Source organism: Amblyraja radiata, chromosome 46, assembly GCF_010909765.2.
Source record: "Amblyraja radiata isolate CabotCenter1 chromosome 46, sAmbRad1.1.pri, whole genome shotgun sequence".
Classification (NCBI taxonomy): domain Eukaryota; kingdom Metazoa; phylum Chordata; class Chondrichthyes; order Rajiformes; family Rajidae; genus Amblyraja; species Amblyraja radiata.
The window spans coordinates 4959233-5103411 of NC_046001.1; the positions used below are offsets into that span (position 1 = coordinate 4959233).

A 144179-nucleotide genomic window follows, 5' to 3' on the forward strand; every position below is an offset into this window, starting at 1 on the left:
GATTTTTCTGCCTGGGGGGATGTCAAACGTAAAGCATTGATTGTCTGCAGCTAAAAAAATCAGCAGTGCCCTTCCTGCATGGCCAGAGGACACGGGCAGATTAGATGTCGTTAATCGCTGCCTTTGTCTCGACCCAGGGATAAATATTTTACCAAGCATTAGCCACACAAAGACACTGCATTGTCTCTTAGCCTAGTTTTGTTTTGTGTGTCTCTCAAACTGCGATTCTCTGCAGGAACGGTGTCAAGAATCTGATACCAGGATCCAACTATATATTGTGTAGGAAAGACTCGTTTAAACTTAAGATAGGCACAAAAATTTGGAATAACTCAGCGGGTCAGACATCATCTCTGGAGAAAAGGAATAGATGACAAAGGTTCTCGGAATATCAGCTATTCCTTTTCTCCAGAGATGCTGTCTGACCCGCTGAGTAATGCCAGCTTGTTTTGTTGAATTTTATTTTCGGTTCAGGCTGCTCTCAGTCTCAGTTGTAAATTGGAGACACACAACTGAGTGGGATCCCCGCAGGTTCCTTCCACTTCCATTGTGTGACAGCTATTTCACGACCGGTGAAGAACACTGCCATCTGGAGTCTGATTCACAAACAGTTCGGCCGAACATCAGGAACGATAGGGACAAAGGAACTGATGGTGCCAGCTGGGCCTAGTATTAATCTCAGAGCGAATCCTCAAAGAATCCCTTCTTCTTCTAAACTGAGCACCTCCATCTTTAAGTCTTAAAAGATGAGCCAACACCCGCACATTCAGATAACAAGACACAGAGTGCTGGTGTAACTCAGCGGGTCAGGCAGCATCTGTGGAGAACATGGATAGGTGACGTTTCACAGAGTGCTGGAGTAACTCAGCGGGTCAGGCAGCATCTGTGGAGAACATGGATAGGTGACGTTTCACAGAGTGCTGGAGTAACTCAGCGGGTCAGGCAGCATCTGTGGAGAACATGGATAGGTGACGTTTCACAGAGTGCTGGAGTAACTCAGCGGGTCAGGCAGCATCTGTGGAGAACATGGATAGGTGACGTTTCACAGAGTGCTGGAGTAACTCAGCGGGTCAGGCAGCATCTCCGGGGAACGTGGATAGGTGACGTTCCGGGTTGGGACCCCCCGTCAGAATGATTGTGGTGGGGGGAGAGGTGGGGGAGAAAGCTGGAAGAGAGGAAGGGCAGGACAAAGCCTGGTGAGTGATAGGTTGATACACATGAGGGGGGTTATTGAGAGGCAGATGGTTGGACAACGGCCAGAGATGAAAAGACATAAGGTGTTCATAAGTACTTGAAAAGACATAAAATGCTGGAGTAACTCAGCGGGTCAGGCAGCATCCCTGGAGAAAAGGAATAGGTGACGTTTCGGGTCGAGACCCTTCTTCAGACTGAGAGTCAGGGGAGAGGAAAACCAGAGATATGAAAAGGTACAAAGAACAAATGAATGAAAGGCTTTGACTTGTTCTTTTCATACCTTTTATTCATTTGTTTGTTGCACCTTGATGGCCGAAGGACCTGTTTCCGCAGTATCTTTAAAGTCTAAAGTGATGGTGGTTGAGGGGAAATATCACCCTCAGAACATTTTGAGAAAGTGCCTCTGCATTTTTTTTCCAAATGGGGGGGGGGGGTTGTAGTTGACGGAAATGTGGGAGAATAAAATGGAAATATTGTAATTGGGTAGTCAATGGGCCAGTATAGAGCCGGTAGGCTGAAGGGCCTGTTTCTGTGCTGTACAACTCCATGACCTCTGAGGAAGATTGTGTTTTAATCCAGAGGGTGTTTGGAATCGGGAACACACTGCCTGAGTGGATGGTGTGGTCGGACACTCTCACAACGTTTAAGATCTATCTAGACGAACATTTGAGTTGCCAAGGTATTGAATTTTAGGGTCCAAGTGCTGGGCGGCACAGTGGTGCAGCGGGTAGAGCTGCTGCCTCACAGTGCGGGAGACCCGGCTTCGATCCTGACCTCGGGTGCTGTCTGTGTGTGGAGTTTGCACGTTCTCCCTGTGACCACTCGGGTTTGCTCCGGTTTCCTCCCACATCCCAAAGATGTGCGGGTTTGCCGGTTAATTGGCTCTCCGTAAATCGCGCACAGTATGTAGCAAAGATCCAAGATAGACTACTCCTGCTAAATGCAATGGGCTGACGCAACGTGGGCCTTTTTTTCATCCATTTCAGTAACCGGACCCGACCCGACTCGCAGTGTAATCAACGTTGCGGGGGAACAGTTTGTGTTAATAAATTATAATTCTGAATATGAGAAGATTTATACCAAATAACTTTTATTTTTACGAAGATGTTTCCGTAACCGGCTTCCGTCTCCGCCACTATTATCCTATGGGATCTTTGGTGCGGAGACGGAAGCCGGTTATGGAAATGGGGCCGAAAATTAGCCATGAATCTGCACATGACCGTACTACGTTTTTTTCGTCGAGTGGACTATCTTGCTCGCTATAGGATCTTTGGTATGTAGGGAGTGGATGAGGAAATGGGATAACATAGAACTAATGTGTGAATGCTGTGTCTCTAAACTAAAATGGAGTTACAGTAGAAACAAGGAACTACAAATGCTGGTTTAATACACAAAAGGACACAAAGTGCTGGAGTAGCTCAGCAGGTCAGGCATCATCTCTGGAGAACATGGATTGGTGACATTTTGGGTCGAGAAGATGTGTCACCTGTCCATGTTCTCCAGAGATGTTGCCTGGCCTATGGAGTTAGAGCAGCTGGGTATATGATGGTCAGTGGGCTCCAGGTGGGACGACGGGACTGGTTCTGTGCAGCATGACCCTTTTCTCCCAGAAGGAGACAGCTGACAGGAAGCTGAGGATGAGGAGGAGAAGAATTATAAGCTTGCTTTGTGGAAGATGCAGGTAATGTTGTGGGAGGTATTCTCGATCAGTGGGAAGTGAACTAGTTTACATGTGTCTGGGTCCACTAGAGGGAGGCCAGTTGTCACTCAGTCAACATGCCGCCCAGCATTTAAACAGACATTTTCTTTCTTGGGGCCAGAGAATGATGTAAAGGGCTTCAAGCTCGATACCCTACAGTTTCAAAACTAAGCAGATGACAAAATGTGCTTTATAGGCTGATATATTGGCTGTATATTGGCTCCCTTTTCTCCCCTGTCCCCTCTCCCATCGGGCAAGAGATACAGAAGTTTGAAAACACATTATAGGAGCAGGGAGGTTCTACTGCAGTTGTACAGGGTCTTGGTGAGACGACACCTGGAGTATTGCGTACAGTTTTGGTCTCCAAATCTGAGGAAGGACATTATTGCCATAGAGGGAGTGCAGAGAAGGTTCACCAGACTGATTCCTGGGATGTCAGGACTGTCTTATGAAGAAAGATTGGATAGACTTGGTTTACACTCGCTAGAATTTAGGAGATTGCGAGGGGATCTTATAGAAACGTACAAAATTCTTAAGGGGTTGGACAGGCTAGATGCAGGAAGATTGCTCCCGATGTTGGGGAAGTCCAGGACAAGGGGTCACAGCTTAAGGATAAGGGGGAAATCCTTTAAAACCGAGATGAGAAGAACTTTTTTCACACAGAGAGTGGTGAATCTCTGGAACTCTCTGCCACAGAGGGTAGTCGAGGCCAGTTCATTGGCTATATTTAAGAGGGAGTTAGATGTGGCCCTTGTGGCTAAGGGGATCAGAGGGTATGGAGAGAAGGCAGGTACAGGATACTGAGTTGGATGATCAGCCATGATCATATTGAATGGCGGTGCAGGCTCGAAGGGCCGAATGGCCTACTCCTGCACCTAATTTCTATGTCTATGTTTCTATATCTCCAGATTCAAGGTCTCGACCCGAAACGTCACCTATTCCTTTTCTCCTGATCTACTGAATTACTCCAGCCTTTTGTGTTTGTCTTCGGTTTAAACCAGCATATGCAGTTCCTCTCTTCAGATTCAGGGAGAGTTTCTTCCCAGTGTTATCACGCAACTGAACCATCCTCTCACCAACTGGAGAGCGGTCCTGACTTACCATCTACCCAATTGGATATCCTCAGCCTATCTTTAATCAGACATTATTGGACTTTACCTAACACTAAACATTATTCCCTTTACCTTGTATCTGTACACTGTAGACAGCTTGATTGGAATCATATACACTAACTGGATAGCATGCAACAAATAAAGCTTTTCACTGTAACTCGGTACATGTTACAATAAACTAAACAAACTAACTAACTAATATATGTAGGAATGAACTGCAGGATGCCACAGACAGCTGGGTCAATCGATATTTTTAAGGCGGAGATGGACAGATTCTTGATTAGTACGGGTGTCAGGGGTTATGGGGAGAAGGTAGGAGAATGGGGTTGAGAGGGAGAGATAGATCAGTCTGCATCCCAGGGTACTTAAGGAGGTGGCTCTAGAAATCCTGGATGCATTGGTGATCATTTTCCAATGTTTAATAGATTCAGGATCAGTTCCTGTGGATTGGAGGGTAGCTAAATGTCATCCCACTTTTTAAGAAAGGAGGGAGAGAGAAAACAGGGAATTATAGACCAGTTAGCCTGACATCGGTGGTGGGGAAGTTGCTGGAGTCAATTATAAAAGATGAAATAACGGCACATTTGGATAGCAGCAACAGGATCGGCCCGAGTCAGCATGGATTTACGAAGGGGAAATCATACTTGACAAATCTTCTTGAATTTTTTGAGGATGTAACTAGGAAAATGGACAAGAGAGAGCCAGTGGATGTAGTGTACCCGGACTTTCAGAAAGCCTTTGGTAAGGTCTCACATAGGAGATTAGTGGGCAAAATTAGGGCACATAGCATTGGGGGTAGGGTACTGACACTATAGAAAATTGGTTGGCAGACAGGAAACAAAGAGTAGGGATTAATGGGTCCCTTTCAGAATGGCAGGCAGTGATTAGTGGGGTACCACTCGGCTCGGTGCTGGGACTGCAGCTATTTACAATATGCATTAATGATTTAGATGAAGGGATTAAAAGTAACATTAGCAAATTTGCAGATGACACAAAGCTGGGTGGCAGTGTGAACTATGTGGAGGATGCTGAGGATGCAGGGTAACTTGGACAGGTTGGGTGAGTGGGCAGATGCATGGCAGATGCAGTTTAATGTGGATAAATATGAAGTTATCCACTTTGGTGGCAAAATCAGGAAAGCAGATAAATATATGAATGGTGTCAAGTTTGGAAAAGGGGAAGTGCAACAAGATCTAGGGGTCCTTGTTCATCAGTCACTGAAAGGAAGCATGTAGGTACAGTAGGCAGTGAAGAAAGCTAATGGCATGTTGGCCTTCATAACAAGAGGTGTTGAGTATAGGAGCAAAGAGGTCCTTCTGCAGTTGTACAGGGCCCTGATGAGACCACAGGGAAAGGATGGGTGACATTTCAGGTCGGAACCCGAACATTGGCAGCACGCAAGATAGGGATTATAACCTGGGTCTCTGGCATTGAATGATGAAGCATTCATTTTAATCACTGGTATCCTTTGAAGTCCTTGTCTACCTTCGTAAAGATTATTAAGGTTCCCAGCTGCTTACAGTGGCCACTGCTTATACAGTTGGCATGTGGTTATCAATGGTAATTGAATACAAACCATAATTTCAAATAGTGTAACTGAGCGGAACATGAGGCAGCTGTACATTCAGCTGCTGCAGTGACCAGCTGAGACCCTCTTGGTCTATTTGTCAATGGTGTCAACATGGACTGGCATCCGATGCCTCAAATATTTACTAGTCAGTTGTCCTTACTGCAGATTGGCGACATAATAGAATCCAAAACATGCCACGGCATTAGTTATGGATGAGCCTACCTACGGGCGGCACGGTGGTGCAGCGATAGAGTTGTTGCCTCACAGTGCCAGGGACCCGGGTTTCATCCTCACCATGGGTGCTGTCTGTATGGAGTTTGCACATTCTCCCCATGACCATGTTGGTTTTCTCCGTGGAAATGGCGGAGTAGATTCGATGGGCCGAATGGCCTAAAGGGTCTGTCCCACGAGCATGTGACTCCATGCGGCAAGCGCGACCTAAGCAACTGCATGCGGCAAGCGCGACCTAACCAGAAGCGGGGGGCGCGCGGAGGTCGAGTGAGTGACATGAAGTCCGAGCGAAGTCCGCGGGAAGTTCGTGCGTGACGTACGGCGTCATGGCGGCTGCGGGCCGGCAGGCCGTTGCCACGTGGAATTTTTGAACGCGGTCAGTTTTTCGGAGCCCCTCGCGATGTCGGGACCAGCTCCGCACAACTCCATACGGCTCCGGCGATCGAAGTGGGACCGGCCCCGCGAAGCCGTAAGACTCAAGCGACCACGTTAGGTAGCGCTTGCTGCATGGAGTCGCTTAGGTAGCGCTTGCCGTATGGAGTCGCATGCTCGTGGGACAGGCCCTTAATTCTACTCCTATCATTTATGACCTAAACCCAGATTTTGTGCTTAAGTCTGAGAAGTGCGGCTTGCATCTGCAATCTTTTCATTGGGAGAGTGACTCATGGAGTGCCTCTGCTCTGTGAGCAGAGAGAACTGGGAGGGCTTGGGTTCTGATGAATGATGAATAGTCTGGCAAATTAGCAATGTATCCCTCTGCACACAACAAATAATCCCAGCATTTTCTCTTTTTAATTTTTAATTTTATTTCACCTTTAATTTTGATTTCAAGCATCTGCAGTATTTTGCCTCGAAATATTTCTGACATTGTGCTGCAGTTAAAGGTGAGACACAAAGTGCCGGAGTAATTCATTGGCACAGGCAGCATCTCTGGAGAGAACGAATGGGTGACATTTCGGGTCGAGACCCTTCTTCAGACTATAGTCAGGGGAAAGGGAAAGAAATGTAGACGGTGATGTAGCGAGATATAGAACATTTGTTCTCTGCACCACTGTCTATATCTCTCGTTTCCCTTTCCCCTGACTATAGTCTGAAGAAGGGTCTCGATCTGATTCCTTCTCTCCAGAGATGCTGTCTGCCCCGCTGAGTTACTCCAGCACTTTGTGTCTTTTGTTTTGGTAAACCAGCATCTGCGGTTCCTTCTGTCTCTGTGGTTCTAAAGGACGCAGACTCGGAAGGGAATGCAATTAGAATTCCCTTCAAATTCCAGTCTAACTGATTTATAACTAATTTTTCACCCAATACAAATGTAACAATACAACTCAGCTTGGTACACTGGACACAGGAATGTGTGATACAGACATGAATCATGTTTGCTTGTATACTTATGTCAGGCAAGTGACCCGTGTCCTCGGCAGAGTTCGGTGTTAATTGAGCTAAATTCAACAGAAATTGAGACTCTCTCGAACAAAGACCATGGTTTACATTTTAACCTTGGGCTTGGCATGATGAACTAGCCTCATTTGATCTTACTGCTTATCTAACATTGCAGTTGATACCAAATGCAGCTAGAGTGGCCGTTGATAATGTTTTGTTTTTGGTGTCTAGGGTGATTTTAAATAACAAGAGCAGCGACATGGCTAAATGTCCAACGGTGCTTCATGAACTGCACTCGGACAAAACTGATTGACTGAATTTGATTGAAAGAAACAAGATGGAAACAGGCCCTTCGGCCCACTAAGTCCACGCCAACGTTTAGGGTAGGAAACAGTTAGACAGGTACATGGATAGGACAGGTTTGGAGGGATACGGGCCAAACGCGGGCAGGTGGGACATGTGTAGCTGGGACATGTTGGCCGGAGTGGGCAAGTTTTCACGCTGCATCACTCTACAATTCTATGACCATCAATCACCCGTTCACACTAGTTCTACATTATCCCACTTTCACATCCACTCCCGACACACTAGGGACAATTTACAGAGGGCCAGTTAACCTACAAACCCACACGTCTTTTGAGAGGAGGGTGGAAACCAGAGCACCCGGAGGTCCACGCCGACCATCGATCACCCGTTCATACTAGTTCTATATTATATAGTCATACAGCAGGGAAACGGGCCCTTCGGCCCAACGTGCCCATGCCGACCAAGATGCCGCATCTACACTAGTCCTACCTGCCCACGTTTGGCCCATATTACTCTAAACCTTTAGTATCCATGTACCTGTCCAAATGTCTTTAAAATATTGTTTTAGTACCTGCCTCAACTACCTCTGGTATCCCTCCATACACCCACCGCTCTTTATGTGTCTTCCCACTTTCTCATCCACTCCCTACTCACTTGGGAGCAATTTACAGAGGTCAATTCACCTACAAACCCGCTGTATTTGCGATGTGGGAGGAAACTATAGCACCCGGGGGAAATCCAGCCGTTCAGTGGGAGAACGTGCAAACTCCACACAGACAGCACCTGAGGTCAGGATTGAACCGGGGTCTCTGGTGCTGTGAGGCGGCGGCTCTATTCTGCCACAGGCCACAGCTGGAGATGTTAGGACAGATAACCAATGCTCACTCAAGTGGTGGTAAAGAAGTTTCGGGAGATAATTCCAGAGCATCGGACCTCGGTAGCTGAAGGTTACAACGCCAGTGGTGGAATGATGGAAAGTGTGGCGACTATTCAGGTTGGGACCTTTCTTCAAACTGATCAGACTGAATGGACGGGCTCCATTTCGGGTTGGAACTCTTATTCAGACTGATCAGTCCGAAGAAGGACCCCGACAATAAACTCTCTTGACTTGACTTGACCCGGAAAGTCATCGATCTATTTCCCTCCACAGATGCTGCCTGACCTGCTGAGTTCCTCCAGAACTTTGTGCTTTGCCAGATTGAAATGGATTTGATTTTGAATGGTTTTGCAACTGTGACTCTATCCGGAAGAAAATTAGAGAACATCGTCCTTCTCTTTTTGATGTTGGGTAGCACCATGTCCAAAGGTTCAGATGTATTTCATTCGGTTGTATACAGGGTTGGGATTTTCAAAGGGACTGAGGCCACTGAAATGGCATGTGCTCATTCTTGTCAGAGAGCATGCTGACCGGTTGCATCGTGGCTTGGTTCGGCAACTTGAGCGCCCAGGAGCAGAAAAGACTACAAAAAGTTGTAAACACCGCCCAGTCCATCATCAGCTCTGACCTCCCTACCATCGAGGGGATCTATCGCAGTCGCTGCCTCAAAAAGGCTGGCAGCATCATCAAGGACCCACACCATCCTGGCCACACACTCATCTCCCCGCTGCCTTCAGGTAGAAGGTACAGGAGCCTGAAATCTGCAACATCCAGGTTCAGGAATAGCTACTTCCCCACAGCCATCAGGTTATTAAACTCAACTCAAACAAAACTCTGAACATTAATAGCCCAATGCACTTTATCTGTTTATTTATTTACGTGTGTTTATATATATTCATTGGTATATGGACACACTGATCTGTTCTGTATTTATGCCTACTATATTCTGTGGTGCTGAAGCAAAGTAAGAATTTCATTGTCCTATCTGGGACACATGATAATAAACTCTCTTGAATCTTGAATCTTGTCTCCGTCCCCAGCCTGCCTCTCGGCTGCTTCATTTTCAGTTGGTACACCGGCAGCTGAATTATTGATGGCATTACAGCTGCTTGTTCTGTCCCCTGGAGGATTGAGTTTCCCCGGCCTCCCCCCTGGGTCTTTCAGGAAGCAATCTTTATAATAGGCTGACTAGACACTCGCTGGCTGCAACAGCATTTATTTCATTGATCTGCATCTTTTCCCCAAACTCTTTTCTGAACGCATCCTTCCATGTTGTGGGCAATCTCAGCCAGCCACAGCCCAAATCCACAGCTTGCATTCTGTCCCGTTGCCCACATCCTCCTCTTTTTCTTCTCCCAGTTGCTTTATGTGGGAGTGAGAACGTTGCTGCCGGGGGAAGGAACAATGGGGGACCCGGCGTGGGGGAATCGCCAGAAGGGGGATGGTGGGGGAGGGGGAGGGGGGGAGGTGGAGAGAACAAAGAGGTACCCTCTTTGTTCCTTTGGAACCTTTGTATGTGGCGACTATTTGCATACCTTGGGGATGCAAGCAAAGAATTTCACTGTGACTTGTCACATGTGACAATAATGTATTCGTCCATTCGTGTATTAGTTATATTGGTATTTCCGTTAATAGCATCTGCCCCTGATAGCCTCCTGTTGCCATGGCAACAAGAACAAGACATTGCTGATTGTGGGGGGTGGGAGAGGCAAGTGGGAGCTGACTGCATCCTTTCCGAGCTGTGTGATTTATTTCCTGCTTTCTGGGTCTGAAATCAAACGACACTATAACTCCTTTTAATGTTGGTCGCTCTGACAAGGTCACTTTCGTATAACGCGAGTCAGATTGCTTTGTTGATAGGGGAGAAACAATCTAATTTTATTTGAAGGAAGAGAAATACTCAGCAAATACTATCAGTGGATGGAATTTAAATGCAGGGACCCACTCCCTGACACCACCAGTGTGGATGTCCCCCTAGAACAAACTCAGACACAGGTGAGGCTTGGATAGAGTGGATGTAGAGAGGATATTTCCACCAGTGGGAGAGGCTACAACTAGAGGTCACAGCCTCAGAATTAAAGGACGTTTCGTTCGGAAGGAGATGAGGAGGAATTTCTTTAGTCAGAGGGTGGTGAATCTGTGGGATTCTTTGCCACAGAAGGCTGTGGAGGCCAGGTCAATAGATGGTTTTGGCAGAAATAGATAGATTCTATGATTAGTATGGGTGTCAGAGGAGAAGGCAGGAGAATCGGGTTGGGAGGGAGATCTAGATCAGCTAAGATTGAATGGCGGGGTAGACTTGATGGGCCGAATGGCCTAATTCTGTTCCTGCCACTTATGACCTTATGATCTTATGAGGCACATTGCAATATTAAGGGCAGACTCACAATACCGTCAATGCTCAGGATAGCGCCACAGCGGTTTGTGGCTATACTGATCCTCTGGGATCCACCAATGTGCTTGTATTGCAGGTGTGGTAGCGTTGCAGAATGACCACAATATGAATCTCACTGTGCATTGTAACCCCACCCAAACAGCCAAGCAAGCTTTCTGCACCAAAATATTTTCCAAACCCTTCTTTACTTCGATCTTCTTGCTCCCATTGCCACAGCAGAGCAACAATAACTGGAAACAAGTTAAAGCTGGAAAGGGTTCAGAAAATGGACACAAAAAGCTGGAGTAACTCAGCGGGACAGGCAGCATCTCTGGAGAGAAGGAATGGGTGGCGTTTCGGTCTGAAACATCACCCATTCCTTCTCTCCAGAGATGCTGCCTGTCCCGCTGAGTTACTACAGCTATTTGTGTGTCTATCTTCGGTTTAAACCAGCAGCTGCAGTTCCTTCTTACACAAGGGTTCAGAGAAGATTTACGAGGATGTTGCCGGGACTCGAGGGACTGTGCTATAGGGAGAGGTTGAGCTGTCTAGGGCTTTATTCCTTGGAGCGCAGGAGGATGAGGGGTGATCTAATAGAGTGATAGAGGTGCACAAAATCATGAGAGGAATAAATCGAGTAAACGCACAGAGTCTTTTCCTCAAATTATGGGAATCGAGAACCAGAGGACATAGGTTTAAGGTGAGGGGGGAAAGGTTTAATAGGAAATTGTGGGGTAACTTTTTCACACAGAGTGGTGGGTGTATGGAACGAGCTGCCAGAGGAGGTAGTTGAGGCAGGTACCATCGCAACGTTTAAGAAATATTTAGACAGGTACATGGATAGGCTAGGTTAAGAGGGATATGAGCCAAAAGCAGGCAGGTGGGACATGTTGGTTGGAATGGGCAAGTTGGGCCGAAGGGGCAAGAGACTCTGCATCTATTCCTCTCACGATTTTGTGCACTGATCAGATTTAATGAATTGTTATATCTAGGATTCAAGGCATGCACAAGACAGTAAGGGAAGAGTTGATTTCTTTTGGTTTAGATTTTATGCTTTGATAATTAAGTTGTCAAGCTAATGTGCTGTGATTTATCATTGCACAGATGCTCGTTCTTAATAATTTTGCATAATTATATGGGACATTGACAATGCACACAATTGCTTTCAAAATAATACAAAAGGAACAAGCAGACTCTAATAACCAAAGGAACAGCTGTACTTAAAGTAAATACAGATCAGTCCCAGAATAACATCTCAGAATGCTGGAACTTCAGACCTCTGTTATTCCATGAACAGTCAGGGATACATGTGGGGCCTATTATTAGGAAGAGAGATTTTCTTCGGCAGATTCTTGGATGAAGGATGACCTGTTCCACTCCAGCTCCGAGACAGCTGGGGATGGCTCTCCGAAGCTTCTGCTGTGAGTGGGGCAAGGGGGAGATGACGGGGCAGTTGGGTGGGTGGTTTGGAAGGTGTTCCGTTTACATCGGGCTTCTGTATGAATGGACTCGGAGGTCTCAATACTATTCTGAAGGCACCGGCTCCATTTTGAGCGGTCCAGAGTCACAGTGAGGACTTGATACATTTTTCAAGAAAACTTTGAGAACCTCCTTGAATTGTTCTCTGTGTCTATATGCCTTGACATAGGTTGGAATAGACTGTTAAAGGGAGGCAAAGTGGCACAGCGGTAGAGTTGCTGCATTCCAGCGCCAGAGACTCGATCCTGCACATAATTTGTATGTTCTCCCTGTGACCGCGTGGGTTTTCTCCTGGTGCTCCGGGTCTCTGACGCTATAAGGCAGCAGCTCTACCACTGCCCCACTGTGTCACCCTTCTGATACCTGATCTGTTTGGATAGCATGCAAGACAAAGCTTTTCACTGTACCTCAGTACACGTGACAATAAACCTGAACCTAAACCATGGTCTGCACCGTTGCGGACCTGTTGATCAAGAGCACAGCTTACTAAGGCAAGATGCAGATGTTTTTTTTGCGGATATTGAAATTATAAAAGCACACTCCACAGTTTCTCCCCAATGGAAAAAGTCAAAGACTTATGTGAGGTTGAAAAATTGCCGACGCTTCCCCTTGAATCTCTCTCGGAGTGAAGCAATGAACATTTTAATCAGTCACACAAGACAGTGAGGAGGCTGAAGAAGGGTTTTGGCCCGAAACGTCGCCTATTTCCTTCGCTCCATAGATGCTGCTGCACCCGCTGAGTTTCCCCAGCAATTTTGTGTACCTTCGATATTCCAGCATCTGCAGTTCCCTTTTGAACACAGTGAGGAGGCTGGTGTTTGGGCAGCAGGTTCAACTATTTCGTGGAGTCAGCAATATTCGGAAGCATCAGAAGATGCATGTTAAATGACGAGCAGAGCTGTTACTGATGATCACATCATTTTAACCCCCCTGGCATATTCAAGCATTGATTGTAGACTTTCCATTTTGCCTGCCTGGACATTACAGCCTCTGCTAGGAGTGTTTTATGTCATATGTCTCAAACAGAACAATTGTAAACATAGTACTCTGGAAACAATATAATAAATGAAAAAAATTCAGTGTATATATGATATATATACACACAGATCTTTTATATATATATACACACACACCCATATATAGATATATACTAGACTAAGTGGGACCCGTTGGGTCCCATGTTCACACGGAAGGGCTGGGCCCCCAACGCAATATTCCACTTCTCCACCAATTCCAATATTGGTGGCCAGCGAGGGGGGGGGGGCTATCTGGAGAGCTAGTATGGGTGTTGTGGGCCGAAGGGACTGGTTTCGAGAGCTGGTATGGACATTGTGGGCCGAATGGATTCTTGGCAGCTCAGTCACTCAGGCCTGGTGGGCTGGCAGCTCACTCACTCAGGGCTGGTGGGCTGGCAGTTCACTCACTCAGGGCTGGTGGGCTGGCAGTTCACTCACTCACGGCTGTTGGGCTGGCAGTTGACTCACGGCTGGTGGGCTGGCAGTTGATTGACCCACGGCTGGTGGGCTGGCAGTTCACTCACGGCCACCAAATTCAAATGCAATTTCATACCATTTGGGCTTTATACTCCTGCCCCCCCCCCCCCCCCCGGAAGGGGCATTACCTTCATCATGGTGATTGGCAGGCGAGGGGACCAATCAGCTGATCTCAAGATTTTTTAAACATTCATAACTTTCTTATTTTTAATCGATCGGAAAAATCCTCTGGGCTGCCTCAGCAGAGGAGGATTGTGAGTAAGATGGCCAAAAATCATAGCGATATATGGTAGAGTTTTTTCTAAAATCAATATACAGCGCAGACAGCGGAGTCAGGGGATATGGGGAGAAGGCAGGAACGGGGTACTGATTGGGGATGATCAGCCATGATCACATTGAATGGCGGTGCTGGCTCGAAGGGCCGAATGGCCTACTCCTGCACCTATTGTCTATTGTCTATTGACAGGAAGTGGTCAAGATGAGACTTTTAGTTATATAGATATACATACAGAAGATGGACACAAAAAGCTGGAGTAACTCAACGGGACAGGCAGCATCTCTGAAGAGAAGGAATGGCTATATATATACACACACACATAAAAGCAAACATACAATAATAGTGCAAAAAGCCAAAACCAATGCTGTTAACAACATTCATTTCAGCTTAAAATGTGCTATTGAAGGTGATTTATTCTCCCACTGGGTCAGGCGCAGCTGTGAAGCCTCCTCCCGTAAAATGCTCTGACAATGGTCACCAAAGATACTAGAGGAGTATCTTTGATGGTCCCTGCCTCGCCTTCTTCCTGAATAATGAACCATGTCCACTTTAATGAAGTGCCTGAGGTAGGAGTCACTGGTGGAACTATATCCCATAACAAATCAGCACCTTCATTGAAATCAAAGGTAATTTCCAAAAAATAATAATTCGGAATTCGAAATATATACAAAACATAGACTGTGCAATGAGGGGAGACCTCATTGAAATTTACCGAATAATGGAAGGCCTGGATAGAGTGGATGCGGAGAGGATGTTTCCACTAGTGGGACAGTCTAGGACTAGAGGCCATAGCTTCAGAATATAAGTACATGCCACAGATTTGAGCTTAATCCTGCTCCCTAGCTCTTGGTCTGTAGATCTTAAGGTCACGATTCTTCAAGTGCACATCTAGGCTCTGTTTTGCAAATATATATATATTTTTTTAATAATCATTATCGTAATTTTCAAAAGTGAGTGACTTTATCTTTTTTCATAGGGCATCGCTTACACTGAAAAAATGTATTTAAAAATAACTTCTCTAAATGCTGATAGTGGTGTCGCCTGCTGTTAAGAAATGGCTACTGTCCTTCCTCAACCACCAGTAACTCAGCAGGTCAGGCAAGGTGATGTTTCGGGTCAGGTGCTTTCATCAGTCTGGGACCCGTAACGTCACCTATCCATGTTCTCCAGAGATGCTGCCTGACCCGCTGAGTTACTCCAGCACTTTGTGCCTTCGAGAGATAGGTGGAGAGAGATGAGAGGAGTTATGAGAGCAGATGGTTGGACAAAGGCTAGAAATGAAAAGACAAAAGGCATGAGATAGGATAGAAGAGGTACTAATTGTGAAGCGTGAAGAAGGAATATAGGTGGACGGGTAGGGGGAAGGTGAGAAATGGGTGCAAGTCCAAGTGGGGCACAGGGAAGAAGTGGGGGGGGGGGGGGGACGGAAAGGTGAAATAAGGTAAATAAATGTAAGTTCTTATGAACCAAACCAGTCTGAGAGTTTCACACGTTAAAATCTCAGTCAAGGGAGGACGACATGCAAAATTATACGAGGTTATTGAATACTGAAAGTTGCTGTACGGACAAGAAATTGAATTGCAAATACAGTTTATACTATGGATGTGATAGCAGTCACATGCTCCATGTAAAAGGAGTTTGCAATAAGGTGAAAGATGGTTGCCATGCCAACAGAGCCATTCATCTCCTGGCAACGGGATTGTCGACTCAGCAGTCCATTCTAATTATCTGTGCAAGATGCAATCAGTGAGAGATGAGGTGCATTACGATTACTGGCAGTGGTGTGCCTAGTGTGTTCTGGAACAAGCAGTGAACAAAGGCGTGGTAAACGATTTCATTGCTTGCCTTAGTCTGTATTTGCCTTCAATGTAGTAATAATATTTTTAATAAGATAAGCTCCATTTTATTCTTTATCAAAAACGTCTCGCAAAAATTCATAACTCACATTTCCAATTAACTTTTCTACATACGTTCAGAGTCAGCCACGATTGATTGATGCCAGCACAGGGCAGAGCCGGTGAGTTCAGGGAATAGATTCATGGGGGAATACGTACACCATTAAAAAAAAGAAAGATAGAGGGGAGACAAAAGTTCTGGAGAAACTCAGCGGGTGCAGCAGCATCTATGGAGCGAAGGAAATAGGCAACGTTTCGGGCCGAAACCCTTCTTAATAGACACCGTCTGAAGAAGGTCTCGACCCGAAACGTCACCCATTCCTTCTCTCCGGAGATCCTGCCTGTCCTGCTGAGTTACTCCAGCTTTTTGCGTCTCTCTTCGGTTTAAACCAGCATCTGCAGTTCCTTCAGATACATAAAGGAAAGGCTTGTATTTTTATCTCTGGAGAAAAGGAATGGGTGACTTTTCAGGTCGGGACCCTTCTTCAGACTGAACTATGACAGTCACCTATTTATTTTCCCCAGAGATGCTGCCCGACCCTCTGAGTCACTCCAGCATTTTGTGTGTATCTGCAGTCAATTACTATTTGGTTTTAGTATCATGCCAGTGCAAATGCCAAATATATGATCTTTATCGAAAATAGTTCTAAATGGTTTTGAAATATTTGTATTAATCCAATGGTGCCGCTCGATTTGAATATTTTGCATTATGTTTATACACACGTATATTGAGATATATTTATAGAGGGGAATGAACCATTGTCATGTTACAAAGGTGCGAATTCAAGAGGAGGTGTCCCCCCCCCCCCCCTCTCCCCCTCCTCAGGAACTACCAACACTGTCCCTAAACACCTCTCCTTCCATTACCACATTGACCTTTCTGTCCTGAGCCTCCTCCACTGTCAGAGTGAGGCAAATTGGAGGAACAGCACCTAATACCTCGCTTGGGCAGCTTACACCCCAGCGGTATGAATATTGATTTCTCTAACTTCAAGTCACCCTTGCATCCCCCCCCCCCCTCTCTCCGTCCCTCCCCCACCCCAAGTCGTTGTACTAATTTCAAAGTCGTCTTGTTTGAGTCTCATTGTCTGTACCTCGTTTTCACCCAGCCCACAGCTAACAATGGCCTGTTTCCTTTCTCATTGTTACATTCGTTTGTTCTGTATCTCTCTATACCACCGTCTCTATCTCTTGTTTGCCTTTCCCCTGACTCTCAGTCTGAAGAAGGGTCTTGACCAGAAACGCCACCCGTTCCTTCTCTCCAGAGATGCTGCCTGTCCCGCTGAGTTACTCCAGCTTTTTGTGTCCATCTTCGGTTTAAACCAACATCTGCAGTTCTTTCCTACACATCCCTGAATAGTACGTTTTACAGCGGAGAATGTCCTCTTTCCTGTCGAGTCTCCTACACTACCACGGCTACCCGTGCGATGATGGACACAAAATGCTGGAGTAACTCAGCGGGTCAGACAACATCTCTGGAGAGAAGGAATAGGTGACGTTTCGAGTCGAGTACCATATGGCCACAGCCCCTCCTTTTCCCGCACAACGCCCTGTCTTCGAGACGGGAAAGGAACAAATTGAAGAAAATCTGAGGGGAAAATAACACCGCAGTATGAATCACATGGTACTGGATCTCTGCAAACCTCGTCATGTGATACACGGGAGCCGCCCATCCTTTTAACAATGGATATACTTTCACATGAGCGAACAATAACCATGGCAATATATTTAAAAAAACATTACATTATTCCCTAACCACACAAAATATGTGACATAAGTTCTGGTTTCATTTGAGACACAGATTTACAGTGCAGGCTTGTCTGAACCTTTCCAGCCTTTGTAACTCTGTCATCTCAGCACAATCCTTTCGACGCAATTCCACTTTGTGCCTGTGTTGGAAGGAGCTGCAGATGTTGGTTTAAACCGAAGATGGACACAAAAAGCTGGAGTAAGCCAGCGGGTCAGACAGCATCTCTGGAGAAAAGGAATAGGAATAGACTGAATGATTAAGAAGGAACTGCAGATGCTGGAAAATCGAAAGTAGACAAAAGTGCTGGAGAAACTCAGCGGGTGCAGCAGCATCTATGGAGCGAAGGAAATAGGCAACGTTTGCCTATTTCCTTCGCTCCATAGATGTTGCTGCACCCGCTGAGTTTCTCCAGGAATAGACTGAAGACGGGTCTCAACCCGAAACGTCACCTATTCCTTTTTCTCCAGAGACGCTGCCTGTCCCGCTGAATTACTCCAGCATTTTGTGTCTATCTTCGGTGCAAATCAGCATCTGCAGTTCCTTCCCACACAATACAAGCCTCGCGTCGTTACAACTGAAATAAAGAGGCCAGTGTCGCCTCCGTCGCTGATGCAGCGCTGAGCTGTAGATAACATCTCGCTTCGCACATTTACACCAATACCGCGATTAGTCATCAATCTATCGCAGCGTGCAAATGTATTTGTTGGATGCAACGAAAATGTAAAACTGACTTAATTACACATGGTATTCTTAACCCATTTTAATGGTCGGAAAATGACGTGTGCAGATTGATAAATATAGGCACAAAATGCTGGAGTAACTCAGCGGGTCAAAATGTGTAGGAAGGAACTGCAGATGCTGGTTTACACCGAAGATATATTTTGGTATCGTGTCTTGGGCAGATACATACGATTTCTAATTTCTAGGAAATAATAATGCGGGACTTATATTGATGCTGCAGAGTGTGTGAGAATTTTGTGTCCTTTTCAATTGATGCTTATTGGACCAAAGCATTCGCTGTTTAATTTACGGTGGTAGAAATGATTGTTAAGATGTATTAGAGTTGAAAAAATCTCGGTCTTGTACCGCGTTGGCGCTCTCGGTTTTACGCGTTCATCAAAGCTCAGCCTTTGTTGAAAAACCACAAGTGGTCAAAGGCGATGAACTGATTCTGCTGCGTTTCGCCAATGGGTTCTTGCGAGTCGCACAACGGAGGATGTGTCTCCCTATCAACGAGGCGACATTGCGGCGGTTCCCCCGCCACTCAATGTGGGGTCATCCAATGAGAGCGGCAACGCTGCCCAGGTAGCGGTCTGGTCTTAGTATAAGAACATGTTTCTGCCGCCTGTCTTGCAGGTTTTTTCTTACGACGACCCGTAAAAGTCGCGCTGTAGGAAGAAGTTTCTCAAGCCTTCTCTTTATTCCATTTGCTTTGTCTACGACCAAGGACCAGGCATCATGGTAAGATGCTGTTTAATGCAAAACAAGTCTTTTTCTTTCTTCTTCCCGCACACTCAAATTTCCTTTGGTGCTTAAGAAGGAACGGCTGATGCTGGAAAATCGAAGGTGGACAAAAGTGCTGGAGAAACTCAGCGGGTGCAGCAGCATCTATGGAACGAAGGAAATAGGCAACGTTTCGGGACGAGTTTCTCCAGCACTTTTGTCTACCTTGCCTTTAGTGCTGTAAGATTTCTCTTTGTTCCTGACGACGGTGTGAGACAGACGAGGTGATCTGTGTGTGCTAACGCACCAAGCAAACCAGTGTGTGAACATTTACGCCCGGGTAAATTCACGAGGGGAATAAAAACAAGGGCGGGAAGTTGGCTGTGTCAACGTTGGGCCGAATACCCCCTTTGTTTGTTTTGGTTATATTTGTGAATATACTTGGCCAACAAGTGAAGAAGGGTTTCGGCCCGAAACGTTGCCTATTTCCTTCGCTCCATAGATGCTGCTGCACCCGCTGAGTTTCTCCAGCATTTTTGTGTACCTTCGATTTTCCAGCATCTGCAGTTCCTTCTTAAACAAGTTTTCAAATCAAATGGCAGGGCATATTTCTGCTGTTCACAAACAAAACGAGTTTTCTGTGAAGAAGCCCTCATTATAGGTTCAGAAAATGCATTGTGGAGAGACTGGACACTCCAGAAAAGGAAAAGACCGAGGGCTTTTGTTGAAATTAATGTATAAATAATACACACATTGATTTTCTATTACAAGAAAGAGTGAGTACAGGATGTGGGCTGAGTTTTAGTTCCCCCTCCCTCTCTTATCCCTTTCAGAATACCTGGCTTTGTTGGGAAACTAACACTTGCAGCTACTTCCTTCGCTGTCCCTGTGCTGCATCTAACGTGGCTGCTGTAACAACTTCCCCAGGCACAATCGCCGCAGGTCCCACAGCCGACAGCGTTACGTCGAAGTGGCCATGCGTCAGGCATAAAGCCAACGTCAAACTGGGTCACCCAGACACATACACAGCCCTCTAAAGATCCGCAGTCCACAGTTTAAATCTAGCGTCGTGAAAGCAATCCTGTTTTAGGGGGGGGGGGGGGGGTGCTTTTTGCAAGCGGGGTGCGGTGGTTATGTTTTGTCTGGTTAGAACAATATGTGTCTTTGAGTTGAAAGCACTGCACACCAAAGACACTAGTGCAAGAGCTGAACTTTGCTGCGCACTGCAGTGTGGCCTCGCCCAAGCGCAACATCACAACCAGCGGCTCACCCAAACAATAGCACGACTGAGCTGCTCCCAGCCCAGCGGACATGCTTTCTCCAGAATAAGACCTATTGTTTAGTGAAGCAGGTTCCAGATTTGCAGCAAACGCATTCAGACATGAACTGAATTCCATTTTTTTTACTGAAGCCACCTCTTGAAATATTATTTAAACTCATTCTGAGTGATGTCAGCTGGTTTAGTCAAAATCCGCAAGATGGGATATTGACAAAGATGTCAATTGAGAATTCAAATTAGATTTTTTGACTTGCTTCTGTGAAGTGTCAGTCATTGCTTGAAAAGTTCGCTTTAGTTAATGCAAATGGGAAGAATTTCACTGTTCCATTTTGAGACATATGACAATAAAATACTCTTGACCAGTAGGCTGGATATTTGAAAGTAATTGCACTGAAGCACAATTTATATAATATAGAATTTGAGGATGAAGTACTGAGGAGCTAGCTGTTTGGTTATTCAACCAAAATTGAATCCTATTTCTCTACACATAATATTTATACCAACCCTCAACTATATGCTGTTTATTTCCTCTCCCTTACATCTTGTGTAAGTATTTTCCCTGACCAATGTGGGGTAATGAGTGACTCCTTCTCTGGGACTGACTAGTCTAGTGACCTGTTTAGTGGGTGAACCCTCACTTCTGCTTGGTACCGCCAAATGCATTGGGCCTATTCATCCTGTGACTGATTGAAATGTTGGAGTCAACGATGTGCATCCATGTTGACGGACCAGTGGACTGCTCCAAATTATCATCCCAATACTTATGAAACTAATACAGTGATGAACTATGATGAATGAATATTGAAAGGATGCAAGCCATTGATCATCACTTTTAATCTGTTTTCTTCACAGCGTGAGTGTATCAGTATCCATGTTGGCCAGGCTGGTGTCCAGATCGGCAATGCGTGCTGGGATCTGTACTGCTTGGAACATGGCATCCAGCCTAATGGTCAGATGCCCAGTGACAAGACCATGGGGGGTGGAGACGATTCCTTCAACACATTCTTCAGTGAGACGGGAGCTGGCAAGCACGTTCCCCGAGCTGTGTTTGTGGACCTGGAGCCAACTGTGATCGGTAGGTGCCCACACACTCATTCCACCCTCCCATTGATTTAATGACGTGTGGCCATGTAACTGAAGCCCCTCGCTCTTTCTCAGATGAGGTTCGTAATGGTACCTACCGCCAGCTCTTCCACCCTGAGCAACTCATCACTGGGAAAGAAGATGCTGCCAATAACTATGCCCGTGGCCATTACACAATTGGCAAGGAGATTATTGACCAAGTTCTGGACAGAGTCCGTAAACTAGTAAGTAGATTAGCTCACGTAGGAAAGGAACTGTCATGTAAACTGTTTCTATAGCAGGTGATTATTGGATGTAACTAACTCAATGTCCATTTGTGTTCCACAGGCTGACCAATGCACAGGTCTCCAGGGTTTCCTGGTCTTCCACAGCTTTGGTGGTGGCACTGGCTCCGGTTTTACCTCCCTGCTGATGGAACGTCTGTCCGTTGACTATGGCAAGAAATCCAAGCTTGAATTCTCCATCTACCCAGCTCCCCAGGTGTCTACAGCGGTGGTAGAGCCCTACAATTCCATCCTGACCACCCACACCACCTTGGAGCACTCAGATTGTGCTTTCATGGTTGACAATGAAGCCATCTATGACATCTGCCGCCGAAACCTTGACATTGACCGACCAACTTATACTAATTTGAACAGATTAATAGGCCAGATAGTGTCCTCCATCACAGCCTCCCTCCGTTTTGATGGTGCCCTGAACGTTGATCTGACTGAGTTCCAGACCAACTTGGTGCCATATCCCCGTATCCACTTCCCCTTGGCCACATATGCCCCAGTTATCTCAGCTGAGAAAGTCTACCATGAGCAGCTTTCGGTATCTGAGATTACCAATGCTTGCTTTGAGCCAGCCAACCAGCTGGTCAAATGTGACCCACGCCATGGCAAGTACATGGCCTGCTGCCTCCTTTATCGTGGTGATGTGGTGCCAAAAGATGTCAATGCAGCAATTGCTACCATTAAAACCAAACGTAGCATTCAGTTTGTGGATTGGTGTCCAACTGGTTTCAAGGTTGGTATCAACTACCAGCCTCCCACTGCGGTTCCTGGAGGTGACCTGGCCAAGGTGCAGCGAGCTGTGTGTATGCTGAGCAACACCACTGCTATTGCTGAGGCTTGGGCTCGCCTGGACCACAAGTTTGACCTGATGTATGCCAAGCGTGCCTTTGTTCACTGGTATGTTGGTGAGGGTATGGAGGAAGGAGAGTTCTCAGAGGCCCGTGAGGATATGGCTGCTCTGGAGAAGGATTATGAAGAAGTGGGTGTTGACTCAGTGGAGGGAGAAGGAGAAGAGGAAGGTGAGGAATATTAAAACATGGTGCTGCTATAACAGGGAACAAGACAAATGTAATAAATATTGTGGGTTATACATAATTAATTATCAAGACTATCCACCAAAGTGGAGTCCTTTCATCAGACAAACGGCCACATGATTTGCATCCGTTTTTGTTTAATCAACCTTAAATTGTTCACATTCCATATTAATTTTGTTGTGTTTGTATACATATTTTATTTGATCTCCTCCTGTGCTGCATTATACTCCCACGGTGTCCAGAATCCTTAATTGACCTCAACTGGTTTTTGGTCAAGGATGGCTCTTATTTAAATGAGTTGTGATCACATTTTTGATTTGCAGCAGTTTTAATCAGTCACAATGTATTTCTCAAATTGTACACCACCGCAGACTTTGTTGCAAATCTAACTCACATGTACCGTCTTTATTGCTTTCTCAATAAATAATATCCCTGTCTTTAATCTGTCTGCAGTACATTATCACTTTTGTAAACGATCAAACTCCGAGCTGAATAAACCATATGGGACACGGAACAGTGGCAGTTTTCGTTATTGCATGGGACTGACAAAAACGTGCATTTACACACTATGTATCAGACAATAAAATGCCACAAGGCAGTTTATCAAAATAACAAGAGGACATCAATCAAAGTGCTGCAGTAACTCAAGGTATCGGGCAGCATCTCCGGAGTACATGGATACAGTAAGTGACGTTTCAGATTCCATAATTACAAAAATAAACATTATTCATTAAAAAAAAAAAAAAATATATATATATATATATATATACAGGCCATCCCTGATTTGGATACGTGTAGGAAGCAGATGCTGGTTTAAACTGAAGATAGGCACAAAATGCTGGAGTAAGCCAGCGGGACAGGCAGCATCTCTGGAGAGAAGGAGTGGGTGACGTTTCGGGTCAAGACCCTTCTTCAGATATCATCAGTAACATAATTCCAGCATGGCATACATCCCATTAAATATCATATTTTGGCTGCAGGAAATAAGAAAGGGAACAGGTACGTGACTCAGGACACGACACCTGTCCTCCTGCCAACGCTACCCATTGAAACAATGAGTCAAGGCGATAACATGGGGACTGGAAAGGAGAATGCAGCTGCAGCAAGCTGCTAGACTCCAGTTGTAAGCCAGCGTCTGCAGTTCATTCCTACACCTATCATAATACCAGGCACTCTTGCCACTCTTGGGGCCCCCTAGGGTGATCTCCCCTTGTTTGAGGGGTGGCCCCACCAGACTCTGCCCTCCAAAGACCAGCAGTGGAAGGACCATAGACTGTGGTCCTCCTCCACAGAGCATTAGTACGCACTGGGAAACTCTCAGAGAGAACCCAAAGTGTTTCAACGATTCACAGCACCCACAGCATTTTTAATATTCCCACAACACAATGCTTACATGTGGATTTTACACCTTTGAAACAATTCACCATTGACCAATATTTAACCTTCTGTTCCTTGTCATTGGAAAACAATTCCCTCATGGACCTAACAAGTGGTTGCAATAGAGGACATAGGGACTGACGATGTAGAGCCACTGTGGATAGAATTGAGGAATTGTCAAGGTAAGAAGACACTAATGGGAGTTATCTACAGCCCCCCAAACAGTAGCCTGGACATAGGGTGCAAGTTGCAGCAGGAGTTACAGTTGGCATGTAACAAATATGTGGTTATGGGAGATTTCAATATGCAGGCAAACTGGGAAAATCAGGTTGGTTCTGCTTCTGGGCCCCAAGAAAGGGAGTTTGTAGAGTGCCTCCGAGATGGATTCTTAGAGCAACTTGTACTGGAGCCTACCAGAGAGAAGGCAATTCCGGATTTAGTGTTGTCTAATGAAACAGATTTAATAAGGGAACTCAAGGTAAAGAAACCACAAGGAGGTAGTGATCATAATATGATAAGTTTTACTCTGCAATTTGAGAGGGAGAAGATTAAATCAGAAGTGTCAGTTTGCAGTTGAACAAAGGGGACTATGAAGGCATGAGAGAGGAGCTGTCCAAGGTCAACTGGAAAAGGATCCTAGCAGGAATGACGGAAGAATAGCAATGGCAGGAATTTCTGGGCATAATCCAGAAGATGCAGGATCATTTCATTCCAAAGAGGAAGAAAGATTCTAAGGGGAGTAGGAGGCAACCGTGGCTGACAAGGGAAGTTGTGGATGGAATAAAACTAAAAGAAAAGGTATAACATAGCAAAGAGTAGCGGGAAGCCAGAGGATTGAGAAACTTTCAAAGGAAAACAGAAGGTAACAAAAAAGGCAATATGGGGTGAAAAGATGAAGTATGAGGGTAAGCTGGCCAAGAATATAAAGAAGGATAGTAAAAGCTTATTTAGGTATGCTAAGAGAAAAAGATTAGTGAAGACAAATGTGGGTCCCTTGAAGGCAGAAACAGGCGAAATTATTATGGGGAACAAGGAAATGGCAGAAGAGTTGAACAGGTACTTTGGTTCTGTCTTCACTAAGGAAGATACAAACAATCTCCCAGATGTACTAGAGGACAGAGGATCTAGGGAGACAGAGGAACTGAAAGAAATTTACATTAGGCAAGAAATAGTATTGGGTAGACTGATGGGACTGAAGGCTGATAAATCCCCAGGGCCTGATGGTCTACATCCCAGGGTCCTCAAGGAAGTGGCTCTAGAAATCGTGGACGTATTGGTGATCATTTTCCAATGGGGGATCTATAGATACAGGATCAGTTTCTGTGGATTGGAGGGTAGCTCATGTTATCCCACTTCTCAAGAAAGGAGCGAGAGAGAAAACAGGGAATTGTAGACCAGTTAGCCTGACATCCGTGGTGGGGAAGATGCTGGAGTCAATTATTAAAGAAGTAATAACTGCGCATTTGGATAGCAGTAAAAGGATTGGTCCAAGTCAGAATGGATTTATGAAAGGGAAATCCTGCTTGACTAACTTCTGGAATTTTTTGAGGATGTGTCAAGTAAAATGGATGAAGGATAGCCAGTGCATGTAGTGTATCTGGACTTTCAGAAACCCTTTGATAAGGTTACACACAGGAGACTAGTGGGCAAAATTAGAGCACATGGTATTGGGGGTAGGGTATTGACATGGATAGAGAATTGGTTGGCAGACAGGAAACAAAGAGCAGGAATAAACGGGTCCCTGTCAGAATGGCAGGCAGTGACTAGTGGAGTGCTGCAAGGCTCGGTGATGGGGCTGCAACTATTTACAATATTGCAATATAATACAATAATGATTTAGATGATGGGATTAATAGTGACACTAGCAAATTTGCAGATGACACAAAGCTGGGTGGCAGTGTGAACTGCGAAGAGAATGCTAGGAGGTTGCAGGGTGATTTGGACAGGTTGAGTGAGTGGGCAGATGCAGTATAATGTAGATAAATGTGAGGTTATCCACTTTGGCGGCAAGAACAGGGAGGCAGATTATTATATCAATGGTGTCAAATTAGGAAAAAGGGAAGTGCAACGAGACCTGGGTGTCCTTGTACACGAATCACGGAAAATAAACATGCAGGTACAGAAGGCAGTGAAGAAAGCTAATGGCATGTTGGCCTTCATAACAAGAGGATTTGAGTATAGGAGTAAAGAGGTCCTTCTGCAGTTGTACAGGGCCCTGGTGAGACCACATCTGGAGTATTGTGTGCAGTTTTGGTTTCCTAATTTGAGGAAGGACATCCTTGCTATTGAGGCAGTGCAGCGTAGGTTCACGAGGTTAATACCCGGGATGGCGGGACTGTCATATGAGGAAAGATTGGAAAGACAGGGCTTGTATTCACTGGATTTAGAAACGTATAAAATTATGAAAGGACTGGACAAGCTAGATGCAGGAAAAATGTTCCCAATGTTGGGGGAGTCCAGAACCAGGGGTCAGTCTAAGAATAAAGGGGAGGCCATTTAAAACTGAGATGAGAAAAAACTTTTTCACCTAGAGAGTTGTGAATTTGTAGAATTCTCTGCCACAGAAGGCAGTGGAGGCCAATTCACTGGATGAGTTTAAAAGAGAGTTAGATAGAGCTCTGGAAGGGCTAGCGGAATCAAGGGATATGGGGAGAAGGCAGGCACGGGTTACTGATTGTGGATGATCAGCCATGATAATAATAATAATAATGGATGGGATTTATATAGCGCCTTTCTAATACTCAAGGCGCTTTACATCGCATTATTCATTCACTCCTCAGTCACACTCAGTGGTGGTAAGCTACTTCTGTAGCCACAGCTGCCCTGGGGCAGACTGACGGAAGCGTGGCTGCCAATCTGCGCCTACGGCCCCTCCGACCACCACCAATCACTCACACACATTCACACACAGGCAAAGGTGGGTGAAGTGTCTTGCCCAAGGACACAACGTATGCCTCGAAGGGCCAAATGGCCTCCTACTGCACCTATTTTCTATGTTTCTATGTTTCTAGGACACACATCCTGCACTTGTTTTTCCATTGATCAACATTCAACCTCGTTATTAGGACACAATTCCTCTATTTACCTACACAGACGTGCAAATCCTACGCCTTATTCACCATTGTTCAACATTCAACCTCCTGTTTCCCGTGATTAGAAAACAACTCCAAAACTTACCTAACACATAGGTGCAATAAAGGACACCACCATTTCCTGTTACATGTGGAATTTACACCTCACAAATCCATTCATCGAAGATAGACACAAAATGCTGGAGTAACTCAGCGGGACAGGCAGCATCTCTAGAGAGAAGGAATGGGTGACGTTTCGGGTCAAGACCCTGGGGAGAGGGAAGAGGGAAACTCGGGGTATGAAAAGGTACAGAACAAATCAGAGCCGGCACCGATGTCCCAGGAGCTCACAATGGTCCATTGTTGGCGGTGGAGGAGGTGATAATGAAGAGATACGAACAGTAAAACTAGTAGGACGTCTAGGGTGCCCTACTCAACATTCCCACTGCTCCCCTCACCATATTGGCATCTCTCCCCATCACGCATCCCCAGCAGATAAACACCTGGGCTAAACATACCACATGCTAATCATCTTTTTCAGACTTTTCCACATTACCACGTCATCTGAATTTTGAAATAACCACTAAGTTTTGTCTTAGCTAGTGGTGAGAAAGGCTGAAGGGTTCCGAACCGAAACATCACCTATACCTTTTTTCAAGAGACGCTGCCTGACCCGCTGAGTTACTCCAGCATTTTGTGTCTGTCTCGCTCCCCATCAAATTATTCTTCCATGGCTTGAGTCTCGGCTCCATCGCACACTGCATTCAAGGTGGCCGTGTGTGAAGGTGACCCCATCGTCCATCGCCTTCTGGAATGTGTGTTTGCAAGGAATGTCTGGAACGAGAAGCAGTGGTCCTTGTCGAGGTTCACCCCGAACAGCTGCGAAACACATTACTCCGTTCTCTTTGGGCTGTTCCGAGGGACATTGAGACTTATAGCAGCTGCTGCTGAAAGATAATCAACTCAGTGAAGGAAGTCTCTTGGTGCAGCTGAAATTTGCTGGTCTTCCTGTGCAAGGAATTGGCCCTGTCCGAATGTTGCAGACTAGCTCATTCCCAAGCCCAGGGTACACTGCCGAGGGATATATACTGAAGCTTGTGCAGTTGCCACAGAGGGTCTAAGCCAATGCCTACAGTTTGGGGCCCTTCCACCATTTGCGCATAGAGGGGCTGGAACCCACACACAAGCACCTGGGGCTGATCGTATTGAGATGAATGTGAAGGATATAATTTGTGTTGTAGTGGTGTAAAATGAACCTTGTATACAAGTGGATTAAGACACACTAGATGCCTTGTGTTGCACTTTGAATTATAATTATTTAAATATACAGTGTAACATGTTATGAATAGAATATAGTTTTGAAAATAGGAATACTGGACTGGAGCCAGTTTCCCATTCAATGTATCATATTCTCTCGTGAAGTGACTTAGTATCAGGTGTTTATCGAAAGCTTTCTGAAAGCACAGATAGAGATTGTCCACTGGATTTCCCTCGTTCACAATCATTGCCTCTTCCTCATAAAGCTCGTTCTCAGATTTGTAAAGCAGGGTCTATTTTTGGAGTAAAACCCTGCATTGTGATATTCCAATAAATATCGTTTCTCTTCTCTTATGAGGATAAAAGGAGCCTCTGATGAGCCCTCTATGCACGTGCAAGGAACATGTTACAATGACACACACTCCTCTGAATATGCCACAGTACGCTAACTTGATCATTTATACAAATGTATCCAGTATTCTGAACGGGTAGTAGGTTTTGGGGCTACAGAGATTACCTTTGATACCATCTAAAGTTACTTAAATAGCGGCTGTTTGGCTATTTCCTTCATCTATATCATTTTACCTCTTTATCAGGTTTTCCAGATTACAGATTTAAATCTCCGAAATGGTCCGTAATCTCTGATTCAGACGCGATATTGCTGCTACTGAACCCAAACACTGTCTTTCTAACTCGCAAAAAAACGTCCCCTCTTTGTAAAAGGGAAGGCGCGCAGTTTTGTATTTCATTTACAACCTTAAATCTCCGGTAAGGTCCTGAGCTCTATGATCTCTGATTCAGAATCGATATTGCTACTACTCAACCAAAACGCTGTCTTCCTATCTCACCTCCAAAAAGGTATATTATTTGTAAAAAGGGAAGGTGCGCAGTTTTGCATTGCATACCTCCATTTTATGTGTGTAAACTGCACTGAAATCCTGCAGTCTTGTGGTTATGGTGACATTATCGATTGATCTAAAGATTGCAAATGCTTAAGCATGTTTTTGCAACAAAGATTGAGGGCAATCGTTGTTGCAAATGGTAAGAAAATAGAAGATTTAATTGCAAATAGGTTGTGTAGCATCTGTTCTTTTTGACATTCTTAGAAAATGAGTCAGAGTACGTGATGGGGTGTGATGTAAATTCTGCAGCAACTGCCGGCTGGGTCAAATTGCTGCTCTCATAGCCCGCATTCTGCCATTTCCACCATCCACGCCCTTAATGCAGATGCCTTGCAGAGAAGGAAGGGGTTTCATTAAATCAAAGATAAGGCACAAAATGCTGGAGTAACTCAGCGGGACAGGCAGCATATCTGGAGAGATGGAATGGATGACGTTTCAGACGGAATAATTAAATTCATGAAATCGATATGCTCAAACGTTATTAAACCTGTCAATGCCCCATCCTTTCGGTTTATACCTCCCTTTCATCCTTGTACAAATATGATGTGATTGAAAATTAACTGAATGGAATATCTGCAATTGATCATTTCTCCCCTCAGGTTTTGATCTCTGAATGAACAAGGTGAGACTCTGCAGGAAGGCTGTTATATTTCAAGATGATGGTTATGAGGGGGACATAATAACACTGATTCCATTTTCAACCTCACCGTTTGCTCAAACGAAGGGAAGGGAGTACTCGCCCCTTTTCTAACACATTCTGCAACGCTTTTCCCCCCACGGCGTCTCCTTCAGCGGGAATCGAACCGTTAACGGGTGACGTGCCCCAGACACGGGGCTCTGGCCCAATCACAGCCCGCCTCACGCCGGGTCCCGCCACCTCTTCTCCCTCGGGGCCAATAGCAGGCGAGCACCGAGTGCCCGCTCCGCCTCTTCTACTATAAAAGGTGCCCAGAAGCCGCCGCTTCGCATTAGGTTACTTACATCGACTCGTTACTGTCGAGCAAAGTAACAGTCACCCCACTGGTTTTTGTAGGATCATCTTCATAGCTAGTATAACTTAAAACAAAATGGTAAGTATGTAATATTATGCAAGTCCTTTTAGTTAAGATTCAATCAATATTTACTGTAAGAATATAATTACCTTTTCTAATTCTGTCATCGTTTCATTTTGGGGTTAAAAGCAACGTTTTCCCCTTCAATTTGCAAAGCAAATTACAGTGTTTTAAAAAGCGAGGTGGTGTGATTGTTAAATGAAACTGGCTTTTTTTTTTGCATGTGATTTTTTTTAAAGCTGTAAGAAAACTACCTTGCACCAATGGTTTCCCTCGAACCCATTCCTTACCTACTTCAAGGCAATACCCTTGCCAAAAATGCAAATGTGTTATTTGTTTGTTTGCTGATGGGTAGTGGAATCAATTATTTCGCTTGAATGATGTCTCGTTGGGGCTGGAAGCGAGCCCGGGTTCCCATCATCACGCGTGAGGATGCTGCGCTGCCCGAGGGCGGGAGGCTGGGCGCCTAGGTGTTTTTTTGTTTTTAAATAGATAGATCTGATCCCGGGGGAGCCCGAGTCTACCTTTTTCTTTTCCTCCCCTGTAACCTTGTACGTTTTCCTTTCCACCACTCGCCTATAATACGCGCCAGGCAAGTCCGTGGCGGTCACATGTGAAACGGTCCACTTCCCGAGCAAAACGGCGGGAGTTGGTGGCCGCATCGGGCTCGGTACTAAACGCTTTATTTAGAGATATACTCTTTGGGAGGCGCTGTGGAACCACATCTCCCACCGTCCTCTGTGCCGCTTGCGGAGACATTGCCCCCGCCCACTAATTGGAACACTGCAGCCGCTATTAGGGAATGATGAGCTGATCGTAATTTCCATTAATTTATCAAGATGATCCTTTTGTTCACGAGAGTTAAGACTGAATTTGTTTGAGACGCAAGGCAATGCACATGTTGCATTGTTGAGCAAAACACAACTTCGCGGATGAGGCAGCATCTGTGCAGTGAATGGACGGTCGGATAAGGGTCCCAATCTGTGGCAGTCTGAAGCAAAGATACTAGAGGACAGTGGCGGACTGGGTCTAAAAATATTGGTTGCCAGGGGACAAAGGGGGCCCACTTGATATAGGGGGCCCACTTGCCATCGGGCAAGCTGACACCATGGCCAGCCTGCCACTGCTAGAGGATACTAGTATCTTTGGTCTGAAGGGTCTCTACCTGAAATGTCACCTATTCCTTTTCTCAAGGTATGCTGCCTGACTGACAGCTTTTTGTGTCTAACTTCCCTATCCTTAAATTCTATTTGTTCGCCCAGCAATTTTTTGAATAACAAATATGCAGAATCTGAATTAAGGATTGCATATTATGCGTTTTTCAAAATGAGATGCGAGAGTTGATGCAACAAGCAGTTGTCGTTTTTATATATGGTTTATATGACAATAAATTGTTCCTTTGTTCACAGCGTGAGTGTATCAGTATCCATGTTGGCCAGGCTGGTGTCCAGATCGGCAATGCGTGCTGGGAGCTGTACTGCTTGGAACATGGCATCCAGCCTAATGGTCAGATGCCCAGTGACAAGACCATGGGGGGCGGAGACGATTCCTTCAACACATTCTTCAGTGAGACAGGAGCTGGCAAGCATGTTCCCCGAGCTGTGTTTGTGGACCTGGAGCCAACTGTGATCGGTAGGTGCCCACACACTCATTCCACCCTCCCATTGATTTAATGACATGTGGCCATGTAACTGAAGCCCCTCGCTCTTTCTCAGATGAGGTTCGTACTGGTATCTACCGCCAGCTCTTCCACCCTGAGCAACTCATCACTGGGAAAGAAGATGCTGCCAATAACTACGCCCGTGGCCATTACACAATCGGCAAAGAGATTATTGACCCAGTTCTGGACAGAATCCGCAAGTTGGTAAGTACTTGGGTGGACATCTAGAATCTGGTCTGCAGCTCGAAGCATTTGGATGCAACTAACTAACTGTGTTTGTGTTCCACAGGCTGACCAATGCACAGGTCTCCAGGGTTTCCTGGTCTTCCACAGCTTTGGTGGTGGCACTGGCTCCGGTTTTACCTCCCTGCTGATGGAACGTCTGTCCGTTGACTATGGCAAGAAATCCAAGCTTGAATTCTCCATCTACCCAGCTCCCCAGGTGTCCACAGCGGTGGTAGAGCCCTACAATTCCATCCTGACCACCCACACCACCTTGGAGCACTCAGATTGTGCTTTCATGGTTGACAATGAAGCCATCTATGACATCTGCCGCAGAAACCTTGACATTGACCGACCAACCTACACCAACCTGAACCGTCTCATTAGCCAGATAGTGTCCTCCATCACAGCCTCCCTCCGTTTTGATGGTGCCCTGAACGTTGATCTGACTGAGTTCCAGACCAACTTGGTGCCATATCCCCGTATCCACTTCCCCTTGGCCACATATGCCCCAGTTATCTCCGCTGAGAAAGCCTACCATGAGCAGCTTTCGGTATCTGAGATTACCAATGCTTGCTTTGAGCCAGCCAACCAGATGGTCAAATGTGACCCACGCCATGGCAAGTACATGGCCTGCTGCCTCCTTTATCGCGGTGATGTGGTGCCAAAAGATGTCAATGCAGCAATTGCTACCATTAAAACCAAACGTAGCATTCAGTTTGTGGATTGGTGTCCAACTGGTTTCAAGGTTGGTATCAACTACCAGCCTCCCACTGCGGTTCCTGGAGGTGACCTGGCCAAGGTGCAGCGAGCTGTGTGTATGCTGAGCAACACCACTGCTATTGCTGAGGCTTGGGCTCGCCTGGACCACAAGTTTGACCTGATGTATGCCAAGCGTGCCTTTGTTCACTGGTATGTTGGTGAGGGTATGGAGGAAGGAGAGTTCTCAGAGGCCCGTGAGGATATGGCTGCTCTGGAGAAGGATTATGAAGAAGTGGGTGTTGACTCAGTGGAGGGAGAAGGGGAAGAGGAAGGTGAGGAATATTAACTTGAGTCTTGTCACTTCACAAAAGCATGTACTTAAGCTCCAGGCTTGGTTCATTCCAGTGTTTGGCTATTGAGTGTTACACAACCAGGGTGTTAGAAACGGTGCTGGCTTGGTACTGTAGAATACGTAATGATCTTAATGGTTGTGTTTGATCTGTGCTCGTTTGCTTGTCTATGCATAACTTATTTTCATCATGTCTGATGCAATAAAGGAGCTTAAAGAATCACCTAAGTGATTCCTTGCCATGTTTCTCAAACTAGTTATCTTGTCTGGAATTGTAGTTTGGTTATCAAAGTAAACGCAATCATTGTTTACTTTCCTCCAGAAATGGTGTTCTCTTGGGGCCAATTGCGCACAAAAAAAGCTGAATTTGAAATTGCCTTTGCTCGGCACACTTCTGACTAGACCTCTATCCCATCTCACTTGTTGCAAATGATCAAGCTTTTGACCCACCTCGTATTTTTCATCCCCATAGTTGGTGAAATGAAAAATCTCGAATTTTGAAATGACAATAGACGATAAATGCAGGAGTAGGCCATTCGGCCCTTCGAGCCAGCACTGCCGTTCAATATGATCATGCCTGATAATCCCCAATCAGTACCCCGATCCTGCCTTCTCCCAATATCCCCTGACTCTGCTATTTTTAAGAGCCCTATCTAGTGCTCTCTTGAAAGCGTCCAGAGAAACTGCCTCCACCACCCTCTGAGGCAGAGAATTCCACACTCACAACTCTCTGTGAGAAAAAGTGTTTCCTCCTCTCCATTCTAAATGGCTTACTCCTTATTCTTAAACTGTGGCCCCTGGTTCTGGACTCCCCCAACATCGGGAACATGTTTCCTGCCTCTAGCGTGTCCAAACCCTTAACAATCTTATATGTTTCAATGAGATTCACCTCTCATCCTTCTAAACTCCAGAGTGTACAAGCCCAGCTGCTCCATTCTCTCAACATATGACAGTCCCGCCATCCCGGGAATTAACCTTCTAAACCTACGCTGCTCTCCCTCAATAGCAAGAATGTCCTTCCTCAAATTAGGGGACCAAAACTGTACACGATACTCCAGGTGTGGTCTCACTAGGGCTCTGAACAACTGCAGAAGGACCTCTTTGCTCCTATACTCTATTTTTGTTATAAAGGCCAACATGCCATTCGCTTTCTTCACTGCCTGCTGTACCTGCATGCTTACTTTCATAGACTGATGAACAAGGACCCCCAGATCCCGTTATACTTCCCCTTTTCCTAACTTGACGCCATTTAGACAGTAATCTGCCTTCCTGTTTTTGCTACCAAAGTGGATAACCTCACATTTATCCGCATTAAACTTCATCTGCCATGCATCTGCCCACTTCCCCAACCTGTCCAAGTCACCCTGCATTCTCATAGCGTCCTCCTAACAGAAAAACTGCAAATGCTGGCTTACAGGAAAGGACATGGTGCTGGAATAACTCAGCAGGTCAGGCAGCATCTCTGGGCAACATTCAGTCTGAAGAAGGGTCCTGACCAGAAATATCACCTATCTTCAGAGATACTGCCTGACCTGCTGAATTTCTCTACCACCATATCTTTTTTTCTCCCATGTCATGTAAGAATTTTGTAAGCTTCAATGAGATCTCATTGTAAGCATTGAGCATTATAGTCCCAGTTTACCCGAGCACCCTTTAACCAGTCTGGCATATCTTTGCTCATTCCTATTATATCAAGAACATCTGTTTTCTCGACCAAAGATGCATAACTATCCAGGTGTGATCTCACCAAGGTGCTATAAAATTGCAGTAAAAGTTCCTTCAAAACTTAACATGTCATTTACCACTAAGTTACATGCACTGGGATACATGGGTCAATTTGAACATCAAGATGACTCGATCTCACTATTTTAAAAAAAAAAAACCCCCACTGCTCTTCTGTTTTGTGGACGAGAGTGGATTGTGTCACATTTTTTTCATCTTGCATTGCATCTCTCAATTTGCCTGTATCCCCTTTGTTTCTTTACACCCTCAATCCTGCCTCAATTCAAGAGTCAAGAGAGTTTATTGTCATGTGTCCCAGATAGGACAATGAAATTCTTGCTTGCTGCAGCACAACAGAATATTGTAGGCATAAATACAGAACAGATCAGTGTGTCTATATAGCGTTGAACATTTCTGATCGCCCTGCTATAGGATGGATTTCAATGACCTGTTAAAGGTTTAAAAAAAACAAGGATGTTACCAGGTCTTGAGGGTTTGAGCTAGAGGCTTCTTGATAGCCTGGATATATTTTCCTTGTGAGTAGGAGGATAGGGGGCGGGATACAGCAGTCTCCCCTCTCCCCACCCTGTTCCAGGCACTCGCCATGATACAAAATCACAAGCTACAGTCTGTTCCTCGGGTTAAGGGAGTCTTAAAACTGGAGGGCATATGTTTAAGCCGAGAGGGGAAAGATTTAAAAGGGACCTTGGGGGTGACTTTCCCGTGTGGTGTGTACATGGAAGGAACTGCTAGAAATGGAGGTGGGTACAATTACACCATTTAAAAAAAAAAAAAAAAAAGTTAAAACAAGTACACGGATAGCAAAGGATTGGAGCCAGGTTCACCCAAGTGGGACTAGCTCGGTTAATCAGCTTAGTCACCTTGAAGGTCCAAAGGGTCTGTTTCTGTGTTGTATGGCTCTATGACATGTTGAGTTTATCAACATCTGTAACTTCCCATTTTCATCCACACATCACTTCTCATGGGGGTGCTACGAACTCTGAGTATTACTTTCATGTTACTAATGTACAATAAGCTTATCTCTCTGAAGGCAAGTAGTTGGATGAAAATAATAATTTCAAGAGCTGAAAATCTGAAGCAAAGACAAAATGGTGGAAACTCATCCGATTCCCTCAGTTCTGATAAATGGTTTTCAACATAATATGTTATCGCTCATTCTCCTTCCATAAATACTGCCTGCCCTGCTGAGTTTTTTTCAGTATATTCTGTTTGTGCTAAATTCATTGCATTCTGGCCAGTTAGAGTGCACCTGACTCGCAGACCAATTCTCTATCCACATCAAAAGGCTGCCACCAATCCAGCTGCTTTCAATTTTTCCAAAGTCTTTCTGTAAAAACTTGTTGATTACATTTTGACACAGAGGCACAGCTGCTGCCTCACAGCACCAGAGATCTGGATTTGATCCTGACAGTGGATGGTGTCTGTAGAGTTTGCACCTTCTCCCTGCGACCGTGTGGGTTTCCTCCCATAATCCCAAAGACATGCAGGTTTGTTGGTTAATTGGCTTCTGTATATTGTCTGGTGTGTAGGAAGTGGATTAAAAAATGGGATAACATAGAACGAGAGTGAACGGGTGATCGATGGATGGCGTGGACCTGGTGAGCTGAAGGGCCTGTTTCAATGCTGTATCTCTAAACAAAATGTTTGTCCAAGTCCCTTTTAAATATTGTGATTGACTTGGCTTTGATATCATTCAGTATAGCTATTAAATGAGTCCAATTATTTAGTATTTTTAATTTAATTTGATGTAATATTTAGGATTTAAAGGGATGAGAAAGATTTTGCAAATATAATGAGTAACATTGCCATGCATGTACTGTCAGCCATCAATTAAGTTTTTAAATTTAATTATGACAATTACACTGCAGTGAGGTGAAGATTGACTGTTCTCAATCTAATAATTGTAATTGGAAGTGAGAATAACTATTTTAAATTGACCTCTGCATCTTTCAAAAAAAAAAATACAGTCTACTTCCTCCTTTCCTGATGAGTGGGTGTGATGGGCTTTCCTCACTGTTCGATGGGACTGCTCAGTTTCTGACTACATAGTTTAGAAACAAGGAACTATATAGATGCTGGTTTACCAAAGAAAGACATAAAATACAGGAGTGACTCACCGGTTCAGGCAGCATCCTTGGAGAACATGGATAGGTGACATTTAAGGTGGGGACCTTTCTTCAGACTGATTGCAGGGGTGGAGGGAAAGAAAGCAAGAAGCGTGGAAGGGCAGGACAAAGCCTGGCAGGTCATAGGTGAACACTGGCAAGGGGGGTTTTGATGTAAATAAGTTAAATCAGCAGAAAATGGAGTACGGAATCATACCTTTGGAATATGAAAGCTGCATGTGATGGGAACATGGCTTTGGTATAGATCTACATTATTGAGGCCTGGATTCTAAATCATTTTATTTCTGAGTGCGCAGTTATCCAGTGGGAACAGTTCTGCAGAATTGTGCATAAAATACATATCTTGGAGATTTTTAGAAACAAGGAACAGCAGATACTGCTTAATGTACACAACACTGTTGGAGTAACTTAGTGGGTCAAGCAGCATCTCTGGAGAACATGGATAGGTGACAAATTCTTGATTAGAACGGGTGTCAATGGTTATGGGGAGATGGCAGGAAAAGGATTAGGAGAAAGATCAGCCATGATTGAATGGTAGAGTAGACTCGATGGGCTGAATGGCCTAATTCTACTATAACTTTGATGGTTCGGGTCAGGACCCTTCAGACTTATTCAGATTTGTGTCAGATAGGGAAGGCTCGGAAGGATATGGGCCAAACATGGGCTAATGGAACTTGCTTAGATGGGGTACCTTGGTCAGCATTGATGAGTTGGGGTGAAAGGCTTGTTACTGTGCCTGTATGACTGAGTTAAGAATGTTATGAGTGCACTTATTAGTGCAATATTTGTTCCACCAATTTTCTTTCTTCCTCTTTCAGATACTTTTATTTAACCATAATATATTTTTCTGGATGTTCATTGCAATCTGAAACTACCTGCCTAGTAACTAAACAAGAGTCCTGGCTGAATGTGGGCAGGGGATTATATTGTGGAAGGAATTTCAGTCAAACTTAATCCAGGCCTCACACAATGGTTGAGTACAAGTGTGTGTGTGTGTGTGTGTATATATATATACATATACATATACATATACATATACATATACATATATATATACACTTTGCACTGGGATTACCAGAAAATTATCAGTCTGAAGAAGGGTCTTGACCTGAAACGTCACCCATTTCTTCTCTCCAGAGATGCTGTCTGTCTTGCTGAGTCACTCCAGTTTTTTGTGTCTGTCGGTTTAAACCAGCATCTGCAGTTTGTTACAGCAATATTATCATCTCTGCAGGCACAAAAGCCTGGAGTAATGCAGTGGTTCAGGCAGCATCCCTGGAGAAAAGCAATAGATGACGTTTCAGGTTGGTCCCCTTCTTCAGACCAAAAGATAGAGGTTGTGGGGGGGGGGCGCGCGCGCAAGAGAAACCAAGTGAGAAAAGGCCAGAACAAAACGGGGCCTTGGGAAGGTTGGAGTCATTAATGGCCCATTGTTGACTGGGGAAGATGTGCTAACAACAGGGATACAAGGATGTGAACAGTCGAACTAGGGGTGGGAGAAAGAATGCAGGAGTTAATTGAAATTGGAGAAATCAACATTCATACACATTGACCTTGGAAGCTCCAACAATTTGAATCCATGAGCCAGCTCAGTTGTTGATAATGGGATCCTGGTCTTATCTTATAGTTTGACTATTTTCAGACATAAAACAAAGGTGCTAGACCTGGAGGGGGAGCTGATGGTCTCTTCAGCTGGCTGTGACATCTATTCGTCAACGTCGTCAAATAACCTGCTGACGCTGAATGTCTAGACAAGGAGTGCCCGATCATCTACACACAGCTGTTCCCTGTCTAAGGTGGAGCCCTTTGTTTGTCATCTGCTGGCTCACACATTTGTGACCGTGCACAAGCAAGGGAACAAATATTCGGCAACACTGCCGCCAGCAGCCTCGGCAGCAGATTATATTACCTGAGGTGGGACAGCTGCTACATTTTCTAACTCTGTGAAAGAGATGGAGTGGGCTAAAGTGAGGAACTTTATGGTGCTCTGTTTCTGTAGCAGAAAACAATATTTACTTCAGCATTCTTTTTTTTCCTTAAAAAGACAACATTGAACATACAGTGCCCTCCATAATGTTTGGAGAAAAAGACCCATCATTTATGTATTTGCCTCTACTCCACAATTTGAGATTTGTAATAGAGAAAAAAAAATCATGTGGTTAAAGTGCACACTGTCAGATTTTATTAAAGGCCATTTTTATACATTTTATACATTTATGTCTCAATGTCTGTGCCAAACACGATGCCAAGGCCAACACTTATTTTAGATTAGATTTGTTTAGAGATAGAGCACAAAAATAGGCCTTTCGACACACCCAGTCCCTGCCAATGAGTGATTCCCGCACACTAACGCTATCCTACACAGACAATTCATGATTTTCACGAATTAACCTACAAAACTCTGTCTGGAGTGTGGGAAGAACCCAGAGGAGCACCCACATGGTCACAGGGAGAACATACAAACTCCATAACGACAGCACCCATACTCTGGAGCGAACAAGGCTACAACTACTGCTGTACCACTGTGCCGCCCTTATCTGCCTGCATATGATCCATAATCCCCCAATTTCATGTTTATCCATCTGCTTATCCAAAGGTTTTCAATAACAATGTGTTTATTTTTATTATTGCATGCCAAAAATACTAAAGGCTGTATGAGAGATGTAAGATGTGCTTAGTGGACCAGGCTATATTCTGGGAGAGGGGAAAAACTGAACAAAAATTGCAGGTGCCATGAAATCCAAAAAAGAAAGGATGCTGCTGAAGGTAGTGGACATTGCCCGGTCCATCACAGGTACTGACAACTCCACCATCAATGCGATCAATAGGAACCACTTGCCTCAAGAAGGCAGCCAGCATCATCAAAGACCCACGCAACCCTAGCCACGCTCTTATCTTGCTGCTACCTTTGGGAGGAAGATACAGGAGCCAGAGTTACAGTTATCTCCAAGTTCAATAACAGCTATCAAACAGCCTGAAGAAGAGTCATACCGCACAGAAACAAGCCTATTGGCCCAACTGGTCCCAATGCCCACACTTGGCCCATAACCCTCTCTCTTTATCTTTAGAGATAATGTGCGGAAACACCCACTGCGACCCACGGGTCTTTGCTGACCAACGATCACCCCTTACATTAACGCTATCCTACACACGGAACTATTTAACATCTTTACCAACGCCAACAAACCTATGCATCTTTGGAGTGTGGGAGGAAACTGGAGCACCCAGAGAATACTCATGCAGTCACGAGGAGAATGTACAAACTCCATACAGACAGCACCCGTAGTCAGGGTCAAAACTGGGTCTGGCGCTGCCAAGACCCATTTTTCAGCAACTCTACCACCGTGCCACTATAATGTCCACTTGTCTCTTAAAATTGAAGATAGTAACATCCCGATCCAAAACGTCACCTATCCATGTTCTCCAGAGATGCTGCTGAGTTACTCCAGCACTTTGTGTCTTTGCAAAAGCAGCTTCTTCCCATCAACCATCAAGTCCTTGAATGGGGTGGAAGATTGCAACCTTCACGTGGTCCGCCCTGTTTCGACGAATGTAATCAACCCGGCGTGCACAATCAAATAAAATCAAATAGAACAAGTTGTCCTACAACTTAAGGCTGTGCACGCCATACACAAGTCCTTGAATCACCCTGCACAAACTGTGAGTCTACAAGCAACATAATTGTGCATGATGCCAGTAAACTCGACTTGACAAAAGTTAACCCTGAGAGCCCATCTCGATGACCAAGCTATTGGCCTCCTGTAGTAATATCTCATAGTTGATGTCAAGTTTGGATGGGTAGCGGTCATGTAATGTGTCTTATGGTTTACAATAATCCTGTTAGTTAAATACTGGTTGTTATTCTTCTTGTTTTCTGAAAACAATTGCAGAACCCCTATTGATGTAAAGAGGACATTGCACTCGTGTATCAAACCACAAATTAGGAAAGGTGGGAAGAGGGTTACAGGTTATTTTAAATCTATGATCACATCATTATGAATAACAATTTTCTAGCTGTGATATAATACAATCTTTTGCAAAACAGGGTACAAATTATAGCATCAAATGACATTTAATTCGCGTTGAGTGAAAACATTAAAATAGTGGGGATTCATTTAAAAAAACTAACTAGAAGACACGGGTTCTGAACTCGGCGGATCAGACAGCATCATGAGAACATGGATATGAGACGTTTCGGGGTCGGGATCTTTCCTCAGACTGATCAACTCAGTAACCAACGTGAAGCCTACATAATAATAAAATAAAGCGCTGCAAAATCTGAAAGAAAAAACGCATTGAAGCAAGCGGAGATACAAGAAGTTGCGGATGCAGGAATCTTGAGCAAAACACAAAGTCCTGGCGTAACTCAGCGGGTCAGGCAGTATTTGTGGAGGGAATGTACGTGGGACGTTTCAGGTCAGGATCATTCAGAATGATTGATGGGATTTGGAAGGGAACGGTTTGACCCAACGATTTGTTGGGGGGTTTTTAATTGCCACAAATAATATTTAGGAGGTTTGAAGAGGCGTTAAAAGAGGGAGAAAAAAACCTAAACGTGTTTGGACTAAATGCTGTGGAAGAACCGGCCTGCAGATAGCGCTCTGTTCACACAGATTTCCAATCCACTGATGATCGGTACATTTGAATTTCATGTATGTAATGTACGTTGACTTTCGGGAGAAAGCGTGCTCGTTCCCGCTAACAGTTCGAATCCGACTACAGAGGACACTGGTGACATCAATTTCATTCCTGGAGAGAAGGAATAGGCGACGTTTCGGGTCGAGACCCTCTCTCCATAGATGCTGCCTCACCCGCTGAGTTTCTCCAGCATTTTTGTCTACCTTCGATTATTCCAGCATCTGCAGTTCTTTCTTAAACATTAAATTTCATTCATGACATTTTCACTGCCCGTCGGTAATCTGTCATCAGATACCTCATAAAAAGTCTAAAGAATGATAATGTTGATGTATAATTTCCGTAAAGAGAAAACGTTTCTTTATTAGTATTTTTTTTGTTTCAGTCGAATCTGCTTTTACTAAATCATGAGCTCTCACCTCTCTTTTCCAGCTTTCAGTCTGAAGAAGGGTCCAGACCACAAAATGTCGCATATAAAAACATACTCTGACCAAAGATTATTTTTGGAAATCAACATTTTCCTCCGCTGGGTTCCTTCGGAAGTATAATCTTTCAATTTTGAACTCGCAGAAACATATGTTTTATAGGAGCCAATACGTTCAGTTTCCACGAAAATTAAAAACCAGGGGGGAAATCGTTTTTTTTTTTAAAGATTACCTGCAGTTACTTCTTTTCAGATCACTGGCAACGCTCGGCACATCAGGTAATATCTGTGAAGAGACAAACGGAGTTAATTTGATGAACTTTCATCAACATTTTAACTTTAATTATAAATTATAAATACTGCAGATATAGGAAATCTGAAATAAAAACAAAATGTTGGAAACAGCAGGTCAGGCAGCATCTGTGGAAAGAGGAGAGGTAAAGTTGCAGAACAGCATTTTCTATTTGTATTCACTCTACAGAAATTAAAATAGAAAATGCTGTAGATAGACACAAAGTGTTGGAGTAACTCAGCGGGTCAGGCAGCATCTGTGGAGAACATGGATAGGTGACTTTTCACAGAGTGCTGGAGTAACTCAGCAGGTCAGGCAGCATCTGTGGAGAACATGGATAGGTGACGTTTCACAGAGCGCTGGAGTAACTCAGCGGGTCAGGCAGCATCTGTGGAGAACATGGATAGGTGACGTTTCGAAACATCACCTATCCACTGAGTTGCTCCAGCACTTTGTGTCTTTCTCTGTAAAACAGCATCTATAGTTCCTTGTGTGCTACATTTACTCATTTGGTATCACTCTTTGTTTTACCCCCTACACTATATCTGCCCCTTTGTTCTTCTACCTGTTGTACTCGAGTAGATACTGATTATATCTATGTATGGAATATATCTGTTTAAGAAGGAACTGCAGATACTGGAAAATCGAAGGTACACAAAAATGTATCCTAATTTTGTTAGTCCTTGCTATCTCCTCCCCTTCCTCAGTCCCCCTGCTGTCTCCTCCCATCCCCCAGCCTTCGGGCTCCTCCTCCTTTTTCCTTTCTTGTCCCCCCCACCACCCCCGATCAGTCTGAAGAAGGGTTTCGGGACGAAACGTTGCCTATTTCCTTCGCTCCATAGATGCTGCTGCACCCGCTGAGTTTCTCCAGCTTTTTTGTGTACTTATGGAATATATCTGATCTGTTTGGATAGCTTGCAAAATAAAGATTTTCACTGTACCTCAGTACATGTGATAATAACAAATCTAAACCATTCCTGCTCTATCACTTACATTGAAGACAAACTTGGTTTTATTCATCTTTCCCAGTTATGATGAGGGGGCCACAGACTTGAAAATCCAACTGTTTCTCTCTCCACAGATGCTGCCCGACCTGCTGAATGTTTTATCTGCTTTTACTTTGATTTCCATTGATTATCCATATCGTTCAAAACGTTACACATTAATTATCTATCAAAGCGAGAACAGAATGTGCTAACAAGGCATTTTTCGTCGTAATGTTACAACTTTGTTTCTTCACCACTCCCATATGAGAGACTTTATTCTTCCCGCTGACTCCTCGACGAACGGTTTAAATGGAGGCCGTCCAACCAATCAAGTAGCTCGATGAAACCTTCGTCCGATTCACTGGTTCCAACCAATGATAACGTTTAAAGGAAGAGAATTACAACCAATCAGACGCTCGGGTTGTATTCTCCCCGTTGACTGGCGCAATGTGCACCAATCATTTACTCTCGAAGCCAAAGCCAATCAAACTCGCGCCGTTGCAGCCAATCGCAAGTGGCGTTCTATTCGGGCATTTGCTCTCCGCCAATGGATCGTCGCGGACTGTGTCGTCCCGTGCCGGCTTGTGGCCAATCGGGATGGACGTACCATGGGGATCGGCTGTAGCGGAGGCAGGCTGCGGAGTTGGAAGATGAGAGCGGCGCCGAGCGTGCGAGCGGACTGCATCTTATCCCGGCCCGCCAGGTAGCTCGCGCTGCCTCAGCCATGTAGCGTTGCGATGGAAGACGATGTTATAATTAGAACACAGCTCTTTCACAACCAAGTTCGCGAATGCATCGTAAGTCTTTTAGATTGATTCTCGGTGACTTTCATTTAGTTTTTTTTTCTTCAGGACAGAAGAACGCGTCATTCTCATGGCATGGGTACATTTAATGCCCGAAAGATATCTTCTTCCTGCCCTTTAATTTATCTTCAACACGAGAGCGGTGTTACTGGCAGGTTCGTGGGGAAAACTTTTTTCTGATTGTGATAGCGAACTCGGGCGGTGACCTCCAGCGAGTGCCGGCTCCACGCGTCTTAACATGTACTTGGATTTCCTGGTCATTCCCACTTCTTAACAGTTTGAAAGTTTCTTGAAACCAAGATTAGATATAAAGTTATTGATTCTCTCTGGAGGGAGTGTTTTTTTCCCCAACGGTGACTAAGTCATTAGGTTGTATACTTGTGTTAAGAGCGTGCTCTGGTCTTCAATGCTATGGACGCTTCAATGGAGAGTTTGAAGGGATTTAATATGTTATCATGTCCTATTCTATTTGGTAGTTAACTATATGTTCACATGTGGCGTTGGTTAGTATAAATAAAATCGGAATGATGTAACACAGAAGGAACCTATTTATACTTTTAACTTTCCACGTCCCTCTGCACGTTATTTTTTTTACCTTTAAAGTAATTTTTCTAGTTCTGTATTGAAAACTAATTAACTCTGTTTACACCTCTCTTTTACTCCAGCAGTGTTGTCCAAATTCAAAGTAAAAATCTGCGAAAGGAAATAGCAAGATTACATTTCGGGTCGGGGCTTTATGAGACTGGAGTAGGGGGAGCAAAGAGGTGAAGGGAAAGGAGAGGGGCAAGTGATAGGTGGACCCAGGTAAGGTTGAGTCGATGGCTGATGAGATGGGAGAAGAGATGGATGGCGATAGTTACAAAGGCTGGAGGTGATCAGTGTAGAAAACAAAGGTCTGCAGATGGTGGAATCTGAGGAATGAAATGTAGAACCAGAAGGAGGGATGGTGGGTATTGGGGGGGGGGGGGGGAAGAATAAATAGGTGGCCCTGGGGAGGTGGGGATGGGGAAGGAGAAGAGTAGTTGGGTGAGGGGGCAGTGGGGAAAAAAAGTGTGCTTGAGAGTAGACAAAAATGCTGGAGAAACTCAGCGGGTGAGGCAGCGTCTATGGAGCGAAGGAAGTAGGCAACGTTTCGGGGGTCAAGTGTTCGGGGAAGTGGTCGCCTCGTCTATTCTTGGTCAGTGCATGGGGTAGGGAGGGATGAGTGATCCATGGGGTCACAGAGAGTGTGGTCTCTGCAGAAAGGAGATGGGGGTAGAGAGGGGAAGATTTGACTGGCAGTGGGATCACGATGAAGCTGGCGGAAATGTTGGAGAATGATTTATGGGATGGGGAGGCTGGTAGAGCGAGACTTCAGTGTTGTATCTTGGGCATAGTTATACATGCTGGATTGAGCTGAGAAGTTCTTGAGGATTAGACACAAAATGGTGGAGTAACTTGGGTCAGTGACTTTTTGTGTCAGAGCTCTTCAGACCGAAGAGGGGTCCTGACCCGAAATGTCACCTATCCATGTTCTCCAAGGATGCTGCCTGACCTGCTGAGTTACTCCAGCATTTTGAGTTTTTCCTTGGTAAACCAACATCTGCAGTTCCTTGTTTCTAAGTTCTTGAAGATAAACTGCCTACATTTATTAGCAAATGTCGAAATAGAACTGAAATAAAGGGATGGTTGCGAAATAATTTCTATTCCATAGTTCAAGCTTGTCAAAAAAAACCTCAGAAAATTCAGCGCAAATGTCTGTGTTGCAATTGCAGTCACGTGAGTTGGGACTTTGATCGTGTCTGTCAGCACAATGGTTTGATAGAGATCTTGAAAATTTATAATTGAACAGTGTTGATTTAAACAGCCCCGATTGAGGATCAAGGATGAGGGATTGCTTTAGATGTGAAAATACAACAGAGCAGGGAATGGTGTTCTTCTGTACGCAAGAATATGGAAACTGCAGGAATAATAACCTTAACCTTTTTTTTTTAAACCAAGTACAGTTTATATATCAAATTGGGAAAGCTGGGTTAATAAAAGTGAAATTAATGGATATATGAGCAGGAAGCGTATATGGGTTTTGTACTACTGATCAAATAGATCAACAAGTCTGAGGAAGGGTCCTGACCCATAATGTTTAAGAAGGAACTGCAGATGCTGGAAAATCGAAAGGTAGACAAAAATGCTGGAGAAACTCAGCGGGTGATGCAGCATCTATGGAGCGAAGGAAATGGGCAATGTTTCTGGTCGAAACCCAAAACGTTGCCTATTTCCTTTGCTCCATAGATGCTGCCTCACCCGCTGAGTTTCTCCAGCATTTTTTGTCTACCATCCTGACCCATAATGTCGCCAGACTGAAGAAGAGTTCGGACCTGAAACATAATCTGTCCATTCTTTCCACAGATGCTACCTAACCTGCTGAGTTCATCCAGCACTTTGTGTCTTTCCCAAGATCCCAGCACCTTCTATTTCTTGTGTTGCCATTGGCTTGGCTGAGTGTTTTCTTGCTCCCTGCCCCCTCTTCTTCCCCCCCCCCCCCCCACCCCGGTCATTTCCAAGACACTCCAAAATGAAGTTTGCTGTGGCAGGGTAGAATTTGAATAGGGACTCTGTCCTTTTTACTATCTTCAGGAAGTTGGGGGTTTTCAGAAGAGTTCTGGATGCCAGCGTATGGAAATGAGCAGTTTATATTCATATCACTGGGAGCCCCAAACCAAAGACTATGGTTAAAAGCAGTTAAATAAATCCATTCACTTCTTATACTTGATATGGTTTGGGGGAAAAAGTCAAAGATTGCAGTTGGATATGAGGGGGAATATGCAGTCATCCTTGCTATCTGGTGTGATCCCAGAATAATAGCAAGCTTGTATTTTAGCGATGCTATTCAATGTGAAGACATGTTTCTTGTACAGCACAGCTACCTAAAAAAGGCATGCTGAGTTTTCTCTTTTTGAGCAAAATATAATCATTTTAATACATTGCCTGTGTATTTTTTTTAATTACTTCCATGAGGTAAGTGCGCCATTTGCATTACCACATAGTGGCTTGGTGTATCTGCTGTTCTTTATTGTGAATGCGATGCATGTAATGTGTTTATATTTCCTCGAGTGATTTATATCCTGTACTGCACTCAGGAATGCTATCCAACCCAACATGGTGTTAGACTCTGATAAATTGCCCAGTTTATCCAATGTTTTGTGCTGATTTTTCCGGTTTAGTTTTGGCATGAACATTTTGCATTTTTTTTTGCAGCGCTCTTCAGGGAAGTACTGCAGTCAGTTCCCACATTGCATGCAGTGCAATTGGGTGCAACGGCAATCTCTCTCACCACCGGCCAAAAGATATCCCCTTAGTGTTTAAATTAACAAATTTGCTTGGTCCTGTACCACAATGTGGAGTGGTTCAGCATGTCAATATCTTGTATGGACTTGATAATTATGGCAAGAACTGATGTGGAAAATGCGGACAGAATTGCTTATTTTTTTCCACTTCGAGTAATGTCTAATGACCTCATCATCTACAGTACAATTGTAGGCTTTGAGCGATGTAGAGCAAAATTAATTTTAACTGCACTAATGCCGGGAGAGGCGGAGAGACACAGCAATTTAGGCTGTATCTGTGAAGAAACAAACTTAACATTTTGAGTCGAAGACTGTATTGCAGTATTGCCGCTTGACCTTGTCATCACAGAATTGTCATTTTTGATGAGGTGCCAAGATGCATCCTTTACTTTGGAAGGACCTAGCCAGCCCACTGATAAACATGAATTGATTTTTGAAGTGTGGCAAACATTTATTTAAGGAGAACCAGTGATAAAATGCTTGTTGAACCATAACTTGCACCAGAGCCTTGTGCAATCATTTGTCAAATGTTTCTCTTGCAACGTAGAGTCATAAAGTGTACCTTTAACCTGCCCCTAGAATAATATTAATCACTGGAATTATGTCATTTGTTAAACGACTCGAGTTATTGATGGGTGCAGCAGTTACCTGAGTGATCAATTTTGCCTTTTGTCCGATGTACAAGATACTGAAATATTCTGTTGGTTGCAAGTTGACCAAGAACTTGCAATGCTGAACAGTGTTATTTGACACTGGCTAATTTGGACAGGTTCCTGGATTGGAATAGTTTAAATGGATATAGGTCAAACGCGGACAGGTGTGACTAGTGTAGATGGGGCATCTTGGTTGGCATGGGCAAATTGTGCCGAAGGGCCTGTTTCTGTGCCGTATGACTAATATACTTTAGATTTTCAAAAAATCATTAACTGTGTGGCCATTAAAAAATTTAAGGACAGAATACGTTCACATCTTCATGATGTAGGCCATTCTGCCCATTGTGTCTGTGCTGGCCCAGGCTGATCCCATCAAGCCACCTACAAACTGTATAAGCTGTTTCTTTCCCATATCAACTCCACCTTTATTCTCCTACCACCCACCTGCACGAGGGGTAATGTTCAGTCACCAATTAACCGACCATTCACTTCAGCTTTGGGACGTTGGAAGAAAATAACTTAAGGGAAACCTGCACGGTCAGAGACTGGAGATGCACGAACCGCAGATGCTGAAATCTTGAGCTAAACACAAAGTGCTGGATGAACTCAGCGGGTCAGGCAGCGTCTGTGAAGGGAAATAGACCTTCCTTCACACTAAAGAATTGTTTTGCACATGATCAGAGAGAGAGAGAGAGAGAGAGAGAGCATGGGAACTCAACTGGTGATGTTCCAGGTTGGGATAGCAACAGTAACACTGCCTGCTACACCACTCTGTCGCCTTTATTAATTACGCTTACTGGTGCACTAACGTGATGTTTCAACCTCTCACCCAGTGGCTGTTCTGTTCGAGCTATGTGACTGAAATTTGAAACCGTTGCAGACTTGGAAAATACTTTGTTGCCTTTTAGTCAATTATCAAACTCGCTGAAATAGCCCAGTTCCTTTGAATTCTTTTTTAAAGCATGTTGAGTTGCTTTGGATTGTATTGTGATGAAAACCTAAAGTTTGCACTGGTTTGGTTTTCTTGTGAACTTGACTGTCCGGAAGCCATTCCAGTTGTAAATATTTGGCTGGGGTGGATTGACCAGATAGATGTGGTGGTTACAGATTGCATGTGTTTGTGTGTGATTCTTTATTCAAGCTGTCCGAATCCCAAGATGTGTCAGCAGTGTTCGAAAGAGAAATTGCATCTGTTATGTGATGGCGTTATAGATACCAAGTCAGAGAACCTGAGCTGTTACTTAATCCTGTCAACGAAAGAACTCCTCGAGGCACAAGTTTGTTTACTTGCACTGTTGATATTTTTTTACCTTCATCTGCCTAAAATTGCCCACCACAAAATTTAGAGCACTGAAAATTGCACTAATGCAAATGGCTTCCTCACTGTCCCGCGCAGGTATAAAGCAATGTGTTCAGGACAGCCCTACCCTCAAATCTGGCCATGTCCCAAGATGGGATGAATCACTTTGTTTCCACTAGTTGTGCATGTTTGCTAGATTTTGGGAGGTACACTTTAATCTTTCTATAGATAGATTGTTCTGCACTAGCAGGCATATTTTAAGTTTTAAATACTACATTATAATTTTCAGTAAAACTTGCTATTGCATGCTATCATAATTAGCTACTAGCTCTATGGAGCTTTTTATGTCATTTTCAGTTAAATAAAATGTGTTTACCTGCAGGTGGTGGACTAGATGTGTAAGAAGGAACAGCAGATGCTGGTTTAAATCGAAGATAGACACAAAAAGCTGGAGTAACTCGGCGAGACAGGCAGCATCTGTGGAGAACATGGATAGGTGATACTTCAGGTCGGGACCCTTGTTCAGCATGCACAAGAGATCTGAGATGCACGAGATAGAAGGGTCCTGACCTAAAAGGTCACCTATCCATGTTCAGCAGAGATGCTTCTGACCAGTTAAGTTACTCGAGCAATTTGTGTCCTTTTTTATCTGATACCTCCGTTAGCTGCAAGACCTGTCTGCACTAATTTAAAACTGATCACTGCACTGATCAGGGAAGCCTTTGTTCTTAAGTTAGCTTGTATCTTTCATTGCTATCTGATGTTCTCTCGTGTAATTGAGCATTTCAATAAGAGAGGGGGAGAAAAACCATGCACTCCATTGTGTTGTAAGATGTGATAAGGATCTCTTTGAATCAATGTCATTCAAACAGAACATGCAGCACTGGTTTAATTCAAATTTAGGGCCAGTACATTAAGAAGAGCAATATACAGTGGACATTTTGAGCACGCAAAGAGTAGAGGTAGATTAATGGCACCTTGGTCATCAGCAAAGATCTTAAGAGCGGCTCTAGGATCTTTGGTCAGTATTAACAATCAAGAGTTTTGCACTTCGTTAATTGGCCAAAAAAGGACACATTGCTGGAGTAATTCAGCAGGCCGGGCACCATCTCTGATCAGTGACATTTCGGGTCAGGACCCTTCTGACTGAATTTATTGGCTATAAAGTCTGAACAATTAAACCTACTTTGACGTGGAAAAGTGCATGAGAAACAAATCATGAACAAAGGCAGGATGTCCTCTGCACACTAACGTACACTCCAGACGGGCAGATGTTGACCTCCGCCCCTCTGATATGAAACACCCGAATGATACTCTCCCCTCCTTGATTCTCGATTAGCTCAAGGTTATCACAAACAGAAACAAGCCATATGTTGGAAATCTGAACTAATACGCAAAATACTGGAAATACTGCAGCATCTGACTTCCTTGGGTATTTCCAACAGTTTGTTATTTCCAGATCACTAAACAGGAGGTGCGGGAATTTGCAAAAGAAAAAACTCTTCTAAACTGGTTCATGGACGAGCATCATTTTTATCAAGCTTGGGGTATCCCAAGTGCCAGCTTCATTTTCTGAAGATAGACATAAAATGCTGGAGTAAGTCAGTGGGACAGGCAGCATATGTGGAGAGAAGGAATGGGTGATGTTTAAGGTTGAGATCTTTCTTCAGACTTCTTCATTTTCTGATGACCATTTTCATGAATGGAAGACTTTTATGGACAGCTCAGTGGCACAGCTGTTAGAGCTGCGTCCTCACAGTGCAAGAGACCCGGGTTTGATCCTGACCTAGGATGCTGTCTGCGTGGAGTCTGCATGTTCTCCCTGTGACCTTGTGGGTTTCTGCTGGCTGCTCCGGCTTCCTCCCACACAGTAAAGATGTGCAGTTTTGTCGGTAATTGGCCTCTATAAAAGTGCCCCAAGTGTGTCGGGAGTGGATGAGAAAGTGGAATAACATAGAACTAGTGTGAACGTGTGATCGATGGTTGGCACGGACTCGGTGGGCCGAAAGTCCTGTTTCCACGCCGTGTCTCTAAACTATTCTGTTGGATAGTTAAGTGTTTATAAATATCAGGATGGATATGAGAGCTGAAAGTGTAATTGAAATTATTGTTTTTAAATAAAAAGTCGTTTTTATTGTAGTGCCTTGAATCAAATCTTTCCTCCCCTCCCAAAAATCTTCCCTTTCTCATCTCCAGATTATTCTGAGGTGAGTAGCAAACAAACATTGACCTTTCCATTGTGGACGCTGCTTCAGGTTCAGCTGCCAGGCTTCCTGGTGCTCGGCCTATGTAGATCCAATCCTATTAATTAGTTGCGATCACTACGAAGTTAATAATTAAACAGCTGCACAGAGGGCGAAATAACGGAAGCAGATATAAGTCATGGCTGGTTTATAGACTTGGACATTTAGACTTGGAATCCATTTGCACATTTGGGGATTAAGGCTACTGTAAAACATGCTTCAACAACTAATAAGGGAAAGACTGTTCTTGGCTGATGCGGCAGGTTTACCTCCCCAAAGGGAATTATTTTTCCAGTGACTCTGTGTGACAGGATGTTAGGACCCAAGGATGTTTGCAGGCCCACATCCTTAGAGCCGTGGCATATCTAGCCAGCGTAAGGACTGAGGAAACACTTCTTCACCCAACGTGTTGTGAATCCGTGGAACTGATTTTAGAAGATCAGCTATTTTTCTATGTTTCCATGCTTCTGCAGTTTATGCAATGCTGTTCTTTGCTTCTGATTAGCTTTTCTGGCACAAAGGCTAATGTTTTGGAGTCTTTTGTTCACTTGAATGCCTTTTAAAGAGTAGAACTTTAAAAAAAAGTATTTGCAATGGAAGAGAACTTGCATCTTAATCATTACTTCCGTAACTTGTCGCCCATGTGCTTTTCAGAAGTAATTATGTGGCAGAAAGGTGTTTGCTTTGAGGGTTCAATGTTTTTAAATGCTGCAAATTGCAGGGAAATGTGAGAATTTGATTGTATTCTCATCCCTTCTTCCCTACCAGAACTAAGATGGATAACTTGCTGACTAGAGAACTGAGTATTTTGGGTGTTTCAGGTTGTCATGACATGAAGGATACAGTTTGAGAGCTGGAGAATGGAATTGGTGGAGATATTTGCAGCCTGCTTCTGTGCTGCATGATATTCTAGCCATTGTCTTGCATTCTTATTGCCCCCCCAAGTATCACTTATCATTCCTTGCTTGATCGTTGTCTTGCAGCGTGCAGGCACGACCTGCTTCATTTACTGAGGAGTTGTGAAACAACATGCAATCATCAGTGAATACCTGCCCTTGTGATGGAAGGAAGGTTGGTGATGCCAGGCTAACCAGACTGAAGAAAAGTCCTGACCCAAAATGTAGCCTGTCCATTCCCTCCAGAAGGGTCTTGACCTGAAACATCACCTATTCTTTATCTCCAGAGATGCTGCCTGACCCGCAGTTACTCCACCTTTTTGTGTCTATCTTCGGTGTAAACAGCATCTGCAGTTCTTTCCTGAGCACCCCCACAAGCGTTGTCTGACTCGCTGAGTTCCTCCAGCATTTTATGCTTTGTAGTTAGTAATGCTGGCTGGAGGAAATGGCGGATGCACAAGAGACCTGCACTGATCTTCCTTCCCTTCCCCAAGCTCTTGCCAACATGGAGGCTGACTGCCAGTAACACAAAGCCTCCACTTCCATTTGAGAACATCCTGTGTACGTGCTTTGTTTCACTTTAGTGTTTCAGGATCAAGTTGGGGGTTGGTAGAATTCCAGAAATCCGCAACAAATGATCTACTCGTGGATAAACATTTCCTGGCTTTTGAAATTTAATGTCGATGGGTGGTACTAACCTTGCACTCGCTTCTCAGGTCCACAAGCTACATAAGAACTTTTCAATAGGGAAAGTTAATTTGTTTGTGCCCTGTTGTGACAGTTTTCTTCCATACAAGAGAGTTAGATTTAGCTCTAGGGCTAACGGAATCAAGGGATCTGGGGAAAAGGCAGGAACGGGGTACTGATTTTAGATGATCGGCCATGATCATATTGAATGGCCTGTTACTGCACCTATTTTCTATGTTTCTATCCACTTTTCCACAGATCTCAATATTTCAGGCAAGAATCAAGTGCAGATCCTTGATGGAGAGAAAGTTGAAATGATTTTCCAATGGAATGAATTCAATTTGTTGATAATATCTTTGCAGCAATGATTTGTTCTCCCAAAATAGTATGGTTCCATATATTGTAGTGAATTCTGATTTAGTAATGAGCAATTGAGCAATATATTGGTGTTATTCATAGAAACATAGAAATTAGGTGCAGGAGTAGGCCATTCGGCCCTCCGAGCCTGCACCGCCATTCAATATGATCATGGCTGATCATCCAACTCGGTATCCCTTACCTGCCTTCTCTCCATACCCTCTGATCCCCTTAGCCACAAGGGCCACATCTAACTCCCTCTTAAATATAGCCAATGAACTGGCCTCGACTACCCTCTGTGGCAGAGAGTTCCAGAGATTCACCACTCTCTGTTTGAAAAAAGTTCTCATCTCGGTTTTAAAGGATTTCCCCCTTATCCTTAAGCTGTGACCCCTTGTCCTGGACTTCCCCAACATCGGGAGCAATCTTTGTGAGGGCAACGTTTAACTTTCTACTTTTTTGGGGGTATCATTCAATCGCCTTGATCGGGCATTTTGTGTAATCCCATTTGCAACTTCCTGGATGGTTTCTATTGTCAAACAGTTTGTTGAGATGCAGAGATCCATTTGTGCATTTTTATTTGTTTTAATTCTGCTCAGTAGGAGCCCTGGAATAGATGGTTAAAGTGTGATAATTTGCTCAAAGTGTTGCTTTGCTTGGTCCGATATCTGTACAAATTATGAAAGATGGCCCGCTATATTGTATGACGTCTTAATCACTCAGGACATTGAGAGAGAACTGAGCAAATGCTAAAGAGTTACTCCCATGTGCTGTGTTGTGCCCAAAGGGCAGATTGTAATTTGATTGTTACGTGGGATTCATGAGTCACTTGTCACAGGAGGACATACAAACTCCTTACAGACAGCACCCGTCATCAGAAACCAGCAAAGACTGGTTTGAATTTAACCAAATTAAAAAAAAAATAATAATAATAATTCCCAACCACCATTTAATGTTATATTTTCGTATATGCCGCTCACAGGAATTTTGGGGTGGGGAAAAAAATAGTGACTTTTTTGACCAAACTACCAACTGCTTTTAGATTTATTGCAGAAAGAACTGCAGAGGTTCTGATGGACTATCTCACTGTATCACATGTGGATCCCTAGAAGATGAGTTGCACAAGCATCGGGTATCTCATACAAAATGCAACGGATACACATCTGTTCTTGGTTCATGTATCAAGCTAATTTTTAAAGATTGGATATTTTGTATTTCCATGTCCTTGACTGTGCACCTTCGAAGTTGTTCCTTCGCTTTTGCTGAGTGTGAGAACACACCTCACTATTTCAGATTCAGGGACGGTTTCCTCCCAGCTGTTATCAGGCAATTGAACCGTCCTCTCACCAACTAGAATGTGGTTCCGACCTACCATCTACCTCATTGGAGATCTTTGAACCATCTTTAATAAGAATTTAGCTGTAGCACTTTGTGTTTTGCTCAAGATTTCGGCATCTGCCGTTCCATGTGTCTCTGGAGCACCCTGATAATGAGTTGTGTAGGTGGGAACTGCAGATGCTTGTTTATACCAAAGATAGACGCAGCATGCTGGAGTAACTCAGCAGGACGGGCAGCATCTCTGGAAAGAAGGAATGGGTGACGTTTCGGGTTGAGACCCTTCTTCAGACTGAAGCTGCTTCAGACTATCCTGATAATGAGTTGTCAGCATTTTAAACATTTGTTAACTTTCTGGTCAAGTCACTCAATTGCCTCTCACATTCTGCAACCTGTTGTGAGTAGACTTCCACTCTGTGATCTCTTTTTCCCCTTGTTGCTGCTGTTAAATGCTGTAGCCTGTATATAGCTTGTAGCAGGAGGTGGGAAGAGCAGATTCAAACCTGCCTTGCACGGTCACCTCTGCTTTTCATTTGGCTGAGAAGATATTCGGCATTGCGCAACTTTAGTCAAGTCAAGTCAATTTTATTTCTATAGCACATTTAAAAACAACTCTCGTTGTCCAAAGTGCTTTACATCAGTGCAGGTACTAACATGCTACATACAAAGGTACATAGATCTAACAATGCATACATAAATACATACACACAGTGCTCCCTCAAGAAACGCTTGTGAGTAGAAACAGGTTTTATGTCTAGACTTAAAGGAGTAGATGGATAGGGCAGTTCTGATGAGAAGAGGGATGCTGTTCCACATTCTAGGTGCTGCAACTGCAAAAGCACGGTTAATACTTGTACATGTAGAACAAGTTTGCAGGAATTATCAATTTTTCTGTTCTTTCCTATTTTTCAATCCCCGCACCAGTGCTTCCATTGTGCGGGTCTGATCCAGCAAGAAGTGACCCGAGCAATTAAATTATCTGCCTCTATAGTTAATATCAATAGCGTTTATTTGCCACATGTGCAACTGCACAGGGAAATTCTTTTTGCATATATTACACATGCTGGCGTCACCATTATTCAAAGTCTGGCCGGCCCGCATGCTCAATATACTGGAGCAGTTCCTGCAAACCGCCGTCCCTCTCCTCGTCGGTCCATCTTTGTGTCCCGGGGGCGCCTCCTGCAGCCCCCCCTTGAAAGTGCCGGAGGCATCACCCCGGTTCACATGTCTAAAGGCCCCCTCCTTGCTCCCTGACATCTCCAGCTCCCTCCCGGTTCAGACGTCTAACGAGCCTGAATACCAAAGGTTTTTTTCTTAATCCTCGAGATTAGTTTATGTTTGCTTAAATGTTCCTGTAACTCATCGTATGCAAATACTAGCTTTTTAATAAAGCAAAACCACAGGCAATTGGAGAGATCCACCAACAGAAAGGGATGATATTGTCTGCTGTTTCTATAATAGGACCAGCATTCTGCCCTTTGAGCCCTCGGTCTTTTAATTAAATCATGTCTGATCTGTAGACAAAGTCTCTTCATGTACCTTCGATTTTCCAGCATCTGCAGTTCCTTCTTGAACTCTTCATGCACGCAGTTTCATCTCACTTTAACATTCAAAATGTATCTGTTCTGTGTCCCATATGGCGCAACGGTAGAGTTGCTACCTTGCAGGGGCAGAGACCCGGGTTCGATCATGACTACGGGTGCTGTCTGTACGAGGTTTGTACATTCTCCCCATGACCATGTGGGTTTTCTCCCTCACTCCAAGGACGTACAGGTTTGTAGGCTAATTGACTTCGGTAAAAATTGCCAAATGTCCCAAGTGTTTTTGGATAGTGTTAAGGGCCTGTCCCAGTTTTACTGACCTAATTCACGACCTCTGCCGAGTTTGCCCTTGACTCGTACTCTCAGCATGGTCGTCACGAGGTCGTAGGTAGGTCGTAGTAGGCCGTGATGCTAGTCGTAGGTACTCGTGGCATCAAGTAGGTTGGGGCGTTTTTTCTAGCGTGATGAAAAATGTCCACGAGTAAAAAAGGTCGTGAAAGTGAGACAGGCCCTTTAGTACACGGGGTGGATTGCTGGTCGGCGTGGACTTGGTGGGCCGAAGGGCCTGTTTCCATGCTGTATCTCTATAACTATAACTATTACTAAAATTTGGCAAGCAGGAATCCTGGGCATGTACATCTTTCCCCTGGCCAATATTTAGCATTCTGCTCATGCAGTTTGTTTGAAGTGTGTTTTTATGAAATAAAAAAGAAGAGATTGAAGAAGGTTTAGACCAATAAAACTGACCATTTGTCAGTTTCTGTACCAAGTAACTTTGTATTACCGAGAAATAATTACAGATTATTTACATTCAATAAGAGGTTGCCAAAGTCTAAAAAGCATTGATTTTGGTGTTTGAAAATGGGGGTGCAGATGAGCTACTGGGTAGCAGTATTTCTGCTGTAATGTTAAAGTAAGACTTTTGTTCTGGGATCATTTTGTCTTTGTAAATTGCAAGCTTGTATAAATGGCGGTGTGCTTCTGTTGGTCTGTGAATGATTGGGGTGGGGTCAGTTGGGGTGGGGTCAGTTGTGTTTTGGAGCTCCGCATTCTTCAAATGCTTGTTGAGGGAGAACAAGAATGCAAGCACTGGATGGATGATGTCAAACATGCACAAATGTAACTTGTCTGTCTGGATTTTCTAAATTGCTTCAGTGAATGTGGCGAAATATTGAAGTGCATGCACATGACTCGGTACCTGTTAATTTGAAGTTGGCAGTACCTCTCTCCCTTACTGCCTCACCAGGTCATGTAGGTAATGATCTTGCGTATGGCGTGCGCAGCCTAAAGTTGTAGGACAACTTGTTCTATTTGATGCTGCACTCGTGGATTGCATTCGTCGAAACAGGGCGGACAACGTGAAGGTTGCAATCTTCCACCCTGTAGGTAATGATGAGAACCTGCCGTTGTTCAGCGGGCTTGGGGATTATACCCAGGTACCTACTGAGCAATGGAAGAGTTTGGTGATGGGGGGCATTGCTCTTGTGGCCAAGTGAACAGTTTTAACTTAATTTAGAGTGTTGGAGTAGGCAGCTTTTGCCGGTGCTGTTGTCTGACCCATTAACTTACTTATCCATCTTTTCTCCACAGATCTGCGCGCTGCTATTCACCACCCTGTACATCCTCTCCTACCTGGTCATCACTCGGTTTAAAAAGAATGCAGAGTTTGCAACAGGTGACTTTTTAAAAGTGAAATCTTTCATTGAAATGAGTAAATATGCTCATAGGTCGGAAAAATCCCCTTTCCAGGAGTGCCGCAAGAATGATGGAGATGCATCCTCAACTTGTCTTTTTTTTGCTCTTTCATCCCTTCAGTTACTATGGTTACAGTGATACTTTATGGTACTTTATTTGTCAGTGAAATTCATTTTTGTATACAGATCTGTACAAGTATCACAACACATGAGCACGGATACATTTTGTATCATATCTCAGATAGAATATAAGTGTATCGTAGTAGTATACGGAGTGGCTGGATTTGGTGTCATTTTGTAAGTGCAGGGTTCTTGTCGTGACCATGAAGGCCCGTTGTGCGGGTGACGTTGCAGGGTCGGACTGGCCAAGTGTAGCCGTGGTGTCCTCCGCTGCAGCAGGCCACATCCAGTCCACGCGCTCTGCCACATCCGGGTCCACGCGATCGATCCAGCAGAGTCCCAGGCTGCTGCAGGGACTCCAGCAGCCCACTCCATCGTCATTGCAGTGCACTCCCCCCCCCCCCCCCCCCCCCCCCCACCCCCACTGCTGGTCTGTGCACACCACCTCTGCTGGTGTTGGATGCTTCCTTTAGACGGGTAACTGTTTTATTACAGGAAGTAAAGCAAGCTTGGTGCTTGTCATAGAATGGTGCGATGCATCGAAGAGTTGGATGACATCTTTGCAAAGCAATAATGCAACTGGGTTCCAGCATCTACAGCTACCTGTCTCCATGCAACTAATATTGACCTCTTAAAATTTGTTTTTACAATGAAAAGCACAACGTGCTTGGCTCTCTGAAGACTAGACACTTGAGTTCATTGAAGTAATATTGATGCATGCAGAACTATCACTCGCCAAGAGTCTATCATCATAGGATGGGGCGGCAACATGCTGGACAGGGCAGCATTTTTTTTTTGTCTGAGATGTTGGAGCTAAGATTAGAATGACCAAAGTTCACGCAATAGCTCCGATCAAAAGCAGTTTAAGAAAAATACAGGTACTGATGCTGGTTTGCGCAAAATGACACAAAGTGTTAGAGTAACTCAGCGGGTCAGTCAGCGTCTCTGGTCTCACTGATAGGTGATGTTTCGGGTTGGGATCCTTCTTCAGGCTGATTGTGAGGGGGCGGGCGGGGGAGGGTTGAAGAAAGCTGGGAGAGAGGAGAGGCTGGGCAAAGAGTGGATACATAAGATGGAGGGTTGACAGGCAGATGGTTGGACCGAAGGCCAGAGATAAAAGCCGAAATTGTGAGACAGACTGATTGAAGAGTTGCAAATTGTGAAGCCAGAGGAAGGAATGACAACATGTAAAAGATAGTTAGACAGGCACATGGATGTGAAAGGTTTGGAGGGATAAGGAAGAGGTCTGAAGACTGGTTCCCACCTTTTTTTTTCCTCTCCGGGGATGCCGCCTGGCCTACTGAGTTACTGTGGCATTTTGTGTCTATCTTGGAGGGATAAGGACCAGGCCAGGCACTTAGGACTAGCTCGGTTGAGCAACTTGGTCAGTGTGAGCCTGTTTTACATGCTGTCCAGCTCTCTGACCCTACCGTGCGAGGCCTTCACTTTTATTGACGTCTTCCAGGTGAAACCTGGCTGCTCCCGGCGGACATGTAATATCCCATGGGATTATGCCGAGGAAGATCAGGAGACTTCCTCCTTGTATTCTGGGCAATATTAATCCTTGTTCAAGAAGGAACTGCAGATGCTGGAAAATCAAAGGTAGACAAAATTGCTGGAGAAACTCAGCGGGTGCGGCAGCATCTATGGAGCGAAGGAAATAGGCAATGTTTCGGGACAAAACGTTGCCTATTTCCTTCACTCCATAGATGCTGCCGCACCCGCTGAGTTTCTCCAGCAATTTTGTCTACCTAATATTAATCCTTGGCTCATAAATCAGATTATCTGGTCATTGTCACATTGCTTCAATAGTATTTTGTGTGTACATCAGTTGTTATGTCTCCTCCATAACAACAGCGATTATTCCTCAAGAACGGGAGTACATGAGATGAATGTAAATCTTTTGTTCCCTGCATTTCTCACTGGTCCTACTGCCTCCTCTGTTCATGCCGTGTCTATTTTTAGTCTGAACGCATTGCTTTAAAGGTGTATCCCAAGTACAAGTTTTAACAATTACGTTTGAAAGGGTGGTGGCTCCAAGCCTGAGGATCCTAATGGGTGTCTCTTCTGTTCACTTACGCAGGTTGTAACATTGACCTCAAAAGTGGCTTGTTGTTTTGACACTCCTAGTGTTGTCAATGTCATGGTGAACTGAGAGGTGACCTTCAGAAGCCATTTTAAACACGGGCTCAAATGTATTGGATTGCATGCTTTCAAAATGCAACATCTGCATTTCATTCCAAATGTTTCAATGTGTTTTAAATCTCTTTAAAATTTGACTCAGCAGTAATAACATTTTGTTTTTATTTTAAGACTACTAAGTTAGTATTGTGAAGTGTGTTAATTTGGTTTAGTCGTCTTGGTCAACAAGATGTGTTGATATTTTCTTCCGAAGACTGCTTATAATGTGAACCGCAGTAAGATTTTGGCAGAACTTTGAGATACTGTTGAGTTTTTAGCATGATACTCCGTGAGGAACAACTGTCCCAAAGAACTGCTCGACAAAGCCTGCTGGATCTTCCAGTTGCTAGCCACTTGAACTCCCCTTCCCATTCCCACACTGACCTTTCTGTCCTGGGCCTCCTAGATTGAGAGAATGGAGCAGCTGGGCTTGTATACTCTGGAGTTTAGAAGGATGAGAGGGGATCTTATTGAAACGTATAAGATTATTGGAGTTTGGACACGCTAGAGGCATGAAACATGTTCCCGATGTTGGGGTAGTCCAGAACCGGGGGCCACAGTTTAAGAATAAGGGGTAAGCCATTTAGAACTGAGACGAGGAAACACTTTTTATCACAGAGAGTTGTGAGTCTGTGGAATTCTCTGCCTCAGAGGGCGGTGGAGGCAGGTTCTCTGGATACTTTCAAGAGAGAGCTAGATAGGGCTCTTAAGGATAGTGGAGTCAGGGGATATGGGGAGAAGGCAGGAACGGGGGTACTGACGGGATGATCAGCCATGATCACATTGAATGGCTCGAAGGGCCGAATGGCCTACTCCTGCACCTATTGTCTAGATTGCAAGAGTGAGGCCATACGCAAATTGGAGGAACAGCATCCTGTATTTTGCTTGGGTAGCTTACAACCCAGTGATGTGAATGTTGAATTCTCCAATTTTGGCTAACTTCAACAAACACCTCCGCATTCCCGTACATTACCCAGTGGAAGAGAAGTCTGTTCTGGTGATTTTCATTACTTGGTCTTTTTTTAAATTTAAAAAAAATATATATATATTTTTATTAGAAGTAGACATATTATAAAGTATAGTTACATATTATAGTAAAAAGACTTTTCATATACATCAGTCATACATTATTAAAATTTTCAATTATCAATTACTTCTGCTTCTAGTGTTTTTATTTTTTATAGAAAGAGAGAGAAAGAGAGGGTAGAAAGTTACAAATTTAAAAAAAACAGAAAAACAGAGGAGGTGGAATGGGTTACCTGTAATACGTCAATGGAGATAGGTTCGTAGATTATAAAGTATAGCTTTTCATCTGATCCTGAGTTCAAGTTTCAGTTGGGTCCTCGTGCTGTGCCAATCTATCCCTTCAGATAGTTAATGAATGGAGCCCAGATTTTATGGAAAAGATCTTGTTTGTCCATTAAGGCAAGTCTAATTCTTTCTAAGTATAGGGTCTCCGACATTTCCGTAATCCACATATTAATTGTGGGGGTTGTAGGGCCTTTCCAAAATTTTAATATTAATTTTTTCCCGATTATTATATTGTAGTCGAGGAAATTTCTTTGGTTTGTTGTGAGTGTTAAACTTTGTTCTGATATTCCAAGTATTATTAATTTTGTGTTTGGGTCCAGTTTTGTAATAATAACTTCTGAAGTTATTTCAAAAATATCAGTCCAGAAATGTTTAAGTTTTATACAGTTTGCAAACGTATGTGTTAAATTAGCCTCTAGATGTAGACATTTATCACAAATTGGAGAGATTTGTGGGAAGATTCTATTTAGTTTTATTTTAGAGTAGTGTAGTCTAGGTAAGACCTTGAATTGTATTAAAGTATGTCTGGCATTTAATGAACATTGATGTATTTGTTGTAAACTTTCGTCCCACATATCTTTCGTGATAGGGTGACCTATTTCATTTTCCCATTTGTACCTATATGGTTCGGTCGGTGGTACCTCGTTGTTTAGTAGGGTGTTATAAATATAAGCTATTAGTTTTTCAGTATTAGGATGCTTGTTCAAACATTCATCAAGAATTTCTGATTCCCTACTCCTGTAGACTTGTGTATTAGATTTAACATAATCTCTAATTTGTAGATATCTGAAGAAATTATTTGAGTGCAGTCCATAATTCTGTTGTAACTCTTGAAATGAAAGAAAAGTGCCTTTCCCATAAAGATGTCCAATATTTTTGATTCCATAATTTTTCCATTGTGTGAAACCTTTGTCCATAAAGGATGATTTGAATGAAGGATTATTTACAATGGGAAGGTATAGTGGTATATTATTCAATTTTAAATCTTATTTTATTTGTTTCCAAATTCGTATTCCACTATGTATTATGGGGTTTTCTTTATAGGTTTTTTTGTGCAGTTTTGTGGGGGCAAATATGATCGGACCTATTTCAAAAGGTAGACAGTCTTCCTTTTCCAACATTAACCAATCTGGTTGTCGATCCATTTCTTCCAGCCAGAAATTCATGTTTTTAATATGGACTGCCCAAAAATAAAATAAGAAATTTGGCAAAGCCAAACCTCCATTTATCTTTGACTTACATAAATGTCTTTTACTTATTCTATGATTCTTATAATCCCAGACAAAACTTGTAACAATGGAGTCGACTTTTTTGAAAAAAGTTTTTGGAATATATATCGGAATTAATTGAAATAGGTACAGCAGTTGCGGTAAAAAAATCATTTTTATAGCATTAATTCTCCCAAGCATAGAAATGGGGAGTGTTTTCCAGTATTGAATATTCTTATGTAGTTTATTCAATAAGGGTGAGAAATTTAGTTTAAATAAAGAGGTATATGTCTTAGTTACATAGATTCCTAAGTATTTAAATTTATCTTTAACTATTTTAAAAGGGGATTGTTGTATTGTATGTAAATTGAATTTTGTTATTGGCATTATTTCACTTTTATTCCAATTAATTCTATATCCCGAAAACTGACCAAATTGAGATTAGATTTAATAGGTTTGGAATACTAGTTTCTAACTTTGTAATATATATTAGTACATCATCTGCATATAAGGAAATTTTATTCCTTGTGTCTCTAGTATTGTATCCATATATTCCTGGATGGTTTCTAACGCTTTCTGCTAGGGGTTCGATTGCAAGAGCAAATAATAGTGGGGATAGTGAACATCCTTGTCTACAGCCTCTAGAGAGATTAAATTTAGTTGATAACATTTTGTTTGTTAATGTTCTGGCTGTTGGATTAGAATATAACAATTTAACCCATGTACAGTACTTCTCTCCTAGTTGAAATTTTTCCATCACCGAAAATAAATATGGTCATTCTACCTGGTCAAATGCTTTTTCAGCATCTAACGAAATAATTGCTAGATCTGCATTAGGAATTCTATTGGAGTATATAATATTAAATAATCATCTCAGATTATAAAATGAATAACGTTTTGGGATAAACCCTGTTTGGTCGGGATGTATTAATTTACTGATCACTAAGCTCAATCTATTAGATAAAATTTTAGTTAATATTTTCTGATCAGTATTTAAGAGGGCTATAGCTCTGTATGAGCCTGGGTCTTCAAGATCCTTGTCCGTTTTTGGTATGAGTATGATTGTAGATTCTGGGATTCTGTAGATTAGAGTTTCTGGGAGTTTCTGTTGAGTGTAGGCGTATTTGTACATTGTCTGTAAGCGTGGGGAAAGCAAATCATAAGCAGCCTTTCCGTTTTTTAAAGATTTGATTGACTCTTCGATGTCTTTTATTGTAATTTCAGCCCTTACATTACTTGGTCTTAGCTGGGACAAAAACAACTTGGAGAAAGTGGACCTTGTAGTTTGTAGGCCACATGCAAACTGGAGTAACAGCACCTTGTATTTCAGTTCTCTTATTAGTTTTACCCATCTTCTCTCAAGGTTTAGAGGGATACGGGCCAAACCTGGGCAGGTGGGACTCGTGTAGATGGGCCATCTTGGTTGGCATGGGCAAGTTGGGCCTGTTTCTGGGCTGTATGACTGACTATTTCTCACCCACTCCCATCACCCTTGCTCCTTTCCCCACCTATGTACACTCACCTCCCATCCCCAAGTCCCTAATTTCTGACACCCTTTTCACCTCTCGCCTTTGTCACTTCAAACTTCCCCCACACCCGTATCCATGCTTTGCCCTCCCCCTCGCACCACCCTTTTCCAGCTTTCTCTCCCCCCCCCCCCCCCCTTAATACAATCAGGGCATTCTCTGCATGTTAACATGTCCCTCCATTGATGTACTTTTGTCCCTCTTTGCATTGTTGTTTATTATTTTGAGATCTGCTCGGCTCTAAGGCTCTTCACCCTGGGGAAAGGTTTTGTTCCATCAGGTTCTTTTTGAGATGTCGAGACTTGTTTCGATCTATTATGAGGCTGTTTGTTTTATCCACCCAGGGTTATTCTAGTTCAACCTGCCAGAACATGGCTGGGTGATGTGTGGAAATATTCTGTTCAATCATGCATTAGCATTTTCACAGCGCTCCTCCACGCTTCCGCACTTAACCCATTCTGTACCTTTCCCAGTCTTGCCTGGGCAGACACGACTATGAGAAAGTGGCCCTTGGTGTAGCAGGGTCAAGGGGCCGAATGGCCTTCTCCTCCATTTAGTATGCTGGTCAGAAGTCATGGCTGCCAATGGTGAAGTGATCAAATTCACACATAATCGAGTTGCAGAGCGCAGATATCAGCAAAGGTTACGGGGCTTGAAGAGTAGGGGTTGGAGGCTGCGGAGGGATCTGTAAACAATGCCATTGTTAAACGTATGGCTGCTACGTGCACCCTGCCAATGTAGGTCAACGAGATTTAGGGTTGGGTCACGGGGAGCCACGGTTTAGGTGACGCTTTTGGAGACTAGAATGGGTGTGGCCGCCTCAAAATACATTGTAGTTGTTGAGCGGAGAGGTTAGCGATATGGCTGATGGTTTCAGCAGGAAATGAGCTGCTCGAGGAGGGGGGGGGGGAGGATTAGGCCAATGGCTGGGATATGGAGACAGATGGTCTTGGTGTTGATCAGGACTTGTGTGCAAAGCTTAACTCCAGGTCATGTCTGGCATTAAAGTTGCAAACCATCTGGTTCAGTTTTAAGCAGTGGTCTGGGAAAGGAATTTTTGGGAATTTTTGATTTCTCTAATATTTACTTTGAGGAAAGTTTTGCTTATTTTGTGAAGGGTTTAATGAGAGTGACGAACGAGTGACTGAGTCACGAGTGAAGAGATTTTCTCGAGTATCTGCACTAAAGGGGGTGAAAAGCCAGGCAAAGAGGTGGCTGCAGTGATTTTGGATAGTTCTGTGATAATCTTCCGAAATTCCCACTCAGCGGGACAGGCAGCATCTCTGGAGAGAATGAATAGGTGATGTTTCGGGTTGAGACCCTTCTTCAAACTATGTCTACTTCTTCAGACTGTGTCCAGCATTTTGTGTCTCCCTTCGATTTAAACCCACATCTGTAGTTCTTTTCTACACATGTGGAAGAGCAGGATTGTCACTGAATTGTATGCTTGAAAAGTATTTTGCTGTACTTGGGTACACATGACCACTGAATAACAGACCAGTTAGGTTACAGTCTGCTGTTATTGCTGCCTCTTCAGATTAGTTTAGTTTTGGAGATACAGCTCAGAAACAGGCCCTTCGGCCCACTTAGTCCGCACCGACCAGCAATCCCTGCACATTAGCACTATCCTACACACACTGGGGACAATTGTTAGTCAAATTTCTGCCAAGCCAATTAACCTACAAACCTGTACGTCTTTTGAGTGTGGGAGGAAACCAAAGTTCTTGGAGAAAACCCACGCAGGTCATGGAGAGAATGTAGGCAGGATCGAACCCGAGTCTGGCACTGTAAGGCAACAACTCTGCCACTGGGCCACCGTACCGCCCCGATGATCCAACAGAAATGAGATCTGGTAGCAGGATACAAAAACCGTAGTGAGGCTCAAGGTTGAAGAAGGGTCTCGACCCGAAACGTCACCTATTCCTTGGCTCCATAGAAGCTGCCTCACCCGCGGAGTTTCTCCAGCATTTTTGTCTACCTTCAAGGTTTCAAGGTCAGTTTATTGTCACATGCACCAATTAAGGTACAGTGAAATTCGAATTACCACACAGCCATACTAAAAAAAGCAACAAGACACACAACTACAGGTTAGGCTGCGACATAGAGATATTGTGCTTGACACATCTAATAACTGTTTGAGAATGTGACTAATAGTAAGAAAGAGTGGCAGTGGCTATGGCCTCTGGCCTTTCAAAGGGAATCTGATCAGGTGCCCAAACGATGAATGTAAAATGGAAGTTTGAGATTGCTGGTAAAGGGAAAAGTTGTGAGACAAGAACGGTGTGTTAACGGCTGCAGATCCATTGAAGTATGAGGTGTGTGTGTGTGTGTGTGTGTGTGTGTGTGTGTGTGTGTGTGTGTGTGGCAGTTTTGCTAACTCCATCAGATGATCGCAAATTTATTTAATGCTGTGCTTCGATGGAAGATGAACCCAGTAGGTTATTTTTCTGTAACTATTAATAGGTCACTTTGGCTTATTGCCTGCCACCTGTGTGAGAGGTTAAGGCAAGTGATGGTGAGCTGCTCACAACCTCACCAGGGCTCTGATTGTTGACAAACCTCGTGCCCTTGAGTGTGTGGGGGGGGGGGTGGATGTAACACAATCAGCACTTGTCGGTCTGTAATTCAGAATACCACGATCTGTCGTGTCAGCAACTTGAATTGTGTACAGATTTAATGGAAATATCAATTTAATCTTTGGGACCTCGTGTTTTTCACCGCTAATACCATAGCTTTATCATGCTGGTTGCATCTCGTATTTAAACAGGGTGTTCTGTTTGATCATTACTTTTTGTTCTGTATCTGTACAGCTGGGACAATCAGTACTGAAATTTAACAGTGTAAACCTCTGGCTGATAGTTGTTGACTAGTATTGTATTTTAAGGGGCTTTGTGGGTGTCTCCACTTTCTGCTGTAGTACCATGGCGCTGACCGGAGTGTGGGCTGCCCTCCAAAGTAGCAGCCAAGCGACCCGCTGTGAGATCTCCAAAGCCCACCTCCATCTTTAGACTTTAAGCATACAGTGCGGAAATGGAGAGGTGCAGCTGGTAGAGCCGCTGCCTCACGGCTCCCAAGACCCGGGTTAGATTCAATGCAATGAAATTTTAAAGGACAAATCCAAAAATTTCTCTTTTCTTTGGTATTAACTCAACACTTAATTGAATCAGTCTGAAGAAAGGTCCTGGCCTAAAACGTCCTCTGTTCATTCCCTCCCACAGATTCTGCCTGACCCACTAGGTTCTTCCAGCGCTTTATTTTGTATGCATAAGATTAAAACATCTGCAGTCTCTTGTGTCTGGATACTTTCAAGAGAGAGCTAGATAGGGCTCTTAAGGATAGCGGAGTCAGGGGATATGGGGAGAAGGCAGGAACGGGGTACTGATTAGTGGTGATGAGCCATGATCACATTGAATGACGGTGCTGGCTCGAAGGGCCGAATGGCCTACTCCTGCACCTATTGTCTATTGAACATTTAACTTCGTTTAGAGATACAGCGTGGAAGCAGGCCCTTCAGCCCACCGAGTCGGTGCTGACCTACGATTCCCGTACACTAGCTCCATCCTACACAGTTGGGATAGTTGTACAGAAGCCAGTTAACCTACAAACATGTACGTCTTTGGAGTGTGGGAGGAAACTGGAGCACCCGGAGAAAACCCGCACCGGTCATGGAGAGAGCGTACAAACTCCGTACAGACACCTGTAGTCAGGATCGAACCTGGGTCTCTGGCGATGTAAGGCAGCAACTCTATCGCTGTGCCAGTGTGCTGCCCAAGATCTGCCCAGATCTTTGTCCCAAGATCTGGCATTTTCTAATTTGCATAATAAGTCAATTTTGTATAATCACTGTCTGGGTGCTCCACTTTCCTCCCACACTCCAAAGATGTACAGGGTTGTAGGTTAACTGGCTTTGGTAAAATTGTCCCTAATGTGTAAGATAGTGGCAGTGTACAGGGATCACTGGTCAACTCGGACACAGTGGGCCGAAGGGACTGTTTCCGCGCTGTATCTCTAAAGCCTAACTTTTTGGATGTTCATGTCAGCCTTCCCCCCCCCCCCCCCCCCCTCTGGCATAAGGGACCATCCGCAAACCCTTGATAACCCCCCACCCCTTGCTGCACCTGTGACAGATGCAAACTACTTCCGTCCGAATAAGAGATCTAACTGGAGGTTCAGCAGATCTTTACAGACGTGCAGCCGAGAGAGCGATTGTGGCCTGCATCTTCCAATTCCAAACCGTGCCAAGGTTCAGCATGCTAAGAGAATGCGCAATAATGGATTGTCTGTGCCAAGATTAATGCTAACAACTGGAGGGGCTATTTTTAGTGTCTCTCTTTAACTCTTATTTCGGCTATTCTAATGTTTTGTACAGCACCTGGCGGGGCCTGTACTGCCTGTCACCAAACAGCTTCTTCCATTGTTGGCCAGCCATTGACGTCAGATGGCTTAACCTTTTCCCGTGCTTTCTGGACACGATGTTCTTCTATTAATGCGCTAAAGTATTGGCACATGTCTGCTGTCGTGCATACCATAGAACCACAATTGAAATGATCTGCTGTTCTTCGTCTTATCGAGTCCACACACAAGATTAGAAGTTGTTCAGCCGGAGCTGCACACACTTCTCGGCATCTGCAGACAATGGTGTCTGCCTTGCGCATCTTGTGCGTGGTGGTGGAAAGATTGGTGGAAACAGTTGCCGTGATGTGAACACTCTTTCCTTCAACCCATCTGCTGTTGAACTTTGGGTAGATGCGTTACAGGAGAATGTAGAATGCATTTCTATGTCTGACAATAGCCTATAAACATTAAGCTAACAAGACCTTGCTTTCAAAGTAGGAATTGGGCTGCTGGTCCTCATAATGGTGATTCTTATCCGAAGTCGGAGATGTTAAGAGATGCTGCTTAAATCTTGACCAGTGGGATAAATTTCCCTTGTACAGTGAAACCTTTCCCCATTGCACTCCAACGTCTGATTGTGTGTGTGTGTGTGTGTGTATGCGCGCGCGCTTTCTGCATCAGATGGACTTTTCCTACTTGAGTCTTTGTCCTGAAGGTTCAAGGCAAGAAATACTTGATTCACTTTGTAAGGTGTACAAAAGTCTGGGTTGTGTGGGGAATGTCATCAGGGTTAAAGTCCTTGACTTTGGCCTCAAACCATAGCCTACCTTGCCTAATGAAGGGATCTACTTGGCCAAAACATTGATCAAGTGGTGATGTGATCTGAAGCAGACTTGTCCTTGGTCTGATGGAACCTTGTCTGTTACACGGTGTGCCTCCATTTTAATGCGAATAAAGCACTAATTTCAAGTCTTCTAACATTACCGTATAATTTTCTCTCTAGACAATATCGAGGACGCCACAGTCAATCGCATCACGTAAGTGCCATCGTTTGAATTCAATCCCCAACTTTAATTGTTGCCTCAATCATTGCAATTGTGTTGGCTGCTGTTAATCTGCCATTAGATTTTAGTGGTGGGGATGGGGTGGGAGGGGGTGGAAATATGGGCACAACTTCAAACCACTGTCTGTAGCAATGACTTGATGTTGAAACTTAGACGCAGTCGATTGGACGAGGTCCAAAATCCCATGTCAGTTGGACTTTGCTACTGCACAGTGATGACTGTGATATCAGTGACATATCTGACAATATCAGACATGCCCTTTGTACAGCCACGTACATACCTGTGAAACTTAATTCATAAACTTACCCGGTTACCTGGCCATCGTTTTGTTCTGTGAATGTTTGAGCACCTCCATGAGGGTATAGTCATTCTGTTAGCAGACCAGTCATTCAGAAAGCTGTGCTCATCTTGAATGGTGGTGCCAAAGTGGCCGACTCCTTCTTCCACTTTGTATTCTTGTGTCATTTATAATCGAGGAAATCTGACCTCATCTCACCGCGGCCAAGATTGAATGGCGGAGGGGACTTGATGGGCTGAATGGCCTAATTCTGCTCCTATCACTTATGAGCTTATGAATTGTTGGGGAAGGAATCCCAACACTTAGACTCGGTGATAATGAACAAATTGAGTTTTTCAGATCGGGGTGGTGTGTGACCTGGGGAACCTGTGTGTGGTGGTGTTTCCCTGCACCTGCTGCCCTTTTAACTAGCGAGAGCTGCTGGTCCAGGGCATCTAGGATGGAGCTTATTCCTTGCCCGGGAAATGTAGAGTGCTCAAGTCCATTTCAACAGTACTTTATTTGCCGCACATATGCAACTGCATGGTCAAATTATTTTTGCATATATTGCACATGCAGGCGCTGCCATTATGCAGAGTCCAAAGTCCGGCCCGCGCACTCGATGTACCAGAGAGGTTTCCGCGGATCGATGTCCCTCTCCTTGTCCGGCCATCTTTGTGTCCCGGGGGGCTCCTGAAGCCCACCTTGAAGGTGCTGGAGGCTTCACCCCGGTTCACCCACCTACAGAGCGAGGGGTGAATGAAAGCCTTTCCTTTCCCCCGAAAGCCTCCTAAAGTGAATGACGTTTGCAGTGTCATTGTGTTTCTGCAAGCACTTGGATTTGGATGTTGCAGTGTGCTTGTGCCTGGAAATGGTCAGGACATTAATGCATTGAAGCAAAGCTCTGGAGGTGCAATGCGATTGCCAGATAGCACAGAGTCTCCGAGCAACATCCTCCCCGAGTCCTCCCTGTTGTGCTGCTGTTTATGTCATTTTGTGATTTAGCAGATGCTCATTTTGTAGGTTACTTTATAAGAAGGTATTTATGCAGCAGTCTGTCGGTGCTGTGTAAATACTGGGTTCTGTTTAAAAGGAAGGACTCTCCAAGTTCAAGTGCAACATCTCGGTGACTAGCCTTGGTGATATTTCTCTTTGAGCTTGGTACAGGGACACACTCTACATCTGCCACAGAGAAAGCCCTGTGGGACCTGATGACTCGACAAACAAGAAACACATTGTCAAGGAATCCGACTTCACAGGCAGCAAAAGAAAAGTAGTTGCATTTATTCAGATTTAGTATCACAAAGTGCCTCTTTGTTCAGTTTAGAGATACAGAGCGGAAACAGGCCCTTCGGCCCACCGAGTGCGAGCCGACCAGCGCTCCCCATACACTAACACTACCCCTCACGCACTAGGGACAATTTGCAATTTTACCGAAGCCAATTAGCCGACATACCTGCACGTCTTTGAAGTGCGAGAGGAAATCGGAGCAAACGCACGCAGGTCACTGTGAGAATGTGCAAGCTCCGTATAGACAGCACCTGAGGTCAGGATCGAACCCGGGTCTCTGGTGTGGTAAGGCAGCAAGTCTACCACTGTGCCGCCCGAGACATTGACTGAGATTCACTATCTTCATGCCCCACAGTGGATGACACCGCAATTTGTCAAATGCACTGCGAACCTTGCACCATTCTGCTGATTTGTTCTAGTCTTTATTGTGTTTTTCATGACTGTATTTATACTGCTTGATCTGTGAGCTTCATGTGAACAGAGAGGAGGAATAGTGGGGGAGGTTACAACGCAATTGTAATATAAAAACAAAACTTGCTGCACATAAAACTGAGCATGCACGCAAACGTGACGTCCTGTTTAAAGCTTGAAATGTTACCGCGGTGTTCTGAGGATTATCTCTATTGTTTAAAGCGCTGAGAAATCACATTTTTATCTCGTTGGCAGGCAGAGTTTGCAGAAATATGATTGCGTATGTTTCCCTGGGAAGATGCCTGCTAAATAACTGCTCTGAGCAAACGCATATAACTGGCTCCATATGTTATTCTCCCGTAATACCCGTAACCTCTATGACAGGTTCAGGACTCAAGCATTTTCTTTTTGCTTTGGAGAGGGTACAGAAGAGGTTTGTCAGAATGTTGCGTGCATTAGAGGGTATTGGCTCCAAGGAGAGGATTGATAAAGTCCCGTTTTCTCCAGAACGCCGGAGGTTGAGGGTAGACCTGAGAGAAGTGTATAAAATGATGAGAGGCAAAGACAAGGTAGACAGTCACAACCTTTTTTTTCCCAGGGTGGAAATGTCCTGCACTAGAGGGCATAAGCTTCAAGGGGGAATGTTTACAGTGTATGTGCAGGGCACGTTTTTTTACATAGTGGGTGCCTGGGATGGTGGTGGAGGCAGATAGGATAGTGGGTGTTTAACAGGCTTTTGGATAGGCACATGGATATGCTGGGAATGGAGGGATATGGATCATATGTAGGCCGATGAGGTTAGTTTTACATGGCATCCTGTTTGCCATGGACATTGTGGGCCGAAGGGCCTGTCCCAGTGCTGTACCGTTGAATGGATTCCTTCTACATTTAGTTTCCGATATATTCGTGTAACTAATAGCAGGGCGTGGAGGTTGTACACAGCAATGCCTCAGGAATGAGTGTTTTATTGTCGTATGTCCCAATAGAACACTAAAATTCTTACTTGCAGCAGCACAACAGAATATGTGAACATAGTGCACTGTGACCTCTATGATAAATGAGAACAAAAAATCAGTGTATGTACATGTACATGTGCGCACACGCACACGCGCACACACACACTTAAATATTATATGCGTGTGTGTGTATTTGTATGTGTGTGAGCAAAAAGTTGCACCTTTAGAAAGGGAAGTGAGCTTGTGCTGAAATGGCCAAGGGAAGAGAGGGTAGACAAAAGTGCTGGAGAAACTCAGCAGGTGAGGCAGCATCTATGGAGCGAAGGGAATAGGCAATGTTTTGGGTCGAGACCCTTCTTCAGAAGGGAAGAGAGAGAATGTTTAATAGAGCAAAGACAATGGTGCAATACAGGTTGACTAACAGCGCTGTTTTGTTTGACTAGGCTTTGGATGTGCACGTTCACCCTGGCTGTGTCGGCTGGTGCTGTCTTCCTCCTGCCATTTTCCATTATTAGCAATGAGATCCTACTTTCATTGCCGGAAAACTATTACATGCAGTGGTTGAACGGTTCACTTCTTCATGGTGAGTACTCATTGTCTCTGCCTCTCGGATATACAGCATTAACAAAGCTCCATTTTGTTGTTGTTTACAAGATTAGCTGCGCCAGGCTAGCACATTTAGGAAGAACCTGCTTTCTGATGGGAAGTGTGTAGCATTTCAACTTGAATTGCTTAATTGAAACAGGCCTTTCGGCCCACCGAGTCCGTGCCGACCATCGATCACCCGTTTACACTAGTTCTACACTGTCCCACTTTCTCATCTGCTCCCTACGCACTAGGGGGCAATTTACATGGGGCCAATTAACCCACAAACCCGCACGACTTTGGGATGTGGGAGGAAACTGGAGCACCCAGAGGAACCCACGCAGTCACGGGGAGAACGTGCAAACTCCACACACAGACAGCCCCCGTTGTCAGGATCGAACCCGGGTCTCTGGAGCTGTGAGGCAGTTGCACTGCCAGCTGCGCCACCCTGCCGGCCAATCTGCGCTCAAATTCCAGCCTTTGCCAGTCTCTCACCGTTTTTGCTTAACGAATGCCTCCAGCTTGCTTCGTGGACACGGAGAGAAAGGCAGAGCACCCCAACTGTTGTCTGTGGGGTTAGACACAAAATGCTAGAGTAACTCAGCGGGTCAGGCGGCATCTTTGAAGAAAAAGGGTGGGTGACGTTTCAGGTGGTGGCCCTTCTTGCCTGTGGAGCGATAGTTGAAGTGTCACTGCAATGCGACGTGGAAATGTGTAGAGAGAGGTGTTTAAAAAGCAAGACACCAGGGAACGTGTACTAATTTTATAAATCATATCTTTTTCTCAGTCATGGCCATTGTGTTCTTTAAAATAAGAATACTGAATACCAAGTCTAAACAGGATGTGTCCTTGAACAGAAGTAAAATAACCGACAAGGCCTATCCCATGTGGGGCTTGTTGATTGTTTTTAACCTGGGGCAGTTGGTTCTAGAAGGGAAATGGAGCCCAGGTCCCCACTGTTTGTGTCTGTGTATCACGCCTCAACATCTTGCACTTATTGTGCCCATTGCGACAGGAAAAATAGGCTACACAGAATGAGGGGATGATAGATGATGTTGGGGGGGGGGGGGGGGGGGAGAGGGAGAAGAAATGATCACTTATCTAATTTGCTGGCCATAAAGAGATCGGAAGCAAATTCTGTTTCTCGCTTGCTAATATCACCTCATTTGCCTCGATTCCCTTTCCCGCGGCTTTAAGTCTGAAGAAGGGTCTCGACCCGAAACGTCACCCATTCCTTCTCTCCTGCCTGTCCCGCTGCGTTACTCCAGCATTTTGTGTCTTACTTCATTTAAGTTTCACCTGCTCTGTTTCAGCCTACATATTATTGATTTTGACCACAATTTGATTTATTAATCCAGTTTTTAATATTTTTAACACCCTCGAAAATGAAGGCATTTGATGTTACATTCTATACTCGTCCTTCAAAGTGAGTCAATGCTGCCACCTACTGCTGATGTTGGGTAATGCACAAGCAAGTTTCTTGCTTTGAGGAAAGTGGCCGTGTTTTCATGTCCTGCCCCCAACAAATCTAGACTTGGATATTTTCCCCACCTGGAGAATTAGAGCAACTTTATTCAGTTTCGCCGAACACCTCAGCTCGGTCCACAATAACCAACCTGATCTCCCGGTGGCTCAGCGCTTCAACTCCCCCTCCAATCCGAATCCGACCTTTCTGTCCTGGGCCTCCTCCATGGCCAGAGTGAGGACCACCTGAAATTGGAGGAGCAGCACCTCATATTTTGCTTGGGCAGTTTATACCCCAGCGGTATCAACATTGACTTCTCCAATTTCCAGTAGCCCTTATTGTCTCCTCCCCTTCTCAGCTCTCCCTCAGCCCTCTGGCTCCTCCTCTTCCTTTCTTATCCCCCCCCCCCCACCCTACATCAGTCTGAAGAAGGGTTTCGGCCCGAAACGTTGCCTATTTCCTTCGCTCCATAGATGCTTCCGCACCCGCTGAGTTTCTCCAGCACTTTTGTCTACCTTCGATTTTCCAGCATCTGCAGTTCCCTCTTAAACATTTATTCAGTACAATATTTGTCACCCTCCTTTACATTGATGGAGTGCAGGCATTGCCACAAATCCTGGATGCAATTCAAGGGTGCCAACTGCAGGACTGCCAATGGCACATGTAAAGACCTATCACTTCAACACTGCTGCAGGCATCCAAGGCGAGAGAAAAATCATTTACCTCACCATCAGTTTGTCTCCAGATTAAAGGGCCTGCTCGACGGACCATCAAGAAATTATTTGTCTGTTTAAACCGTTGATTGTTCCGTCCGATCCCAGTGGGTGGATTGACGGAGAATGTAATGTTCCCATCTCTCTCCTCTCTCCAGGCCTGTGGAACCTTGTTTTCCTCTTCTCCAACATCTCTCTGGTGTTCCTGATGCCTTTTGCGTACTTCTTCACTGAGTCTGAAGGATTTGCTGGCTCAAGAAAGGTGAGGAAGGATGCAGTTATATTTAAGAAGGGACTGCAGATCGAAGGTGCTCAAAAATGCTGGAGAAACTCAGCGGGTGCAGCAGCATCTATGGAGCGAAGGAAATAGGCAACGTTTCGGGCCGAAACCCTTCCGGGTTTCGGCCCGAAACGTTGCCTATTTCCTTCGCTCCATAGATGCTGCTGCACCCGCTGAGTTTCTCCAGCATTTTTGTGTACCTGCAGTTATATTTAGAAGCCTGGAATTGCAGCAGTAATTTACTCTACAGAAAAGAATGCGAGTCATCACTTTCAAATAGCTGTTTCAATTACGACGGGGTGGTTTGCTGTAGGCTGGGAAGCGGTTGTGATAATTGCATATACCAAATGGACGAGAACATGAATGCCCAGCTTTAGCTGCAGTGAAGTTCTGAATTGGGAGGGCAGCATTTGAACAGCTTGCAAGAGAGCGCAAGAGGCAAATTCCATGGGTGGGATGATGGTGAGAGAAGCTGAAGAAAGAGTTTGGGGAGTGAGGAAGAGGGGGAGGGTGTGGGGTCAAACCTAGAGTGGCGGTGTTTGGTTTGGTGGCCTGAAGTGAAACAGCTGACCATGTGGTTTCATCTTCGTGATCAAGAGATCGCGTAGCTCATTGAAATAAAAAGGCACAAAGCCCTGGAGTAACTCAGAGAGTCAATGTACTACAGAGACCCGGGTTCCATCCTGACTACGGGTGCTGGCTGTACGGAGTTTGTACGTTCTCCCCATGACCCGCATGGGTTTTCTCTGAGAACTTCGGATTCGGTCTTGGCATCGTGTTCGGCACTGTCATTCTGGGCCGAAGGGCCTGTTCTTGTGCTGTACTGTTCTTTGTTCTGTGGATCGAAGATGAGGACCGTGGCCTGAATTGCTGCTTTTTATTTTGAACAGGGGGTGATGGCTCGAGTATATGAAACTTTTGTTGTCCTCTTTCTTCTGACCCTCCTGATTCTGGGGATTGTCTGGGTGGCGTCTGCGATCATCGACAACGACGCAGCCAGCAGAGAGTCTCTATACGGTGAGTATCTCGCGGGAGTTTTGAGTCTGCCTGAGGCGAGGCGGAGCAAGATAAACAGCCTGTTGTAGTCGTGAATCTCGGAGTCTTGATTTGGAGCGTTCCTCCCGCACTCCCGCTACATCTTTGCGACGGGACGCTTTCAGATGTTACAGCCGCAAAGTTTTAAACGCTGCCAACTCGCACTCTATTTGCTGCCGTTCTCTTTGCATCCTGAATTCTAACATTGAGTTTTTCACCAACAGATCTGTGGGACTATTATCTTCCGTACCTGTACTCTTGCATCTCTCTCTTTGGAGTCCTGCTTCTCCTCTGTGAGTAACGCCAGCATAACATTGTAGTCAGTGCTGCCTCTTGTGCATGCATCTCATGAAGGCTAAAGGCATTGAAGTATTCATGAAGTATGCTTATCTGTGTGGGTAGAGCGTGGGTCAGACAGTCCCAACGTGGGAAACGGACAAACTATTGCCATTGCTCCAGGGTTTTCCAAACCGTTCCACTTCCCCTGGTTGTTGGCACAAAAAGTTTGGGGATTTTTATTAAAAAATTATTTTGCACTACCAGTTTTTGTTTGAATCATTTTGGGTTTATCATAATTTTTGAGCCTTCTGCAGCATTTCAACATTTTAATTATTGTTGGCACAATGTTCTACAGAGGCTGGAGCCTTGAGTAAGGAACACCCCCAAGTGCTGGAGGAACTCGGCAGGTCAGGCAGCGCCTGTGGAGGGAGCAGACAGGCGACGTTTTGGGTTGGGACCTTTCTTTAGATCCCGACCAGAAACGTCGCCTGTCCATTTCCCTCTCCAGGCGCTGCCCGACCTGCTGCGTTCCTCCAGTGCATTTTTTTGCTTTTAGTTACTGTTTTAAAGTTTACAAAGACACACTTCCATCTGAGTGAAGAAATTCATCTTGTGTCCTATGTATATGGCCCCTCATCCCTAGTCCTGCCCCCAGTGCAAACTCCAACCTGAGCAAAAGGCCTCCTGGCATCTTTCCAGACAACCCCTCTATTGAGAAAATAAATTGTGCATCTCCGTCAAGTTGCCTCTCAGTTTGCTAAACTTTGAGGGCAGCACACCTGGTAGAGCTGCTGCCTCACAGCACCAGAGACCCAGGTTCGATCCTGACCTCGGGTGCTGTCTGTGTGGAGTTTGCACGTTCTCCCTGTGACCACGTGGGTTTCTTCTGGGTGCTCTGCTTTCCCCTCTCATCTCAAAGACGTGCGGGTTTGTCGGCGAATCGGCCCTCTGTAAATTGCACCTCGTGTGTAGGGAGTGGATGCAAAAGTGGGGTAACATGGAACTTGTGTGAACGGGTGATCGATGATTGGCATGGACTTGGTGGGCCCAAGGGTATGTTTCCATGCTGTGTCTAAAGTGAGCACAAGCCAATCTGATCTCGATGTGTGTGAGTTGCAAGGGTGTTTGATTTCTGGATTTGACGTCTCTTTGCAGTGTGCACTCCGTTTGGCTTGTCCCGAATGTTCACCGTCACTGGGCAGCTGCTTGTAAAACCCAGGGTAAGCTTCCTCTCGACTGACTCCGGCTTTGCTCTCCTTACTGTTTCCTGCTGGGGTGGATTTCTGAGCACCAGCGACTCTCTGGCCTCACGGCGCCAGAGACCCTGGTTCGATCCTGACCTCGGGCGCATTCTCTCTTTAGTTTGCACATTCTCTCGATAGTTCTCTTGTTGTGCCATTGGTTAAATAATCCAAAGTTCTGAAACAAAAGCTTTCAAAGCAAGTTATCAATGATAAATTGAATATCAATAAAGACATTTTGAAGGCCATTGAAAGAATCTAGCAAGCCAGTGCATAAAAATGCCTGTTTTAAAGTTGGCTCTGTTCCTAAGGTCAGTCTCCAATATAAGTGCAGCATTAGCAAATTGGTGCTGAGGTTCTTGCTGTGTGACATGGTCGCTTGGATCAGAAATATGTGATCAGAAATCAGTTAAATAAAAACTAAAAAAAAAATGTGAGTTATAAACTGTTTGGGAACTTCAGAGAGGGATGCAGCATTGAAACCCTCTTTACCCACAGGGTCTGTATCAACCACCCATTCGCACTGATACGATGTTAATCCCATTTTCTCATCTTTTCCCTCCCACCTTCCCATCTATCCACGGCCAATGGCCGCTTAATACGCAAACCGGTACTACTTTGGGATGTGGGAGGAAACCCACACACGGAGAACGTGCACACAGACGGCTCCAGAGGTGGGCATCAAGCCCAGCAGCCCCACTAGGTGTGCCACCGTGCTGCCCTTAAAGGCACCGTTCATCCAAGTAACCCGTCATTTTATTTCAAGTGGGTGAATTGCCTCTGCTTTCCCTCAGGGATTTGTTCAACACCCAAAGTCTGACGAAGGGTCTCGACCCGAAATGTCGCCCATTCCTTCTCCCCAGAGATGCTGCCTGTCCCGCTGAGTTGCTCCAGCATCTTCGGTTTATCTATCACTGCTCCCCAGTGTTGGATGTTTTCTGCTGACCTATTAATCGAATGATCAGTCTTTGGTCATTCCTCAGACTCATTACCAATGACTCCATCCTTGCCCTCAATCTGAGACACCAGTCTTTGACACAGACCCAGATTTGGCATCACCCAGCCAGGCTAAGCTGACGACCCCATAGAGAATCCATGACGAGACTGCCTCGTTCCATCTCAGCTTCTCTCTCGGCCCATCAGCATCTGAAACTGTGGGATTCCACCACAGTGCTCCATCTCCTCACCTCTGCTCCTCCAAAATTCTGCGACTAGTATCCGAGTTTTCACTGCCCCCTGGTCAGGTCATGTTTTAAACTGGCAACGGCCATCCCGGTTTTCCTATCCCTCCGTAACATTACTCTTCCAATTCCTTGAAATAATTCCCTTGAATCTCTGTGTGTGTCTCTCTCCAAATTGGGCTCCTTTTGCATTCCCAATTTTTGTCACTTCATCATTGCCAATGTTTTTCCGCCACTGTTCTACGCTTCAGAATCTCCTCGCTTAAGTTCTCGAACTCGAATCCTGCAAGACTTTTCTGAAAACCCATCTCTTCAACTTAGCCTTTGGCCACTTGTGCTAATTGCTGCAACACGTTATCTGATTTGTACGTCATGTATCGTAGCACTTTCCACCACAAAAAAAAAGGTGCACCCTAAATGTAATTGGTTGAAAGGGGGATGGATGACTTTATTCATCCCTGATCTTTTACTTTCAGCTTCTGGAGGATCTGGACGAACAGCTCAACTGCACACGATTTGAAGAGGCTGCTGTAGTACACAAGTTAAATGGTATGCAAAAATGTTCTATGACTCCTGGCTGCACGTGGTCGTCTGTTCACAGCCATGAATGATAGTGGAATAAGCTTGGGAGCGAGAAACTGCTGATGCTGGCTTACCAAAAAACACACAAAGTGCTGGAGTAACTCAGCGGGTCAGGCAGCATCTGTGGAGAACATGGATAGGTGACGTTTCACGGAGTGCTGGAGTAACTCAGCGGGTCAGGCAGCATCTGTGGGGAACATGGATAGGTGACGTTTCACAGAGTGCTGGAGTAACTCAGCGGGTCAGGCAGCATCTGTGGAGAACATGGATAGGTGACGTTTCACAGAGTGCTGGAGTAACTCAGCGGGTCAGGCAGCATCTGTGGGGAACATGGATAGGTGACGTTTCACAGAGTGCTGGAGTAACTCAGCGGGTCAGGCAGCATCTGTGGAGAACATGGATAGGTGACGTTTCACAGAGTGCTGGAGTAACTCAGCGGGTCAGGCAGCATCTGTGGGGAACATGGATAGGTGACGTTTCACAGAGTGCTGGACTAACTCAGCGGGTCAGGCAGCATCTGTGGAGAACATGGATAGGTGACGTTTCACAGAGTGCTGGAGTAACTCAGCAGGTCAGGCAGCATCTGTGGGGAACATGGATAGGTGACGTTTCACAGAGTGCTGGAGTAACTCAGCGGGTCAGGCAGCATCTGTGGGGAACATGGATAGGTGACGTTTCACAGAGTGCTGGAGTAACTCAGCGGGTCAGGCAGCATCTGTGGGGAACATGGATAGGTGACGTTTCACAGAGTGCTGGAGTAACTCAGCGGGTCAGGCAGCATCTGTGGGGAACATGGATAGGTGACGTTTCACAGAGTGCTGGAGTAACTCAGCGGGTCAGGCAGCATCTGTGGAGAACATGGATAGGTGACGTTTCACAGAGTGCTGGAGTAACTCAGCGGGTCAGGCAGCATCTGTGGGGAACATGGATAGGTGACGTTTCACAGAGTGCTGGAGTAACTCAGCGGGTCAGGCAACATCTGTGGGGAACATGGATAGGTGACGTTTCACAGAGTGCTGGAGTAACTCAGCGGGTCAGGCAGCATCTGTGGGGAACATGGATAGGTGAAGTTTCACAGAGTGCTGGAGTAACTCAGCGGGTCAGGCAGCATCTGTGGGGAACATGGATAGGTGACGTTTCACAGAGTGCTGGACTAACTCAGCGGGTCAGGCAGCATCTGTGGAGAACATGGATAGGTGACGTTTCACAGAGTGCTGGAGTAACTCAGCGGGTCAGGCAGCATCTGTGGGGAACATGGATAGGTGACGTTTCACAGAATGCTGGAGTAACTCAGCGGGTCAGGCAGCATCTGTGGGGAACATGGATAGGTGACGTTTCACAGAGTGCTGGAGTAACTCAGCGGGTCAGGCAGCATCTGTGGAGAACATGGATAGGTGACGTTTCACAGAATGCTGGAGTAACTCAGCGGGTCAGGCAGCATCTGTGGGGAACATGGATAGGTGACGTTTCACAGAGTGCTGGAGTAACTCAGCAGGTCAGGCAGCATCTGTGGAGAACATGGATATGTGACGTTTCACAGAATGCTGGAGTAACTCAGCGGGTCAGGCAGCATCTGTGGAGAACATGGATAGGTGACGTTTCACAGAGTGCTGGAGTAACTCAGCAGGTCAGGCAGCATCTGTGGGGAACATGGATAGGTGACGTTTCGGGTCGCGGCCTTTCTTCAGTCTGATTGTAGGGGTGAGGAAGAAATCTGAAAGAGGAGGGACAGGACAAACGTGGCTGATAATAGGTGAGGGAGGTTTCTGACAGGCCAATTGAGAGTTGTGAATTGTGAAGCTAGAGGAAGGAATGTTGGGGGGGGGGGGGTGGAGAGAGAAATCAATGCGAGTACAGGTGGGGGGGGGGGGCGGATTTGTTAGAGGTCACCTAAATTTAGCGAATTCAATGTTCATGTCATTGGATTGTAAGCATCCTCAGCAGTAGCTTGGCTAATAAGCTTAGCTGGACTTGATATCATTTTTTGTGCTAAGTATGTAGTTAGTATTGCATTCACAAACAATGAATGCCTTTTAAATAATATTGCATTGTAAAGCCTCGAGTGCCAGGTAGCTGGTCATTCTAGAGCAAGGTTTGATCTGCAATTGAATGACTGAAATTAAGAGTGAAATTGTTAGTAATTGAAGTGAAATTGTTACTAATGTGCCTCCTTTGTTCTGGTGGCAGGCAAGTTGTCATCCTGCTGGGTGTTCTTTAGTGTGGAATCTCTCAAAACTCAGTTCCTGAGTATTCATGCCAGGAGGCTTAAATTGGGTAAGTCCGTGTCAAAGTGTGTGCCCGTGTCAAAGTGTGTGCCCGTGTCAAAGTATGTTCCCGTGCCAATAGACAATGGACAAAGGACATTTATTGTCACATACACCAATTGGTGCAGTGAAATTTGAGTTACCATGCAGCTCACACATAAGATAATCATAACACTATAAAATTTAACATAAAACATCCCCCCCCCACAGCGGAATCAATGTTTCCCACTGAGGGAAGGCACCAAAGTTCAGTCCTCTTACTCGGTTCACCCATCGTCGGGGCCTATTGAGGCCTCCGCAGTCGCCAAGACATGCCCGATGGTTCAGGCCCTCTAACACTCTCAGCGGCCCAGAGCCTCCGAAGGAGTGGGTCATTCGGCCCCTCGAGCCAGCATCGCCATTTAATGTGATGCCATTGGGTTCATGCCAAAGTTCATGCCTTTGGTAAGCAACCCAAGCAGTAGCTTGGCTAATATGCTGAGCTGGACTTGATATCATTTTTTGTGTGAAGTATATAGTTAGTATTGTCCGTGTCAAAGTGTGTGTCCGTGACTCTGCAACACCTAACAGCGAATCTCTCCCGACAGAGATGAGAAGAAGAGCGTCTCCGTGGCAAAGGAATCTGGGCTATCCGTTGGCCATGTTGCTGCTTCTGGCATTAACTGTAAGTCTTTAAAAGATTTGTATTTCTATTGTGAGGTGGGAACAAATTCCCATTTCCCTTCCCAAACGTAATTTGGGACGAAACGTTGCCTATTTCCTTTGCTCCATAGATGCTGCTGCACCCGCTGAGTTTCTCCAGCATTTTTGTCTACCTTCGATTTTCCAGCATCTGCAGTTCCTTCTTAATCATTTGTTTCAGGAGTGACTCATGCCTACGCCTGTGGGGGAAGGGGGAATTTTATTTTAGTTTTGTGGCAATTGATTGCGGTTGTTATGGCTGCATCCTGAAAATGTGACCTCACATTAAAGGCCTGGTTGAGATGAAGGGTTTGCTGACCTTCGGTACGAACCTGTTTGCCTCTGTGTGAGCCAGCAACTGTACATTACTCAACCTGCGATTAAACGTTACTTCATTATTTTGGAATTGCTATACTCGGTCAAATCAAATATGATTTAGTGTTTTGTTTTTTTTCTCTTGTGAGTTTTTCTGTTCCCCAAAGCTGGTGTGAACAGTGCGGCAGCATTGAGTCCTTTCAACTGAGCTGCATCATTAGCCAAAAACAGGACTTGCTCTGCCCTGTCTCACCACCTGCCGCTATGAATCTTCCACTTTCCAATCTTTTTTTAAATTGAATTGAAAGTTCATAAGTGATAGGAGTAGAATTAGGCCATTCGGCCCATCAAGTCTACGCCATTCAATCATGGCTGATCTATCTCTCCCTCCCAACCCCATTCTTCTGCCTTCTCCCCATAACCTCTGACACCCGTACTAATCAAGAATTCAGATTCAGATTCAGATTCAATTTTAATTGTCATTGTCAGTGTACAGTACAGAGACAACGAAATGCATTAGAGACAACGAATCTATCTCTGCCTTCAATATATCCACAGACCTGGCCTCCACAGCCATCTGTGGCAAAGAATTCCACAGATTCACCACTCTCTGACTAAAGAAATTCCTCCTTATCTGCTTCCTAAAAGAACGTCCTTTAATTCTGAGGCTGTGACCTCTAGTCTTAGATACTCCCACTAGTGGAAACATCCACTCTATCCAAGCCTTTCACTATTCTGTACGTTTCAATGAGGTCCCCCCCTCATTCTTCTAAACTCCAGCGAGTACAGGCCCAGTGCCGACAAACGCTCATCCTAAGTTAAAGAAGCTGTATGGAAACAAGTTATTTGGCCCACCGAGTCCACTCTGAACATTGATCACCCGTTCACGCTAGTTATATGTTCTCCCATTTTCTCATCCGTTTCCTACACACCGGGATGATTTAACGAGGCCACTTAACCTACAAACCCTCACGTCAAGATAGAGTCAAGAGACTTTAATTGTCATCTGTACCGAAACAGAACAATGAAATTCTTAGTTGCAGCACAGTAACAGGGCTGTAAACACAGTCTTCAGTGGACACAGTACCTGATAGTCTTTGGGATGTGGGAGGAAGCCAGAGCACCCAAAGGAAACCCACATAGTCACGGGGAGAATGTGTTAACTCCGCACAGACAGCACCCGAGGTCGGGATCGAACCCGGGTCTGGCGCTGAGAGGCAGCAGCTCTACCAGCTGTGCTGCTGTGCCCCACGATCTTATTCAAGAATATTGTGTGCAGTCGCCTTTGCTGCAATGGGTGCTAGATGTTGTAAATCATGTCCAGTGCTGCTAAACTAACTGATGCACAGCTCGCTGGTGAAGGCTGGAGGACTCTGTTCTCACGTTGTATGTTTATTGTATTTCAGGGCATCTCAGTCCTGCTGGTGGGCTTCCATGTGTTTGAGTTACTCATTGATGAAACTGCCATGCCCAAAGGAATGCAGGTAAAGAACGTGAAGCCAAATGTGTATTGTGCCAAAAATCTAAAGTAAAAACTGTCTAAATGGGTGACTCTGGAGCTGGGATTTCTGTCCAGCGTCCTGCAGTAGTTTTAGTGACCTGCAGAGGGAGCTCCAGGATCTGAATTGAGAGCATAAAATGTTTGAATGCAAATGTCAGATCTACCTAGTGACCGATTCCATCTCCTCTGTGGTTCTGAAGAAGGACCAAAGGTGGAGAATGAGCCCATTGCCCCTCCTATATGAACATCAGGGGGCTAGTGAAGTACCTACACTGTTATCACACTTTTTCTTTTCAACTGTGTGATGTATCTTGGTTGGACTAGGGAGCAAAATGGAGGCTTGGTATTTGTAGGTGTAGTGTGGTGGGATGGACTTTGGGATTTGTTGGTTGCTCTGTGCTGAATCACCCACAGTTGCTGGTAGTGACTGCTGTCCTGTATCATGTCGTTATTCGCCGTGTTGCCCTTCTCCTCCGCTCCTTCCAAAAATGCCCCCAGTGTAAACCATGGATAGGAGAGGTTTAGAGGGATAGGGACCCAACTTAGGCAGGTGGGACTAATATAGATGTGACGCGTGGGTAAGTTGGGCCGAAGGGCCTGTTTCTACGCCGTAGGTCTCTAGCCAGTTATAATTACACAACTGCATCCATAGCTGGTGGATATTAGTGCGTCGAACGTTGAGTTGCCCTGTCGTGGAGTGACTGCTGTGTTGCTAAGTACTTTTATTTCTATTCCAGGATCCTCCTCTGGGAAAAGACTCCCTCTCTATGTTCGGTTCACTCGGAGCGGCTGTGGAAGTTGTCCTGATTTTGTATCCTTTCCAGACAATAAGAAAGGGCTTTCATTTCCAGAGTGTGTTTTGTAATCATGGGGCACCCCGATGCACTTTCCAGCGAAATGAAATGTTTTGTTTGTGTAGTCACCGTGGTGAGGTGGGAGAGAAGCCAATCCATCAACGGACAATGGTGGCTGGCCCTGTTCTTCACCATAATGCCGTAGGATCTTTTCTGTCCACCTCAGAAGATGGTACAGTGGCGCAGCGGGTAGAGCTTCTCCCTCACAAAACGCCAGAGACACGGGTTTGATCCTGACCTGGGGTTGTGTCTGTCTATGTGGAGTTAGCACGTTCTCCCCATGACCGCGTGGGTTTCCTCCGGGTGCTCCGGTTTCCTCCCACATCCCAAAGACATGCGGGTTTGTAGGTTAATTCATCGGCCCTCTTTAAATTGACCCCTAGTGTGTAGGGAGTGGATGAGAATGTGGGATAACATTGAACCAGCGTGAACAGGTGATCGATGGTCGGCGTAGACTCGGTGGGCCGAAGGGCCTGTTTTCATGCTGTATCTCTAAACTACACTAAAGTAAAGGAAGATGGGAGCTTGGGTTAATCTTTCATCTGCAAGATGACATCTCTGTTCTCTCTGTCCGACAATGGAACTTTGGGCATTTGCACGTTGGAATGGGACTTCATCCTTCTCAGGATACAGCACCCTGATCTGCTGTTGCTATCAATGGTAATGGGCCGGATCTAATGCTCTGGGTTGCTTCTTGTCTGTCACAATGAGTATTGTTACGACTTAACTTCAACGCAGTTACTTGATGGTGTCGTCAGTCGTCGGCTTTTACAGCTCTCCGCTTTTCATCAAACTTGCCCCGAGGAAGCAGGACACCACCATGACCAAGGTAGGTGTTCATGTGTCTGTTGGAATCCGTTCCCCTGTCAGTCGTGTGTTAATTAGGAAAAGAGACAGCGTGCTGGAGTAACTCAGCGAGTCAGGCAGCATCTGTGGAGAACATGGATAGGTGACGTTTCACAGAGTGCTGGAGTAACTCAGCGGGTCAGGCAGCATCTGTGGGGAACACGGATAGGTGACGTTTCACAGAGTGCTGGAGTAACTCAGCGGGTCAGGCAGCATCTGTGGGGAACATGGATAGGTGACGTTTCACAGAGTGCTGGAGTAACTCAGCGGGTCAGGCAGCATCTGGGGAGAACATGGATAGGTGACGTTTCACAGAGTGCTGGAGTAACTCAGCGGGTCAGGCAGCATCTGTGGGGAACACGGATAGGTGACGTTTCACAGAGTGCTGGAGTAACTCAGCGGGTCAGGCAGCATCTGTGGAGAACATGGATAGGTGACGTTTCACAGAGTGCTGGAGTAACTCAGCGGGTCAGGCAGCATCTGGGGAGAACATGGATAGGTGACGTTTCACAGAGTGCTGGAGTAACTCAGCGGGTCAGGCAGCATCTGTGGGGAACATGGATAGGTGACGTTTCACAGAGTGCTGGAGTAACTCAGCGGGTCAGGCAGCATCTGTGGAGAACACGGATAGGTGACGTTTCACAGAGTGCTGGAGTAACTCAGCGGGTCAGGCAGCATCTCTGGAGAACATGGATAGGTGACGTTTCACAGAGTGCTGGAGTAATTCAGCGGGTCAGGCAGCATCTGTGGAGAACACGGATAGGTGACGTTTCACAGAGTGCTGGAGTAACTCAGCAGGTCAGGCAGCATCTCTGGAGAACATGGATAGGTGACGTTTCACAGAGTGCTGGAGTAACTCAGCGGGTCAGGCAGCATCTGTGGAGAACATGGATAGGTGACGTTTCACAGAGTGCTGGAGTAACTCAGCGGGTCAGGCAGCATCTGTGGGGAACATGGATAGGTGACGTTTCACAGAGTGTTGGAGTAACTCAGCGGGTCAGGCAGCATCTGTGGAGAACATGGATAGGTGACATTTCACAGAGTGCTGGAGTAACTCAGCGGGTCAGGCAGCATCTCTGGAGAACATGGATAGGTGACGTTTCACAGAGTGCTGGAGTAACTCAGCAGGTCAGGCAGCATCTCTGGAGAAGATGCATAGGTGACGTTTCAGGTCTGGACCCTTCTTCATGATGAAGGGTCCCAACCCGAAATGTCGCCTATCCATGTTTTCCCGAGATGCTGCCTGAGCTGCTGAGTTACTCCAGCACTTTGTGTCTTTTTCTGTAAACCTGTGACTGCAGATCCTTGTTTCTCCTTTTGTGTTGATTAGGCTTGAGTTGTAACTGAACTATTTGATAGCTCATCGCTGTACAAGCTTGGGGGAGTGGATTGCACTGTGATCAAGAGACCTCCTGCATCTCCATCAGTTTGGTTCCAGAATTGTGTTTGAATTCTATATGCAATCCAGCAAAGACCAATAGCATTTGAATTTTTAGTATGTTTGCTGAAGTTAAAAGCTGCACGTATCTTGGTCTGCACTGGCAATTAAGGGCTTTTAATTTTTATTAATAATCTAGTGGTCCCATTCTGAACTTTTTTTCTCATGCTTGAAATACCCTGTGCTATGTGAGGGGTTCAAAACTGGACCGTTTTCAAGATCTGACCTGGTCAAACTAGATTAAATGGGATGCAGTCATTATAGTTTTATATAATCCAGTCCCCACTGTGAAACTTTCAATCCAGGAGCTGTGATACTATGCATTCAAAGTTCATAAGTGATGGGTGCAGAATTAGGCCATTCAGCCCATCAAATCTACTCCACCATTCAATCATGGCTGATCTATCTCTCCCTCCTAACCCCATTCTCCTGCCTTCTCCCCATAACCCCTGACACTCGTACTAATCAAGAATCTGTCTATCTCTGCCTTAAATATATTCACTGACTTGTGGCCTCCACAGCCGTCTGTAGCAATGAATTCCACCGATTCACCACCATCCACAGTGTACAGATACAGGAAGAAAGGAGTAAAGTTGGCTTCTGCATTCTCGGTATATCCCAATTAAGATGATTTAAAGCAATGCTTCTTAAACTATTTCAGTGTCATTCACTCTTGAGTCTTTATTACAAAATTGAATTCACCCTCAACTAAATTTTCTTGTCTTTTCTGGTCATTTTTGTCTTATTCTCCCTTGTGAATAATTTAATATATAATTTAATTTCACATGAGCAAAAAACATAAATTAGCTCCTTCCCCCCCCCCCCAAAATAATTTCATTCACTCTTGGGTGAACCATTCACCAGTTTAAGAAGCGCTAGTTTAAAGGATGCCATTTATCTTTATTGTTATTGTTGTTATATATGAAACGATCTGCTTTATCTAGATCATAGGGAACTGTGTGTCGCTGCTCGTCCTAAGCTCGGCCCTGCCTGTGTTCTCCCGGACACTCGGTAAGTCGCTGTAGATGCTTCTGCCCGCTAGCGTGCCTGAACTTTCAGTCGGTCAGTGTTTGCGGATCATACAAACCATCCTGGTCCAAAATTAAAACTAATTCGGCTCAATGCGGTTTTCTGGATTGTGCACAGTTTATTTGAGCTTGGTTGCAGGAGCAGGCCATTCGGCCCTTCGAGCCAGCACCACCATTCATTGTGATCAGGGCTGATCGTCCCCAATCAATAACCCGTGCCTGCCTTCTCCCCATATCCCTTGAGCATTGGTGGGATCATTCCGACTTGTTCAGATGAGAGAGCAAATTCAATATATTGCTCCATTTTCCCCCATGCCACCCTAACTCTTAGTTTAGTTTATTGTCACATGTACCGAGGTACAGTGAAAAGCTTTTTTGTTGCGTGCTAACCAGTCAGCGGGAAGATTACAATCAAGCCGTCCACAGTGTACAGATACATGATGAAGGGAATAACGTTTAGTGCAAGGTAAAGTCCGATTAAAGATAGTCCGAGGGTCTCCAATGAGGGAGGTGGTACGTCAGGCTTTTACCTTGTGTATGGTGCTGAGTTTTTATTTTGTGTCTGTGTTGGGACCCGAGACATCAACTATCCATGTTGTCTAGAGGCAGCCTAACCCGCTGACTTACTCCGGCACTTTCTCTTCTGTGACCAGCATCTGCAGTTCCTTATTTCTATATTGCTGCAGCAAAGTGTCTTTCCTGGAGACACTGCAGGCTTGCACCATCTTGGAGCTGTGTTGTGTTATCTGAAGAGATACAAAGTGCTGGAGTAACTCAGCGGGACAGGCAGCATCTCTGGAGAGAAGGAATGGGCCATGTTTTGGGTTGAGACCCTTCAGTTGTCTGAGGTTGCCTGCAGGTGGCGCCAGACTCCACAAAGCCCTGTTTCCAATTCTTAAAATCTACATGTGTGTAAAAAACAGCTCTTCTCTCTTGTATTATATGCATAAATATTGGCAAAAATCTTTAACTGAAACCTACCCTCCCTCACCAGAACGGTTAGACTACAATTACTAATGCAAATATTCAATGCCTTTATCACCTGGTGAGGCAGAGTCGTTGTCTCAGTGTTTTGTCTCAGTTTGGTCTTGTTTTTGCTCTGCTGTTGAAGAGTTTAGCGTTTCGAGACACAGCATGGAAATGGGCCCCTTGCCCCACTGAGTCCACGCCCACCATCCATCACCCATTCACATCAGTTCTGTGTTATCCCACTTTCTCATCCGCTCCCTACACACTGTGGGCAATTGATACAGAGGGCAATTAACCTGCAAACCCGCGTGGTTTTTGAGATGTGAGAGGAAACTGGAGGAAACCCACATGGTGGCAGGGAGAACGTGCAATCTCCACATAGACATAGAAACATAGAAAATAGGTGCAGGAGTAGGCCATTTGGCCCTTCAAGCCTGCACCGCCATTCAATATGATCATGGCTGACAACACCCGAGGTCAGGATCGAACCTGGGTCTCTGGCGCTGTGAGGCAGCAGCTCTACCAGCTGCGCCACTGTGCTGCCCAAACCTGCACCGGACATTATTTGGATTTTAAACCTTCTGAAAGCCATTCCCCACTCAGTCAGTGATGGCCACAAGCCGCAGGTGCCTTGTCCATAAGTGATTTGTCCACATATCCTGGGTGGTAACTGGCTAAACCAAGTTCACCGTCGCATTAAATTCTACTTCAAATGTGTCCCACTGATCATCTGTCATTTTACCAATGAACAGAGTTGTCGAAGATAGACACAACATGCTAGAGTAACTGAGCGGGCACAGTGATCATGTTCGTTCAGGCTGCTTCTGATCAGATCTGCCCACCGATAGCATGGCTTCTTCTTCTTGCGTGTGGCGTGCACAGCCTAAAGTTGTAGGACAACTTGTTCTATTAGATCTTCTTTGATTGTGCACGCCGAGTTGATTGCATTCGTCGAAACAGGGCGGACCATGTGAAGGTTGCAATCTTCCCACCCCATAACATGCTTGGTCACGCTGCTATAATACTATCTATACCTGCTGAAGAATGCATCCTGAATAGAGAGCTCATCTTAATTTTCCTTTAAATCTCCTAAATATTATGGCTGGGTTTAAAAAAGAGCTGCTGAAGTATAGGTGCCGATTAGGAAAAGAGATGCAACGAGACCTGGGTTTCATGGTACACCAGTCATTGAAAGTAGGCATGCCGGTGCAGCAGGCAGTGAAGAAAGCAAATGGTATGTTAGCATTCATAGGAAAAGGATTTGAGTATAGGAGCAGGGAGGTTCTACTGCAGTTGTGCAGGGTCTTGGTGAGACCACACCTGGAGTATTGCGTACAGTTTTGGTCTCCTAATCTGAGGAAAGACATTCTTGCCATAGAGGGAGTACAGGGAAGGTTCACCAGACTGATTCCTGGGATGTCAGGACTTTCATATGAAGAAAGACTGGATAGCTCGGCTTGTACTCGCTAGAATTTAGAAGATTGAGGGGGGATCTTATAGAAACGTACAAAATTCTTAAGCGGTTGGACAGGCTAGATGCAGGAAGATTATTCACGATGTTGGGGAAGTCCAGAGCAAGGGGTCACAGTTTAAGGATAAAGGGGAAATCTTTTAGGACTGAGATGAGAAAATCATTTTTTACACAGAGAGTGGTGAATCTGTGGAATTCTCTGCCACAGAAGGTAGTTGAGGCCAGTTCATTGGCTATATTTAAGAGGGAGTTAGATGTGGCCCTTATGGCTAAAGGGATCAGGGGGTATGGAAAGAAGGCAGGGATGGGATATGAGTTGGATGATCAGCCATGATCATATCGAAGGGCCGAATGGCCTACTCCTGCACCTATTTTCTATGTTTCTATAGTATTTACCTTGTTTCTGACTCAGGAGTGGGTGTGGTTTAATTTGAGTATTTTATGCAGTAGGGGATCACTTTAACACTCCTCCCCCCCCCCCCCCCCCCCCCGCCCACTGAACTGCTCTTATTAAATGTTCAAGAAGGAACTGCAGATGCTGGAAAATCGAAGGTAGACAAAAGTGCTGGAGAAACTCAGCGGGTGCGGCAGCATCTATGGAGCGAAGGAAACGTTGCCTATTTCCTTCGCTCCATAGATGCTGCCGCACCCGCTGAGTTTCTCCAGCACTTTTGTCTGCTCTTATTAAATGACCTGAGTTAACTAAATGCATGCCCGCACTTCTGAATATCCTCACAGGTGTTATATTGAGTGTTGAATTGCAAAATTCTAACATTGTGGATTATTGCAATCCTTAATAAAAGTTTTTTTTTGTGTGTGTGTGTGTGTTTTAGGAATCACAAACTTTGACCTGTTGGGGAACTTTGGCAGGTTTGACTGGCTGGGAAACTTTTACATCATCTTCCTCTACAACATGCTTTTCGCTGGCCTTACTGCAATGTGCCTGGTCAAAAAATTCACCAGGGCAATCCAAGCCGAGCTTCTCCATGCTTTTGGTGAGTGCTACCTGTACAAATGCAACGTTGTTCAGAGTGAATCACACGCTTGACGAGGCTATGCTGGCGGACATTTTGTTTGCAGTTGACACGGGGGTTAATTGATCTCTTGTTCTGTTGGGAACCTCCTGTTTAACGTTCCCGAAACACTGTCGCCTCATTTCCCGCTTCTTTTTAATATTCTTGTTTAAATGCCCACTTTGGACCTGCTCATTAATAATAATAATAATAATATATCTTTTATTGTCATTGCACGTCAGTGCAACGAGATTTAGTGTGCAGCTCCACTGATGTACAAGAAAGGTAAATAAATACAATACATAAATAAACAAGCTGAATTGATTACTTGTAGCATTTTCTGCTCGCTTTGTGGAATGGGCCACCAACAACGACTGCATGGTTACGTGGTGAGTCAAGGGACTGCTGTAACTATGAGGAACTGCACCCCAGCTAGACTTGCCACTATCTCCCTCCCCTGTCCATGTAGATTCATGCAGACACAAAATGCTGGAGTAACTCAGTAACAGGCAGCATTTCTGGAGAGAAGGAATGGGTGACGTTTCGGGTTCGAGACCCTTCTTCAGACTGAGATTTCAGCTTCTCAATCTGAAGAAGGATCTTGACCTGAAACGTCACCCATTCCTTCTCTCAAGAGATGCTGCTGCCTGTCCCGCTGAGTTACTGCAACATTCTGTGTCCACTGTGTAAACCAGCATCTGCAGTTCCTTCCGACACGATGTCTTCTAATGTTCCCTTTCCAATTATTTTGCTGTTGGTTTGGCACCCAGACCTGGTCTTCAGTTACGGATTCTGAACTGACCACTATTATTAGTAAGATTTGCCATTAGGTTTGGCTGTGGTTATTGCAACCAAAGAGGTGCAGGTTTGTAGGTTGTAATCTGAAGAAGGGTCTCGACCCAAAATCTCACCCATTCCTTCTCTCCAACGTTGCTGCCTGTCCTGCTGAGTGTCTCCAGCTTTTGGTGTCTATTGTAGGTTAATTGGCTTGGTATAAATGTAAAATTGTCCCACAATTGTGTGTAGGTGAGTGTTAATGTGCAGGGATTGCTGGTCGGTGTGGACTCGGTGGGCCGAAGGGCCTGTTTCTGCACTGTATTTCTAAAATAAACTAAACTAAAATGCTTTACGGGTGCTGGTAGTGCTATCATTTATTTAAAGACTAGTTTTCTATAAATGCCTCCTGCAGTCACTGTGAAAAGAGACCGTGATTGCCACTGCTAGTATGTACCTTCAATCACGTCTTACTGGCTTGCTGAATAAAATAAAATCGCCACTGGGTTAAACTATGCCCTGGCCATGTGATCGTTGTGATGTGACGTTTGTCCTGCATTACAATCCCAGCTTGGTCCCTCGGGGCAAAGGCTGCTGTGAAAAGCTTTCCCCTCTGGGAGCCATTGCTAATCTCTCATTGTCAACAAATTGAATACAATGGCTGCCCAAGCTCATTCCGAGTGGGCGAGATAAGGGGGGAGCGAAGCGCCTCGCCCGCACCACGCGATTACCCCACCTACTGAAACGAGTTGATATTGGCACGTAGGTACTGTTTCATAAAGCCATTCTGTAACATAAGGTGGGGGGGGGGTGGGGGGGGAAGGCACATGTACTTCAAAAGCAAATAACAATATAACTGATTGTATGGTATTTTTAAGTTGATCAAGATAATTTATACAGATTACTGAACCAGTTAACTTAACCACAATTGTTTGAGGTATTTGTGCGTTTTGTTTTGGACTGACTTTCCGAGATGCCAAATGGCAAGGTTCTCTTTCTTTCATTTTGTTTTTTGAACCTGTAACATGAACTTTGCCAAACACCTTAACTCTCCTTCCCATTCCCATTCCCAATCTGACCTTTCTGTCCTGGGCCTCCTCCACTGCCAAAGTGAGGCCCAGCGCTAATTGGAGGAACAGCAACTCATATTTTGCTTGGGCAGCTTACATCCCAGCTGTATGAATATTGACTTCTCTAACTTCGTCACCCTTGCTTTCCCTCTCTCTCCGTCCCTCCCCCACCCAAGTTCTCCAACTAGTTTCACTGTCCGTACTCATTTACTGATTGTATCCCTCCTTGTCACCTTTCCCACAGCGAACAAGGAACCATTCTACATTTCCTTATCATCTGCTTTGATCTGTCATTTTCACACCTTACTCGTCCATATCTCTAGACTCCCTCTCCCCTGACTCTCGGTCTGAAGAAGGGTCTCAACCGGAAACGTCGCCCATTCCTTCTCTCCAGAGATGCTGCCTGTCCTGCGGAGTTACTCCAGCATGTTGTGTCTATCTTCAGTGTAAACCAGCATCTGCAGTTGCACAAAGATTAGCGCCAAGCTGAGTGATGTTATTGGGCCAAGTATGAGGTGATTGTAGGGGCACTTCTTACATTGTAAGCAAGTAAGGGATTCCATTTTCCTATCCAATATTCTCCTTAATGCCACTCTCCAATGCAGTACTTCTTAAATTATTTCAGTGTCATTCACCCGTGAGTTTATCACAGAATTTCATTCACCCTCGACTAAATTTTCTTATGTTTTTTTGGTAATTTTCATCCTATTCTTCCTTGTGTATAATTTTATATATTATTTATTTTGTCACATGAGCGAAAAACATAAATTAACTCATTTAAGAAAGTCGTGTCAATTGTGTTTAGTGACCACGGTGGCGCAGCGGTAGAGTTGCTGCCTCACAGCGCCAGAGACCCGGGTTCCATCCTGACGCTGGGTGCTGTCCACACGGAGTTTGCATGTTCTCCCCATGACCTGCGTGGGTTTTCCCTGGGTGCTCCGGTTTCCTCCCACACTCCAAAGACAGACAGGTTTGTAGGTTAATTGGCTTGGTAAAATTGTAACAAAAATTGTCCCTGGTGTATGTGGAATGTGCGGGGATCGCAGGTCGGCGTGGATTTGGTGGCTGAAGGGCCTGTTTCCGCGCTGTATCTCTAAACTAAATATTCACCAGGTATTATAGCTCCTCTGAACTGAAATGGCTGCCCACCCAAACACTGCAGTATGCTATTGATTAAAATATTACAGCCATTTCAACCAACTGTTTAAACCTACTTTATCTGTAAAAACAGTCAAAAATATTGTACAGTTACTGCTCAGATACTTGGCCACCCAGTTGATAAATGTACCTTTCGATTTTTTGTTCTCAATTTTTCTTTTTTTTTTTCTTTATCTGAAAAAGTTACTTGACCAAGAGCCAAGTTTCACAATAACTAACCTTTTTTTTTGACCAACTGGAGTAAATCCAAAATAAGAACTCTCGCATTATTGACTCAAATCCTGTGTTCTAAAAGAATTAACTTCTATTTCTGGACGTAAAGATTAGACAAAAGAAAAACCTCCGGGCCTGACCAGACCTGGAAACACAGTGGGGTCTACCTTGATCACAATGTAGTCTGACTGGGGAAAGAAATGTCCCAAGTTATTTATAATAAATTTTGATAAGATTACTTTCAAATAGACTTGTCAACTCTTCTGACTTATCGCCGATCAAGGAAGTAAGTTATGTGTACTGATTAACAGGAAAGGAAAATTTGATTCTGACAGTTTCTCAAAATCGTGGTGTGGAATGGTTGGGTAACATGAGTTATTTATGAACATAATTAATTGCAGTCTCCTTAGAGGTGGCCACGTGTAAATCTTGCTCGTGTTAATATTATGCCAAGGCCCTGCCTGTAGGTGAGAGGAGTCCCTGGATAGGGAACAAAATGCTGGAGTAACTGAGCGGGTCAGGCAGCATCTCTGGAGAAAAGGAATGGGTGATGTTTCGGATCGAGATCCTTCTTCAGACAGAGTCTGGGGAAAGGGAAACGTTGGGGAAGTCCAGAATAAGGGGTCACAGTTTAAGGATAAGGGGGAAGTCTTTTAGGACCGAGATGAGAAATCTTTTTTCCCCCACACAGAGTGGTGAATTCTCTGCCACAGAAAGTAGTTGAGGCCAGTTCATTGGCTATATTTAAGAGGGAGTTAGATGTGGCCCTTGTGGCTAAAGGGATCAGGGGGTATGGAGAGAAGGCAGGTACAGGATACTGAGTTGGATGATCAGCCATGATCATATTGAATGGCGGTGCAGGGCCGAATGGCCTACTCCTGCACCTATTTTCTATGTCTATGTTTCTATGTCTATGAGAGATAAAGACAGTGAAAAAGAGCAAATGAATGATATGCAAAAAAGTAATAATGATAAAGGAGAAAGGCCATTGTTCGCTGAGGGCTAGGTGTAAACAAGTCACAGACAATGAGACTCAACAAGACAACCTTCCGTGGGTTGGGTTTGCTGTCCCTACAGGCAGCTGGATTATGAATTGTTTAAGAAGGAACTGCAGATGCTGGAAAATCGAAGGTAGACAAAAGTGCTGGAGAAACTCAGCGGGTGCAGCAGCATCTATGGAGCGAAGGAAATAGGCAACGTTTCATCCCGAAACGTTGCCTATTTCCTTCGCTCCATAGATGTTGCTACACCCGCTGAGTTTCTCCAGCACTTGTCTACCTAGTTGGATTATGAAACTGCATGTGCAGAAGAGTGAAGCTGATTAAGAAATTCAAAAGCTACAATTTAATTTGATTCATTCGCGGAGCAAAATACACATTCCGCGGATCGACACTCAGTAGGTTTTCACCTGCCGTTGAGTTTACCGATGTCGTGGCTCTAACTCTGGTCCACTCTATTTCTCTTAGGTTTGGACAGATTGCCGCTCCCGGTCTCCCGATCCAGCATCTCTGCCCAGATGGGCTCGCCGAACAGCAAGAGACTCTTGTAGCATCGCTGGTGCTTGCGGCAGGCGAAATGTGAAGGGACTGAACTGTCTTCAAACTATACTGTGAAAGCTGCCGTCAACGTTTCGAGACCCCCAGTCCCGGGGGAAGGTAGCATTGACTTTAAACTCAGGGTCAGGCACTTTTCAGCCCACTGGCTGCCCACTCAGCAACCTCTTTCCACCTGTGGCGAGCCTAAATTTGTTTACATCCGATGAAGCTGGAATCTCCTTTGCTGTTATGAGACAGAACTAATTCAGTCATTGCAAACTATTATGCAATGGAGTAATCCAAAGTGGTTGATATTTCAGACAGTTAAATGTTTACACTATATATTGTGCAATACGTTTTTTTTAAATTGTGGATTCAGTGTGTTTTATTTAAATGTATTTTTGTCCTTGGAACTTTTTTAAAGTCCGTATTGACTGCAATCATTCCATTTCTGTTTTTAAAATGACACTTGTCAATTGGGCTGTCGGAAGGATGGAATCGGAAGAATTTCCCTGTGTTGTGGGGTCGGTTGGATCGGAGAGCAGGAATATTGTGTGGCTGAGTCTTAAGAGGGATAACCGTCTTAATTCTGACAAGATGCTACTTGTGTTGAACCACACAAGCCTTGCGTCACACAGAGCCACGTAATGGAGGCCGCGGTGAACAAATAACTCGGGCGGCTAACCGCAACGAAGGAGGATGGTTGGGCGAGGATTTCTCAAGGGGTCTACAACATTGTAAATAGTTTTGGAAGAGTTTCTTGTGATTTTATTTGGGCTGGGGAGGTGGATGGTTTTCATTTAGGGGAGAAAAAAAACGAGCTTCTGCAAAATTGCAAGCGTTCTAATCTGCAGCGGTTACTGGCAAATCCAAACCAGTTGCTTTATTACTGGAGGTGTTGGGGTTACTGATGAAGCAATGCCTCTTGTATCCTCACTTGGTCTTTGTATTCCGTTGACTAACGGGCCTGTCCCACTTGCGTGATTTTTTTTCCCGGCAACTTGCCGGCACCCGTCATAGTCGCAGCAGGTCGGCGATAAATTTCAACATGTTAAAATCCAACGGCGACCAGAAAAAGGTACGACTCTTTGGGCCACAATTCTCGTCCATACAGGCCACTACTCCCGACATGTCGCGGGGTGATGCCTGTATGGTCGTGAGTAGTCGCCCAAAGAGTCGTACCTATTTCTGGTCGCCGCTGGATTTTCAACATGTTGGAAATTTTTAGCCAACCTGCTGCGACTATGACGGGTGCCGGCAAGTCGCCGAAAGAAAAGTTGCGTTAAATCGCGTAAGTGGGACATGCCCGTAAGGAGGGCTAGAAGCTATAACAGTGCATCCGTGAGCTTCACATTCAGGGTGCCTCCCAAGCCAAGCCAGCACTACAACTACCACTTGTTTGAGAAGACACAAGCATGAAACTGTAATGAGTGTTCCCCGTTAAAGTCTGTGTTTCAGCCAGAAGTTGCATTTCCTTTTGGCGATTTGGACAAGACTATGGGCGCTATGGCACACTTACAATACCCCTCTGACACGCAACAGTAGGTCTTTTGACAAAGTCCATATCATGGTCACTTGTTACTGTGCATGTGCCTCCCTTTTTTGGAAAAGTAAAAATCTTTATTTCCAATTGGATTGCCAATAAAGAGACTCTGCGACAGACGCAGAATGTTGGAGTAACTCAGCGGGACAGGCAGCATCTCTGGAGAGAAGGAATGGGTGACGTTTCAGGCAGAGACCCTTCAGTCTCGATCCGAAACGTCGCCCATTCCTTCTCTCCAGAGATGCTGCCTGTCCCGCTGAGTTACTCCAGCGTTTTGTGTCTATCTTCGGTGTAAACCAGCATCTGCAGTTCCTTCCCACAGAGAGACTCTCCGAAATGGTTTTGGCATCAAAGCTCTTGGTGAAAATTTGCACTGCAGAGATTGAATTGAGAAATCAATCCCGTAAAATTGCAGTTGGTGATAATTGTGTGTGATAATTCTCCCTTTTAAAGATGTGAACAATTTAATTTAACTCATAGTCATGGACCACTGTGTGGACGAGTGTTAGATGTTCTGTGTTCTGGCCACGGTCCTCAACTCTCAACAAGATAATGTTTTCAGAAGCTATTCCAATAGATCTGAGTCCAAAATCCAGTATAAACCCATTTGTAATTTCCTTATCTTTTTTTTTTAATGGTGCAAATGGACCTTGTAGAGATTGCTAATCTTTCTAAAGTTGTTTATCTGGTGCACACTTCAAATGCAAAAAAAACATTTCTCCTCTACTTTTCCCGCAGCTTTCATAAGATGGTGTTTGTTTACGTGCCAGGTGAGAGGTTTGCTTTGTTGCCGGGCCATTCGTTCTTCTTTCATGAGCATGTTTGCAGTGTTGCCATGGAGACCGGACCCTGCCAATTTAATTAACCTTTCAGCGATTTATGAATTTTAATGGAAACTTTGATAATTCTTGTAATGCCTTCAAAATGGCCGCTTCGGCAGAAAAATCTCGTACTGTTAGATGTCGACTGAGGAGCAAAATGAAATTGGCTGCAATAATAGCATACGTGGTCACTGTGTCAGTCTCCCCAAGTTCTTGGTTCTTCAAGGGTTTGAGCATAGTAGTCAATTTTCCGTGTGATGAAGTTTGAAGATGTGGTCCATGCTTTTCAGTGGTTATATTACCTTATATTACTATGGCTGTGTTTCTTAGATCCTCATTCAGTTGCACGTTGAAATCTGAATCAGCTGGCTCTCGGGCACATCGTGGGGGAAGGTCGCTGGCGTGCACCACCTTGAGTTGGTGCCCTTAATGGTTCAGTATCTAGTTGGCGTTTGCTGCCTTGGCTTGCACTTGAAGGATTGCTTGGATGAGGTGCTCAGGGTAGTTGGCGCCCATTACTGGACCCCAATATACTGAGGACCTCAGAACGTGACCTCTGAGGAGAAGCTCAGAGCTGAGGAGAAGCACTGGACACCTCGCTTCAGTGCAAGGCAACGTCTTGTTCCTTCGCTAGGGTTGACATTCCAGATGTAGGGTTTAGAATTGTTCAAATTGCCTGTCGGCCTTCGGTCCGTGATGGAAATTCTGAAGGCCTCTCTTTCACACCGTTTTAGTTGTAAGTTGTCAAATACCTTGGCATCCCAGCATTCCAAAGTCTTAGCAGCCGATCGATCGATCTCTGACAGTGGTTTTATTTTGGAGTGAAATGTCTTGTTCAATGGAACATGTGTCACTTTTTTTTAAATATTGTTCAATAAATAAATACGTGTTATGTGATTTGAAATTGCAATGTTTGTATCGTTCTACACAATCTGTTAAATACTATGCAAGTAAAGTTTTTAATCAAAACTCTTGTGTGTTCACTTGTCCGACTGCATGTTCTCACTATGGAATTCCTTGATTGGAGGAGGCAGCGTGAAAACAGGCCCTTCGGCCCACTGAGTCCATGCCAACCACTAGTTCTCTGTTGCCCCGCTTTTGCATCGACTTTCAAAGGTATCAAAGGTATTTTATTTGTCACACACTATTACAATTTACAACGGCTAATTAAACTATGGATCAGTCTGAGGAAGGATCCCAACCCGATCCATGTTCTCCAGAGATGCTGCCTGACCCACTGAGTTATTCCAGCACTCTGTGAAACGTCACCTATCCATGTTCCCCACAGATGCTGCCTGACCCGCTGAGTTACTCCAGCACTCTGTGAAACGTCACCTATCCATGTTCTCCACAGATGCTGCCTGACCCGCTGAGTTACTCCAGCACTCTGTGAAACGTCACCTATCCATGTTCTCCTGAGATGCTGCCTGACCCGCTGAGTTACTCCAGCACTCTGTGAAACGTCACCTATCCATGTTCTCCACAGATGCTGCCTGACCCGCTGAGTTACTCCAGCACTCTGTGAAACGTCACCTATCCATGTTCTCCTGAGATGCTGCCTGACCCGCTGAGTTACTCCAGCATTTTGTGTCAGAAAGAACTGCAGGTGCTGGGAAAATCGAAGGTCGACACAAAATGCTGGAGTAACTCAGCGGGTCAGGCAGCATCTATGGAGAGAAGGAATGGGCGACATTGAAACGTCGCCCACTCCTTCTCTCCATAGATGCTGCCTCACCCGCTGAGTTACTCCAGCATTTTGTGTCTACTCTGGCACTTTTGTTTTTGTTTCAACGAACCTAAAAATCCGCACATCTTTAGGATGTGGGAGGAAGCCCACACGGGCACGGGGGGGTGAACGTGCAAACTCCACGCAGACAGCGCCCGAGGTCAGGATCGAACTTGGGTCTCTGGCGCTGCAAGGCAGTGGCTCTACCAGCTGCACGCCACGGCCTTTGTTGCTTCAAACCCTGTCCTGCCCCAGGTCTGGGGTTTTATCCACATTATTTTATTGTGGCCATTCTTGCACGTGAACCATGGCTGCATTGGCCTCGCGACCATAAAGAGTGCTCTGTCCGCCTGTCTCACCTGCTGCTCCTGCCCGTGAATGGTCGCAGTGCATTCTTCTATGCCTCAGCTGAAAGATTCGCTCTCCACCTTGCAGTGGACAGGACTGACGAATAGTGAATGAATGAATGAATAAGTTTATTGGCCAAGTATTCACATACAAGGAATTTGCCTTGGTGCTCTGCCCGCAAGTGACGACATGACATACAGTGACAGTTGGGAATGACACATAAAACATTAATAATAAAACATTATTGATTAAACATGTGCATTAAATAATATACCACAGCACAATAGACAATAGACAATAGGTACAGGAGTAGGCCATTTGGCCCTTCGAGCCAGCACCGCCATTCAATGTGATCATGGCTGATCATCCCCAATCAGTACCCCGTTCCTGCCTTCTCCCCATATCCCCTGACTCTGCTATTTTTAAGAGCCCTATCTAGCTCTCTCTTGAAAGCATCCAGAGAACCTGCCTTCACCCGAGGCAGAGAATTCCACACTCACCACTCTCTGTGAGGAAAAAGTGTTTCCTCGTCTCCGTTCTAAATGGCTTCCTCCTTATTCTTAAACTGTGTGTGGCCCCTGGTTCTGGACTCCCCCAACAAAAGGAGGCTACAGATTTTTGGTTATTCAGTAGAGCTACTACTCGTGGGGGAAAAAAGCTGTTTTTGTGTCTTGAGGACCAATTAAATTGAAGTTGTTAATTTGGGTAAAATAGCTGCCAATTAAACACAGATTTGAACAAATCAAATAAAAGATGTCGCCTGTTAAATTTCCTTTGCCGTTTGTTTCGAACTAATTGCTGCATCGGCCATTTTCTGCTGGAGTTTATTGCAGAATAAAGGTCTATTGTACGGTTTGAAGTTCTTTGCCCTTTTCCAACCCAATTGAATAATCACAGGTACCCCCGGAGCAATCCCGGTGAGGTTCGAGATAGTGTTTCATGCTGAGGAGACTGTTGCTATTCCTGTTTTGTGAGACACCAGAGTCAATAGACAATAGACAATAGGTGCAGGAGTAGGCCATTCGGCCCTTCGAGCCAGCACTGCCATTCAATGTGATCATGGCTGATCATCCACAATCAGTACCCCGTTCCTGCCTTCTCTCCACATCCCCTGACTCTGCTATTTTTAAGAGCCCTATCTAGCTCTCTCTTGAAAGTTTCCAGAGAACCTGCCTCCACCGCCCTCTGAGGCAGAGAATTCCACAGACTCACCACTCTCTGTGAGAAAAACTGTTTCCTCGTCTCCGTTCTAAATGGCTTACTCCTTATTCTTAAACTGTGTGGCCCCAGGTTCTGGACTCCCCCAACATCGGGAACATGTTTCCTGCCTTTAACGTGTCCAAACCCTTAACAATCTTATATGTTTCAATGAGATATCCTCTCATCCTTTTAAACTCCAGAGTGCACAAGCCCAGCTGCTCCATTCTCTCAGCATATGACAGTCCCGCCATCCCGGGAATTAACCTTGTAAACCTACGCTGCACTCCCTCAATAGCAAGAATGTCCTTCCTCAAAGTGTTGGTTGATAATGCGGGCTGTGTGGTGGCATTATAGTCAGCCTATGGAGCAAATGTAGTTTTGTGCAGTGACTGCACTTCCCCGAGCGTCCAAATGATACTTCAATGGTCAACTTCTGAATGAGGTGTTTGCTGCAACTCATAGTCATAGATAGAAGCTCTTCAGACCAAGGGTTCAACCCAGAAGCATTCTCACACCAACTCGAGGGCCTTCCTGAGCTACCATCTTCCTCATTGGAGACCCTCAGACAATCTATAACTTTACTTTACTGGACATGATTTAATTTTATTTGTATTTAGTTTAGAGCTACAGCCCGGAAACAGGCCCTTCGGCCCACTGAGTCCACACCAACCAGCGATCCCCGCACATTAACACTATCCTACACACACTTGGGACAATTTACACACACACACCAAGCCAAATAACCTACATACCTGTACGTCTTTGGAGTGTGGGAGGAAACCGAAGATCTCGGAGAAAACCCACGTGATCATGGGGAGAACGTACAAACTCCGTACAGACAGCACCCGTAGTCTGCGCCACCATGACCACCTGCTAGTGTGTTGGATAGAGCTGGTGAATGGATGATCATTGGTCAGCGCAGACTCGATGGGCTGAAGGGCCTGTTTCCACGATGTATCACCACTGAACTAGACTTCCTCCTGCCTCCCTGTGACCCAAGTTGGAAAACCTCGATCGGGCGGTACCTGGGTTTTATTACTCAACCCTTGGCGCATTGATTATGTGGTCTGTGAATTGGGTGTGATGTTCATGTCGACTGTATCACCGACTTAAAATGCGCGGCAGAATGTAATTTCTGCGCTCTGTCCCAATTGGGAAGTCAAATTTCCCAGAGTTCTGGAATGAACCAGATTCAATCCAATCTTTTCCCTGTTTCCCAGTCGCTGGGGGCTCCCGATCTGCTGCCCACATACTTCAATCGGGGTCTTGGAGCCGCTGCAACTTTCAGGACATGAGGGAGATGTGAAGAGCTTTCCTAAATGCTGGCAACTTGAAGTTTGCAGTGATTTAATCAGCTGCCCTGGACATGTTATGACTGTTTTTACTTGTATTTTAACATTGCTGTGTTTACCTGCACTTTTCTTTTAAACTATTTGTACTGTTTTATCAGGAACTGGATTGTTTTTTAATGGTTTTTTATTTTATGCGTGAACTGTTTAAGTTTTTATGTGCGATGCTCCGGTATTCCCTGGGAAACATCTTCTCATTATACACTGTACAACTGTTGCTTTGCAAGATGACAATAAAGCATGATAATAATGATAATAATTTTTACACACTCGCTAAATCTGGACTATAGAGTTTTGGAGGAGAATAGGGGTGAGATGGCAATCTGTGCCGTTCCACATTTGGACCGAAGATGTTGTAACGTCTCAGCCTGTGTATTATTTGTTGGTTTAGATTTGAATTTTCTTTTTAAACCGGACGCAACCACTAATTTAGTGTTTTGTGTATTTTTATTGCAAGGCGGCTGAAACGACATTGTCGGGAAACTTCGAAGCTTTTCAAAACGGATTGAAAATAGTTTTTATTTAAAGATATTTTTGATTTTCAGTTGGTGATGAGACCGGTGGAGTCTCTTTCTTTGAGTTCCTGAATGGTTGTCATCAAGTGGCACTTACAACTGGGAGGATTGGGAGAAGAAAGCATTCCTACTTTATTTAGCTGTTTGATTAAGTACAATTGTATTCGTCATGACATGAGTGATTTTTTTTCCCCTATTTTTTTAAGGAAAGGAAATTTAATTTCAAATGTCGCCGGTGCTGTGATTTGAAGATAATGCTGAGAAAATGACACAGGTTAGTGTTTGGATTTTATAATTTATTTTCCTTTTTAATGACTCCACTTCCTGGCTACTGATTGCTAAGATTCATGTACAGGAACTTCTTCCCGACCAGCGATGGACTCGAGCTGCATAGTTCATAATTATTTTGTTTTTAATAACATGGAGCTTGAGTATTTTGATGGAAATTTATCGTGGCTGCTTGCCCACTGCTTACAACACGGGTTTAAGGTGAGAGGAGAAAGGGTTAATAGGAACCTGAGGGGCAACTTTTCACTCGGAAGGTGGTGTGTATATGGAACCAGCTGAAGAATTGAGTTTCTCGTCATGTGTACTGAGTGGGCAAATGCATGGCAGATGCAGTATAATGTGGATAAATGTGAGGTTATCCACTTTGGTGGCAAAAACAGGAAAGTAGACTATTATCTGAATGTTGGCCGATTAGGAAAAGGAGAGATGCAACGAGACCTGGGTGTCATGGTACACCAGTCATTGAAAGCAGGCACGCAGGCAGTGAAAAAAGCAAATGGTATGTTAGCATTCATAGCAAAAGGATTTGAGTACAAGAGCAGGGTAGTTCTACTGCAGTTGTACATGTTCTTGGTGAGACCACACCTGGAGTATTGCGTACAGTTTTGGTCTCCTAATCTGAGGAAAGACATTCTTGCCATAGGGGGAGTACAGAGAAGGTTCACCAGACTGATTCCTGGGATGGCAGGACTTCCATATGAAGAAAGACTGGATAAACTCGGCTTGTACTCGCTAGAATTTAGAAGATTGAGGGGGGATCTTATAGGAACTTACAAAATTCTTAAGGGGTTGGACAGGCTAGATGCAGGAAGATTATTCCCGATGTTGGGGAAGTCCAGAACTAGGGGTCACAGTTTAAGGATAAGAGGGAAGTCTTTTAGGACTGAGATGAGAAAATCATTTTTTTACACAGAGAGTGGTGAATCTGTGGAATTCTCTGCCACAGAAGGTAGTTGAGGCCACAGTTCATTGGCTATATTTAAGAGGGAGTTAGATGTGGCCCTTGTGGCTAAAGGGATTAGGGGGCATGGAGAGAAGGCAGGTACAGGATACTGAGTTGGATGATCAGCCATGATCATATTGAATGGCAGTGCAGGCTCAAAGGGCCGAATGGCCTACTCCTGCACCTATTTTCTATGTTTCTATGTACAGTGAAAAGCTTTTTGTTTCGTGCTAACTAGTCGGCGGAAAGACAACACATGATTACAATCGAGCCATCCAGTGTACAATGGCGTCAAGTAGGGAAAAGGGGAAGTGCAACGGGATCTGGGGTCCTTGTACATCAGTCTATGAAAAAGTAAGCATGCAGGTACAGCAGGCAGTGAAGAAAGCGAATGGCATGTTGGCCTTTATAACAAGAGGAATCGAATATAGGAGCAAAGAGGCCCTTCTGCAGTTGTACAGAACCCTAGTGAGACCACACCTGGAGTACTGTGTGCAGTTTTGGTCCCCTAATTTGAGGAAGGACATTCTTGCTATTGAGGGAGTGCAGCGTAGGTTCACAAGGTTAATTCCCGGGATGGTGGGACTGTCACATGCTGAGAGAATGGAGCGGCTGGGCTTGTACACTCTGGAGTTTAGAAGGATGAGAGGTGATCTCATTGAGACATATAAGATTGTTAAGGGCTTGGACAAGCTAGAGGCAGGAAACATGTTCCCGATGTTGGGGGAGTCCAGAACCAGGTGCCATGGGGACGAGGAAACACTTTTTCTCACAGAGAGTGGTGAGTCTGTGGAATTATCTGCCTCGGACAGCGGTGGAGGCAGGTTCTCTGGATGCTTTCAAGATAGAGCTCTTAAAAATAGCGGAGTCAGGGGATATTGGGAGAAGGCAGGAACGGGGTACTGATTGGGGATGATCAGCCATGATCACATTGAATGGCGGTGCTGGCTCGAAGGGCCAAATGGCCTACTCCTGCACCTAATGTCTATTGTACAGATACATTGATAAAGGGAATAAAGTGAATAACATTTAGTGCAAGATAAAGCCAATAAAGTCAGAACTGGTGCGCTCCAATTCTGACAACTATGTTCTGCAAAGTGTATATATCCCTTTGCTCAATATGTTGTACGTTGAACTTAGCACAGCACCGGAACAGGCCCTTCGGCCCACAATGTCCCTGCCAAACACGATGCCAAGTCCATCACTTATCTACCTGCACATAACCCATCTCCCTCCATTCCCGAATGCTGAGTTATACCCGAGTTTGTATTCTTTTTGCATGTGGCGTGCACAGCCTAAAGTTGTAGGACAACTGGTTCTATTTGATCTTATTTGATTGTGCACGCCAGGTTGATTGCATTCGTCGAAACAGGGCGGACCACGTGAAGGTTGCAATCTCCCACCCCCGAGTTTGTTGAAACAAGGAACTGCAAATGGTGGTTTTCAAAAGAAAAAGACACAAAGACTCCAAAGGCGTACAGGTTTGTAGGTTCATTGGCTTCGGTGAAATGACAAATTGTCCCTATTGTGTAGAATAGTGCTAGTGTACGGGCTGATCGCTGGTCGGTGTGCACTCGCTGGGCCGGAGGGCCTGTTTCCGCACTGTATCTCTAAAGTCTAAAGTGCTGGAGTAACTCAGCGGGTCAGGCAGCATCCCTGGAGAACATGGATAGGTGACGTTTTGGGTCGAGACCCTTCTTCAGACTCCATACCAAAGATAGACACCAAGTGCTGGAGCAACTCAGCGGGACAGGCAACATCTCTGGAGAGAAGGAATGGGTGATGTTTCGGGTCGAGACCCTTCTTCAGTTTGAAGACCCTTCTTCGGATTCTTGACCTGAAACGTCCCCCATTCCTTCTCTCCAGAGACAATAGACAATAGGTGCAGGAGTAGGCCAGTCGGCCCTTCGAGCCAGCACCGCCATTCATTGTGATCATGGCTGATCATCCCCAATCAGTACCCTGTTCCTGCCTTCTCCCCATATCCCCTGACTCTGCTTTCTTTAAGAGCCCTATCTAGCTCTCTCTTGAAAGCATCCAGAGAACCTGCCTCCACCGCCCTCTGAGGCAGAGAATTCCACAGACTCACCACTCTCTGTGAGAAAAAGTGTTTCCTCGTCTCCGTTCTAAATGGCCGACCCCTTATTCTTAAACTGTGTGTGTGGCCCCTGGTTCTGGACTCCCCCAACATCGGGAACATGTTTCCTGCCTCTAGCGTGTCCAAGCCCTTAACAATCTTATATGTTTACATAGAAACAGAAAATATGTGCAGGAGTAGGCCATTCGGCCCTTTGAGCCTGCACCGCCATTCGATATGATCACGGCTGATCATCCAACTCAGTATCCCATACCTGCCTTCTCACCATACCCCCTGATCCCTTTAGCCACAAGGGCCACATCTAACTCCCTCTTAAATATAGCCAATGAACTGGCCTCAACTACCTTCTGTGGCAGAGAATTCCATAGATTCACCACTCTCTGTGTAAAAAATGATTTTCTCATCTCGGTCCTAAAAGACTTCCCTCTTATCCTTAAACTGAGTCAGAAACAAGGTAAATACTATAGAAACATAGAAACATAGAAAATAGGTGCAGGAGTAGGCCATTCGGCCCTTCGAGCCTGCACCGCCATTCAATATGATCATGGCTGATCATCCAACTCAGTATCCCATCCCTGCCTTCTCTCCATACCCCCTGATCCCTTTAGCCACAAGGGCCACACCTAACTCCCTCTTAAATATAGCGTTTCAATGAGATATCCTCTCATCCTTCTAAACTCCAGAGTGTACAAGCCCAGCTGCCTGTCCCGCAGAGATGCTGCCTGTCCCGCTGAGTTACTCCAGCACTTTGTGCCTTGTCTTCAGGTTGAAGCCAGCATCTGCAGTTCCTTCCTGCGCACACTCTGTAATCACACTGATTATTACTTCTGTGATTGGAGGCGATGGAAGGGGTTTGTGCCCTGACAGCTGGGAAGGAAATCTGTCTGACTTGTCTGCAAACAACAGACATCTCGAGAGCTGGGTGTCCCACTGGCTAATTTTAGTTGCTTTGTCTCTCTCGGTGATTTGGAGCAAAGAAGGGAAACAGAGCACATCTCAATGTCAAGACTGCTTGAATTATTCGGATTGGGTCATAACAACTTTTTATTTTTGCCTAATGAGCCTCTTCCGATTGGCCTGTGCGTGTGTTGATGTAGGTGGATGTTTTGGGCAGAATGCTTGTGTGTGAGGAAAGGTCAGAATGCGAGTTGAAAGGAGGGTTTGTGTTCCCTCTGCAGACGTGTGGGGGAGTCAGACTGGCCAATGTCATGCCAGTTCATGCATCTTTCAGCGCTGCTCGTGAATCAGATGTTGCATGCAAACCGGCCGGTGAAATGAGGTGACGCCGGCTCTAAACCGTCTCCGACCGTCCCCGCTGTGAAATCGCAAAAGGAATTCAAATTTAGCCTCTTCCTGTTTGTGGACAATCAGCTCCAAATGAACTAACTCTTCTCCTTGCGTGTGGCGTGCACAGCCTAAAGTTGTAAGACAACTTGTTCTGTTTGATCTTCTGTCGATTGCCAGGTTGATTGCATTCGTGGACCACGTGAAGGTTGCAATCTCAATAGACAATAGGTGCAGGAGTAGGCCATTCGGCCCTTCGAGCCAGCACCGCCATTCAATGTGATCATGGCTGATCATCCACAATCAGTATCCCGCTATCTTTTGTGTTCAAGTGTTCAAGTTCAAGTGAGTTTATTGTCATGTGTCCCTGTATAGGACAATGAAATTCTTGCTTTGCTTCAGCACACAGAACATAGTAGACATTTACTACAAAACAGATCAGTATGTCCATATACCATAATATAAATATATACACACATGAATAAATAAACTGATAAAGTGCAAATAACAGAAAATGGGTTATTAATAATCAGAGTTTTGTCTGAGCCAGGTTTAATAGCCTGATGGCTATTAAGAGCCCTATCTAGCTCTCTCTTGAAAGTATCCAGAGAACCTGCCTCCACCGCCCTCTGAGGCAGAGAATTCCACAGACTCACCACTCTCTGTAAGAAAAAGTGTTTTCTCGTCTCCGTTCTAAATGGCTTACCCCTTATTCTTAAACTGTGTGTGTGTGGCCCCTGGTTCTGGACCCCCCCAACATCGGGAACATGTTTCCTGCCTCTAGCGTGTCCAAGCCCTGAACAATCTCCCATCTCAATGAACTGGCTAAGCACCCCAGACCAGCACACGAACCAACCAGGACCCAAAATGCCAGGGGGGGGGGGGTAACTCAACGGGACAGGCAGCATCTCTGGAGAGAAGGAATGGGTGACGTTTCGGGTCGAGACCCTTCTTCAGACCAACTGTCTTGCTTTATTGGCGTGGAGGCAGATTCAATGTTGACGTTGGAAAGGGAGTTGGAGATGTATCTGAAAGTCAAAACTTTGTATTGGTGACGGGGAGAAGGAGGGGGAATGGGTTTAGCCTGATTAGAAACATAGAAACGTAGAAATTAGGTGCAGGAGTAGGCCATTCGGCCCTTCGAGCCTGCACCGCCATTCAATATGATCATGGCTGATCATCCAACTCAGTATCCCGTACCTGCCTTCTCTCCATACCCTCTGATCCCCTTAGCCACAAGGGCCACATCTAACTCCCTCTTAAATATAGCCAATGAACTGGCCTCGACTACCCTCTGTGGCAGAGAGTTCCAGAGATTCACCACTCTCTGTGTGAAAAAAGTTCTTCTCATCTCGGTTTTAAAGGATTTCCCCCTTATCCTTAAGCTGTGACCCCTTGTCCTGGACTTCCCCAACATCGGGAGCAATCTTCCTGCATCTAGCCTGTCCAACCCCTTAAGAATTTTATAAGTTTCTATAAGATCCCCTCTCAATCTCCTAAATTCTAGAGAGTATAAACCAAGTCCATCCAGTCTTTCTTCATAAGACAGTCCTGACATCCCAGGAATCAGTCTGGTGAACCTTCTCTGCACTCCCTCTATGGCAATAATGTCCTTCCTCAGATTTGGAGACCAAAACTGTACGCAATACTCCAGGTGTGGTCTCACCAAGACCCTGTACAACTGCAGTAGAACCTCCCTGCTCCTATACTCAAATCCTTTTGCTATGAAAGCTAACATACCATTCGCTTTCTTCACTGCCTGCTGCACCTGCATGCCCACTTTCAATGACTGGTGTACCATGACACCCAGGTCTCGCTGCATCTCCCCCTTTCCTAGTCGGCCACCATTTAGATAATAGTCTGCTTTCCTGTTTTTGCCTAGTTTAGTTTAGTTTAGAGATACAGCGCGGAAACAGGCCCACCGAATCCGCGCCGACCAGCGATCCCCGCACATTAACACTACCCTCACACACTAGGGACAATTTACAATTTGCACCAAGCCAATTAACCTGCAAACCTGTAGGAAGGAACCGCAGATGCTTAAGAATTACAAAATTCTTAAGGGGTTGGACAGGCTAGATGCAGGAAGATTATTCCCGATGTTGGGGAAGTCCAGGACAAGGGGTCACAGTTTAAGGATAAGAGGGAAGTCTTTTAGGACCTAGATGAGAAAAACATTTTTCACACAGAGAGTGGTGAATCTCTGGAACTCTCTGCCACAGAAGGTAGTTGAGGCCACAGTTCATTGGCTATATTTAAGAGGGAGTTAGATGTGGCCCTTGTGGCTAAAGGGATCAGGGGGTATGGAGAGAAGGCAGGTACAGGATACTGAGTTGGATGATCAGCCATGATCATATTGAATGGTGGTGCAGGCTTGAAGGGCCGAATGGCCTACTCCTGCACCTATTTTCTATGTTTCTATGTTTCTATGCTGGTTTACACCTAAGATAGACACAAAATGGTGGAGTAACTCAGCGGGTCAGGCAGCATCTCTGGATAGAAGGAATGGGTGACGGTTTGGGTCGAGATCCTGCAAACCTGTACGTCTTTGGAGTGTGGGCGGAAACTGGAGCTCCCGGAGAAAACCCACGCAGGTCACGGGGAGAACGTGCAAACTCCGCACAGACAGCACCCACATAGTCAAGATGGAACCCGCGTCTCTGGCGCTGTGAGGCGGGAACTCTTGCACGGAGCTGGTGCAAGACTCTAAGGGCCGGATGGCGTGACAACACTTGGCCATTTACTTCCAGCTGTTTCCATACATCACGGCAGCGAAGGCACCTCAATGTTCGTTCCCAGGCTGTGACGCAGTTTGGAGCCTGACCCAGGTTGTAAAATGCAAGTCCCTTGTTTGCTTTAGCCGAACGTTGCCAAGTCAAATAGTGCTCGCGACTCTGGATTCAACACCTAAACCCTATTCTTCAGGCTACTGACGTCTTGCTCATTCTGCCCCAGTGACCAACATGGAGAAACGTGCTTTGTTAGACCGTCGCTCTTGGCCCCAGGCCAGAGTCATGTTAGAATAAGGTGTATGTTCTAGAGGCCATCAATGAAGGTGCATCAACTTGGTTCGCACTGACCTTGTGTGTGCTGTACTGAGGGCTGTGGCTGTCTTCTAGTTGCTCGAAGCTTTATTGCAACAGGCAAGAGCTCTTTGCGGACAAAGATTGCAATGATTGAACTATTTCATTGATGAATGTGTGTGTGTGCACGCTAGGATTTTCGTGCTTGTTTTCAAACCTCTCTGACCTGGTCCTTACTGGATCCTGTCATCTCCTCAAACTCTTTGAGATATCGGGTTCAAATCTGGCCTCTTGCCCACCTCCGAATGCTTCACCATTGCTTCCGGCTGCAAGTGTCTCTGGAACTCCCTCATTCAATCTCTGGCCCCTTCTTTACGATGGTCATTGACCAAGCAACCTTTTGACCATAAGACATTGGAGAAGAATTAGGCCATTTGGCCCCATCTAGTCTACGCCACTGTTCGATCGTGGCTGATCTATTTTTCCCTCTCAACCCCAATTTGTTCCCCGCAGCCCCTGACACCCGCATTAATCACAAACCTGCCAATCCCCGCATTAAAAATACCCATTGACCTGGCCTCCACAGTGAAATGAATTCCACAGATTCGCCACCCTCTGGCTAAAGAAATTCCTCCTCATCTCCATTCTAAAGGGATGTCCTTTTATTCAGAGGCTGTTCCCTCTGGTCCTAGATTTGCCCACAAGTGTATACATCCTCTCCACATCCACTCTATCTAAGCCTCCACCATCTGCATCAATATATTCCCAGTAAATGAAAATGAAAAAACATTTTCAGTCGTTCCAGGTGCGGCAGAGGTTCACCTGCACCTCCTCCAACCTCATCTATTGCATCCGCTGCTCTCGATGTCAGCTGATCTACATCGGTGAGACCAAGCGTAGGCTTGGCGATCGCTTCGCCGAACACCTCCGCTCGGTCCACAATAACCAACCTGATCTCCCGGTGGCTCAGCACTTCAACTCCCCCTCCATTCCCAATCCGACTTTTCTGTCCTGGGCCTCCTCCATGGTCAGAGTGAGGACCACCGGAAATTGGAGGAACAGCACCTCATATTTCGCTTGGGCAGTTTGTACCCCAGCGGTATGGACATTGACTTCTCTAATTCCAGGTAGTCCTTACTTTCTCCTCTCCTTCTCAGCTCTCCCTCAGCCCACTGGCTCCTCCTCTTCCTTTCTTCATAGAAACATAGAAAATAGGTGCAGGAGTAGGCCATTCGGCCCTTCGAGCCTGCACCGCCATTCAATATGATCATGTCTGATCATCCAACTCAGTATCCTGTACCTGCCTTCTCTCCATCCCCCTGATCCCTTTAGCCACAAGGGCCACATCTAACTCCCTCTTAAATATAGCCAATGAACTGGCCTCAACTACCTTCTGTGGCAGAGAATTCCACAGATTCTTCCCGCGCCCCCCATCATCACATCAGTCTGAAGGAGGATCTCGACCCGAAACGTTGCCTATTTCCTTTGCTGCCTAGATGTTGCCTCACCCGCTGAGTTTCTCCAGCATTTTTGTCTACCTTCGATTTTCCAGCATCTGCAGTTCCTTCTTAAACAAAAGAATTTGAGATGTTGGAAGCCTGAAATAGAAACATGAAAGGAGGAAACACTTAACAGGTTGAGCAGTATCTGTGGAGAGGGTACCATGTAATCCCGTGCTACCTGCTCCATGGTCGGATAGTCGGCGACTAAACCGTCTCCCCCACCTGGTTTGCCAGGTGAGGAGGGGGGCTGTGGACCTCCAGCAGGACCAAAAACAAGAGCTGCCAAAGGGCGGATGAGCTCCTAGTGAGCCAACGGCCATCCACACTTCAGTAGAAGTTGCGATCACTGTCGTACACGGCATTGTAAGGAATGATGATAAAACACACACACACATCAAAACCCTATACTTCCAGTGGCTGAAGTCCGCAGGAACTGGAGGACGGAGATGTGTGGTGCGTCCGTCACCATCCCCGTCTAAAACCAGCGCCACTGCGCAGCTAATGTTTGCAACGATGATGAATGAATTTCTGAGACGTTTTATGTGGTGAAGACACACACACACACACACACACACGCACACACACACACACACACACACACACGCACACACGCACACACACACACACACACACACACACACACACACACACACACACACACACACACACACACACACTGCTGGAGTAACTCAGCGGGACAGGCAGTCTTCAGAAGGGTCTCGACCCGGAACGTCACCCTTCTCTCCCGAGATGCTGCCTGTCCCGCTGAGTTACTCCGGCACTTTGTGTCTGTCTTTGGTGCAAACCAGCATCTGCAGTTCCTTTCCTACAAGTTTTATTTGGTTATTTTATTCGCCTAAACTCCCCCTGTGACCTTCCACTGTGTCACTGTCCTTATCCCGATGCAAGTTGTAAATGTGAGGAAGGTGAATTGATTAGAAGGAGGATATTGGCGTTTGATGGGGAAGCGTGAATCAAATTTGTTTTTCCCTTTTGTCTCCAGGATACGAGCGGACGCCGCTGCCAGCTCTCTGGGTGTAAGTCGTCCTGAGATCCCGCTCTTGATAAGATCCACGCACAAGGGTTTGCACTTTATTCTTTGATCTGGTCTTGTGCCAGTGCAGCACAATGTGTCTCGGCCCTCATAAAGGACACGGCCCCTTTTGATCTTCCCTCTTGCTCCAAGCAACAACAATGGGGCGACCAAACGCCACTCCATGCCAACGGAAAGTGACGTTTAATCGTCCGTGACGGCATAGACGCCATCAACCCCTGGGGCAAGGTCAGCGGTATCAAGCCAGACGCCAGACAGAAACACGATAGAGAGTCTCGATCTCGCAGCGAGGTGCATACATTGTCGCAGTTTTGGCCCCGATCTGCCCATCTCTCCCCCTCCCCCCCCCTAAAAATAGCGGAGTCAGGGGATATGGGGAGAAGGTAGGAACGGGGTACTGATTGGGGATGATCAGCCATGATTACATTGAATGGCGGTGCTGGCTCGAAGGGTCAAATGGCCAACTCCTGCACCTATTGTCTATTGTCTATTGAGAGTGGTGATTCTGTGCAATTCTCTGCCTCAGAGCCTCAGAGGTTCTCTGGATGCTTTCAAGAGAGAGCTAGATAGGGCTATTAAAGATAGCGGAGTCAGGGGATATGGGGAGAAGGCAGGAACGGGGTACTGATTGGGGATGATCAGCCATGATCACATTGAATGGCGGTGCTGGCTCGACGGGCCGAATGGCCTCTACTCCTGCACCTATTGTCTATTGTCTATCTTGGGCGTAGGACCTCCCCGATTGTGAAGTGGGTTTGGAGACGCCGGGTCTCCAGCTGTGTGGTACAAATCAGGCAGAGACCCCCAGGGAGGAACGTAAACAGGTGAATGATCACAAGCCTGTACCATCAAGTCAAGAGAGTTTATTGTCATGTGGCCCAGATAGGGCAATGAAATTCTTGCTTTGCTTCAGCACAACAGAATATTGTAGTCATTAATACAGAACAGTTCAGTTCTATATACACATAAATAAACAGATAAAGTGCAATAGACTGTTACAGTTCAGAGTCTGTTTGTTGGTGTGTTTAATAGCCTGATGGCTGTGGCTATTCCTGAACCTGGATGTAACAGATTTCAGGCTCCTGTACCTTCTGCCCGATGGTAGCGGGGAGATGAGTGTGTGGCCAGGATGGTGTGGACCTTTGTTGATGCTGCCAGCCTTTTTGAGGCAGCGACTGCGATAGATCCCCTCGATGGTGGGGAGGTCAGAGCCGATGATGGACTGGGCAGCGTTTACAACTTTCTGCATCCTTTTCCGCTCCTGGACGCTCAAGTTGCCGAACCAAGCCACGATGCAACCGGTCAGCATGCTCTCTGCCATGTAGCTGCCCTGGCCTCCAGCGGAATCGGCTTGAGTGGAAGATGCACAGGGTTGTGAGACGGAGGAGGAAGTGGCTCAGTCCTCCAGGCCATGCCGCCAGCTGTGAATCCAATTTGGCAGAAAAACGGTTAACGACGCGAGGGCTTTTGGCTTGTCTTTGCTGAACTTTGACGGTGTTGGTGGCGACCATTTTGTTTCTATCCGGTGTCCATCTTCAGTGTAAAGCAGCATCTGCAGTTCCTTCCTGCACTGATTCACTGGGTTAACTGGGAAAGGACACGGAGGAAGCCATTAGCCGCTCACCGTCTCACCACAAAGGCAGTCGTCAGAGTCTAACTGAGCTCAGGCCTGAGGTAAGCAGAGGTGATTCACATGTGCCGGCAAGATGGCTGATGGTTTAACATGTAGAATGGCCCTCTCCCAAATCTAACCCAGGAAGGTACGAGTTCATTCCAAGAGTTCTCCCCGAGTTTGCCCTGATTCGAACTCGGAGATTTACGGTAATGGCCGCTCGTCGGTACTCGGGGCTCTCGTGGACATTTTTCAACATGTCGAAAAATCTTCACCAGTCTTCCCGTGCTTACCTGCCTTTAGCGAGTCTTCCCGAGTACCTGCCGTTAGCGCTAAGAGACGTCCCCGAGCTCCGACGCACCCGCTACGTTCATTCTCCGTGCTTACCACGAGTTTGATTTTATTTTTAACTCGGGAGAGCTCCTGGAATGAACTCGTACAATGGGGCAGGGCTTTAAGGCTGACGGTGAGATGTCTCGGAGACCTCGTGTACACCTCTCTGCCCGGTATGTGGGTCAACTTTCTCATCATCTTGTACACCTCTATAAGATCCCCCTCATCCTCCTGCGCTCCAAGGAATAGAGTCCCAACCTGCTCAACCTCTCCCTGTAGCTCACACCCTCTAGTCCTGGCAACATCCTTGTAAACCTTCTCTGCAACCCTTTCCATCTTGGCAGATGTATAAGATCATGAGAGGAATAGATCGGGTAGATGCACAGAGTCTCTTGCCCAGAGTCGGGGATTCAAGGACTAGAACACATAGGTTCAAGGTGAAGGGGAAAAGATTTAATAGGAATCTGAGGGGTAACTTTTTCCCACAAAGGGTGGTGGGTGTATGGAACGAGCTGCCAGAGGAGGTAGTTGAGGCAGGGACTATCCCAACGTTTAAGAAACAGTTAGACAGGTACATGGTAAATGTGGGAAGGAACTGCAGATGCTGGTTTAAACCGAAGATAGACACAAAAAGCTGGAATAACTCGGTGGGCCAGGCAGCATCTCTGGTGAAAAGGAATGGGTGACGTTTCGGGTCGAGACCCTTCTTTAGACTGGTCAAAGGACAGGTTTGGAGGGATATGGGCCAAATGCGGGCAGGTGGGACTAGTGTAGCTGGGACGTGTGGGCAAGTTGGGCCGAAGGGCCTGTTTCCGCGCTGTGTCACTCTATGACTCTACAACATCTTCCCAATAACAATGGTACCCAAAACTGACCACCCAATGTCTAACCTCATGCCTACATCCATATCATAGAAACGTAGAAAATAGGTGCAGGAGTAGGCCATTCGGCCCTTCGAGCCTGCACCGCCATTCAATATGATCATGGCTGATCATCCAACTCGGTATCCTGTACCTGCCTTCTCTCCATACCCCCTGATCCCTTTAGCCACAAGGGCCACATCTAACTCCCTCTTATATATAGCCAATGAACTGGCCTCAACTACCTTCTGTGGCAGAGAGTTCCACAGATTCGCCACTCTCTGTGTAAAAAATGTTTTTCTCATCTCAGTCCTAAAAGATTTCCCCTTTATCCTTAAACTGTGACCCCTTGTTCTGGACTTCCCCAACATCGGGAACAATCTTCCTGCATCTAGCCTGTCCAACCCTTAAGAATTTTGTACGTTTCTATAAGATTCCCCCTCAATCTTCTAAATTCTAGCGAGTACAAGCCGAGTCTATCCAGTCTTTCTTCATATGAAAGTCCTGCCATCCCAGGAATCAGTCTGGTGAACCTTCTCTGTACTCCCTCTATGGCAAGAATGTCCTTGGCAAGGATATCTTTGTCCTTGCCAATGTCCTTGCCAATGTCCTTGGCAAGGATATCCAATCATTCATATCCATACATCCATATCCATTCATTCACATATAGGACAAACAGCAAGGGTCCAAGCACAGAGGTGGCGCAGTGGCAGAGCTGTCCCAAAGCTGAGCGCAATGCTCGAAACGTGGGCATTTTTTTTCTCTGTTCCAGCTGCCATGCTTGCGGCCCCTGGAGCAAGCTGGCTAATTCGGTGTCGGGCCAGCGAACCACTTGATCCACCGTCAGGGAGTTTTAGACGGAGACCGGCTCAAGTTCTTTGCACTTGAAGCTCTCGCAAGCACCAAAGATTGTAAATCCTCCTGTCTGGGCTGGATTTGAACTGAATTAAAAGGTCAATATGCCAATCCTCTTTTTATTTTAATAAAATGAAAGCTCCCCAAGTACAACATATTTAAAATTCTTTCTCGCCATTAACTGTATCGACTCCACACCATGTACAAAGCGAGCAGCGAGAATAGGACATTGGCGGCTGGCGTGTTGAATAAAGAAACATAGAAAATAGGTGCAGGAGGAGGCCATTCGGCCCTTCGAGCCAGCACCGCCATTCATTGTGATCATGGCTGATCGTCCCCGATCAATAACCCGTGCCTGCCTTCTCCCCATATCCCCTGACTCCACTAGCCCCTAGAGCTCTATCTAACTCAGAACTGCAGATGCTGGAAAGATCGAAAGGTAGACAAAAAAGCTGGAGAAACTCAGCGGGTGAGGCAGCATCTATGGAGCGAAGGAATAGGCGACGTTTCGGGTCGAGACCCTTCTTCAGATTGACTTCAAGGTGGAGGAAGGAACTGCAGATGCTGGTTTAAACCGAAGATAGACACAAAATGTTGGAGTAACTCAGTGGGACGGGCAGCATCTGTGGAGAGAAGGAATGGGTGACGATTCGGGTCTTCGAACCTTCTTCAGACCTGACAGTTTGGCATTAACAGGGTTGTTGACTAATCATTGCATTCGGCCTCATTCAAGTTGCCTGGAACTGAGGCAGAGCTGACAAAGGGAATCCCCCAGAGACAGACAGACAGACAGAGCTCTGGGGGCCCTGGTTGCAAGTCACCTGCTGCTTTCCAGCTGACTACATTTGTGTAGGAAGGAACTGCTGATGCTGGTTTAAACCGAAGACAGACAGGCACCTAAAGCTGGAGTAACTCAGCGGGTCTTGCCCAGAAACGTCGCCCATTCCTTCTCTCCAGAGATGCTGCCTGTCCCGCTGAGTTACTCCAGCATTTTGTGCCTTGCCTGTGTGCAGTCATCAGTTATCATGGTTCTTTGTTGGCTGAAGGGGACATGACAATGAGATTAATGTTACTGCCTGTACGCCTCATTGTCACCTCTCCCTCAGCCAGCAATGAACCATCCTATATTTCCTCGATCTTCGTCTGCTTTGATCTGTCATCTCCACACCTCACCCTTCCATACCTCTAACGCTCATTCTGAGGAAGGGTCGGGACCCGAAACGCCACCCATTCCTTCTCTCCAGGGATGCTGCCTGTCAATAGACAATAGGTACAGGAGTAGGCCATTCAGCCCTTCGAGCCAGCACCACCATTCAATGTGATCATGGCTGATCATCCCCAATCAGTACCCCGTTCCTGCCTTCTCCCCACATCCCCTGACTCCGCTATCTTTATGAGCCCTATCTAGCTCTCTCTTGAAAGTATCCAGAGAACCGGCCAAGTCAAGTCAAGTTTATTCGTCACCTACACATACGAGATGTGCAGTGAGATTGCCTTCTCCCCATATCCCGTGACTCCGCTAGTTTTAAGAATAATATCCCCCAATCAGTATTTAAGAAGGAACTACAGATGCTGGAAAATCGAAGGTACACAAAAATGCTGGAGAAACTCAGCGGGTGCAGCAGCAACTATGGAGCGAAGGAAATAGGCGACATTTCGGGGCGAAACCCTGAAGGAAATAGGCAACGTTTTGGGCCGAAACCCGGAAGGGTTTCGGCCCGAAACGTTGCCTATTTCCTTCGCTCCATAGATGCTGCTGCACCCGCTGAGTTTCTCCAGCAATTTTGTATCCCCAATCAGTACCCCGTTCCTGCCTTCTCCCCATATCCCCCTGACTCCGCTATCTTTAAGAGCCCTATCTAGCTCTCTCTTGAGTTGTCCCGCTGAGTGACTCCAGCATTCTGTGTCTATCTAGAGTAGGGCAGTGTCTCACAGCCAACGCTTTCGGAGTTCGAGCAGCAAAGACCATGTCACGTTTTTCTTATTTTTTTTCCCAGTTTGAATGTTCCCAGTTTGAACAATCGTTCTCTGTAACCCGGTCCCTCGGTTTTGTCCCCTCAGTCACCCTGACTGTGCTTTGCGTGGAGAGCTGGCCTGACCTGCAGTAACACCAGGGGAGGGGAGAGCTTGTTGTTGTCGGCTGGCCAGGGAAGCTGATTAGGATGGTTGCTACAAAACACTGCAGAGCCGCAACTCACTTGGGCCGCAGACTTCTTCTCACACTAAAGTTAAACACCTCTGGCATTTAACAACGACTTGTTCGTATTCAAGAGTAATTTGAGACTGTCTGAAGAAGCGTCTCGACCCAAAACGTCACCCATTCCTTCTCTCCAGAGATGCTGCCCGTCCCGCTGAGTCACTCCAGCACTTTGTGTCTACCTTCGGTTTAAACCAGCATCTGCACTTCCTTCCTATCGTATTTAATAATAATAATAATAATGGATGGGATTTATATAGCGCCTTTCTAATACTCAAGGCGCTTTACATCGCATTATTCATTCACTCCTCAGTCACACTCGGTGGTGGTGAGCTACTTCTGTAGCCACAGCTGCCCTGGGGCAGACTGACGGAAGCGTGGCTGCCAATCTGCGCCTACGGCCCCTCCGACCACCACCAATCACTCACACACATTCACACACATTCACACACAGGCAAAGGTGGGTGAAGTGTCTTGCCCAAGGACACGACGACAGTATGCACTCCAAGCGGGATTCGAACCGGCTACCTTCCGGTTGCCAGCCGAACACTTAGCCCATTGTGCCATCTGTCGTCCCAAGAGCTACTACTAGTTTTTAACAGGTGGCGCAGCGGGTAGAGCTGCTGCCTCACAGCGCCAGGGTCCCGGGTTCAATCCCGACCACATGCGCTGTCTGTACGGTGTTTGTGCGTTCTCCCCGTGACCTGCGTGGGTTTTCTCCGAGATCCCCAGTTTCCTCCCACACTCCAAAGACGTGCAGGTTTGTAGGTTAATTGGCCCTCTGTGGGGGGGGGGGGGGGAGGGGGGGGAGGGGAAGTGGGGAGGGGGGGGGGAAGAAATTACCCCGAGGCAACTGTAGGGAATTGTAAGGAAGACCGATACAAAATGCTGGAGTAACTCAGCGGGACAGGCAGCATCTCTGGAGAGAAGGAATGGGTGACGTTTCAGGTCAAGACCCTTCTTCAGACTGAATGTCAGGGTGGAGGGAGACACATAGATAAGGAAGTGAGAGGTGTGAAAACAGGGCAAAGGGGATGGTGATCGAGGAAAATGTAGAAGATATCATTGTTGGCTGGGAGAAGGTGACAACAAAGCAAGCAGAGATAAAATGTATTCGGAGATGGGACAGGTCAGAGAACTGGGAAGGGGGAGAGGATGGAGAGAGAGAGAGGGGAAAGCAAGGGTTGCTTGAAGTTAGAGAAGTCAATGTTCATACCGCTGGGGTGTAAGCTGCCCGAGTGAAATAAGAGGTGGATGAGAAAGTGGGATAGCATAGAACTAGTGTGAATGGCTGATCGATGGTCAGGGGGATGAAAAGGACTGTTTCCATGCTCTAAACTAAACTGGTGTTTAAGTCAATACTCTCCCTTCCCGAGTGGAGTGCCTGGAGCTGCCAGTAGGTGGCAGCAACAGTGGTGTGTGTGTGTGTGTGTGTGTGTGTGTGTGTGTGTGTGTGTGTGTGTGTGTGTGTGTGTGTGTGTGTGTGTGTGTGTGTGTGTGTGTGTGTGTGTGTGGTGTGTGTGTGTGTGTGGTGTGTGTGGTGTGTGTGTGTGTGGGTGGTGTGTGTGTGTGTGTGGGTGTGTGTGTGTGTGTGTGTGTGTGTGTGTGTGTGTGTGGTGTGGGTGGTGTGGGTGGTGTGTGTGTGTGTGTGTGCCTCCAAGCCTCACCTCACACTGACCATTTCTCAGTTCAGTTTAGTTTAAATGCCACGTGTACCGAGGTACAGTGAAAAGCTTCTGTAGTGTGCTAACCAGTCAGCAGAAAGATAACACATGATTACAGTCGAGCCATTCACAGTGTTATGGAAACATGATAAGGGTATAACGTTTAGTGCAAGATAAAATCCGATTAAAGATAGTCCGAGGGTCACCAATGAGGTACATAGTAGTTCAGCACCGCTCTCTGGTTGTGGTAGAATGGTTCAGTTGCCTGATAACAGCTGGGAAGAAACTGCCCCTGAATCTGGAGGTGTGTGCGTTTGTTTTCACACTTCTGTACCTCTTGCCCGATGGGAGAGGGGAGAAGAGGGAGTGGCCGGGGTGAGCACAGGGATCCACTCGTCCTGTAGGTAGCAGGTTGAGCACAGAGGCTAACAACCCTGTCTCGTAAAACCTACGGAAACAGCGACTGAAGGGACCAACACTACTGGGCCTGTTGGACATCCAGGGTTGTCGACAGGTGCGAGGATGAAGAGAACCAGACAGCATCCCAGGAATAGCCCGGCACTGGACACTGGAAGGGAAAAAGACAGTGGAGCTGACCTGGGGTAGTGTCCAGTAGCTAGCCCTGAACACACAGGAGTGAAGGACCTTCCTTGCTGCTCCACAGGCCAGGAGGCTGAATAGACAGTAAGTAAGTAAGCTCAGTTTTGGGCACCATTTTGTAGAAAGGCAGCAACTCTACCGCAGCGCCACCATGCCGCCCCTGAGCTGGGTTTGGTAGATGTGAATGATTGGATATGGATGTAGGTATGAGTATAGAAGTTGGGGGGGTCATGTTGCAGTTATGTAAGACTCTGGTGAGGCTACATTTAGAGTATTGTGTTCAGTTCTCGGGAAGATGTTATGTTATAGAGTCATAGGCTGATGCAGTGTGGAAACAGGCCCTTCGGCCCAATGTGCCAACACTGGCCAACAATGTCCCATCTACACTAGTCCCACCTGCCTGCATTTGACCCATATCCCTCTAAACCTGTCCTATCCATGTACCTGTCTAACTGTTTCTTAAACGTTGGGATAGACCCTGCCTCGACTACCTCCTCTGGCAGCTTGTTCCATACACCCACCACCCTTCGTGTGAAAATGTCACCCCTCAGATTCCTATTAAACCTTTTCCCCTTCACATTAAACCTATGTCCTCTGGTCCTCGATTCCCCTACTCTGGGCAAGAGACTCTGTGCGTCTACCCGATCTACCCTGATTCCTGGGATGGCAGGACGTTCATATGAAGAAAGACTGGATAGACTCGGCTTGTACTCGCTAGAATTTAGAAGATTGAGGGGGGATCTTATAGAAACTTACAAAATTCTTAAGGGGTTGGACAGGCTAGATGCAGGAAGATTATTCCCGATGTTGGGAAAGTCCAGAACTAGGGGTCACAGTTTAAGGATAAGAGGGAAGTCTTTTAGGACTGAGATGAGAAAATCATTTTTTACACAGAGAGTGGTGAATCTGTGGAATTCTCTGCCACAGAAGGTAGTTGAGGCCACAGTTCATTGGCTATATTTAAGAGGGAGTTAGATGTGGCCCTTGTGGCTAAAGGGATTAGGGGGTATGGAGAGAAGGCAGGTACAGGATACTGAGTTGGATCATCAGCCATGATCATATTGAATGGCGGTGCAGGTTCGAAGGGCCGAATGGCCTACTCCTGCACCTATTTTCTATGTTTCTATCCATGTGCCTGTCTAACTGTTTCTTAAACGTTGGGATAGACCCTGCCTCGACTACCTCCTCTGGCAGCTTGTTCCATACACCCACCACCCTTTGTGTGAAAATGTCACCTCTCAGATTCCTATTAAATCTTTTCCCCTTCACATTAAACCCATGTCCTCTGGTCCTCGATTCCCCTACTCTGGGCAAGAGACTCTGTGCGTCTACCCGATCTATTCCAATGACCGCATGAGCTGAAAGGTCCAGTTTTCTCGAGTTACGGGCGTGAAGATTTTCTCCAAATTCCATGACCCCGTCAGAGTTGATTACTGTCTGAGATTGCTGGTTGATTTCCCCGATTGTAGACTCAAGAACATCATAAAATTCACGCAATGGCAGCGGAAACCTTCCTTCAACTCACTCCCATCCTGGAAAAGTCCAGTGTCTCCGGAATGGGGTTTTGGCAACGTGGACTGTATTTCGGAATGTGGGAGAGGTGCGCACTGTTAATTGTACATTTGCCACCAACTAAAACAATTCTATTTTGATTTTGTGCGCTGCAGATCCCAACCCATAATGGGTCGCCCTCCTGCCTATTTTTAACCCCTAAGGCAGGAAGCGGAGGAAACCGTGTTGCATTGCTGGAAGTTACATGCAAGGGGTTGTAACTTAGTCAGGAATTCAGGAGGCAAGGATTATATCCCGGCCAACTAATCTCTCGACCAAGAGTTATGCCAACTTTTAAAAACATTGCTGAAAATGAGAGACAGACAGACAGATTTATTCAACATTATTTATCTGCTGACAGATACAGAATTTGTATCCGGTCAAATTGCCGCCTCACAGCGCCAGAGATCCCGGTTCCATCCCGACTACGGGTGCTGCCTGTACGGAGTTTGCACGTTTTTTCCCCGTGACCCGCGTTGGTTTTCTCCAGGTGTTTCCTCCCTCATAGAAACATAGAAAATAGGTGCAGGAGTTGGCCATTCGGCCCTTCGAGCCTGCACCGCCATTCAATATGATCATGGCTGATCATCCAACTCAGTATCCCATCCCTGCCTTCTCTCCATACCCCCTGATCCCTTTAGCCACAAGGGCCACATCTAACTCCCTCTTAAATATAGCCAATGAACTGGCCTCAACTACCTTCTGTGGCAGAGAATTCCACAGATTCACCACTCTTTGTGTAAAAAATGATTTTCTCATCTCGGTCCTAAAAGACTTCCCTCTTATCCTTAAACTGTGACCCCTTGTCCTGGACTTCCCCAACATCGGGAATAATCTTCCTGCATCTAGCCTGTCCAACCCGTTAAGAATTTTGTAAGTTTCTATAAGATCCCCCCTCAATCTTCTAAATTCTAGCGTGAATTTAATTTAAGCAGCATTTGAATTGAGACAAAGCGCGTACAATTAGCTCTGTCTCTGCCCACATTGTACTAACTAGGGTCACAGTGGCGGAGAGGCTGGGAAAGCTGACAATACAACCTACCATTTGCGCACTTCCAAACTGCCCACAGTGCCTCGACTGAAGGCCACCATCAGACCATGCTTGAGTCTGACCCACCGAGTTGAAGGGTCCCTTTTGTTTCCTGGTGCTCGAGTCTGAGCTGTTAACTGTTTCATGTAGCAACCTCCGAGTGCCTGCAATTTCACATTTTGAAGGGAACCTTCAGTTCTTTTACCAGCTCGATATAACCGGTTGACAGAACAGTTTTTTTTGTTTTTAAGTAGGAAAGAACTGCAGATGCTGGTTTAAATCGAAGGTAGACACAAAATGCTGGAGTAACTCAGCGGGTGAGGCAGCATCTCTAGAGAAAGGGTGAGGGTGACATTTCGGTTCGAGACCCTTCGAGGACATTTGTTTAAGATGAGAGAGGAAAGATGAAATGAGAATCTGAGACAATAGACAATAGGTGCAGGAGTAGGCCATTCGGCCCTTCAAGCCAGCACCGCCATTCAATGTGATCATGGCTGATCATCCCCAATCAGTACCCCGTTCCTGCCTTCTCCCCACATCCCCTGACTCCGCTATCTTTATGAGCCCTATCTAGCTCTCTCTTGAAAGTATCCAGAGAACCGGCCTCCACCGCCCTCTGAGGCAGAGAATTCCACAGACTCACCACTCTCTGTGAGAAAAAGTGTTTCCCCGTCTCTGTTCTAAATGGCTTACTCCTTATTCTTCAACTGTGTGTGGCCCCTGGTTCTGGACTCCCCCAACATCGGGAACATGTTTCCTGCCTCTAGCGTGTCCAAGCCCTGAACAATCTTATATGTTTCAATGAGATCCCCCTCTCATCCTTCTAAACTCCAGAGTGTACAAGCCCAGCTGCTCCATTCTCTCAGCATATGACAGTCCCGCCATCCCGGGAATTAACCTTGTAAACCTACGCTGGGCTCCCTCAATAGCAAGAATGTCCTTCCTCAAATTAGGGGACCAAAACTGCACACGATACTCCAGATGTGGTCTCACTAGGGCTCTGTACAACTGCAGAAGGACTTCTTTGCTCCACATGCGTGTCGTGACGCGTTAACGATGTCGTGTAAATTACGCACAAATGACGCCCAAGTGGGACAGACCGTTTAGAGCGCGCATTTACGCGCGCATGGTGCGTGATGACATAGGCAGTGACGGGCGGAGTCGCAGGATTTTGTGATGTACAAAATCTTCGTGCGCCATCTGCGTGGCTCGCAAATGATGGCCAGGTACGACAGCCCCTTAACACTATCCCGCACACACACTAGGGACAATATACACTTATACCAAGCCAATTAACCTACAAACCTGCACGTCTTTGGAGTGTGGGAGGAAACTGAGGATCTCGGAGAAAACCCACGCGGGTCAGGGGGAGAACGTACAAACTCCGTACAGACAGCGCCCGTAGTCGGGATGGAACCCGGGTCTCTGGCGCTGTGAGGCAGCAGCTCTACCCGCCGCGGCCACACCTCCGAGATGTCACCCAGAATCACTGAAGATATGGAGGCGACGAGCTTTGATTACGATGCGAATGTTTCGGGACACGCAGTGTTAAATATTTCAGACGCTGGGACCAAATTCATTATGTACGTTGACAGTACTGGAGGAAAAGTTTGGGTGGAAATATGTACAAGGAACACATTACTGGGAAGGTGGGTAACTTTGGCACTTTACCCTTAAGCATCGGTTCTAGTTTTGCAAAACAATGGCATAGATTGTACTGAAACGTTGCGGCTCATTCCTGCAGAATGACATAATGGCTTTTGAATTTGAATTTTATATTATCAGGGCGCTGTCACACAGTCTCTTGTGCCCCGTTACTGCCGTGGTCTCTGGAGAGTGAACGGTAACACCAGTGAGATTGGTGGAGTTGCCAAAAGCTGTGACACGGCAGAATCGGCCACACCATGCGGCTCGCAGGTTCCAGGAGTGGAATGAGGCCGTTCGGCCCATCGAGTCCACTCCGCCACTCCGCCATTCAATGTTGGCTGATCTCGTCCTCCTAACCCCATTCTCCTGCCTTCTCCCCTACTCCCCATAACTCGGCTTGTACTCGCTAGAATTTTTTTTTCGCACAGGGAGTGGTGAATCTGTGGAATTCTCTGCCACAGAAGGTAGTTGAGGCCACAGTTCATTGGCTATATTTAAGAGGGAGTTAGATGTGGCCCTTGTGGCTAATGGGATCAGGGGGTATGGAGAGAAGGCAGGTACAGGATACTGAGTTGGATGATCAGCCATGATCATATTGAATGGCGGTGCAGGCTCGAAGGGCCGAATGGCCTACTCCTGCACCTATTTCCTATGTTTCTATGTTTCTAACCCATGACACCAAGTTCTAATCAAGATTTTTTTTGGGTGCATGGAGGAGCTGCAGATGCTGGTTTAAACCGAAGATGGGCACGAAAAGCTGGAGTAACTCAGCGGGACGGGCAGCATCTCTGGAGAGAAGGAATGGGTGAGGTTTCGGGCCAAGACCCTTCTTCTGACTGACTCTGTGGCAATGAGTTCCACAGATTCACTACCCTCCAAGGTAGACAAAAGTGCTGGAGAAACTCAGCGGGCGCAGCAGCATCTATGGAGCGAAGGAAATAGGCAACGTTTCGGGCCGAAACCCTTCTGGGTTTCGGCCCGAAACGTTGCCTATTTCCTTCAGGGTTTCGCCCCGAAATGTCGCCTATTTCCTTCGCTCCATAGATGCTGCTGCACCCGCTGAGTTTCTCCAGCACTTTTGTCTACCTTCGATTTTCCAGCATCTGCGGTTCCTTCTTAACTACCCTCCACCTCCTCCGGCAGCTCGTTCCATGCACCCACCTCCCTTTGTGTGAAAAAGTTACCCCTCAGATTCCTATTAAACCTTTTCCCCTTCACTTTGAACCTATGTCCCCTGGTCCTCGATTCCCCTACTCTGGGCAAGAGACTCTGTGCGTCTACCCGATCGATTCCTCTCATGATAGGAATTTCCTTGGCGTTTCCTCGGCGTTTGAAACAGGTTGAATCACCATCTATTATTTTTTAACGAGCAGTCTTTCAATGCCAACGCACGCTGCTGCACAATCCCACGGAACACTTTTCAGTCCAGTCAAATTGAGTATCACTTTAGGAAGACCATCAACCTTCAGCCGTTCGTTCCCTGCAGAATGCTGGTGTCCATTCTGCCGGAGATGCAGCAGAGATTCGCTCATGAAATCAAGTCTAGTTGGATCTGAAAGGGCACAGAGTGCTGGAGTAACTCAGCGGGTCAGGCAGCATCTGCGGAGAACATGGATAGGTGACGTTTCACAGAGTGCTGGAGTAACTCAGCGGGTCAGGCAGCATCTGTGGAGAACATGGATAGGTGACGTTTCACAGAGTGCTGGAGTAACTCAGCGGGTCAGGCAGCATCTGTGGAGAACATGGATAGGTGACGTTTCACAGAGTGCTGGAGTAACTCAGCGGGTCAGGCAGCATCTGTGGAGAACATGGATAGGTGACGTTTCACAGAGTGCTGGAGTAACTCAGCGGGTCAGGCAGCATCTATGGAGAGAAGGAATGGCCATAGAGGGAGTACAGAGAAGGTTCACCAGACTGATTCCTGGGATGGCAGGACTTTCATATGAAGAAAGACTGGATAGACTCGGCTTGTATTCGCTAGAATTTAGAAGATTGAGGATCTTATAGAAACGTACAAAATTCTTAAGGGGTTGGACAGGCTAGATGCAGGAAGATTATTCCCGATGTTGGGGAAGTCCAGAACAAGGGGTCACAGTTTAAGGATAAGGGGGAAATTTTTTAGGACCGAGATGAGAAAATCTTTTACACAGAGAGTGGTGAATCTGTGGAATTCTCTGCCACAGAAGGTAGTTGAGGCCAGTTCATTGGCTATATTTAAGAGGGAGTTAGATGTGGCCCTTGTGGCTAAAGGGATCAGGGGGTATGGTGAGAAGGCAGGTATGGGATACTGAGTTGGATGATCAGCCATGATCATATTGAATGGCGGTGCAGGCTCGAAGGGCCGAATGGCCTACTCCTGCACCTATTTTCTATGTTTCTATGTTTCTAAATCAGCGGGACAGGCAGCATCTCTGGAGAGAAGGAATGCTGGCTGGTTAGCACGCAACAAAAGCTTTTCACTGTACCTCGGTACACGTGACAATAAACTAAACTGCACTGAACTGACACTGAATAGGTCGACCTGAAACGTCACCCATTCCTTCTCTCCAGAGATGCTGCCTGACCCGCTGAGTCACTCCAGCACTCTGTGTCTATCTTCAATGAATCTGAAATGTTCTGCCTGATTTGGCACAGTGCTACACCAAGTGGTGAAATTGTTGCATCAGTCACCAGACGCAATAGATTTAAGTGACAAGTTGCATAAAACTGCCCAAAGGAATTCAAGTATCTATTTTAGTCCTGTGCTGACAAGGAAATTATAGTCTAGGAGTGTCCAGTCGGTTGGTGAGGTGATGGATTGGTGTTTTTTTCCCTCCATTGGAGAGAGTTTGGTTTTGCCCCTGTCCCACTTAGGAAACCTGAACGGAGACCTCTGGAGACTTTGCGCCCCACCCAAGGTTTCCGTGCGGTTCCCGGAGGTTTTTGTCAGTCTCCCTACCTGCAACCTCCGGCAACCACCTGCAACCTCCGGGAACCGCACGGAAACCTTGGGTGGGTCGCAGTCTCCAGAGGTCTCCGTTCAGGTTTCCTAAGTGGGACAGGGGCATTATCATAAAGAATTCAGAAAACATTTTTTTTCAACTTTCTCACCTAGTTAGAAAGGGGCAATTTTGCAGTAGTCGTGGCTGGGAGCAGGGCTCCAGGAGTGGCTCCAGCCAGCGAGGAGACACTAATGGTTCTGATGGTACATGCTTGCTTGAACTGCTTTGCACATACGAAACACAGCAACCCTATTCTCTCGCCTTCAATCCAACCTTGGTCCTTGGTTTCTTGGTCCTTGGAATTTAAACTGGAGGTGGTGGAGGGAGGGCTTAAGCCAGAAAGGGTTCTTGGGGAAGAAAGAGTTACCTTAAATTTAGTTGCATCTGGTTGGGTAACTATGGTAGGGTGAAGATTATTCCATGCTTTAATTGTGCGGGCGGGGGAAGAACGAATTGCTCTATACATCTGTCTTGGTAGCTGGAATCTCAAATTGGATCGAATGGGATAGCCTCGTCTGCTCCTAATTGGTTTGGGTTTGGTGTAGGTTTTGTAATCTATGTCGAGCTGACCATTTAACATTTTGTAAAAACAGGTCAAACGGTGAGCTTCACGTCTGTCTTGGAGAGGGTTCCACCCCGACCAGTGAATTCAGAAGTTTGGTGACACTCGCTTCTTAGAAACATAGAAACTAGTTGCAGGAAGAGGCCATTCGGCCCTTCGAGCCAGCACCGCCATTCATTGTGTTCATGGCTGATCGTCCCGTATCAATAACCCTTCTCATCATATCCCTTGACTCCTAGAGCTCTATCTAACTCTCTCTTAAATCCATCCAGTGAGTTGGCCTCCACTACCCTCTGTGGCAGGGAATTCCACAAATTCACAACTCTCTGGGTATTAGTAACAGATCGAGCTGCCTGTCTTTGGACACGTTCGATGGAAGAAATGTTTTTATTTGTGTATGGGTCCCATGCTGCAACTGCGTAGTCCAAAGGAGGTCTAACGAGGGTGAAGTATAGCTTCTCCTTGACAGGAGTTGAACAATGATGAAAGTTGCTCCTCAGTTTCTAGTTGCGCCTTGAAATGGCACTGAGAGACCAGACGGGATCAATGCAGTAAAATCTGGCTTCAAAATCATTTGGGAATGGGCTGGTATAAATGGTTTGACTCCAATGGGGATCAATCCTTGTGGGACTGGGCTTGAGATTCGTCTGCGCACGTTTCCTGGTCTTCACTAAGCTCCATAAACGTCCCTCGGCCAGTTTTGAAAAGTTCTAACAAGTTGGCAAACTTTGGTGTCCTTTAGAAAACAAGGCTATCAAGTTCCGTCGTGCGGTGCTACTGTTACAGAAAGAGTTGGCCCTCGTAGCTGAAGTTCTCACTCTGCTTGTGTGTTCCCTCACACAGTTCTGACCTCGGGAAGGAAACAGACGTGCGATACAGGCGCACTCTTCCAGCCACTGGAGAGTGTAGACGTAGATGAATGATGGGAGGGGGTTGGTGGCAGCATCTTCCACGGGTGGAGGTGGGGGGGGGGGAGGGGGGAGTGTGGGGGGGCAGCAGAGGCACATCAACGCCTCCACTTCTTGAGAAGGCTTAGGAAGTTTGCCATGTCGGCTGAGAAATTCATCTCTACAAGTGTGAAAAATGTGCAAGTCACAGTCAAGCAAGCTTGAAAAAAATTCTGCGGAAATTAATGTCAGTTGAGGAACGAGACTGAGATGAGAAAAACCTTTTCACCCAGAGAGTTGTGAATCTGTGGAACTCTCTGCCACAGAAGGCAGTGGAGGCCGATTCACTGGATGTTTTCAAGAGAGAGTTGGATATAGCTCTTGGGGCTAACGGAATCAAGGGATATGGGGAGGAAGGGGGTCCTGATTTTGGATGATCAGCCATGTTAAACTCCTATCTCACCAGGGACTAACGTTTACTGTACCACTCTACTGCTTTTTTTTTTTTAATTGCTGTTTTTTTCCCTTTTTCCTTCCGCCCACAATATTTAATATGTAAAAGAATATGTGATTCTGTTCCATTCTGGTTGTAGTTTGTTTGGTTGTTTGTTTGTTTGTCTTTTTGCACAAAGTCCGCGAGCATTGCCACTTTTCATTTCACTGCTCATCTCGTATGTGTAGGTGACGAATAAACTTGACTTGACTTGACTTGACTTGATCACATTGAATGGCGGTGCAGGCTCGAAGGGCCGAATGGCCTACTCCTGCACCTGTTGTCTATGTTTGTGTTTCTCCAATGCAAAGCATCCTCATGTTCTTGCCCTGTTTTAGTTGAGTTTCACGAAATGTGTTGGAAGGAACTGCAGATGCTGGTTTACACCGAAGATAGACACAAAATGCTGGAGTAACTCAGCGGGACAGGCAGCCATCTCTGATGGCTGCCTGTCCCGCTGAGTTACTCCAGCATTTTGTGTCTATCTTCGGTGTAAACCAGCATCTGCAGTTCCTTCCAACACAGTTTAATTGTGACCCTGTGCTCTGTCTCATCTGTCAGTGTTTGATGGTGGTTTTTTGGGTCAAACAGGCTGTTCTTTTTTTGTTTCGCAGCAGAATATTTCATTATTGCGATGACTGTAAAGTGATCACTAATAATATAAATTAAATTCTTTTAAAATTGCCAACAGGGCTTATCCTTAATCAGCAACAAGTTCTACTCGACTAAATGGAAATCGACCGGACTGGTAGAAGCAGGAGCTTTGAGAATTATTTTATTTTTTTTAAAAGGTAAATGTCGAGGAACATTCAGCAGGTCTGTGGAAAGTTCGGCAAGTTGAAGAGTCTCCGATCAGTTCAGTTTCGTTTAGAGATACAGCGCGGAAACAGGCCCTTCGGCCCACCGAGTCCGCGCCGACCAGCGATCCCCGCTCACTAACACTACTCTACATCGAAACATAGAAACATAGAAAATAGGTGCAGGAGTAGAGGCCATTCGGCCCTTCGAGCCTGCACCGCCATTCAATATGATCACGGCTGATCATCCAACTCGGTATCCTGTACCTGCCTTCTCTCCATACCCCCTGATCCCTTTAGCCACAAGGGCCACATCTAACTCCCTCTTAAATATAGCCAATGAACTGTGGCCTCAACTACCTTCTGTGGCAGAGAATTCCACAGATTCACCACTCTCTGTGTGAAAAATGTTTTCCTTATCTCGGTCCTAAAAGATTTCGCCCTTATCCTTAAACTGTGACCCCTTGTTCTGGACTTCCCCAACATCGGGAACAATCTTCCTGCATCTAGCCTGTCCGATCCCTTAAGAATTCTGTACGTTCCTACACACACTGGGGACAATTTACTTTTACACCAAGCCAATTAGCCTGCAAATGTGTACGTCTTTGGAGGGTGGGGAGAAACCGGAGCACCTGGAGAAAACCCACGCAGGTCACGGGGAGAGCGTACCAACTCTATACAGACAGCGCCCGTAGTCAGGATCGAACCCGGGTCACCAGCATTGCACCACCCTGCCGCCCCTGAATTATTGACTCTTCTTCTCTCTCTCTCTCCACAGATGCTGCCCGACCTGCTGAGTGCTTCTTGTATTTTCTTCTCCCATTTAACTACCTTTCCCTGCTTTTCCTTGCACTGTTTCCCCCCCCATCAATAACCACCCCTTCTCTCCCATCCCCCCCCCCCCCCCACACCACCACACCCGACCGGATTGTAATATGTGCGTTTATATCTACGAGCCATGTTTCCGCCCCGATAGATTTACGCCTTAAACATTTGTGAAGCCTTTTTTTTGTATCGGGTTGCAAATATTTTGTGGTGTCGGCCCCATTAATAACAGTAGAAGTCCCACAATGTCGACGGCTTAGGAAATGACACCGTCCCATAGCCTAAAACTGTTACAGTACTTTGCCTCCATTCATGAGACTTGCAATGAACTCTGAGACTAGGTAAGTCCTCCTGTAAACAGCGATGGGGTTTTATTTGTTCGTTGAACTGCACTGGGTTATTGTCGGTGCTTTCAATGCCGATCTGGTTTACTCCAATTTTGGATCATGGGCTCGTTGCCATGTTTAAAGTCAGCTGCAGGTATAAATGGTCGGTGTGACTCTCCTGGGATCCGGTGTGCGGCATAGAAAAGCCAAGTGCAATATCAGACAGGTAATTCAACACTGCCCGATTCACAAATAGAATCGGGGCAGAGGAGAGAATAAATGGTGTAAGAATATACTGAACGCTGCTGCTGCTGATTATGGCTTGGTGTAACGTGATCATGTAAATGTAGTCAGGGACAATATCAAAACAATGGGAGTGGTTGCAAAGATGCTCCTTGGGAACTCTGAGTGCAAATGGAGAACGAGGGGAAGGAAACGTTGAATATATCTAGTGCAGAAGATGGTGGTGTACTGAGACGAATTAAAAATGTCATCCCAAAGACGCGTGGGTTGGGGGGTCCAATTGGCTGGTGTTAACCCCCCCCCCCCCTTGAGTGTCGGTAGGTTGCAGAATAGGGAGGTTTAGTTTAGTTTCGAGATACAGCGCGGAAACAGGCCCTTCGGCCCAGGGAGTCCGTGCCGACCAGCTATCCCTGCACATTAACACTACCCTACACACACACACACACTGGAGATAATTTTACATTGATGCCAAGCCAATTGACCTACAAACCTAAACTCTGGAGTTTAGAAGGATGAGAGGTAACTTATTGAAACATATAAGATTGTTAAGGGTTTAAGAAGGAACTGCAGATGCTGGAAAATCGAAGGTGGACAAAAATGCTGGAGAAACTCAGCGGGTGCAGCAGCATCTATGGAACGAAGGAAATAGGCAACGTTTCGGGCCGAAACCTTAAGGGCTTGGACACGCTAGAGGCATGAAACGTGTTCCCGATGTTGGGGGAGTCCAGAACCAGGGGCCACACACACACACAGTTTAAGAATAAGGAGTAAGCCATTTAGAACGGAGACGAGGAAACACTTTTTCTCACAGAGAGTGGTGAGTCTGTGGAATTCTCTGCCTCAGAGGGCGGTGGAGGCAGGTTCTCTGGATACTTTCAAGAGAGAGCTGGATAGGGCTCTTAATGATAGCGGAGTCAGGGGATATGGGGAGAAGGCAGGAACGGGGTACTGATTGGGGATGATCAGCCATGATCGCATTGAATGGCGGTGCTGGCTCGAAGGGCCGAATGGCCTACTCCTGCACCTATTGTCGATTGTCTTTGGAGTGTGGGAGTGTGAAAGGATTAATATCGAAGGTTCCTGTACACTGTGGAAAGAGAGTGTGTTTTAATGGACAGAACTGCATTTGTCCAATGGCCCTGTGTTAGTAATTCTCCAACATGTTACCTCTGAAGCTTCACAAATGTCCAAGTGTGTTGAAGGCAATTTGACCTGATTAGTATGAAGTAGCAATTTTGGGTGAAATTGTATCTGCAGCCGTGATTGATTCTGAAAGAGTCATGGTGCACAGATCAGGCCCTTCGGCCCCTCCAGCCCCTACTAGTTGCCAGGCGCCCGTCAACACTCATGCAGTTATTTATATTGTCACTCGGCCTAGATTCTGCCCCTCGCCTGCACACTTTAGAGGCAGGCACCAGTCAACGCTGGTCCTTACCCTCAGCAACCTCTCCTTCCACTCCCCCCACCTCCTCCAAATCCAAGGCCTAGCTATGGGCACTCGCGTGGGCCCCAGCTATGTCGGGCACGTCGAACAATCTCAGTTCCAGGCACACACTGGCCCTATCCCCGAACTCTACCTCCGCTCACCAGTCTGAAGAAGGGTCTCGACCCGAAACGTCACCCGTTCCTTCTCTCCACAGATGCTGCCTGTCCCGCTGAGTTACTCCAGCGTTTTGTGTCAATCTTCGGTGTAAACCAGCATCTGCAGTTCCTTCCCACACAGTTAACGTACAGACCTGCACGCCTTTGGGATGTGGGAGGAAGCTCATGAAGTCGCGGGCAGAACGTGCAAACGCTTAGTGTTAGTGTGCGGAGATCGCTGGTCGGTGCGGACTCGGTGGGCCAAAGGGAGAGATGCACAGATTCTTGATTAGTGCGGGTGTCAGGGGTTATGGGGAGAAGGCAGGAGAATGGTGTTAGGAGGGGGATATAGATCAGCCATGATGGAATTGCGGAGTAGACTTGATGAGCCGAATGGCCTAATTCTCCTCCTATCACTTATGACCTTATGACTTATGAGAAGGAATGGGTGACGTTTCAGGTCTGAAGAAGAGTCTCGACTCGAAACGTCACCCGTTCCTTCTGTCCAGCGATGCTGTCTGTATGGAGTTTGTACGTTCTCCCTGTGACCGCGTGGGTTTTCTCCGAGAATTTTGCTTTCCTCCCCCACCCCAATGACGTACAGGTTTGTAGATAAATTTGCTTGGGTGTCAATGCAAAATTCTCCCCATAGTGTGTGAAGAGAAGTGTTAATATGCGCGGATCGCTGGTCGGCGCGGACTCGGTCGGCCGAAGGTCCCGTTTCAGCGCTGTATCTCTTTTTTTTTTAATCAAGTCACGTTTATTCGTCACATACACATACGAGATGAGCAGTGAAATGAAAAGTGGCAATGCTCGCGGACTTTGTGCAAAAAGACAAACAAACAAACAACCAAACAAACTACAAACAGAATCACATATTCTTTTACATATTAAATATTGTGGGCGGAAAGAAAAAGGTTCAGTAAAGTTAGTCCCTGGTGAGATAGGAGTTTACAGTCCGAATGGCCTCTGGAAAGAAACTCCTTCTCAACCTCTCCGTTCTCACCGCATGGCAACGGAGGCGTTTGCCTGACCGTAGCAGCTGGAACAGTCCGTTGCAGGGGTGGAAGGGGTCTCTCATGATCTTGTTGGCTCTGGAGTTGCACCTCCTGATGTATAGTTCCTGCAGAGGGGCGAGTGAAGTTCCCATAGTGCGTTCGGCCGAACGCACTACTCTCTGCAGAGCCTTCTTGTCCTGGGCAGAGCAATTCCCAAACCGGATTGTAATATTTCCGGACAAGATGCTTTCCACAGCCACTGAGTAGAAGCACTGGAGGATCCTCAGAGACACTCTGAATTTCCTCAATTGCCTGAGGTGGTAAAGGCGCTGCCTTGCCTTACTCACGAATGCTGCAGCGTGTGATGTCCATGTCATATCCTCAGAGATGTGGACTCCCAGGTATTTAAAACAGCTCACCCTATCCACAGTGAATTGCTACGAGAGATTTGTGGAGATATGGAAAATGATAAATGGATCAATATGGTCTTGTATTCTCAATGACGGGCTGCAAGGTATTCCATGTCGATCACAGCCACTGCCACTTCCACCATTTTGTCATTTGTCATTCTTCCCCCCACTGCATCCACCCCATTAGTGAAGAGTCTGTTTCGACCAAATGAATTTAAAAAATGACTGAATGGATCAATACGTTTTGAAAGCCCTGACCTATTTAAATATTTTCAGTGCTTAATCAGGAATCAAAATGGCTGGGAAAAAATGCCTCATAACTAACATTATTTTGAGAAGGGTACCCACAATTAAAAAATTGCCGATTAATTTTGTCTCAAGGGCCTGTCCCACTTTCACGATTTAATTCACGACCTTTTTTACTCGTGGACATTTTCCTTCAGGCTAGAAAAAACTCCCCGACCTACTTGATGCCACAAGTACCTACGACGAGCATCACGACCTACTACGACCTACCTACGACCTCGTGACGACCATGCTGCGAGTACGAGTCGAGGGCAAACTCGGCAGAGGTCGTGAATTAGGTGGTGAAGGTGGGACAGGCCCGCTTTTTGATTGCGTTTGGTTGCCTTTTGTTTCGCCGTTTCTCAGTATCTCAAATATTCCCACCTGTGATCCAGTGTCCCCAACCCCTTGTCCGTTAACATGTTGCCTGCGTCAGTGTAAACTGGCTGCATTGTATGCAAGATAATTACAAAACCAGTAACTCGCAACACCACTTTTTTTTTTTCCGTCTGCATCCATTGTATTCACTGCCGTTTCTTGGGCGGTTCAGCTATCTGATTATCTGATACCAATGCACTGGGATTGTGTTAACTGTTAACACAACAGAAATGTTTCCAGAATGTAACCACCATTCTCTTTGCTTGTATTAATGTCAAACCTTTACTGTATATGTAAATCAGGGTCAGGCTTTGTCTTCTTCAGCAGCTATGAAAGCAACGATGAATAAAAGAGGTTGAGAGATTTTTTTTTTGTTCCAACTAATAAGTTCCCAACATTTTCCACGATAGCACAATGGTAGTGGAAGAGTCAATTCTCACTTGCATTGAAAGACAATGGCAGCTTAGTTTACTGTTTCTCTTTCAAGTCTTTGATCGAATGCTTTTTTTCTTTCATTGAGACACCACAAGGACTCGGTGGAGCAGATTAGTATTGGGAGAGTTTTTTTAAAGGGTGTTCCTTCAGATATTAACCTCACACAACAAAATGATGCAAAGGCAGTGGTTGAAAGATAGATTTTTAACCTTATAAAAATGTGTGGGTAGGAACTGCAGGTGCTGTTTTTTTTCCATTGAAGATAGACACAAATTGCTGGAGTAACTCAGTGGGACAGTGGTACTCCATTTAGAACGGAGATGGGGAAACACTTTTTCTCACAGAGAGTGGTGAGTCTGTGGAATTCTCTGCCTCAGAGGGCGGTAGAGGCAGGTTCTCTGGATGCTTTCAAGAGAGAGCTAGATAGGGCTCTTAAAGATAGCGGAGTCAGGGGATATGGGGAGAAGGCAGGAACGGGGTACTGATTGGGGATGATCAGCCATGATCACATTGAATGGCGGTGCTGGCTCGAAGGGCCGAATGGCCTACTCCTGCACCTATTGTCTATTGTCTATTGACAGGCAGCATCCATCTCTGGATAGAAGGGATGGGTGACATTTCAGGTCGAGACCCTTCTTCAGACTGCCTGTCCCGCTGAGATACTCCAGCATTTTGTGTCTATCTTTAATCTTATAAATAAATACTGGACAAATGTTCTTCCCGATCTAGTTATTCATCTGGTCGATGGATATTGGCTGCTGTTGACTACCTTGTTATTTGACAGTCCTAATAAAGATGAACAGTTGAGACACAAGGAACTGCAGATGCTGGAATTTTGAGTAAAACACAAAGTGCTGGAGGAACTCAGCGGGTCAGACGACATCTGTGGAGGGAATGGATGGGTGATGTTTTGGGTTGGGACCCTTCTTCTCACTGGCAGCAGGAATGACAGGGGGAGCAGTGAGAGAGATCTTTGTTGAGATCTCTGTTGAGGTCTCTCCAACATGAGAGAGAGAGATCTCATGTTGGAGAGGACAGGAGAATGCCAGTGGTGAATTTGAGAACTTCATGTGTAGGAAGGAACTGCAGATGCTGGTTTAAACAGAAGATAGGCACAAAAAAGCTGGAGTAACTTGGCAGGTCAGACATGATCTCTGGAGAGGACCAGTGATCACCCGCGCACTAGCACTATCCCACACACACTAGGGACAATTTTACCGAAGCCAATTAACCCACAAACCCGCACGTCTTTGGAGTGTTTGAGGAAACCAGAGCACCCGGAGAAAGCGCACGTGGGATAACGTACAAACTCCGTACAGACAGCACCTGTAGTCAGGATCGAACCCGGGTCCCTGCCGCTGGTAGGCAGCAACTCTACCGCTGCACCACCGTGCCGCAATATAGTATTGACAGCACTATAGTAGTGATAGCTGGCGATAGTAATATTGGGAAAATAAACCTGCTAAACTTCCTGCACAAATGTAGAAGCCATCTGGAGCAGCCTTTGCGGGCATTTTAGTTTAGTTTAGTTTAGTGGTAGAGGTACAGCATGGAAACAGGCCCTTCGGCCCACAGAGTCCACGCTAACCATCGATCACCCGTTCACACTAGTTCTTTGTTATCCCACTTTCTCATCCACTCCCTCGGGACACACTAGGGGCAATTTACAGAGGATCTATTTCCCTACAAACCCGCACGTCTGTGTGAGACGGGAGGAAACTGGAGCAGCCGGAGGAAACACATGTGGTCACAGGAAGATCGTGTAAACTCCACAGAGACAGACAGCACCTGAGGCCCGGATCGAACCCAGGTCTCTGGAGCAGTGAGGCAGCAGGTGTAACTGCTGTACCGCTGTGTATTCATCCCCATTTACTTCACTGCAGATCCAGTCTGGATGCTGTGTGTCTAATCTATGCACTAAAGCAAAGGAAAACACTCTTTGAACGGAAACCTCTGGAGACTTTGCGCCCCGTCCAAGGTTTCCGTGCGGTTCCCGGAGGTTGCAGGTGGTTGCCGGAGGTTGCAGGTAGTGGAAGCAGGTAGGGAGACTGACAAAAACCTCCGGGAACTGCACGGAAACCTTGTGTGGGGCGCAAAGTCTCCAGAGGTTTCCGTTCAGGCTTCCTAAGTGGGACAGGGGCATAAAAACTCAGCGGGACAGGCAGCATCTCTGGAGAGAAGGAACGGTGACATTTCGGGTCGAGACCCTTCTTCAGGCTGAGAGCCAGGGGAGAGGGAGTCTAGAGATATGGAAGGGTGAGGTGTGAAAGTGACAGATCAAAGGGGACAATGTCCAAGGAAAATGTAGGATGGTTCATTGTTGGCTGAGGGGAAGGTGACAACGAGGTGCATAGTCGGTAAAATGTAATCAGGAGGACAGTGAAACTAGTCGGATAACTGGGGTGGGGGAGGGATGGAGAGAGAGGAGGGGGGGGGGGGGGGGGGGAAGCAAGGGTTACTTGAAGTTAGAGAAGTCAATGTTCATACCGCTGGGGCGTAAGCTGCCCAAGCGGAATATGAGGTGCTGTTCCTCCAATTTGCGCTGGGCCTCACTCTGACAGTGGAAGATCTCAATGGAAGACACTCTTTGGTGTGTCTCATGTTCTTTGGGGGGGGGGGGGGGGGGGGAAGAAAAATCTGTTCCCCTGATTGACCAAAATCTTCATCTATCATAGTTTAATATTTAATAAGTGCCTTTCACATTTCCTACATGGTTCCTTTAATGCATTAAATCTCCTTGTAAAGACTAAACAATTACAATGTTGGAACACTACAGCATGAAGCAGTGTAGTGCATTACTTACGCTGCAGACATCAGTGTAAACACTTCTATATATTAAAAGTATTATATTTCATACCAATCCATACAAATCCAGTGGCCTGCCTATATTGGGCAGCTTCACGATGATTTAAATTGTCTACGTAAGCTCTCTAAACATTGCAGCAACTACTTTAAGTTTATCGTCAAAATATATTGACTCCATAAAACTAATGTGGTTTTTGCTCATAATTTTTTTTTTAAATTGATGAAGTTCAATATTCCCCATTTGTCATAAGAATCTCCATCTGGGATTTTCAGCGATGGCTGTGGATAAATGTAGCGTTTAGGCTCCGATATAAAAGTATGAAAAACATCTGGGACTGGGGTTCCATGTGTAGGAAGGAACTGCAGATGCTGGTTTACACCGAGGATAGACACAGAATGCTGGAGTCGCTCAGCGGGTCATGCAGCATCTCTGGAGAGAAGGAACGGGTGACGTTTCGGGTCGAGACCCCTCTTCAAACTGACACGGATCATCGCCTATTCCTACTCTCCAGAGATGCTGCCTGTCCCGCTGAGTTACTCCAGCATTTTGTGTCTGTCTGAGGTTCCATTTCTAGTGTGCTGAGTTGTTAAACCTCAAGCAGGGCAGTATAATGGGCTTAGATAGACACAAGGTGCTGGAGTGCCGACCCGAAACATCACCTATCCTTTTTCTCCAGAAATGCTGCATGACCCGTTCAGTTACTCCAGCACTTTGTTCCCATCACTGGCATAAAGCAGCACCTGCAGTTTAGTTTGGTTTAGAGATATAGCGCGGAAACAGGCCCTTCGGCCCACCGAGTCCACGCCGACCAGCGACCCCCACACACGAACACTATCCAACGCACACTAGGGACAATTTTACATTCATACCAAGCTAATTAACTTACAATCTTGTATGCCTTTGGAGTGTAGGAGGAAGATCTCTGTGAAAACCCACGCGGTCACGGGGAGAATGTACAAACTTGTACAGACAGCACCCGTAGCCGGGATCGAACCCGGGTCTCTGGCGCTGTAAGGCAGTGGGTCTACCCTCACCGCCAACATGCCGCTACAAGAAACAGCTCTTTGTTTCGACTGGATTTGGCTTAAGAACAGGGGAGAGTTTTTTTTTTAATCCATTATTTTCCCCCTCTTCTTATTGTTGTGTAGTGACTCTTAGAGGATGTGAATTTGGGGGCAAGGAAATTCAAGTCTAAAGGATCACCCAACACACACCAAAGGACACAGAGTGCTGCAGTAACTCAGCGGGTCAGGCAGCATCTGTGGAGAACATGGATAGGTGACGTTTCACAGAGTGCTGGAGTAACTCAGCGGGTCAGGCAGCATCTGTGGAGAACATGGATAGGTGACGTTTCACAGAGTGCTGGAGTAACTCAGCGGGTGAGGCAGCATCTCTGAAGAAAAAGGATAGGTGACGTTTCACAGAGTGCTGGAGTAACTCAGCGGGTCAGGCAGCATCTGTGGAGAACATGGATAGGTGACGTTTCACAGAGTGCTGGAGTAACTCAGCGGGTCAGGCAGCATCTCTGGAGAAAAAGGATAGGTGACGTTTCGGATCGAGACCTTTCTCTGAAGAAGGGTCTGAAGAATGGTTCAGACTTGAAATTCGGAGATGCTGCCAGTTACTCCAGCACTCTGTGTATCGTTGGTATAAACCAGCATCTGCAGTTCCTTCCTACGCATTTTGTCTGCTTCAATACTAATCTTTACAAGTAAATAATGAAGGAAGCCAAACTGGATGTGAATCCCCTCTAGGCTATTTATCTGGGTTCAGTATTGGATGTGACTCTCAATAAAGAGGCCTTATTGTAAAAGTGGCTTTTAGCTCAATGTATAACGGTTTGATGAAAGGGATTGTCACAACACTGTAGACTTTTACATAGACATAGATTTAAGTTAAAAAAAAACCGAGGACAGATGATGTCTAAGAAATAGATTGTGTTGTGGACAAGCATAGACTGTAGTGGAGATAGTTACAAATATACACTGTGTATGGCGCCCATTACATTGGAAATACAATCTAGTTAGAACATGGACCAATATAGCACAGGAACAGGCCCTTCAGCCCACCATGTCTGTGCCAAACATGCCAAAACCAATCCTTATCTGCCTATCCCTCCATTCCCTGCATTATCTCTCTGCCTATCCCCAAACATAGAAACATAGACAATAGGTGCAGGAGTAGGCCATTCGGCCCTTCGAGCCTACACCACCATTCAATATGATCATGGCTGATCATCCAACTCAGTATCCTGTACCTGCCTTCTCTCCATACCCCCTGATCCCTTTAGCCACAAGGGCCACATCTAACTCCCTCTTAAATATAGCCAATGAACTGTGGCCTCAACTACCTTCTGTGGCAGAGAGTTCCACAGATTCACCACTCTCTGTGAGAAAAATGTTTTTCTCATCTCGGTCCTAAAGGATTTCCCCTTTATCCTTAAACTGTGACCCCTTGTCCTGGACTTCCCCAACATCGGGAACAATCTTCCTGCATCTAGCCTGTCCAACCCCTTAAGAATTTTGTAAGTTTCTATAAGATCCCCCCTCAATCTCCTAAATTCTAGCGAGTAATTCTAGCAAAG

General features: G+C 45.7%; 3 protein-coding genes and 1 long non-coding RNA gene across 4 annotated transcripts; 3 read left to right on the forward strand and 1 right to left on the reverse strand.

Moving 5' to 3' along the window:
- Positions 1-18958: 18958 nt before the first annotated feature.
- LOC116968859 (tubulin alpha chain-like) lies at positions 18959-23187 on the forward strand. The gene is made up of 4 exons (XM_033015835.1): positions 18959-19092; positions 21206-21428; positions 21512-21660; positions 21764-23187. The coding sequence occupies exons 1-4, from the start codon at positions 19090-19092 to the stop codon at positions 22742-22744; spliced, it is 1356 nt and encodes a 451-aa protein (XP_032871726.1). The 5' UTR covers positions 18959-19089; the 3' UTR covers positions 22745-23187.
- Positions 23188-30302: 7115 nt separating this feature from the next.
- Positions 30303-33560, forward strand: LOC116968851 (tubulin alpha chain). Its single transcript, XM_033015822.1, has 4 exons — positions 30303-30422; positions 31814-32036; positions 32120-32268; positions 32354-33560. The coding sequence occupies exons 1-4, from the start codon at positions 30420-30422 to the stop codon at positions 33332-33334; spliced, it is 1356 nt and encodes a 451-aa protein (XP_032871713.1). The 5' UTR covers positions 30303-30419; the 3' UTR covers positions 33335-33560.
- A 10603-nt stretch (positions 33561-44163) lies between these two features.
- On the forward strand, positions 44164-99291 carry lmbr1l (limb development membrane protein 1 like). Its single transcript, XM_033015437.1, has 17 exons — positions 44164-44340; positions 58272-58356; positions 70060-70093; positions 73498-73637; positions 75976-76079; positions 76988-77114; positions 77357-77425; positions 78567-78631; positions 80310-80382; positions 82603-82689; positions 83267-83343; positions 85082-85159; positions 85914-85987; positions 86769-86859; positions 89259-89325; positions 92616-92777; positions 97477-99291. Exons 1-17 carry the CDS (start codon positions 44281-44283, stop codon positions 97557-97559), a joined length of 1476 nt encoding a protein of 491 aa, XP_032871328.1. The 5' UTR covers positions 44164-44280; the 3' UTR covers positions 97560-99291.
- On the reverse strand, positions 74810-101651 carry LOC116968700. The gene is made up of 3 exons (XR_004410505.1): positions 101618-101651; positions 86585-86586; positions 74810-74873 (listed from the first exon to the last, which is right to left on the reverse strand). It is a non-coding gene; the product is annotated as an uncharacterized LOC116968700 (long non-coding RNA).
- Positions 101652-144179: the final 42528 nt, after the last annotated feature.

Coding starts and splice junctions, on each gene's coding strand:
- LOC116968859 (XM_033015835.1), top strand. Junction 21,429..21,511: donor CCTGGAGCCAACTGTGATCG/GTAGGTGCCCAC, acceptor GCTCTTTCTCAG/ATGAGGTTCGTAATGGTACC. Junction 21,661..21,763: donor TGGACAGAGTCCGTAAACTA/GTAAGTAGATTA, acceptor TGTGTTCCACAG/GCTGACCAATGCACAGGTCT.
- LOC116968851 (XM_033015822.1), top strand. Junction 32,037..32,119: donor CCTGGAGCCAACTGTGATCG/GTAGGTGCCCAC, acceptor GCTCTTTCTCAG/ATGAGGTTCGTACTGGTATC. Junction 32,269..32,353: donor TGGACAGAATCCGCAAGTTG/GTAAGTACTTGG, acceptor TGTGTTCCACAG/GCTGACCAATGCACAGGTCT.
- lmbr1l (XM_033015437.1), top strand. CDS start 44,281: ATGGAAGACGATGTTATAATTAGAACACAGCTCTTTCACAACCAAGTT. Junction 58,357..70,059: donor GAATGCAGAGTTTGCAACAG/GTGACTTTTTAA, acceptor TTTTCTCTCTAG/ACAATATCGAGGACGCCACA. Junction 92,778..97,476: donor CGAGCTTCTCCATGCTTTTG/GTGAGTGCTACC, acceptor TATTTCTCTTAG/GTTTGGACAGATTGCCGCTC.